General features: G+C 35.9%; 2 protein-coding genes across 2 annotated transcripts; one reads left to right on the top strand and one right to left on the bottom strand.

Annotated features, from left to right (window-relative positions):
• Positions 1-32,082: 32,082 nt before the first annotated feature.
• PolD1 (DNA polymerase delta 1, catalytic subunit) lies at positions 32,083-107,681 on the bottom strand. The gene is made up of 21 exons (XM_081751628.1): positions 107,531-107,681; positions 101,394-101,503; positions 96,407-96,518; positions 92,080-92,191; positions 88,371-88,543; positions 85,477-85,739; positions 77,232-77,458; positions 75,009-75,175; positions 65,731-65,876; positions 64,315-64,414; positions 60,846-60,982; positions 60,082-60,247; positions 55,355-55,563; positions 52,907-53,168; positions 51,718-51,813; positions 50,553-50,690; positions 48,777-48,949; positions 46,223-46,472; positions 40,917-41,046; positions 37,295-37,565; positions 32,083-32,298 (listed from the first exon to the last, which is right to left on the bottom strand). The coding sequence occupies exons 2-21, from the start codon at positions 101,456-101,458 to the stop codon at positions 32,202-32,204; spliced, it is 3,294 nt and encodes a 1,097-aa protein (XP_081607754.1). The 5' UTR covers positions 101,459-101,503; positions 107,531-107,681; the 3' UTR covers positions 32,083-32,201.
• A 30,226-nt stretch (positions 107,682-137,907) lies between these two features.
• LOC145681943 (uncharacterized) lies at positions 137,908-138,258 on the top strand. Its single transcript, XM_081753543.1, has one exon. It carries the CDS (start codon positions 137,908-137,910, stop codon positions 138,256-138,258), a length of 351 nt encoding a protein of 116 aa, XP_081609669.1.
• The last annotated feature ends 5,921 nt before the right edge of the window (positions 138,259-144,179 follow it).

Genomic DNA, 144,179 nt, shown 5'->3' with positions numbered 1-144,179 from the left:
TACGTACCCTAAAAAATAATACGGAAAATAAAAGATAGGAATTGAATTCCTCAAAGCAATATTGGGCTATAGCTAACCTGGTGATAGATTTGTCAACAATTCTTTGGAAAACTATTAAGATCAATTCCAAATTTTGTCTATCTTTTCTGTTTTGAACACTAAATAAGTGATAAGTAAGCACTTCAAAAGCACGTAATATACATTGTACATCATATAGCTAAAGCTATTGAATACCAACAAGATGAATGGTCTCAAGAACGTAAAATTAAAAAGTATACTTGAACTGAAATATTTGTTTCTAACAGGTATGAAGAACTCTTAAGACAAGTGGATTAATAAAATGAAGGAAGACATGACTGTAGGGGATCGAATCAGAAACCTTCACATCAGAGATGTGTAACCTATTACATACACATATAAAGGTATTTGAATAAGTACATGTTCTTTGAATGTACAGCATATATGTTCGAGAAAACAGATAAATAGGAGATATACTACACTTTATCCGCAAAAATAAATTCCAATTTCATGAAACAATTATTCGGACGTGGGAAGGAGGGGAGGGTGATGTTGAAAATTTTATAATTGAACAGTTTACTAAAATATTGTTAGGAATTAGATTTTTCTTTCTTCCTTTGAGCTTAAACGGGAGTAAACCGCTAAGAGTTAAATGTAAGATGCTCAAAGTAGAAAAATGACTATTAGGATAGGATGAGCGTGGTTAAAGTAGGAAACTCAGCATTAGAGAGACCTAAGCATAGTCAAAAGTAAGAAAATGATGAATAGGTGCAGCTTAGGATAATCAAAGTAGGAAAATGACAAATGCAAAGATCTAAGTATAGGAAAATCTAGTAGAAAGGCATCTCCTTTAACTTTTAAATGTTTTATTCTACACTATATGCGAGATACTATTTATTAAAACAAAAACAAATTAAAGTATAATATTATTGTTTCACCATGTAATGAGAAATCAACCTGTGAGCACATATACATTGAAAAAATAATTAGGTGAATACAGTGAACAGTTATTAAACCTGTGAAAGCGAAGATGTGAGTATTCTGTTGCAAAAATGTTTCATTAAACTTAGAAAAGTAGTTTTAATCTAAACATAAGAATACAAGTACATTTCATAATCATGAAAGAATGTAGCCTATTGATAATACAAAATAGAAACTGAAGTTTCAGAGTTATTTACCGTCTCATGCTTGTACACAAACATGTTTTAAGTAGGCGTTCCAAATAAAACAATAAAAGATCCGGTGAAAGTTCTACAATGAGGTCACTAAAAACTATAAATACCACAGTCAAGAAAGAATAAATCTATGTGTGAGTGTGTATTCCGTGCACTGTGCTCATGTCTCCTCGTACATCATCTCTCTCGTTTTACATATATACATAAAAAGACAATATTTTCAAAAGTGTTTGAGTGGAGGGATCTTCTATTTCTTCTTTTTTGTGGGTGCTGAAGATTAGAAGTCAAAATGTCTAATGAAAAGAGTAGTGAAGATGTGTGCGTCTGTTACTTCAATAACATTCACATAAGCATTCAATGTTTAATAAACACGTTTCAAATGTGGGAATCTAAAAGAAGAAGTTTGCTTCTTTGCAGTGGATGTACAAGAGGATTAAAAGACAAAATAAACCATGACTGCCCGCCAAGTGAACTTTGTGGTGGACAAACACCGTGTGTGTGGGTTTTTTCGGAGTTCTCCCACTTTCTTCACTCTGCCATTTCATTCATTTCTCATAGTCACCGCCTCCTTTAGCCTAACCGGCATAACGTGGGACGTAAAACTCAAAGATTTCATTTCATTTTTTAAACCATGACTGCATTCTGTTAGATAAAATTATATTGAAGACAAATGTGATAAGTATTATTACGGATATGTTCATACAAGATGAAATTCTGCATCAGTTTCAGAAGATGCAAAACCGTACTTTAAATAAGTTAGAAATTTTTTTCATATATATAACAAAGCAATTCATAATGATACATTTAATAACAACTGATAGAAACATTCTTGAAGAAAGATTTTAAGACGTTCTTAATTCAGAATAGAAACCACTGTGATTCAAACTATGAATTGTGTTCGTGATTGATAGAACTGTGTTTCATTAAATGATCTTGTCGATGTTCTGTAGGTAAAGTACACATACAAAACGTAAAAGGATGGCCTGATTTTTTCTCCGTGAACGTAAAACTGATAACAAATGAATCTTACTGTTGTAATTGTCTAAGAAAATTGGAATTAGTTACTGTGCAGTGCAGTGCAATGCAATAATTTTAAACATTTCTTTTAATAATGAGGCGAGGGAAGTGGTAAATGTTGCAGAAAAAACTTATTAACGCCATTACAAATTTAAAACTGTACAAACCAATTCAAAATATTAAAAGATACTCCTTTGGTACAATTATTATTGTAGCAAATAAGTGTTTATAAGTTTTGAGGAATGTTGGTGGGTCTTAAAAGATTCATAATGTAAGAATGAATGAACAATCTTACCAAATAAGTGATAGTAAGATGTTCACTAAAAATAATAATAATAAATTTCAGATTTATTGTTCTCCTACAAACAATGATCACAAAAACCATCGGTTCCCAAAAGTTTACGGACACTAGTTATCAAGTGGTAATGTATCATACAAGAGGTAAATTTGTTTGCCAGCTTTAATTCCCGGATATATTATATAATACTCCCGACTCATTTTGTTCTTCTCATAGATGACGATCTGGTATTCAGGGGTTAGTTTGTTTTGGAACTTTTTCGCATCAGCAATAGTACAACCATTTTGATGCTCAATGGTAACATCAGCATCATCACGCAAATCCTTAGCCTGCTTTAATAATTGCTCAAGATGATTATTCAACTTGTATACTTGTCTGTAATTTTGATCGGCAGGCCCGTATCCACGGGGGGCAAGAGGCCCCCCCTAAATTTTTCTTGGCCTCCCTAAAATTTTCATGGAAGGCTTGAAAAAAATCTCGATTAATTCTATGTGTAAACACTAAGAATAAACTGCAACATAAAAGAGATTATTCCAAGAATTTTTAAATTTTAACTATTTGCCGTACACTTTTAAACATATTTTAAAGGAGTTAAAGTCAAGTTTATCAGTCTTCTCGAATCTCGATATGAAATGATACAATACATATTGAAGCAAGTTTTTACGGAAAGAAGGAATATTTTCATAATACTTCATGCCACAGTTGTAATAGCGATCTGGGAGGTAGGAGACGAAGTGGGAAGTGCTTGCCGTAAGCGAAATCATAAAAAGAGGAGCAGGAACAAAGCGTTTATCTTTTGTCGATTGCAGTAACGGCGATAGGTTATTGTAATTCTATTGTGTAGTTGTAGTACATACATGCATTGCAAAATCCTCGTTAACAGCAAACATTAGATTAACTGTGGAACAATTAGTGAATTGAATTAAGAGCTCCGAGTTCCGTTAAAGGCGATTGATTCTAATAGGATCCAAATTATTGTGGTGTGATATGTAAAACAAGAACTGTAGAACAAGAACATTCACCGAAAAAGTAATGGTTGAAAAGACTTTCATATGTTTGTTCTCGTAGAAAAATAAAGTTAAGCTAAATCACCTTAATTAGATGAAAATCAAATGAAATCTTTGAGTTTTATATCCTACGGTTATGCCGGTTAGGCTAAAGGAGACGGTGATTATGAGAAATGAATGAAATGGTGGAATGAAGAAAGTGGGAGAACCCCGAGAAAAACCACGAGCACGGTGTTTGTCCAACACAAAGTCCACACGGCACAAGCTGGGATCCAACCAGGGACCCCCAGCACCGGAGGTGAACGCTCTTCCATTTAGCCACCGCTCCCCCCTTAATTAGATGAGTAACTGAGCAAGTGAACGTATTTAACGTTTAAGTTTAAGGATTAAATTCCGGGTCGTGGAGCCAGCACTAGTAAAAATTTGCAAGATTTAGAGGAGAAATTAAGTAGCAAAATGTTGGATTGGGGAATCCCGTGAAAGTAGCTAGTTTTCATATAAAAAACGTTGTAAATTGTAACTATTTCTTAGTCGCGTACGCGTAATAATGTAATTCAACATGAAAGAAGCAATGACGCTTTTACTCCATACTAGATGAGTGTAGCGTTTTACTTATAAATACATTGAGAAAAATCCGTTCTCCGGACAGTGGTATATTGTACAAATATACGGAATCCTCTTGCTTATTATAAAAATCAGAACGGAGCATACGTTATCCGTATGCTACATAGGCACCGCCCTTAGGTGTTACATCATGCCGTTGCAGGAAGTCTGATGTCTAACAGTCTTCCTTATATTTCATACATATATGTTTGTTACCTTCGTCAGCTATATGTTATATAGACGTCCATTTGCATGTGAGATCCTGACCGCCTACATTGTTTCATACGGAAAGTATGTATAGATGGAACACTTACACAGAAAGTATTATAAAACATGCGTTTTCAGTTATACGCTTGCTGTACGTTAAGTCCAAAAACTACAGGATTTACAAATGTAAAATACGATATTACATATGCCGCATACATTTCTTTCTCAGTGTAGCTTTGAGTAACATTATAGTATTTTTTTAGCTGTTTTGGTATGTGTCTTCTTGGTATAGTGCGCAGGTGATTCATTTATATAAAACGAGTTTAATTTAAGATTTTAAAGAAAAACTTAGTATAAATATTTTTTTAAAAAATACAACTGTAATTGTAAACAAGGGAATTACTTCAAAGTTACCCTTCCACCTAATTTTCAACAAAAAACATAATAAAATATATAATCATCAATTTCTATTTAAACTTTACTCATTTTATGTTCTGTTACGTTACTTCGAGGGTGTGAGTACGGAAGAGGAAACACAATTAGATATGGAAATCCATTATTAACCTAAAGGGAAGCCTGGCGGGCCGCGCGGAGCACGGTTGTGGGTATTTAATGGGGAGTGCGGAGTTGAGAGGGAAGAACGAGCGAAGCGAGAAGCCGATGTAAGGTTGGATAACGCACTACTAGGTTACTTAGGTTAGGTTATGTCTACTTCGCACTTACCTTAGTACGTACTTAGGTTTGTAGAACTCTCCTATCTCAAGCAGAAACGCGTGAACGATTGTTGGTAGTCTTTGTTCTTTCATTCATTAAGCAATGAATATTCAAAAGATTAACCTTAATAACAACATCATGTTTTACAAATGTTATTAGTGTCAATTCACATCCAGCGCAAAGACTCTGTACACTTGCAGGCATGTTTACTCGAAAATTATCCACAATCTAACCGTCCTGATCCTTGAGACAAGTAGTTCCCTCTACTTGCGAATTAATCCCGGGTTTATAACCGCTTATCAAAAGTTATAACACATAAGTTACGCTTCACTAAAATGTTATCAAGCACACAAGCAATCAAGTTAGCAATTTCTTCTAGGCAAATTTTCAAAATTTTGATAAAAATGGAAGGTCAATTTCGCAAGTTAACCCTAAACAAGAGCCTAAGTAAAGTTGAATTTCCTTATTTCACAGATCATCTCTCGTTCTTGATCTTAATGTTAGTATTACATGTGAGACTATTAAAACATTTATATTTTAATTCTAATTCGTGTAGTTAGTAATACCCATTTAATAAAATTCACGTTTTTTCATGTAGATTACAGAATGTTAATGTGTGTGTGTAGAGGGGGATAATAGAATTAAGTAGAAGCAAAATACTTAAACATTCAAGAGCAGATATGATGAATTGCTGATGTTACTACTTGATTAACTATAATATGGTTAGCTCGGGCCCCCTCTACATTTTTGGGCTGGCTACGGGCCTGTTGATCGGTCCTACCCTTACCGAGGATGATAGCCTTGGGAAGGCAATAGATTTTTTCCATTGGAATGGTATTATCTGTCAGAAAAGTAAATGTACACCTATTTTTCGAGTCTGGCATTCCTGCGCTTCATCCGTGGAGAGTATGAGAATTAAATCAATCAAATGTTTACTGAGGGACAAGAAGAAAAGTCTAATCTGAATAAGATATTGCAGAGGGGCACAAGCTGTGAATACGAATAGTGCATAGTGTAAATAAAAGACGACGCCCAAAGAGAAAGCCAGAAATAGCTGCTAAACGAAAAAAGAGAGTAAAAATTGTCGAAGTAGGAACATAAAACACAAATACAACAAATACGCCGACAATCAAACGTTTACTACGCCATGATCTTGGTGTAGTGGTAAAGGTGCTGGCTTGGAAATGCAAAGGAGGCCAGTTCAAATCCCCGGTAAGGGCATTTTAAAAAAATGTTTGTTAATAATACATACAGATCATGAGAGATGGTAAAAGAGGTCGCATTTAGTCTTTCGTAGCAATTATTATTGGTAATGTTTAGTACTGATAATACTTTTTGTCTTTGCGTATTTTGTGTTATGCGTCTAACCGGCATAACCGTAGGATGTAAAACTCACAGATTTCATTTCATTTCACAACCAATTATCAATTTAACCAAGTTGTTGTATTACTACACATCTGCTTCCGCCCTGTCAACTCTGGTCGATCTCGTGTCGTGATACGACATATTTGCTTTTTAATACCCCTTTCTTCGTTTACTGAACTAAACAGTAACTATTCTGAAATACGCTACTGCGCATTCCTCGTAGCATATTTCTGATGCCAATAATTTCCGTTTTGTTGAAGGAATGTTCTTTTTCTTATTCCCAGCATGACCCTTTTATTACATTATATGAAGAGCATGTAGGTCTAAATACCTCATGTATTACATAGAATGTAGCTTTAACTCTTCCAGCAAAGAAGGAACATGTGATCATAGTATACAACCCACAGAAGTGATAGCTGGCAATACAGTGGTCGTAATCCCTAACGACACAGGGGATGAGCGGTGCCCTCCCCGCTGGTCTAGTAGCTAGCACGTGCGCCTTTGGTGTATGGTGTCCCGGGTTCGATTCCCGGCAGGAGAGCATTTATGATTTTTAACTGTCCTCGATGTTTGTGTTCGTGTCTCTGTCGTTATAAGTTGTTAGAAAAAGCAAGTTAAACGAGTGAAGCAAGGGAAATTAACAATAAGTAAGTTACTGAAACACGTGCGGTGAGTCAGTTAAAAAAAGTGGACAAAGCACTGGCTTTTCGCGCCGTACATGCGAGTTCGAATATCAATCTTGGCTTGATTTTTTGTCCATTTGAGAGAAAGTATTGTTTCTTTTCGCTACAGGTAGTCATTCTTTTAGTATTTTTGGCCGTCTTTCACAGTTCAAGTAACTCGCTATTCTATTCTTTCTACGAATGATGAATCTTCTCTGGTTTCATGTCAAACATGCACACATAATGAAAAGACGCTGTTGATAATAATAATAATAATAATGATAATAATAATAATAAAAATTTGTGTATTTCGACAATATAATTTGATATTATTATGTTGAAATAAGTACGGCTGGCTGGCGCCCCTCCCCTAATTTTTTCGATGCGCCTTATGGGTCCACGGTGTCCAACGTTGGTCCCATCTCAATATCACCTCCTGTTCTCTCGATATAAGTTATCGACATTTTGCCTAAAGAGGGCTCTGCAGTGGCCCCATGACTCCCTATGACAATGACTCTTCGTTCATTTTGCATTGAAATCGATTATTTTTATGAGTACTATGAGTGCATACTGTCCAACGTTGCTCCAATCACTCTACAATTTCCCGTTCTCTCGATATAAATTGCTAATATTTTGTTTTAAGGGAGATATGGCGTTACAATCATTACGTTTGAAGAAGAATTGAGGAAGATATTGCCTTGCCACAAACAACACCTATTATTATTATTATTGTTTTACTTGCCACTAATGTTGCCTACCTTTATTTGCAATGCAATGTGTTACTAAAAAGCAAATGAAATAACTCTCCTCGCCATTCACACTCCCGAACTCGAAATACATGATTTGCAGTTCTCTGTTTAGGGGAAACCACATTTATTATATTATTCTTTCAAATAACACGTTTCACATGTTACTTCACTTTCAATGTGTGATTTCATATCATCACTAATAATCATCTTGTTCCGATAGGAAAATAACCCCCCTCCTGCAAAAAAAGGAAAGCCTGACCGTAGCGAAAGGGCGTGAACCTTCTTTAGGCGATTAATCAGGTCCAATATTTAAATAAAAGAGGATAAGTCCCTACACACAAATATTTCAGTAAAAGAGGAAAAGTTATTCAAACTTTCTGAATACATATTTATGGGCGAAATTTGGTTCCCTTGGAACTTTTTAAGAGTTTGAAGGGCCCTCATTTTGTACATTTTCATCTGATTATTCTGGTTAACGAACTCATCAAGATATTTCAAAAATTAATGTTTGTGCCAAATTTCGTCTCAATCCGCTGAAAATTAGGATATATATATATATAGATAGATAGATAGATAGACACACAGAGGGAGAGAGAAAAAGTGTTTTGCTCCCTTCTCACACCTGTGCTGCGTCAGAGCTAAACTGGGCCTCTTTGCAAAACGTATTGACCAGCCTAACCTAAACACAAGCCTCTTACTTCCTAACGTAGGAACGTGGTCGAGAGGTGTAAGGCATGTAGAAATTGTATTTTTAATAAACATAAGTATGGATTCGAACCCCTCCACTTCCATGTTTTTCTTTTTACTTTTGGCAGCTACGTCGGAACGTTCAATTTTTATTCTTTACTAATTGCAAATGGCGTTTACATTCAAAATAAGAGGAATTTTGGTGGCATTTGTTCGGATATTCTTCTCTTTCAAAATGAAGACAAGAATAAAAGCAATACGCAAAGCCAAAAAGTATTATCAGTACTGCACATTACTAATAATAATTGCTACGAAAGACTAAATGCGACCTCTTTTACCATCTCTCATGAGCTGTATGTATTATTAACAAAAATTTTTACAAATGTCCTTGCCGGGGATTCGAACTGGCGTCCTTCGCAATTGTAAGCCAGCACCTTAATCACTACACCAAGATCATGGCGTGGTAAACGTTTAATTGTCGGCGTATTTGTTGTATTTGTGTTTTATGTTCCTACTTCGACAATTTTTACTCTTTTTTTCGTTTAGCAGCTGTTTCTGGCTTTCTCTTTGGGTGTCGTCTTTTATTTACATTATGCACTATTCGTATTCACAGCTTGTGCCCCTCTGCAATATATTATTCAGATTAGACTTTTCTTCTTGTCTCTCAGTAAAGATTTGATTGATTTAATTCTCATACTCTCCACGGATGGAGCGCAGGAATGCCAGACTCGAAAAATAGGTGTACATTTACTTTTCTGACAGATAGACTTTTCCAAACGAGTGGTATAATCCTCATACTTGGTCCATTCTCATCTCTTCCCTTTCAGAGATGCACACTATGCACCTTGAACGTGACGACACCTCCGATGTGGTACGTCTCATTACTGTTGAGGGTGTTTTCTGCTACGGAAAAAAGGAACTCCGAGTTCAATTCCGATTTGCGTCTCCATGAGACATATAGAGGGCTGTTTAGCTATGAAGTTGAGCTTTAAATTGTTATTCCTACAACAGTGTTCTTATCAACATCACTTAGCACTTGTTTCATTACAAAATCAAATAGAACCTGGATATAGGATTCATGATTTTTTATTTCATTTTCACTCGAGCACTTAATCCTTATTTCTTTTCCCTTTAGCATACTGTACGTATAATTACAAAACGTTGTCTTTGCTATTTCAAATTATGGTACCATACAATGTATTTGATCTGTCCTAATCTTGTTAGTTCATAAGTTTTACCTAGTAATATCAATTGATTGAACTTTTACAAGTCTACTTCTTTATCTTACCAATCTTACCAATTTGATGATAACGTTCAGTGATATCAAATACTAATTTACATTCTGCTAAAACAATAATAATATCCTGTCCACCTTTAAACTGTGTCTATAGCTTGATCGACAAATGTTGATATTTTTCGTAAGGTACACGTATCCCCTTGGAATGGTAATTTTCAACTATTTTTGTCCGTGTATAGTGCGTTAGGTTTGGGAAAACAACTAAATCAATGAGCTCATCAGCTTGTTTGACCAATTCCATGCGTGACACTTGTAATAATGAAATTATATTTTTGTAATGAAACGATATCATATCACCCTACTTGAACTTCACTAGTTAGTTAGTTCTCCTAAGTAAAATCCCAATTGTAAGTTTGAACTTTGCACAAATATAATATTGTCCGTGTAATATTGCATTAAGTCCAATTGTTGTCAATACGTTATAAACCTTTAACATTACCAACATCTTTACCATTTCGTTTCAAACTGTAACGAATTATTTTCTTTTTCAATGTTTTTATGTAATAATGAGAGGGCGTTAACCAATGTGTGACACTGTTTGCACCTCATATTGTGCTGACAGTAAGTAAGTCAAAATTTTGTCTGCAGTAAGTCTGATCGTTGTGTCTATTATCCGTACATTGTAAAATGTTTTTCCAATATACCTCAGAGCAGGGTTCGTCCTAATGTTATCGTAATTCAATTGTATGCCTTCATGTGCATGATACTCTTCAATATATTTTTGACTGCCTCCTTCCGTTTTACACCATGCAGAAAATCATAAAGATTCCTGCTTCATTTGGAGGAAAGAATTCACGTAATCGCGAAACAAACTACGTGCATTAAGATCCTCCGAGCCGCATAGTTCGAATTCCAATACTTCAATAATTTGCAGAATTTTATATCCATTTTGTAGCACTCTATGAAGTTCTGGTGTACAGAATGTTCCAGTAATGGTACAATCATTTTCACTATGCAAACACTCGCTGATAGTTTCTTCCTCCATGTATGTGCGGCATAAACCAAACAGAAGTCGACCGTTACACGTATATGGCAGAATTATACCTTTGATATTTCTTTACTTGGTGTATTTCTATTGTATTATGAAACATTACTCATGGATATAGTCCTGTAACATCGAAATACTGAATTGTCACCCAATTACATTTGTATGAATAAAAATTCATGTTTTCTCACAGTATATTTTCATATGACTATGTATATAATTAATATGATTCTAAAATTATTATATTAAATCAGATTTAAAAAAATAAAAGTGAATTTATTCTGACGTATCAAATTAAATATTTTTGTTATTTAAAATACATGGAATGTAATTCAATGCGTAAACAACTATTGCAATGAAAAACTTTTAATATATTCATATTTATTTTCTGCGAATTTGTTTTCGCGCAGCCCCTACCCTTGCACTATAAATTTCGCACATGCGTGTACTTGTAATAGCACAAATAAAGTGAGTGATACGGTGTTAAGATGTACAGTCAAATGCTAGCTGTTTCAGCGGATGCAAAGCGAAAAATAAATAAATAATGCATAATGTTAAACATGTAAGAACATATTCTTCTTCTTATAATAAGAAAAGGAAAGGTGAAATTGAAACCAATCTTTCCTTACCGCAAAGTAAACAAGTAAAGTCTAAGTATATTTCACCATGTGAAAAACGTTTTGAACTTCAAAAACAAAAGAAAATTATTGTTGTACATTCAAATGATCCTGACATTCGTGAAGAAGAAGCTGAAGCATATTAGATTATTTTTCCCATACAAGGTATAATATTTGATGCTGTGTATAGACGAGATTTCAGACATCCAAATGAAAACCCTTTGAAGAGGAAGTAGTAGTACATGAAAATACAATTTCTAATGACATGATATTCAATGATGTGAAGTGTGGTTGTACTCCTAATGAAGTAAGTGAAGTTTGTGTAAAACAGTTACTAGAAAAATATAAACATTCTGAACCATTACTTTGTGAAAGTTGTGCAATTTGGCACTTCCTAACTAAGAAATCAAAACGTCAAGAAATATTAAAACAATATCTAAAAATTCATGTGAAATATATAGATGCAAACATTATTCCACATATTATAATCAAATTTAACTATACATATCAGGAGATTACATTTAATGATTATCGTATTTCAGATTTAAGAGAAGTATATCTTGAACAGCATAAGCATGAGTTTCAACAATCGTGAGTGTATCAATGTCTTTCCCTAAATGTCTACGAGCATTGCGAATATCAGTGTACTTCTTTTTCTGTGAATGAACAATGTGTGTTAGTGTGTATTGCACGATGGAAACCACAGTGTAAACTTTTCTGTTACGGTTGTTTTGAAAATCGCAGTATGTTAGATGAACAAGTGTGTATTATTTTAAATTATGATATGATATGCTATAATGCATGGCGTGCTATGGTTAATGTGCAAACTTTTGATAACTTATATGAAGAATTTGTATCAGTGCATAGTGATATTGAAATTGATAATTGGACATTTACACATGCATTATATAACATATTGTTAAAGACAATATTCAGTTAATTACGGAGTTATTCTTACAAAAAGATTTTTAATATGATATGCAATTTTAAACTTTTAAAATAGTAATAATGTAAAATAAAAATTCTTTTGTTAATCAATTACAAAATAATAAAAACAAAGCGCGTAAATTAACGAAAACAAGTGATAAAAGACTTTCAGCATTAAGTTTGCGAACATGTAATTGTAAAATCACAAATTGTAAGTAAAATATATCATATTGAAATTTGTAAATAAATTTTCTATCACTTTATATTACTTGCTTTTATTATTATTTCCTTGCATGTATGTTTTTAAATTTTTTCTTATGTGTAAATACGTTTTACACTATCGTACTTACAGATTCTGTGAAAAATTATTTCTTGCAATTAAAAACTTTAACATGTGTATATGAAAAATAACTTTGCGTTTTATAATGCGTGCATGTGAAACAGTAAGTTTCTGCATTTTATGATTCACGTTTCTAAGAAAAACTTTCTGCATTTTATAACGCACGTATGTGAAAATTCGATTTCATTTATGAAACTTGTAAGAGCAAATTTTATTTTCGAACTTGTAAATAATTCAATGTAAAATTTTCAAGAAAGTAAAAAAATACCCATCAAACTTTTAAATGCATCAAAGAATAGTAAAAAATTTCAAGAAAAATAAAAACACTCATCAAATATCATTTTTATATGAGTTCCAAAAGGCAACGATAGAATATATAAATAAGTTTCACCTTGTAAAATACCAATGATTCCTTTTATTTAGGAAGAGTTTTTTTATTAAATAAAAATCAAAATGATATTTGTATATATATTTATTTCAATATAAAAACATAATATATAAGCAAAGATACAAAAGAATTATATATATATATATATATATATATATATATATATATATATATATATATAAACAAAATAATACACACACAAATTAAAAATTAAAATTATAATTATACAAGCATAATATAAAAATTATACAAGCATAATAATACATACATAACTATAGAAAAATATATACATATATACGAAAAAGAAATCACAATCCATCGTTTCTGTCCTTTTCTAGTAAAATGTCCACTAATATTTGAATATGTTCTGTGTTTTTTAATAAGTTATATTTTTTCACAAACAATTGTTCTTTTATTTCACGATTAAGACGTGATCTTACATAAACATCATACGCTTCATCTCTCAGATTTTTACTGGCCATAATTTTCCAGGCTTCTGCCTCAAGTGTTAATTTATTTGTAAAGAGACACCTATGGCCAAATTGATTGAAATAATTTAACCTACACCCTTGGCAAAGTAAAGAACTCTTTGGTTCCCACTTTAGAACACTGTTTTATGCAGTTCTCTTTCATAGTCACACTTGCACTCGCACTCACACTCACACTTTTTTCTTCTATGCGCCGCACTGATAACTCTAGTGGATACTTTTGCGGTAAACATACAAAATCCACTGGTGAAACACTTGGTGATGGTATGTACGGTTTGCAATCGTCTAGCTCGGTAAATAAATTACAAATTTCTTCCTCCTCTTCTTCGCTAAATAGGTCTAGAGATGATGGTCTTTTTTCTTCTTCTCTTTTTCCACTAAGGTCCATCTCATTGAAGGAATGTTTAATACTAACAATACTGCTGATGGCAATGCTGGGCCAAGAGAAGTCTGTTGTAACCCATCTGAAGATGCTACTAGTAATTTTGGATCTACTGCCAATAATGATGGAGATTCCACTGGAAATGTAGGAATTAAAACTGGATCTTTTCTTAAATCAATAATTTCCTCCTCTATGACATCTGGAGAAACCTGCGAAAAATAGCAGGTTTCCTCCTCGATAAACATGTCCGGAGATTCTCTTATGGGTTTAAACTTTTCTTGGGGGATTCAACAAACTCAAACGATGAATCTCAGTCTACTTCCTTGCAGAGCTCAATTTCTCGCTGTAGCTGACTGTCAAACGACTCCAGGATGATACTATGCCAGTCTTCTTATACACCAAATATAAGGAAAACTTTACCTACGACGTCATATCACGTGGTACTTTAAAACAACTTTTCAAACACTTCCCCTATAACAATTAAAATATTTTTACATGTACTTTCACAATTCTCTATACAATTGTCATAGCTATAGGGGCATAGAAAACATGTACTTTTAATTTATGTTCTCATATATCATTCACCTGATCAAAACATTCTTTTGAATCATCATCATTAATGTTATTTACAATGTGCCACGATCATTCACATCTTACAGCGGTATTCTTCAATAATGTTATTCATATCCCGTACTAATCAATCAGTTGTCATCTAGGTACAAAGAAAAGATTTACATGGTCCGTGTGCAAATAAATAGTTTATATGTTTTTAAAATAAAATCTATGTTATTCATGTGGTTATTTATATCTTCTATTACAACATTCCATCATTATGTTATTCGTGTGAACACAACATCTACAGAGCAACCACATATCATCTACGTAAAATAAAAGGATTACAACTAATATTCTGTTATCAATGCCCTTTATACTGTCAAACTGTTTTATTATTATGTCGGTATTCTGTGATGTTTATCTACCTCGACCTCAATCTTCTTTTGTATTCTCCGCCGACAATGTCTTATTTTCATCTGCCACACCATCAAACTTGTTTTTATTACTCTCTCGGTATTCGGTGGTGTTTATCTACCGCGACCTCAATCTTCTTTTGTATTCTCCGCCGACAATGTCTTAAGTTCATCTACCGCGGCATAAAACTTTTTTTCATTACTCTGTCGACATTGTGTGATGTCTACCCGAAGCGGCGTCGGTTTTGTTTTGTATTTGTCTTCATGTTTTAACACGTACCTGTAAGACCATTATCCGACAACGCCATCTTTCAATCCCGCCCAACCGATTTCCAAAATACACGCGAAAAGTTCAGTTTGTGTCTTGAATTCACCAGCGAAAGACGTACAAAAACCATGCTCTGTATACGTACTCCGTACACGACGTCTTTCAGACGGAGAAATCACAATGTGTCCCGCATGAATAAAGTTTATTCCCTCCTCCATCTTTAATATGATTACAGAATAGCTGCTCTATGGTGTATGTATAACATACGATTTGAGAAAAGGGGAGAAGGAAAGAACGCTGAGGGAAGAACGCAGACTGAAAATATTTGGGACGAATAAAATCCTGAGACGAATATTTGGACCCAAGATGAATGGGGAATGGCAGAAACTTCATAACGAAGAACTACATAATTTATACGGTTTACCAAACATCGTTAGAGTCATCAAGTCTAGGACGCTCAGGAAGGCAGGTCATAGCCAGAATGGAAGAAGATAGGAGCGCATTCAAAGTTTTATCTGGAAATCCAGTCGGAAAACATCCATTAGGAAGACCTAGGCGCAGATGGGAGGACAATATTAAGATGGATCTTGTACAAATAGGAATACAGAGTAGAAACTGGTTCGAATTGGGCAAGTCAATGGAGAGCTTTTGTGGAAGCGGCACTGAATCTTCGGAATCCGTAGCATTGAGAGAGAGAATACATTTAAGTTAAACACAACTGCATAACAAACATGAGTGAGTGGTTAGTTTTTGCGCTTCTATCGGGAAGTCCGGGATTCATCCCCGCATTCGACAAAAGTTTTTCTTAATTCCATCTGTGAATGTAGAGATAGTGCGTATACTGTGAGTCCTGGCTGACTTCCTTTCTTATCGGTTTTATATCGTTGTTAATACTAATTACCAGAAGTCACGGATTTGTGAAGGAGTTACGGTAGGGATGTCTTTCGGATTGAAGCCTGTACCCTGAAATTCTAAAACAAAATAAATATTATTATATAAACTTCAAGCTCTCCTCAGGCAAAAAATTAGGATTATTTTAAGAAAAACTAAACATTTATAAGAAAAACTCCTTCCAAAATACTTTTCTATATCCGCCACTGATTTCACTATAAAATGGTCTTCAAGGTTGTATCCGAAAGAATATTGCTGAATATACAAACAAAACGAAATATTTGTTATGCCTGTACTCATAAACTTCAAGCTCCTCCCAATATAAAATTAGAGATTTTTTTAGAAAAATCAAACATTCAGAGAAACCCCTCCCAAATACGTTTCTAAATCCCCGCGGTGGCTCAGTGGTGGATCGTTCACCTCTGGTGTATGGGGTCCCGGGTTCAAACTCTGCTCCCGCGAAGTGAACTTTGTGGTGGACAAACACCGTGTGCGTGGGTTTTCTCGGGGTTCTCCCGTTTCCTCCCACTTTCTTCATTCCACCATTTCATTCATTTCTCATAATCACCGTCTCCTTTAGCCTAATCGGCATAACCGTGGGACGTAAAACTCAAAAATTTCATTTCATTGTTCACTTTTCTAAATCCCTTACTGATTATTCCTATCAAACGGTATTTAAGGTTGTATCCGAAAGATTGTTGCCATAGAGTGATTATTATATTTTGAGTAAGAAAATTTTGTCTGAAAATGGGCCCCCTCTTACGGCGGGGAACTTCTTTGGAGGGGGAGTTGCCCCCACAAGTTATGGCTCTGCCGATGACGTAGGCTCAACTGAAGAACATTTCGTGATACTTTCTTCATTGAGCAACGTGTCTATAACTTGCTTTTAGTTAAACAAGGAAATCTCGAATAAGTCATTAAGAGACACACACAAGTTGCTTATATTTTCTTATTTATATTTTGTTTATATATTTTTTTGTTATATTTGAGTATTTTGTTTATATTTTTCCATGAAACGATTGTAACTAGGTGTTAGTTTGGGTGGAAATTTAAATGACGCGTTGGGTGAGTGGTTAGCGTATTGAACTTTTATTTGGTGGACCCGGGTTCGAGTCCCGGCCAGGCTGACGCTTTTTAAGTTTTCTTGTATCAATTTCAATTTCAATGTATACTCAGTGTGATAAGCAAGATCTTCTCTCCTCCAGAAACAAGATGATGTTGGAATGAGGAGAATTGGAGGTCTCTCAATGGAGGCAATCATTTACAAAGTTATTTCCAGCAATTGTTCTAGATTTGATATTTTCAGCTACTTTCAAGCATTTTCTGATTCATATGTGATCAGTGTTTTTATTTCTGTGATTATACAGTATATAATGAAAAAATACATTACATACACAGCAATATTGAGATTAACATATGATGTTCATTGGACAACACGCTCAGAACCAGAGAGATTGATCTTAGAATGGAGAACTGTTTTGTAAGTCACCTACTTTACAATTTTACTCGCATAAACACCTGGATCAGGGCTACCAACTGCTGTCAGTGCCGAGAAAAGTTACGTGTAAGATGGGTTGCATCTGTCTAAGCGTTCTCACAACTGCAAATTACCTGGACCCCAAGTACTGGAATTAGAGCGCTTATGGGGAATTACTTTTTTGGGTGGGTGTACAAAGGCACGCTGGTACTAGCACCATCCTTGTTCTCTCCGTTCCCCATCTTGGTTCCATCATCACGCTTTCCCTCCCTCCTACTTCCATTTTATTCTCTGTAACAGACTTCATATCCTTTCTACTCCTCAACGCTTATATCTTCTTCGAAATTGCACTACTCCTCTCTGTAATTGTGGTCTCGATGCTGCAAACATCAATCATCTTATTTTCTCTTGTCCTCTCTACCAGCAATATCATCTATCATTTCTCTCCATCCTCTATAAATTTCTTGGTTTTGGCTGCTTTAATGTCCTTTCGTTAGTTTTCACCCTATCTCTACCTGTTCTTCATGCCTATTATCTATATTTACAACGCTCTACTTTATTTGGCATCTTAGCAACCACCCCTAAAGACACATCTCATTCACCCATCTTTTTCTTTTGAAATTACCGCTTATAATTGTCGGAAGAGCGATCTTCGCTAAGGCAAAAAGATACACAAGAAGATGATTGCTGTGTGTTGATGAGAACTTGAAAGAGCACATCTATAGGTATGTTGTATTTCTATGGTTTTGTGCAAAAAGTCTGATGCGATAAAAAAAAAAAAAATACAGTTTGATCATCTTTGCGCATTCTTTTTTTTTTCACATATATTAGACTTATAATTTCGACACCTTTAATGAGGCTCTGGTGTACTTTATAACACATATCTTCTAGAAGTCAAAATCAAATTTTCTAAATATGTATCCATTTCTTGGGTTCTCTTTAACATAGAGAAACACTTCCTTCACAGTGCAAGAACATTCAAGCACTTAATTCAGTGGCGGATTCATGGGGACAATCGCCCTCCTCAGAAAAGGAAACTTCCTTATTTTTTTACATATAAATAATACTCATTCCAGAGTTTGAAGCTGTTAAAAGTAGTTCTAAGTAACAGTATGACAACCCACCGCCCCCCCAGAAGTCGGTCCTGGATCCGCCCCTGACTAAACTAATATTGGATTGACTATTTGTGGTTAAGCTGTTCACTTCTTTAGCTGTGCTAGTAAAATACACCGGAGTTTTCATTAAAGGTATCGAAATGATACCATACTGATATATAAAAAATAGGAATACGCAAGATATACGTGATGTCCCATTAAGAGCGCAAGAAATGCCCACCGTATTTGGTCTAGTAAGTTGGCATTACTGGACGTTATATAGTTTTCATCTGTTGTCTTTGTGGTTAGTAGTCACGGGGCGCCGAACAGCGGTATGATCGTCATCTGTTTCCTGTACGAGAAATGGAGCGTTCCACGACGGAACAGCGTGTCATAATGGAAAAACTTATTACAAATGTGAATGCTGTGCAGACTGTTCGCAAACTGCGAGGAATGTTTGATCAACGTAATGCACCGAATAAGTGGCCTTTCGAGACTGGCTGTTAATTGTTCAGTTCTCCTTTTGAGTTCTACATCACGTGGAAGAGGAAGGACGTATACAGGGTGAAGCAAAAGTCCAGCACCATCCTTGTATTTTTGAAACAGCTTGAGGAAAGATAACGCTACTTTGGATGTAACTGGGCACAGATGGTGCCATTTGGCACCTTGGCGGCCATCTTGAAATCCGCCATTTTGAATTCAGGTCTCAAATTTTACATGGGAAAGAGCACGCGATGATTTTAGGCTAAAATTTCACCAGAAATACGAATCTGAAGTTATTTTTCACCTAACTTTAATCAGTAATGAAATTTGTGAAGTTGCATATTGCATCATGAAATGGGTTTTGATTTGTCTTTTAAGGTAGTGTAATATAGCTCTCATCCGCCAAGAAACGATTGAAATTGTTCTCAATCAGTGCCAGAGCCATTGCTGACTTCAATGCCCAGCATCCTGAGAGGAACAATATTGCACATACTACAGTGTCGCGTGTTTTGCAGAAATTTAAAGTTTCTGGATCTGTACACGACAAACAATGCAGTGGACGCCCGAGGACTGCAATGAATGAGGCAACAGCAACGGCAGTTGTAGTATTCTTGGTGAAAAAGCTCGAAACACAGTACCAGACTTTTAGCTGCAGTTTCATGTATAAGTTAGAGATCGATACTCCACGTGTTACACACAAACAAGTGGCATCCATACAAACTCCAACTGCTGCAATACCTAACGGAGGATGACCCAGATAGCAAAATGTAATTTGCAGAATGGACTGTGACGGTGTAACGAGAATTATACGTTTCTTCTTAGTGTGTTATTTTAGTGATGAGGCTCTGTTCCATGAGAACGGGAGGTCAATAAACAAAATCATCATTATTGGTCAGACAAACCCAGCATGGACAGATGCCTCGAGAGTGATTGGTGTGCAAAAGGTGATGGTATGGTGTGGAATATGGAACACTTATATCATAGGGTCGTTCTTCATTCATGAGAACATGAAAGGGGACAGGTATCTCGACATGCTGCGGAAACAAATTTCCATCACTGCTGAAACCAGAAGGTGACTTCCCTCTTTTTCCAACAAGATACTGCCCCTCCTCACAACACATTATGTGTCAGGGAATGGTTGGATTTACAGTTCCCGGGGCACTGGATTGGTCGTCGAGGGCCAATTGAGTGGCCACCCCGTTTGCCCAACCTGACCCTTAGACATCTTTGGGGACATCACAAAGCATGTTTATCAAGAAAAATATCACTGATCTCCGACACCTCGAACAACGAATCAGGCACGCGTATGACTGTGACGCCAGAAGTGTTGTTACGTATTCAACAGGATTGGATAAGACGTTTTGCATTATGTGTAGCTCACAACAGAGAACACATGGAGCGTATCTTGTAGGATCCCACATTCGCTGTTTATTTCACAAAAATTTCATTACTGATTAAAGTTAGGTGAAAAATAACTTCAGATTCGTATTTCTGGTGAAATTCTAGCCTAAAATCATGTATCGTATGCCCCCTTTCCCATTTGAAATATTGAACCTGAATTCAAGATGGCCGCTATGATACCAAATGGCACCATCTAGTGTGCACCCACCCCAAAGTGTCATCATCTTTCCTTAAGCCGTTTTAAATCTTATCTTTTGTCTCACCCTGTACAAAATCCTTAATACAACCCCATAAAAAATCATAAGGGGTGATATCCGGAGACTTAGGAGGCTATTTTAGCACACATTGGTCGGTTGCTCCACTACGACCAATCCATGATTGAAAAGAAATGGTGAGTTTTATGTCCCACGGTTATGCCGGCTAGGCTAAAGGAGACGGTGATGATGAGAAATAAATGAAGTGGTGGAATGAAGAAAGTGGCAGGAAATGGGTTCAGATATGTCCAAACATCAAGGTGAAAATGGTTGACTGTGGGGAGGAGGACACCGTTCTCTGATCCATTGTGCAACAACGGCATTAACCAGTTCTGCAAAATCTGAAGGAAAGGCTCTCCAGTTGCAGTTTGTTCTTCAAAGAAAGCCCATAAGTTTCTTGTGAGACATGGCACAAAAAATATTGACCTTTGTAAAATCTCGCTCATTTTCAACGATGTTATGCAGGTTTTCTGTTCCTCAAATTTCACAAATTGTGCCCGTCTACTTTCCCATTTGTATGAAATGTTGCCCCATCCGAAAAAATATCAAATTCAAAAAAGCATCACCTTTGACCTACAATCCACAGCAAACTGATCTTCGTCTTTAGGATATAACTTTTGCGCTAACTGCAGTATGTACGGTTCCTTTTTTTTTTTTTTTTTTTAAACGCAAAAGACACTACACAGTCATTATTGACACTTCCAACTCACGTGAAGCTCTGCGTATAGACTTTATCGGGCTCCTTGTGCAAGCTTTTCTCACTCGTTCAAAGTCATTTGAAGTTACATCTGGCCGACTACTTCTGTTCTTGACACACCAACACCCGTTCCATCCAATTATTACATTTTACTTTTAGATTGCCTTCCTAGTTGGTGTTGCTTTACCCTAAATTTTCGTTGGTCATCCGATGCACTCTTTGTTTTGTCAAATACTACCACGCAGAAAGCCTTCTCAGCTCCAGAAGGCGCTATATTGACACCACCACGCAACAATATATGGAACTACACGTAACACTTGCAATAAAATTAAAAAAAAAAAAATCTTACACCTTTACTTTTTGAAATGTACTTTGTTACTTAGTAGTGCTACTCGTGTGGCTACAATATATTTTTTAAAGTGTCCCGGACTTTTGTTACACGGTGTAGATTTTACTGTTTTAACTTTGTTATTACAAACATGATAATGAGAAGAAAAAAAAAGAGGAAAAAGTAACGATATTTCTAACTACTAACTTTTTTCATTCTTAAGATTGTCTAAGATGGTAGCTAGTTTTGAACGGCTCTTTATTAATTGCTGAATTTGTATGAGAATCAAGAAACGGAGAATTGAAATTACGTAGTACATGAAGTAAACATTCATTTTGTGGCAGAACAGTAACTTAATTCCACACAAAGTTCATCTCCTAATTCATACTCTATCAATTGCTATGCGTATCTAGTTAGTTTTTCAGCTTCTTGAATGTTCTAAAATTAAACGTAGAACGTACCGAACAATTCTTTCGCCATTTCAATGAAAACAAATGTGCATAGCGAGAAGACTATTTCTGTGACAATGATACAAAACAACCAGTTGTATTATTTATGAACCTGTTACTAGAGCTTGGAACAACCATGAAAATACATTTTTTTTTAAACTCACAATTCATGATTTTGTGATTGATCTAGTATCTGAAAACTAAGCGGAGGGTTTTGCATTTCGAAGGCCCACTGGAGACGCATTATTTGCAGATACTGTGAAAATGCACAGGGTCTCTTATGTTATGGTCATTCTCCGTAATCCCTAGTAGTTAATGAGAACTTTAGAAGAACTTCACCCTTTAATTGGCAAGCATTGATAGCATTACCATTAAAATATTCAGTTTGCTTTTATGGTTGAACTATGCCTTCCTGATGATAATTTCGTAATTTTTAAACTATTTTTGTACTGTGGTTACAAAATACAGGGTGTTTATTTCAAAGCAACATTGCCATAAAATGGTCTTGTGTGTAGCTATTGAGCAGCATTGGCCTATTATGATAAAATACCATAAGAATACTCTCAGCAATTACCAACAGTTTCGTTGAAATATTTTCCTACAGAGCAAGAAACCACAAATAAAAAAAGAACTTTCCTGGAACGTAGGAGATAAAGCTTCTACAATACTAAATTTGACCGTCCCCTGTTGACAAAGATTAGAACTATCAAAAGAAGCGACCTGCAAATCATGTATATGAATATTGTATGAAAGCAATAACGCCAATTCGTGCGGATAACGCAATAGAATGCGACGTTGCTTGAGAGCAACGCTGCCCACTAAAGGGTTAAAGGAAAAAAAAAAAAGCCTAAAGGGTCCGGTTTTCGAGGAAATATTTATTATTCAACTACACGTTGAATATAATGAAGGAAAGACAAAGATATACTGCTTTTTGTTACAAAAATAGTTATATTCGCATTTTGCTTTCCAATTTTTTATTTGCATCGCATTTTTATATTATGTAGCAAAATGCAAAAATAAATACAGACAGGTAACACAGTACATTCGTTTCGAGTTGCTAGAATCAGATATGTTTTAAGAAGCGTATGCAAATATACAGGGAAACTGGTAATTCAATGCACTCCTTGCAAAGGGATATTCTAAAAGTACTTTGGATTGATTTCACCTATCTCAGCCGGAGGTCGGAAATCAATAATTTCTAAGTAATTTGCACATTTGTGATTTCTTTGAAATTTCCCGGTTAATGAGAGATGCACGAAAAACTTCCACATATCGTGGAGCGATGAAATTTTACATGGGTAATCCTGCATACCAATGTAGTTCATGTGGAACGTACACCTCGTAACTCTACACCGTTGCTGTGTTATAGGTCTGAACGTGAAGTAAGGTGTAGTGGTCCAAAATCCATGACTACACCTCAGAATCAGCGTGGCAACATTGATAAAGTATTTGCTCCTAGGAAATGACTGCATGGTTGGAAAGAGGTGGAATGAAGGTGTGCGGTCAAGAGAAAACGCGAACTATGACGGATTTCATACCCAGGGCCTTGCATCTGTCTGGACAACATTCGGGAGGTGAATGGGTACGTTGTTTTCCAGGAGGCAGATACCTTTTGCTAGCATGTCATGCTCTATTTCTATTTTTCACAGGCTTTTGTTAGTGTTATAGTGCTAAATGTGTTATTTTGTATGTGTTTAAATGTATGATTTTCCAAGGTTTACATTTTTACCTTTCTAGAAATCTTATAACATTAAGTTGTCATTCTAGCAATTGGTATGGCAGTGGTCGTAATTTTGTTTTGAGTTATTAAAAAGATGTATTCTATTGCTATTTCTTTCTTTCTTTATTTATTCATGTATTTATGCAAGGCAATGACAGAAGGAAGGGTTCGGACCTCCAACTCCGGGGTCATATCGGTCTTTACGGGGTCCAGGATTTGGGCAGGAACTAGCCCTGGCTTTCTAGAAGATATCATCCCTGTCTTAGCCTAGTGGGAGTGAAGAAAACCAGGGAAAACCTAGTCAAATCAATGACAGCGTGCTGACGCATCACCACCAAAGGAAGTCCATGTTTAACTCTCAGCGACCAAAGTGATGATCACTTTATTTGCGATCAACATACTATTTGGATATTACTACTTGCTTTCCAGGCAAAGGGTACCACAACTACCAGGATATATTATGCCTCATTGCTGCGTGCGTTGCGGGATTCTGTGAAATACTATAACGTGGCATGCTGACAAAAGGTGTCCACCTCCTGGAAAACAACGCACCCGTTCACTGTTCGAATGTTGGCCAGAGAGATGCACGGCCCTGGGTATGAAATCCGTCATAGTTCGCGTTTTCTCTTGACCGCACATCTTTTCTCATTTCATCTCTTCCAAAGTACTTGTAGCATATCCCCTTGCAAGGAATGCATCGAATTACCAGTCACCCAGTATATTTGCATACGCTTATTAAAACATGTCTGTTTCTGTGTGTTTCCAGTTATACAGGGGCTAGACAAAAAAATCTAAAAACACTTCATACAGGATACGTAAGTTTGGCCCTCCACTGTACAACACGTTGCGGTTGCCGATCGTTTTTTGTTTTCAATGTGTCATGTGGACCTTCCTCTTCCGTCAGCAGTAACCAATTCACCTGTGAGTGTCGTGGTGCGGTAAAATGGGCGATCTGACAGACTTCCAAACAGGCATACTCGTTGGTGCCCGTCTGGTTGGAGCTTCAGTGGCAACAATTGCGAACATTGTTGGGGTATCGAAAGGCACTGTGTCCAATGTCACGAGGGCATACACAATTCATGGGCAAACGACGTCTGCAAAGCACAACAGTAGTCGAAAGACAATCCTGTCAGATAGTGACCGAAGGGCATTAAAACGGATTGTAGCAGCTAAAAGGAAGACCACTGCAATGAAAGTTACGTCTGAACTCAATTCTGGCTTACCCACCCGGTTTCATCGAAAACAGTGCGACGGGAACTTCATACAATGAAAATTCATGGCAGGGCCGCTGTCACCAAACCCCTGGTCACAGCAGTAAATGCGAAGAGGCGTATCCAGTGGTGCAAGGACTACAAAGCGTGGACTCATGAGCAGTGGAAACACGTAATGTGGTCCGATGAATCGATCTTCACCTTATTTCCAACAACCGGTCGTGTTTACGTATGGAGAACACCGTCGCAGGCCTATGATAGACTGTCTGCTCCCAACTGTAAAGCATGGGGGTGGTTCTGTTACAGTATGGGCAGTGATATCGTGGTTTTCTGCGGGTCCCATCATAGCCCTGCATGGAATGATGAATGATAAGGCGTATGAAGCTATTTTGGAGGACCAGGTTCTACCCATGGCCCAAATATTGTTCCCTGATGGTGATGGCATCTACCAAGATGATTTGGCATCCTGTCACGCTGCAAAAACGGTGAAATCATGGTTTGAGGAGCATGACCAGGAGCTACCACATCTTCCCTGGGTCCCACAATCACCAGATCTGAACATCATCTCAGTCATTATGGTCTGAGTTAGAAAGGCGTGTTCGGTCTCCATCAGCATCTCTTAAGGAACTGGAGCATGTTTTGGAGGAACAATGGTACAAAATTCCATACACGACGATTCAGGAGCTGTATACGTCCATTCTACGTCGGATCCAAGCTGTTTTGAACGCAAAAGGAGGCCCCACACCATACTAGGTATGATTTTCACACTTCTGCAAACATTTTATTATTATTATTATTATTATTATTTTTTTTTTTTTTTTGTCCAACCCCTGTATATTACGCAATATTTCCATAATATTTATATTCTTCAATTTCTAAGACGGCATACTTCACTGTTACGTTACACAGCAATTTATAAAGGCAAACAAGAAAGTTCTGTCGCTTTTCGTGGAGGTCTGTGTTCAATTAGCCCTCACACCGTGACTTGAATGTGAATGGAGATAAGGCGAAGGTCAGTTGTTGGTGTGGGTATATCCAAAACACACCACCTGGTTTGGCAGTTCAATTACACCGTGAATTTGCGTAAGGACTAGAGATGCAAAAAAGCCGGCTTTTTTGAATCGATGGTTTTTTTTCACATAAAAAGCCGGCTTTTTTTGGGAAAAAACGAGAATTTTGGAAATTTTGGCTTTTTTAATTTTCATGATTTTTCTATCTAAATAGCTTTCTTATAGTATATTCTGTAGTTAGATAAGAATTCCATGACCTAAATGCCATATTTCGCTCTAAAATTCACCAGCAAGATGGATGGAGCATATGTTTTACGAATTAAAGCTAACATGAAGAATGTAGTATTTGAGGGCAATTTTAGAGGCTATTTAATTTTATTTTAACTTTTGAGTTATCGACATTTTTTTCTTCTCGGGATCATTTCAGTTTGTCATCCGTGTTTCATTTCTAAGAGCTTAGTATTCTAGCTTCTAGCGCAAAAGTTAAACTTACGTTTTCCTATATATCCGTCAAAGCGTACGTTTTTCAATATATCCGTCAGACCGTACTTCCACATTTCTGTTATACTGTAGCTGTGTAACGATTTAGCAATAATTTTCTGGATACAACCTTGAATACTAATTTATACAAATAATCACTAGCGGATTTAGAAAAGTACTTTGGGAGGGATTTCTCTGATTGTTTCGTTTTCTAAAATGTCCTAATTTTATTTGGGAGGAGCTTGAAGTTTATGGGCGGTATTCAGAGAGAATACGTTAATCGGAAGTTAGTCATAGACTAGTTAGTAAGCATACTAACTCTTTACTAAGGAAAGTGCACTTTTTGGTATTCAGAGTCTACTTTGAGTACAACTAAAATAATGATTTGGGTATGATTAACTTATAGAACCCCAATGCATCGGTGCGTAAAATAAATGTGGCAACTACGGAAAAGTAGATCAGCGCATGCGTAGTCTGTAAAAATGAAAACACATGAATTACGAAATACGAAATGTTGTGTCGCACGCTAAACCGTGGGTAAAAGATTAGTCTCTGCTCTAGATTAATTAGTCACATGTGATTAACTTCGTAAAATACTACGTCCTAATCAGAGACTCTGAATACAATTTTGAAAACCATCCTATAGTCAACCCCGTAGTATGGCGTTAATCAGACTTCAAAACGACTCTGCATAAGGCCCTATGAGTACAAACATAACTAATATTTCGTTTCGTTTATATATTTAGCGATAATCTTCCGAATACAATCTCATTGAAGATCATTTTATACTGAGGATCAGTGGCGGTTTTAGAAAAGTATTTTGGGAGTTTTTTTCTTACTATTGTTTAGTTTTTCTAAACATTCGTAATTTTTATTTGACGGAAGCTTAAAGTTTAGAGTAAAGGTATGACTAATAGATATTTTGTTTGTTTTAGACATTAAGTAATTTTGGGAAACAGGCTTTAGTCCGAAAGACCGACCTCCTAACCTTCGCAAAACCGTCACTGCTGGTAATTAGTAATAATAATAAGAAAGGAAGTCGGCCAACTCACAGTACACGCACTATTTCTACTTCACAGATGGAATGAAGAAAAGCTTTGTCAGAATGGTCGAATGCTGAGTTGAATCTCGGATTTCCCGATAGAAGCGTGGGGCCGCGGTGGCTCAGTGGTAGAGCGTTCACCTCTGGTGTTTGGGGTCCCGGGTTCGATCCCAGTCCCCGCCAAGTGAACTTTGTGGTGGACAGACACTGTGTGCGTGGGTTTTCTCGGGGACCTCCCGTTTCCTCCCAATTTTCTTCATTCCACCATTTCATTCATCACAGTCTCCTTTAGTCTAACCGGCAAAACCATGGGACGTAAAACTCAAAGATTTCATTTCAGTTTTTCCCGATAAAAGCGCAAAAGCTCCACTCAGTCATGTTTGTTTTGCAGTTGTATTTATCTTAAGTTAAATATATTCCGTAGTCCTTTTCTTTTGGGTGGTGGTGGGGTGAAGAGAGTTCCATAATGATTTGAAGTGTGTGAGCCAAGAACATGATAACTAACAAATTTTCAATTGCTGAGTTATGCAGCACCAGATAGACAGCAACGCATACCGCTTCGTTTAATCCTTCATGTATAGTCTTATGTGAAAAATTAGCTTTCCGACTTTCAAAATGGATTGTGCAGCAGAAAATCTCTAATTTCTTAAAATAGTAAAATTGTGGGTTACCATGTTCTTGCCTCACACCCTTCATATGTTAAATCCCTCTTGTTAAAAATTCAGAAAACTTGAGGACTGAGTAAACCGTGATGGTGGTTATATAAAACTGTAGAATTTCAAGAATATGCAAAACCAAAAGCTCTAGATGTGCAGCCTTTAAGTGTATTATATAAATCTAAGTATTTTTTTATGTTTTATTTTAATTTTATTTTGTTCCAAAAAGAGGGTATGGAATATTTTGAAAAATACTACATAGAATTTTGCTAGTTATTTGTGTATTTTTTAAAAAAATAAGTATTTACTTTTAGGGTTGGCTGGTTTACACCAGCTGTTTTTTTTTCTTTTTTTAAAATAAACAACTGGTTTAAACCAAAAAAATAAAAAACGAAAAATGCGAATCGTGTGAACTTTATGGTGACGTTTCCCCACATCAAAGCATCTGCATTAGTTTTATTTCCTTTTTACCTTTTAATCAAGGTGTCCCATGTGAAATTCTCGGTCGAACCACAAGCCTTTTTTCACGCGTAAACAAAGTAGCGGTTCGGATGTAACTTTAAGCGAAAGTCTTCTTCTTGATAACCTCGGTATTACGTAAGGATGTTAAGCCTGAACATACGAAACGAAACCAAATTGTATATTTCTGCATGCCTGAATGCCTGTTGTTTTATAAAGAAGCCACGGTTACTTAAATATATTGACAGAAATTGGAAAAATTTATCGATTGTCTACGTAGTTTCCAACATTAGCTTAGATTGGACTTTCAATATGCACGTACTAAATTTGTAATTTAATACCTCAGTTTTAGCGTACTGATTATGATATTTTGACCTTTAAATTTTACATGCAAAGCAATAACAGAATTTTTCCGACGGGATTTTCCCGATGGCTAGGGCGGGAGCTTCCCAATTTAAGAAATTTACTGACGGACTTCTTTAAGCTTATGTGACCTCTTCTAGCATAACCCCATTGTTGCATAATAACACCAAGGGGAAACAAGCTTATTTCTGTCGATATGTAATATAAATACATAAAGCAAAATATCTAAACCCAAAAAAACGGGGTTTTGGCATTTTCAAAAACAACCACGGTTCTTGCCAACCCTGCTTACTTTTGTATGTAGGAGGTTAAAAAAATCTTATTATATACATTGGTTAATCCTTTGGAATTCATAATGTAAATATGTTGAGAAGTAGAACTGTTTGAAATATCTTTTCGAAATTCATGGTTTATTTTCGAGGTTTTATATTATATCGACATCAACCACTAATTAAGTGACTTTTTGTGTTATAGAGAAGCGAAACAAAATCTGGTTTATCAATTTAAAGCAGAATTTTCAAAAAAGCCCAAAATTTCCCAAGCAAAAAAGCGAAGCAGAAAAAACCGAGTTTTTTTCCAAAAAAGCCGGTTTTTTCCGACCCCTTGCATCTCTAGTAAGGACAGAGTGAACATGGGACCTACACAGAGCGTCATAAAGGCGTGTGTGCTCTACGAGTTCAAACTAAGATCAAACGCCGCTACAGCGGGACGGAAGATATGCCAGGCCTTTGGTAAGGCTGTTGTGACTACGTGGACAGTGCAGCGGTGTTTTAACAAATGTAAAGACAGTGAGGAAACACTTGAAGACGCACCATGTGCCGGAAGACTAACACATGTACAAAATGAAGATCTTCAGGCAGCAATTGAAGCCAGACACGTGAGGAACTTGGACTACAATTCAGTATGAGTGGAGAAACCTTCGGCAGCACCTCCATCAACTTCGGAAGCACAAGTTGGCTCGGTGAGTCCCACATGACTTCACTCCGAGCCAGAAAGCAACGCGAGCAGACACCTGTGTTTCATTGCTGTCTCGTCTGAGGAAAGAGCCATTTCTGGACAGGGTGTTGACATGTGATGAGAAGTGGGTCCTGTACGAAGCTCCGCGGCGCCGTCATGATTGGTTAGCATCAGGATTGGATGGTTTAAACCAAAAAACGAAAAATTTCGTAAAATGTTGATGAACACACATTTGTGGGTTATCGCGTGTCACTCCCGCATATTATTCGTATTATATTCAGAGCTAAATTCCCCATTCATTACTCAAAGAGATTATACTACAAAATCAACTTTTTTTTAATAAGTTTATGAATATTTCTTTTGTGATTTTTTTTTAAAAATTGTTATTATTGTTATGCAATTGCAATCAAAGAAAAAATACTATTGATAAAATACATCGAAATACCGTACTTTTTTTTTGGGGGGGGGGTCATACAAACCCCAAGAAAGGCATTTACTGAAATCAGAAGTATCTATGGTATCTATGTATAAATGGGTCAGATCCAAAGTGGACTCAAATAATTATCTTTATTCACTTTTGTTACTGATATGCAAATTAAGTCGTCGTATTCTTTTTTAACTTAGACTAATAAAAGTCGTAGTGAACTAACTTGGACTTACCTTCTGTACTCTGCAATATTTTGAAATTGTCCATATGTAATTCTGTATAATGGTTTCACTTGTGCAACTGTTTATTTTTTTTGTACTTCTCAAATGACTCTTGATAATTTGACAATTATATTAAAAGTATATAAAGAACAGTATAACGTATCAGGAATCCTTCATGAGTGAGTCGGCGGACGTATCACATTTGTGGCCAATTAGTCCCGGTTTCAAGTTCAAATGGAGGACAATTTGTTTCGGATGTAAGTCGAGAAACAGTTTGGACTCCGCTTTAAGCTTAACTGACCCCTTCCAGCATAACCCGGTTATTGCATAGTAACACCAAATTGAAACAAACTTATTTCTGTCCATATGTGATACAAATGCATAGAGCAAATTATTTAAACCAAATAAACCAGGTTTAAACCAATAAAACCAGTTTTTTTTTTTTGTTTGTTTTTTCAATAAAAACCATGGTTTTTGCCAACCTTGGTTAGCATCTCATGAACCGCTTCCACAATAATCGAAACCAGCACTGCACCAGAAGAAAGTTTTCCTGTGTGTTTGTTGGACTGCTCGCGGCATCGTGCATCGGTAACTGTTACCAGCTGGTCAGAGCATCAATGCAACTGTATACTGTCAGCAATTGAGCCGTGTTCAAGAAAAACTCAAAACTATTTAGCTAGCATTCTGAATCGCAAAGGGGTCCTCCTACTACAGGACAATGCCAAGCCCCACGTGGTTAGGTGACCCGGGACACCATTCTACGCCTTGGATGGAAAATACTATTGCATCTGCCATACTCCGCGGACATTGTACCGTCTAATTATCACCTGTTCCATTCCTTGGACAATTACCTTAGAGGACGCTAGTTCAAATCCCTAGTAGATGTGCAAAATGCACTTGATACCTTCTTCGCTTCACGGCCCATCAAGTTCTACCGCGATGGAATCCATGGTCTTCCAGAATGTTGGCAGAAGGTCGTCGATACTGATGGGGACTATTTTTGATCTTCCAGGTACATCTTAGGTGACATATTATGTTCGAAGGTGGTAGGTGAAAAAGCAACGGAACTGTCTTGGTTACGTTATAGAAGAGGAACTGACGAATGTTCCTATAGAAAACTGAACTACTCGTATTATCGAATTTTTGAATTTTTATTGTTATTTAAATATTTCTGAATATTTATTACTATTTAAATATATATTACAAACTTGCTTCTTCGACAGAAGAAACCTCAAAACTCAATACTTATGAGTGAACGCTTATAAAATTTTGATTTCACTTAAGAAATTAAACAAATGGAAACTTATTATTTTTTATGTTACTTATTACAATACTGTGACAATTTATGTCTTCATACATTACACACAATATAAACGGGACACCACAATCAGTCTGCATTAAGGCACTTTTTTTCCTTTTCTACCACGTGGGTACACCAAATCTTTGCAACACTTTATCTTGACTACTCAAGTCCATCTGTACCTTCTTTCTCATATAGAATATCGGACAATCACGGCTGGAAAGAAAAATACAAATCATTCATTGATTATTGAGCATAAAATAATTACAAAAGCTGAAGATAAGTATTAAAACAACGTTACATAGCGAAAAATAGATCTGGTGAAAACTAGTTGAATGTAGTATAAAATAAATTGTAAAAAAATAAAAATAAAACTTTTGGATACAACGGCTTCGTCTACTTAGTAGCCGGAAAATACCGCCGGCTCCAATTCCCTTTTTTGTCACAGAACACGTTCCTTCACACAAAATTTCAGTAACGATAAGAACTTACACTTGTGTCAGTATATGTACGTACATAGCCAGCAAAAATGGATACACACTACGTGCCTGTAAGTTACTGCATTTACTTTGTACAGTCAACTGTGTTTGTTTAAACGGTGTAATTGAAATTCCAGGAAATTGCTACACAAGGTAATTCAGTCCGATATTGTAAATATTAGACATAAAAGTACTGAAATCCGATAAACAAGAGAAACTGTGCACTATAGATATATATATTAATGTCAATGTTTTTAAAAAATATTCTGTAATAAATAGTTAGTCCCAAATTCAGTAGTTTGCGATTTTTACACGTTCTTCCCCTCCAAAATGGCTCAAGTGATTGCTGTAAAAAGGAGTTAGCTCGTCTCACTAGGTCTCTAAGTATCTACTAGCTAGAGTTGGCTGCATTGCTCGAGATGAAATAAAAAATAAATTTTAATTTCTTTTAAGGTGTGAATAAAAGAGTAAAAATTAAGCTGATCCCTTATTGCAGAAAGGCTCTCAATTAAGTTAGCAGTTATCTGAATGGCTTAGTATTTGATCACATGTTAACGCAAAACCCCCAAAAGTATGCACAAAATTGCTCGTAGAAAAAATTGATTATGTTCAAATTATCCTTTGTGTTTTCTTGGAAGCTATACTCATATGCAAGAAATTTCATATAGAGGTATAGTTCTGATAACGCTGACACATATCTGACGTTACTTATAAATAACTGAGATAGTTTGCAATCATGTCTTTTACACAAATATATTAGACATGCAATATATATATGTTATTTTCCGGATAATAACTTACGAGAATGGACTACTTTGAACAGAGTTTTGTAAACCTATAGAGAATTATATTTTTAGAACATACAGAATATTTAGAATGATTTTCCTCCTCCTCTGTTCTCAGTTTCAATTCCCCAAAAGACTTCAGCACCTATAGCTATTTCCTTGAGTATGTGTGACGGGCGAAAGGAAGGTTTCTTATTGCGAGAATTTTTTGGAATAGGTAATTGAATATACCTAACAATCTAAAGGGGCAATTTTACAGATCTACTTGGATTTTACTTTCATCTTATTCTTTTCCCGCTAAGTGAGCCTGTGCTGTGTATGTGTACTTTGGTTCCTATATTGTGAAAAAAGAAGATTCCATCAACTTCATGAATTTAATTTCTTGTTATTTTTAACACAAATAATATTTCTTTAAATGAGTGTGAGACAACTCATAGAAAATCATCACGAGGTTATAACTTGTGAGATGAGGGATAAAAACCAATGAAGATGAATGACAATGAAATCAGTAATGAAACGAGGAACTGAGAGAACTTTGCGAAAACTGATGCACTGTATTCTTCGTTCACAAGAAAACTATTATTATTATTATTAAGTATTCTGCCTTTCGGTAGGTCCCGGGACTAATGAGCATTTTCTTTTTTCAGTTTTAGATTTGGGCCTGGAAATGTTTCTTCCACGTTTCTCGATCTTCAGTTCCTCTTTTAACTCCCAATATTTTCTTCTATGTTTTGTTTTCATTCAAGGGTCAAACCACAGTCGAATCAGAAAAGACTGACATTCATTTTTTTTTTAAGCTTTCTATTAATAACTCTTCTGGTCTGTACACATGAAGAAGACTTTGATAAATACGAAGACCTACAATAAATTGTTCAATCCTTCAGTGATAAATAATATTCTCTTTCGTGAAAATCGCATTTGTTACATTATACTCAAGTATAATGTATCATAGTTCGTAGAATTTTGGAACTCCCTATATATATATATACACTTCAATTTATCCTTAGCTTCGAAAATACAATGGAGAATTATTTCATTAATTATTATATTTAAGGTGTAGTTTTAATTGTAATATTCGGTCAAAATAATATCGTAGTTAAGTAATGTCTATAAAAATTGCATATAACCTGATATTTTAGCAATATTCTATATTTCGTCATTATTACCATGTTATATGGGTTCCAAAGTGTATATTCTGTAATTCCTCATAGGTTTTGTATTATTTTTAAGGAAATTTTAACTTAGGGAATCTTCACAAGGAAACTCAAAATTTTAATACTGTAATTTCTTCAAAAATTATCATTGAAAAATTCAGCCATGACGTCTTTTGGCACAACCCTTTGTTTAGGTCGTAATTATTTTTAATTGGAGCAGAGAAATCTCAGCTTCGTTTGAGGCTCATTCCAGATATCATCATTGGTTCGGTTTCTTTTCATGTGTCGAGATTTAAGGTGTTATCCTTTTGTTGCGTCATCAGAGAGCCAATTAGAGCTCTTCTCCTTGTCTTTCTTTGTCTTTCTACAAAAGCTGTGTTGAAGATCGGACAGGCATTTTAGTTCCTCGTCCATAAATTGTGGAAAATTTGGAAAATTACCACCAAAATTATTTAAGTTGATGGAAACCGTGTTCTAGTGACTGATTAAATTGGATGAAGTGGAAAAATTTGGCTTTGAAATACTCAATGGACAGTGTAGCAGAGTACTGAAGCAAAATTTCCGTGGGGAAGCTGATTGGTGGCAGCCATAAAGCCGTGGGATGTTAGGATATTTACTATAAAATGACATTTTTCTTGTGAGCACCAGGTCGATTCTATATTAGAATCGGTGCAGTTTACAAAACAAGTAAGTAATGATTATGATTATTACTGCTTAGGGAGACTGACAGATTCAACGAAATTGGTTTAGACTTTTATTCAACCTAAAATTTTGTTTGGAACAATGATGGTTGGTTTGTGTGAATGGTGCGTGTGCAAGATCATCATGCAGTTTTAAACTAAGGTTAAGTTTCCCCAGAGACTGCAATCACACTTTTCTGCCATGTGAGCCCGGATATTACTCGAATTAGTCGGTAAAAGTATTTCAAACAAAATGACTTGATTATCGCAATAGATGGGTTTGCGCTCCTTGTGAGTGCAAGTCCCATCCCAACTTTATGTATTAACTTTTCAGTAATGTAATTCTAAAAGAAAGAAAATTTTACTCGGAACTACAATTGATTTTAAGAACAAAAATACTGCTCATAAGGTATAAATTTTAAATTTTTAAACCTCTTTTGACTTGGTAATTAGAAATTCGAAGAAAACATATACGATTCCCAGTTATGTATTTTTTTTTTTTTTCAATAACCTGGTACAGATATACTTTGAACGTACATCTCGATAACTTCTGACAACAGATTTTCTTTCGAAAACTCGCGGAAGTTGTACTATCCTACGAATACGACTTAAACACTTAATATTTCCTTTAACTTATCTTTATTTTATTTTGTCGGAAATCAATAATTTTATGCTGTTTAGCTTGAGTAGTAAAGTATGACATCCTTCTACGTCTTTGTGTTTCAGATGTGATATGGGCTATGAATCCAATGTGAATGTTTTAAGAGTGATATATTTTCATGTTCTAGGTTAAGGTAATTTAGGTTAGAATAGTGTAGGTTAAGGTTACTGTATGTGCCAATATTGATTCTGTGTTCCTGTATGTTTTGCAAAGAAAAAGGTTAAGGAGAAAAGACACAGAAAATGACAATGTTTCCGTGCAAAGAGGGCAGGTGACCAAACGTGTATAAATCCTGTCGCCGGAGTCACTATTTGTTTTTCAGAGGCACAAAAGCAACAAAGTAAGAAACAGTAAATATGAGAAGTTCTAGCCCATTCACTGAACTGAGTAAGTGTATTGATGTCAACTTGAAGTCGAGATACCAAGAATTATAAGACTCTCAGGTGTCAACATATGTTATTATTCTTATCCGTAGTCTATTCATGAAAAATTTATTCAGTAAGAAATTTTGATAAAATGAAACATTACGTATATGTTGTCAGTGTTTTCCTAACTGAAAATTCGAATATTGAAGAAACATTGAAAGAAATGACCATTTTTTTTTTAATCTTCATATTGCTCAAGATAGAGCTGTAGCATCTGTGTAAACAAAACCAAAGGTTTTCTTTAATAAAATGTAGAAATTGTAATCTGAACGTTTTCTTTCGAGTATAATTGGGAATTTAAAGAATGCAGTAGTATCGGATAACATTTATAGTGAAATTTAAATATGTAGTCAAGGTACTAAATGCATGAGCAATATTAAAGGTATTTTAAACTTCCAGTGGAAGATGAGATTTCACAAGTTTCGAGTGAAAAGGTTCTTGATGTGACCGACATAAGAGACGACCGAATACTGTGATTATTTTTTTTTTAATCTTCAGTCTTTTTTTTTTTTTTTCAAAATTCTCAGTTTGGATGTTTTTTTTTTTTCTTTCCGTTGCGCTACAAGAAATTCTGTTTTGAATGTTGTTTTTTTTTTTCTAATAGGGTATTCAAAAACAAACATCGGGTTTTCCGTAGTCCTCATTTGTTGCATAACTTAGAGGTTGACATCCTGTGTCGGTAGTTTGTGGTTTGCAACCTTTTTCACGAGGGGTTGCAGATGATGGGCTGCAGGCCTGAATGCCGAGCTGTGAGTTGTGATTGAAGAGGCTCGGGAATTATTCTCTTTGGGCAAATTTGAGTTCCACTTTCCGGTGACAACTGGCTTTGGTGAATGGATTGGTGATTGTTGGTGGCATGCCTGCACCGGGCCCAGTAGGTTCGCGACCACCAGTCAGTGATACATTTACACAGTCCATGGACGAAGGAAAGTGAACATCATTAATAATTATTTTTATTATTATTATTATTACTTTTTATGAAAGTTACACATTTAAGGACAAAAAAATTCTGAAAACTTAAGTCCTACCTGGTACATAGAACTTCCTCGTGCAAACTCCCTTGACACCTTTGGCACTGTGTCCATAATCTAGCGAAACGATTTTCTAATTCACACAATCGATTCAACTCTTGTTGGTAGAGTTTCGCCTCGTTAGGCAAACAGTGCTTACAGACTGCTGTGTCACCGTCTCCTGGGAGAACAGATTTACAACCAATGCAAGTTTCCTTCCGTCGTGTGAATGCTGACAAAGCTCCTACTCGGGATGTTACTACAGCTTTGGTTCTCGTATGGTCACCTCCTGGAAGAACGCAACACAAGTGCTTAAAACAATCAACCGAGAAAATTATATACTAATTTGTAACTAGTATCAAAAGCGAAGATGCTTGGAACAGAAAAATATTAATGAACAAATAAACAAACAAAAACTGCAATAAAAGTACGGACCAAGCTAAATTAAGAAGCAGATTAAATCTACAATACCTTATTCAATTGTTGAATTTGTGGTAAACCCACTCACTCACTTAGCATCAGATTACCGTAAATGCTGGACATCTGAACTCCGTAGAAATATTTTTTGGGACTTCGATCTCTACAACTATTCTTCTTTGGAACTCTACTTGGTTGTGATTCATTTACAACATATCTTATATTGACCCTCTTTCCAACAAGATAACGCACAACCACATAGCGGTCTGGATGCTCATGCTTGACCCACGCACTACTAATCTCTTGGACTTTCTCCTACGCGCTCGTTGTGCCGTCATACATAACGTAGCGTGGTAAGTTTACCCATCTATCTATAGCTTAATCTATCTGTATGCCATATTTGGGGCTTCTACCTCCTCCTCCTCCTCTTGGTGTTACACTTTTAATGTCTAGCAGTGTATTATATGAGGGCTAGTTTTTTTTTTTTTTTTTTTTTTTTTTTAAACCGTTATGCCACCAAAAACCACGTGAGATGATAAAATGGGCATAAAACAATGGTTCATTGGAAGTCATTCATTTCCCACATCGATAAACAGATTCTGTCGTTCAATCATTGTGGAGTAAAATCAATCTACGCCTTTCACCAACCATGATTCAAATGTTCATCAAGGTTGTCTGCAACCAAAGATTTCCACTCCTGACAACTCATGGTGCACGTCGGTGAAGTATTCTTTAAACTCTCAGCAGCACTCGTGCACACATTCATCACTTGTAATAGATTCCTCCGTAACCTTTATTCATGCAAAGAAGAATTGCAGCTGTATCATGTCCTACCGTCGGGAGAAATCGAATTACATCACGTACTTTACATCTGGCGAATGTTTAGATTCCACTCGGTATGTTTGAGCAATCGCTGCTCCACAACACTACCGCACACTAGTACTGAATTTTGTTGTGGATTTGCATCGTTGAAAATTGGTCGCCGTCTGCAGCGACACATCTCTACCAACGATTCACAAACCTCCAAATTCCATCCCTGAAGATCTGGTTCCGTGAGACAAGGAAGTCCTCGATGAAAATTTGAGATATCATCGTTGTTCTGGAATTCCCTGACTTCCACGAACTGGCTCAGACGATGGTTGTATGTTGGTGTTAATTTACAAAAATATGGGAATTCCAAAAGTACTTTATGCACCAGATTACTCAGCTCATGTTTCATATCATGTGTGGATTAGCGGATTAATTGATCAATTAGAATTTAGCGCCTCTTCCAGCAGCGAGGATATATGAGGCGGGACCTACAGCTTAACACAGGATCTGAAACACAAGGATTCCCACCGAGAATAGAATCCGGATCTCCCGCCCCGAAGACACATAACTAACCATATTAGCCACGAGGGAACTCACGTGTAATTTAGCATTTTCTTGCAAGATTAGAAGATATTTTCTATTTACCAAATAGGACTGGCTTTTATAAAACTGGATACATTTCGTCCATCTTTGCACAGTATGCAACAGCAGTAATGGTTTCACCAGGAGGAAAAAACTTGTAATGGGAGATACCTTGTGCTGTCCACCACACTAATAACAAAATACTGTGTGACGTCCACTTTGATTCTAGGAGTGTTCAGGAGGTTTCACTAACATTCAAATAAATTCCACTTTGTTCACGATTAGATCAAAATCCACTGCTCGTCACAACCCGATCGAGACATGAAAAGTAACTATTTTTGTTCTAAATAGTATTTAGATACAATCATGTTCCCGTCTCCTCGGCTTTTGGCCACTAGGTCGACGTATTGTAAGAAGTTTTACTGGTTCTTTTATGCGTATATTCCATTGGCAACACATTGTCATTTTGTTTTGGTAGAGATTTGTACATGAGTATATTCTAAGAGATTGGTCCGTTCCCATATGAACAACTTGTACTGATACCTGTCAAACCGGGTTTCACATAACAAACAAAACTGTAGCACGCGGTATTGAGACTCTCGGCTCTTGTGCAACAGAGTTAAAGTGTGGCAGTGGGCAAAACATCGCTGAAAAAGACATTACTTTTGAGAAGGGTACGTCACGGCTTTTTCCAATGTAAAGTTTACAGTTTCCCATATAACAAAGTGCCGTAACAATGGCTTCTCGGTAGGACGGGCCACTGTTAGTGTTATAACTGAACATTACGCACTTCAGCACCTACCAAGGAAACTGCATCATAACAGGACATCTGGGAAACTTATGATACTTTTGCTAAAGAAGACCCAGAATATACCGGCCATAGCATGTTAGCATTACCACGACTACATATGGCCCAATCAGCAGTGAATCGTGCAATCTCTCACAAATTGAGGCTGCAAACTACGTATCTTCCAGGCCAACATGCATGCATTAACACCACATCGCGGAGCGGAAGAGTAAGGGCAGAAAATTGTACAAGCGCCACTTAGCTAATCACTGCTGGCAATTTGTTTCAACAATGGATGAAGCATGGATCTACTGTAAAAGACCGATGCAACTTTGTGCTTCAGCCCAAAGAATATTTCTCGAAAGGTTTTACAGTTGTTATTGACTTTTGCTACAGGAAAAAGCTGACAATTCGTCGAATCAATGTCAAAATCGATTCTGCTTATTACCGAGAACATATCCACTCCCAGTTTGCACAGATCAAACAGCAGCATTGTATGATAAAAACATCCATCGTATGGAACTGTTCCAAGACAAAGCTTCAAATCACATTATGAAAACATCGCTAGTCTTCCACCGACGCATGGCAGCTGGAACTAGTGTCCATGCTATTCTGTTCAAGGATATTCCTATTCCAAATGCTATTCCCATGGATTACTGTGCTTCTCAAATTGGGTACTTCTCAAACGGCTTCTGTTCTCAAATTGGGTTCACACAGTAAATAACTTCTGGAAAGAATGCAAGCAAGACTGGTACAATATATCCCTGGTACAGCTGCAGTGGAAACTAGTGGTGTGCAATGGTCCATACTCTGGTGGCCATTACGAGCATGATCGATGGTGCCAGGATGAAATATCTTAAGCAACAAGTTCAATTTTTTTTCTTAAACAGAAACAGATCAGTCTCTCTATATATATTTTTTCCAAACACAATTGCCCTGAACTGAGATCTTCACAAACATTTCAACTAAGTTGGGTTTATTTTTTCCTAAGATAATATAAATATCCTTTACATACAATAGCTAGAACTGACCACTAGTACTTACTTAGTAACAGAGATTCCGCTTTATCTCCCAGAAGAGGTTCAAAAATTCGGATTAAAGGTTTGGACAATTGATTTTCCAAGTAGTAACTTGAATCAATGGGAATGTTGTTTTCCAATACATATATGGGGTCCTGTAAAATTAAAATTATCCATTAATTTAAATAAGACTTACACGTTCTTTCAAATATTGATGGAAACTAACGAGAAGGCTTACATTAATCCCACAAATATACGCAAAAAGGTTTCAGACCGGAAAGAATGTCATTAGTCATTACCATTACCCATTAAATGTTCTTGTTCTTCTAATTCTAAAAATACAGGGTTGATTCAATATGAAATTGAAGAACCGAACGAGAAATGTTTTGTAAGCCACATGACAAACTGTCTGACAACATAAAACAGAAAGACTTGGCACAAACAAAATATTATTTAGAACTTCTATGAGAAATGAATTAATATATTTATTTGTTTATTTATAAATAATGCATAATACCTCCTTTTAAAAATTTCTGCTGGGTTTGAAATAGAGAGTTTATTGTCAGTAATAATATTGATTATCTTGTTCAGTAAATCCGTAAACAGTAGAGAAGAGTAAAGCGAGGGTAATAGTATACAACAGTTCCTCATCGTGTTCCGTACTCGAGGATAGTTCTTACTCTTGCACCACGTACAGAAATTGTGGTATGTCATGTACAAGTGGTAATAGAACAAATAAGAAACACAGATCATGTTGTACTCGCACTGGAATATGCAGTATGAGTACACCGTGATCTGCGTTTCTTATGTGTGCTATTACAACTTCTACATGAAATACCATCACGTTTGTACGTAATGCAACAGTAAGAACTATCCACGAGCACAAGACATGCAATATGCGTTCAAGTCTCTCTCCCCCCCCCCCACACACACATAGTGAAATATAAAGTACAAGGGCACTACAGAGGCGCACATAAAGTGCACCGCACTCGAGGATAGTTTTAACTCTTGCACCACGTACAGAAATGGTGGTATGTCATGTACAAGTTTCAGTCGATAAGTAAATGAAAGTCGCTTTGTTACCCCATTTTCAAGTTCCTAGATCCTCAATGAATAATCCGTAAAAGACTGAACTTTTTGAGTCCTCGGGAAATGATGAGGAACTGTTGTATACTATATCCAAAGCGAGTACTTTTCGGATTTATATTATATATATATATATATATATATATATATATATATATATATATATATATATATAGAGAGAGAGAGAGAGAGAGAGAGAGAGAGAGAGAGATCAAATTCAGAATTATAATTACCTATTGAACATAAGGAACATTTACTTAAATAAGCTTTACTCACCTTCGTGTTTTTTGTTATAGCTAAATAATTAGTAGTTTCTAAATATTTCGGAAAACAACTCCAAAAGAAATTGACACAGTACAACAAATCTGAGTTATTTCCATCACATGAATGAGTAATAAAAGGCTTGGTCTGCTGGTAAAAGATAACTCTGTTGTTTTCTGAAATACTTAGAAGCTACCAGAAGGAAATTATTTAGCTACCAGAAGGAAATTGAAGATTGGTAATGTCAATACAGAACTTTAAAAATTCTACAATTGCATATTTACCAACACCTTGTTTTCTTAAACATGTGAAAAAAACTGAACCATAGTTTCACAGCACTTTATTTTATATTATATTATTACTAGAGCAACCCACATTATGCTTTATTTTTTGTTTAATTATGCTTTATTTTTTTCCAAATTATGCTTTATTATTAATTTCAATCATTGTTTTACATTAATCGTGTATAATGTGTAATATTTACTATACATTAAATATTCTAAATATCTTGATCTATTTATTAATATTTTATGCAAGCGATTTCTTTCATATTTAATTAACTTTCTATTTAATGCACTACAGAGAGATATGGTTTACTGAGTCAGTTTTTTCTATCACTTGTGTGCGCCTTAGAGGTTCATATATACAGTAAGGGAAAGTAAAAGATGCCACCAAAAAGTACAGAAAGTGCTCAAGTTCAAGAGGTACACATAACAATATAGTGTGGAGTTCTTGTGTACTATTCATTGTTGGCGGAAAGTTTTCTTCTTTTCCTTTTTTCTTTACTCCACATCAAGGGATTACACCAAAAAATTTACAGAAATAAAAATAAGCTTTTCATTATTGCGTTGTTATGTTCTCAAAGATTTTGCATTGTAAATATTGGTTTTAAAAAATATTAATACAGCATGTTAAACTTGCAGTTAAACAGAATTTTCCCATAATTGTGCTATATATTTTAAATTATGCTTTATTTTTATAAAATTATGCTTTATTATGCTTTTAAAATTAGTTTCTTTTGGATCCTTAGACAACCACAACCATGTTCAAGGTACCAACCATATGTCTAAATTCCCATTATGCTTTTTATGCTTTTGGGTTGTCCTAATTATTACTATAGCCACGAGAGGTCTAACCGGATCGGAGCTGCAAACTCTCACCGGGACCACAGACACACAGAACATGCGTATTAGCCATTTGAATACGAATGCACACTTAATCCTAGAAACTACCCCGTGGTTTCTAGATAGATGGATTATAGGAATAAGGGTATAAACGTAACATGGTACGGTGTAGGATGTACTGGCTGCTAAGAGATCGTGGCATCGAGCATCAGTCACGTATCCACCTACAACCACCAGGAAACAAAGTTGTCATGTAAATAGGCCTCACTAGTCTGCACTGTTAACACGATGCATCTCAGCATGCACACCTCTATCACGGGAGGAGAATAAACCTCATGATTTTCAGACCAGCAGATGTTCTCCCATCGTGTAATTTGTATGTTCATTACAGACCTGAGTTAGAACCGGGTAGATAATTGGCTGCTTCTATCGAATATTCCACTACTGCAGCCATTTGGATGTTCGAAGCACTACCTCTTTGGCCCCACGATCTTACCTTTTTCAAGGACACATAATCTTGGTGTTTAACCATCTCTCGTAAATCCTCACTACTAATTGCCTACCTACCTAAGCCTATAGCTATGCAGTATCGAAATGTGCACAGGTATAATTTGCGCACGATTTTATTTCTTATTCAGTTGTTTGTAGATGCTGAGATGTTCTAGTGCTTATAGCAGAACGCTCCTACAATGAATGATCTGAGTTCAAGACTACTTTACCCTTCTGGCTTTATTTTAGAATTCATTGTTTATTATTATTATTATTTCATCAGAAAATTACAACAGTGCAAAACCTATCAGAGTCTACAAAAAGGAACTACTACAAAGGCTACGAATAGAGAAGATAACACAATGAGAGGGCATGAACGAGTGAAACGAAAAAAAAAAGAATGACCAAATATGCCAGTCCAAGCAAAGTCAAAATTATACGGAATTTGTACTAGGATTTGGAAACTAAGGAAGAACAGAAAAAATATATATATACAGTATCGTGAGACGTCAAAAAAGGCAACAAGAGATATATGAAGCAATCTAAGGAAAGAGATGGAAAAACATCACGCTCAACAGAACGAACATAAATAAGAGAAAATAACATTAGTCAACAAATTTTAACTTTTTTGCAGTAACATGGCAGAAAACACCTAATCTTATGGGAACTTACATTAGCAGGAAAGAAGCTAAGATGAGAGTGTAAAAAAATTGACTTTTAGAGACATCCTAAACCTAATTCTTTGTATTTCTGTAGCATGTCCAATGCTTTTTATATGTTTGTGGGATAGCCGAGCTAATGACAAGCATCATGAAGTGAAGGACTGAGAACCTAGAGTGAATTGCGTTTCTGGAGAATGCAACATTAAATATGCTCCTTTGGTAGATAATAATAAGACACTACTGCCACCACTTCATATAAAGTTAGGCCTTATGAAGAACTTTGTCAAAGCGATAGACACAACTGGTGACGGTTTCAAGCATTTGCTACGTAAGTTTCCTAACCTGAATGACACTAAGATTTCAGCGGGAGTGCTTGTTGGTCATCACCTGATTAGGAAACTCATGCTTGATGATAATTTTGACAGAAACTTAAACAGTGCTGAGCTAGCGGCCTGGAGAGCTTTTAAGTGTGTTGTGCGCAACTTTCTGGACAATAACAAAGCAGAGAATTACAGTGAAATTGTACAGGACATGCTACAGAAAGAAAAAGAATTATGTTGTAGGATGTCTTTAAAAATTCACTTTTTTTAACTATGCCAAGGATAATTTCAACTATGCCAATACTGGAAAATTTGTCATACTGTTTCGTCGTTACAAGTTTAGAATAGGAATTTCGAGGCTGCCGAAAAAGATAAGACGACTTGCTGAAATTGGACGAAGATTAATAAAAGTTAGACGCACTCTCAGAGGTACGTTTTTCTAAATATTAAATATGCGTCAATTTCTTTCTTTGAGTGATTATTACAAGTAGTATATGCGTCTTTGTTAGGAGTATATGTCACTGTCTGGTAAAAACATAAAAGATTTCAGTTTTACGTCCCATGGTTATGCCGGGTAGGCTACAGGAGATGGTGATTATGAGAAATGTATGCAATGGTGGAATGAAGAAAGTGGGAAGAAACGGGAGAATCCCAAGAAAACCCACGAACACGGTGTTTGTCCACCACAAAGCCCATTTGGCGCGAGATCAGATCGAACCAGGGACCCCACGCACCAGAGGTGAACGCTCTACCACTCAGCCACAGTGCCCCCCAAAATACATGATCTATTCAAGCAAAATGAAAACTATCAGTTTCATCAATTGGCAATAAACGACATACCAGTTTACGCCACAAAAATTTTCTCAAAAACTTAGCATGAGGATTTATTCTCAAACATGTCATTTTGTTCACCCAATGTTATTAGCAATTGAAAGATCTCATCTTTGAACAATATTACAGTATATACAAAAATTAAAGCTGAACAGTTAATAATAATTTTAGGCTATATCTAATTAACTATACTTTGTACTGTCATTTTGCTAGTGGCATAATGAGAAGCTTGATTAGTACGTACTCCAGTAGTAGTTTCATCTTAATAGGTGATACGGTTAAGGCACAGCATTAATTTTTAAGTTTACAAAAATAATAGTTCAGTTCGATGAGATCTGCCGATTGACGTGGTATGCCTTATCTTTGAAAAACAATCGTTAAATGCTAATACCATTGTAGATTTAATATCCTTGATTCACACACATAAAGACATGAAATTAGGAATATTAGAATTTTTGATACAGAGAAAACATACTGACTCACTTGTATACTTTTGAATGTACGAAATTCAATCTGCACGAACCTCTCTCAAGGTCTCTCTTAAATACTAATACTCACCTCAGCTTTCTGGTAAGCTGGAGTTCCTTTAGCTGCTGCAATGAGGACGTATGGAACTCGATCTCCTAGCTTAGGTGCTGTTCCTGGATCCCGTTTCTTCATTTTGTTCGCCAACTCCACATGAGCTTGCTTAGCTGCATAGTCCGACTTCGTCAGTTCCTTTGTGACTACCAATTGTGATATATCAATCCTATTGCATAACAGATCGGCTATCACCTGTTTCGCGTATGCTAAAGCTCCATCTGGATCTCTGGAAAATCATTACATACAAATTACAAGAGACGCTGCGATAAAAGTAATAGTGAAGGATCCTACTAATAGTACGTTTATTTCAGGACTAGTGAAGATTATTAGAACACGCAGAAAACATATTTCAAATATAAAATGCGGGAATAAAGCACGGAATATAGAAAAAGAAAAAAATATTACTTTTAAATATGCCATATAGGGTAAATTTTGTAAACTTAAGCTTACACTGACATTTAATCTCAGTTCATAATAATGCACGTGTCCAATTCACAGACTCAAAAGACCTTAACATTAAAGTATGCTATACCATTCAACACTGAAAACAGATGAAAGATGACCCACTGCTAACTAATGAATTGTTTTTGGTGAATTACCAGTGGCTGATCTGTAGGGGTTAGAGGATAAATACGCCGAAACACAGTCGATGTAACTTGCCATGTCGATATAACTCAACTGTTTGCCGAAATCCACAGGTAAGCATGAGATTCCTGGGCCTGAGCTCCTGACAAATTCTATACGTTAATGTTAGTTGCACGACATGCTCTCCTAATAGCCTATCGCGCTCAACTATCCAATCCTAAATATTCCTATATAGTGGGATGGATTTTCCTCAAATGTATCATCTGGAACAAATTCGCAAAAGTATGACAGTTCACGTTCCTAGCCTCAGTATCCCATCTTTCTGGATACAATTCTTATTACAGTCCATGACAGCCCAACAATCTATTAATACACTTCACTGCAACATACAGTACATTTCTTCTAGTTGGATCATCATGATTATATAGTTCACTTCCAACTTATCTCTCTGAGTAGTTTTCAAATACATTTACTTATTATTTCACATATAATACTTAGTGAATTAATGGTTCATGTCCACGGTTTTGCAAGCTCTCTGAACCTCCCTAGAGCAGAAGATAACCCCTACATTTTCCCCATTAATTTTTGTTATCATCATGTTACAAAGGATGAGTTAAAAATCACAGGACACCTGTCTTTCTCCAAAACCAAGATATCAGTCATTCCGAGTTTATCACTACACATTGAAATACGTCCTACTATGTTTGAGCCTTCTTCTGGTTCATGACGGCCATCCTGAAATTCGCCATAGAGAGCACGGTGGCTCAATGGTAGAGCACTTACCTCTGATGTGTGGGGTTCCGGTTCGACCCCTGAAAGACCTCATTTCATTGAAATCCGCCATATTGGAGCAAGAGCGAATTTTTGAAATGAAAAGGAGAGCGATGTGGAGTATCAAACAACACTAGAATGCTCCACAGAACCAATTTATGGGTTATTATTTGAAAATGAAATCTTTCAGTTTAACGTCCCACTTTATGCCGGTTAGGCTAAGGGAAACGGATGATTAAGGCAAGTGAATGATGACGAAAGAATTGATGAAGTAAGAACATGGAAGAAAACAGGAATACACTGAGAAAATGCACGGACACGATGCTGTCCACCACAAACTTACTAGGCCGGGAATCGAACCAGGACTCCACGCACCAAAGTTAAGCGCTCTACTACTGACCCACCGTTCCACCTGATGTTACTTGCGTTTTGAAAATGAACACACAACAAAATTTTGCCTTTTCCAGTAAATAACGATCACACTGATGAGAAACGAAAGGGCAGAAGTGATCTTAATGTCCGGAGAACGGAGCTACTGACTTTAACCACCACCATTCAGGCAGGCACCGTACAGACACAGCACGGTTTCATCCTTAATAGCCATATTTCGTGAATCGGTAATTGTCGTGGACGAAGTTTGTAGTGATAGGTTTAAAATTGATACTGATGAGGGCTCATTAACTATGGACTCTGTAGCATTCATAAGCATATGTCGTTTGTCAGCACAATCAGATGTCAGCTACATATTAATTATCCACATTCTTCATAATGACACCCATTTAAAATTGAACTGCAACAGACTGTACGGACGCCTTAAAAGAAGTTGTTTCAAATAAAGTTATAATGTGGTGTGTAGTATGGGACATCCATCTCATTGGAGCGGTATTCATCAATACCACTAAATGCTGAGCAGTATTTGAAAAATAAAGATGGGAGCATCGCCTGTCACTTCCTATGTAATGAGATCCCATCACACTATGGATGAGGGTTCGTGAATGACTTAATATACAAATTTCTGGTCATTGGGTCAGGCGTCGGAATCCAGTAGAATAGCCATCCAAATCTGATCTCAAATCCCCTTCACTTTTATCTTGTATGAAGGGTAGATCATATAACTGAACTCTCACTTAAAAGATGTAATATTATTATCGATAGTAATTAGTGGAAAACATACCTGTTAATTAACATTTTCTGTAGGCAGGTATTCATCATGTTCGCTACTAATGGACAATTATCTCGCCTCACAGTTTCCAGCCCTTTGCAATCCATTTTGTCATATGTGTCAGTTTTGGTGAAGTATAATCCTGCATACCTCTTCTTACTGATGAGTAGGTATGGGAAATACACCTACAAATGTAAATCTTATTTTAACTCTAGCATCTAATAAATTATAAAGAACCTTCAAAAAGATTAAGAAGAAGAAAAACAAGCTAAACTTCCAAGGATTCTTAAAAAGAAAAAAGCCTTTCATTCATTCCTACTGAAACATTTGAATTTCCATCTGAAATAGCCTGAGGTACTTAGTGACAAAGCACTTACATGTGAAGTAAGGGACGTGACTGGGTCTGCTGATGTCTAACAGTTCGTTTTACGGATATTTTTAGTAGTTTCCTTCCTATAAATGTTCAATTATATTCATTGATTTTCTCCATTATCTCAGAGCCCATGTGAGAATATAAAACTAATCACTCGATCCCTCATTCAAAGCTATCTTAATCAAGCCCAAGTTCATGAGCGCCCGAAAGATGGGGGGCAAGGCCATCCTGTCTCACGAAAATGTATACGTAATATGACAAACCACGTATATTAAAAACCAGAAATACCAGACTAATATAGCAACTATGGAGATGGTCGTCGCCCAGAAAATTTTCTTCGGGCGCCCCTGCCCAAGTCTAACAGTAAATATACACAAAGGGTCTCGAAATATTCCAGTTTCCTCTTACTTCGTCATTCACTTTCTATAATATCCTTCTGTAAGACATTAAATTTATTTTTCATTTTTAACGCAAATTAGCCTGGCACTCCATAATATCTTTAATCTGAATTTTCTGTTCTTATGTCGCGTTTTTAACTTTTTAACCTGCCCAGAATGGAGAAGAAAAAGTTATTGGAAACATTTTCTATGGAAAAATCGCATTATCTGTCTCATGGAATAAGATAGGGAAGATTTTAGCCAAAATTAAATAAGCTTTAGATCAAACTCTGGACTTATGTTTACGAGGTAAGCACTACACTCATTGTACCTTCCTTTCTCAAATATTTACTTAGTATCTACTCCAAAAACATACACATTTACTTTACTTGTAAACTTCACTTTCATCCGAGTTTAATGCCTGAGGATATGTAAAACAGGACCTACACTTCAACATAATATTCGAAGTCAGATGTATTCCTTACGGAGACTGAACCAGAACTACACGCATATAAAGCACATGCTTCCTTCAGTATCAAAGTTATCCAAAGAATTATTAAGATAAAAGTTAGAACACTGAATGTAATGTGTGTTTCTTTCTCTTTCTTTTTTTTCTTTTCTTTATTTTTTTTTTTTTAATTTTGCATTAGTATTTCAATAGTAATTTTGTTGCAAGGTTTCGCACTATTACAGAATAAATGTAAACAGTTACATGTTTAAGAGGAGACATAAACAGCATGCATACTTCGTAAGAAAGACTGGAAAAAACAGACCTAGAATCTAAAGTATCATTTCGATTCGTATTTGGTTTGGCTTACGTCTAAATTCCAGTGAAAACTTCGAACAGAACTTTTCAATTTACCCGATATTTTCACTTTGAAATCAAAATTAAAAGACGTTAGTCACTTAATATGTATATTTAGCGATTTATAAAATATTAACGATAAGTGTCAATATTAAAAAATGCTAAGAGAAATAACACAATTAAGTAAAGTATCTACTTATGCTAAGAAGCACAATAAAGAAAATACTATTAACCTTTTCAAATTCTAATTTTATAGGTTTGATGAACTTTGAGCTGACATATTCTGCTGCTTCCTTTCCTAACTCCATAGCTTCTTCCAGTGTCTTAATTCCAAATTTTATCATAACGGAGTCTGTGTCACCGTAGATAACCTGCACAAAGAAAGAGGTTTTCTGTACTTATACTCACTACACACACTGCAATAATGCTATATAAATGTCGATAATTTCTAACCGAATACCTTTTGAGTTAAAACATGTTAAAATACTGAATATATATATATATATATATATATATATATATATATTATATACTTTTTTTATGTTTTTAAAGTAAATTAGTAATCTGTATGTGCAACTAACTATAAAATTCCATGAGTAAACTAAGTGACTCGGCCTAGCTTCGAACGTGGGTTGAAAATGTTATAGAATGTAGAGAAATACGAGAAACAACTGACTTAATACGTTTAACCGCGAGTTATCCAATAGTAATCGATTTTCACTCTGAGTGTCTCGGTGTAATGGAAAGACTGAAGAAAAAAAATATAGCTGTCAGTCATATTTCAAGTTGTGCTTGAACAGTGACAGTTTCAGTATTATAAAGAGAGAGAGAAAATCTTACACTTCTAGAATACTTAATTCTTCCTCAGTAATATATTTTCTAATCTAATAGAGAGAGAGAGAGAGAGAGAGAAATGAAATTTTGAGTTTTAAGTCCCACGGTTATGCCGGTTAGGCTAAAGAAGAAGGTGATTATGAGAAATGAATGAAATGGTGGAATGAAGAAAGTGGGAGGAAACGAGAGAACCCCGAGGAAACCCACGCACACGGTGTTTGTCCACTACAAAGTTTACTTGGCGGGAGCAGGGTTTGAACCCGGGACCCCATACACCAGAGGTGAACGCTCTACCACTGAGCCAGAGAGAGAGAGAGAGAGAGAGAGAGAGAGAGAAAGTAAATGACAGCAAAGTTTAAAAACGACAAGAAACGTTTCTTGTAAGTTATTATGAAGATATTAAATCTATGGTCCAGCCTTAGGTCTAACTTTGCTACTTTACTGTAAACGGGACAATGTGCGTATGTAAATTGAAGATCTAGCTAATGTCAACTAAAATTTATACCGTTATTTGATTGTATTAAGTCACAATATTAAGAAAAATTCAAGTTATAAGTTACTTACGACTGCATCATGTGGATAACCATTTGCGACACAATATCTTTGTTCTACTTCTTGTTTCGTTTGTTCAATCATAGTTCTTCCATAGGCTGTAACGCTCTGAAAGGAAGATAAATGAATTTGGTCACTGTTAAAAGAAGGATTGAGTCATTTACACATAATGAAAAATATCGCCTTTTAACAATAACCAATTCAAATGTATGCTGATGGATTAACTTATATGATAAAAATATACTGAATTTAGAATCTGTCCCAAGTATCTAGAATGTAGAGGAAGGAAAACAGTATGTCTTGCTCCTTCGTACTTGCACAAACAGGATTTCGTGCAGTTTCATTTCACTACTGTACTAGCTAAATTATGATAAATACTTATGAAAATCAATTTTGAATATGTGTTCTCTGAAAAACATTATCAATAATTGTGGCATAAGTGATCAGATACGTAATTATTATGAATTTTTCGCTAATTAACAGTATTCCAATCATGTTTCATGTATGTTCTTTTGTTTAGATCTGTAAATCGTGCTGAACGTTTTATCACTGAACCGTTTTGTATAATTCTGAATTTAAGTATTATGATGTTATACTTCTTCTCTGCCCTTTACGCTTCTAGTAACTAGCACGTGTGTCTTTGGTGCACGTGGTCCCAGAGTTCGATTCTCGACAGAAGAGCATTTAAAAACATTTGAACACATTACGGTGGTTCGGATTCCACCTTAAACTGTAGATCCACGTCTCATATAGGTCCTCGGTGCTGAAAAAGGACAATAAACATAAGCAAACATTTTTTTCTTTCATATTGCAATGGATCGACTTATTTAATAACGAGAAGAAAGAGATAAAATTTTCTTTCCATATGAAATAAATTATAATTTCGTTTTTATAGTCTGTTATAGGATAAATTATATACAAAACGCATTCAAGTAACGTGGTTACACAGTAGCTTTAGCAGAAAAATCTGCAAAATAAAGTAAAAACAGCTTGTCTTCTTTATCTTTACCAAAAATCTATAACCTTTATTCAATTACTCTGATTAATTCTTTGAAAATGGAGAAAACGTATACACAATTTTTTCTGTAAATTAAATACAACATGATTTTCTTTGAAGTCACATCAACCTGATAATTAAATCTGTCCTCCATTCCGAAAGAACAAAAATTAAATAAATGTGAAAATACTTTGTTTTCCTTACCCCTGATATTTCAAGACAAGGTAGTTTTCCTACTTGGGCTCCCGTAAATCCATACACGGAGTTGGCACTTATCTTTAAAGCTAATTGTCGACCATCCAACACTTTCCGTCGTAATGGATCGGTTTCATTCTTGAGATCAGCTTTGGCTTTCTTTCGAGCTGCAAGTAGATTCTCCAAAATTTCAGGCAAGAGTCCCTTCCTAACTGATGGTTTTATAAAGAAGTTTCCAGCCGGAGTTCTAGTATATTGATCCGGAGTCAACCTATAACGAATTAATTACAAAATAAAACATGTTGAATACGTCTCACATCTTAAGTTTTAGACTCACGGTATTATATTTCAGGTTAAATGAAATAGATGCTAAACACAAATGAATGATGAAAGAACTGATGAAATGATTAAGTAGATGGAAATTGGTGTACCTGCACAAAAACCCATACATGGCGTTTATTCACCACTATATATTTATAAAGAGAATTCAACAATTTAACAATATAATTTAACATATTTTACGAAATATGTTATATACCTCCGATCATATTTTCGTAATTAGTATCGATCTTGACGAAAGACAAAATAATAATAAAGCAAATCAGGTGATAGTAAGTTATTTAATGAACTTTACCTAAAGTACCTGACATACTGTAATGAATGAAAACTATAAATTGCTTACCTAGATGCGCTTAGTTTATGACTATATTTCGGTTACTTTGCTGAAACATCTACACATGAACTGACTAACGGATAGTGGCAACAAGGTAACTGAAATATAGCTCCAAAAATTAAAAGGAGTGCATCTCGGGAAGCAATTTATAATTTTCATATCAGTATTTGACACTTCATTTTGTCTTTATTGATTTCGATGTCATTTGTCAATGATAAATGTGTTTTCCACACGTCAATTTCTAAATATGAAGTTCTGGAAGAAGAAATAGTTTCATGGTTCAGGGTATCAAATTTTGCAAAACATTAACATTATATTTATGATGAAATACTTATTTTGGGGCAGTGTAATAATTTGTGGACTATACTATACCTACACTATTATTTCGTTTTGCGTAGTTTTCCAGTTATGAACATTAAACAATTAACAACTTATAAAGAAGAAAATTAATGAAAGGAACTGCACTATAAAATGAAAAGTATATTGAATACAGAAGTTCTTTAGTGACGAAGTATTGACTATAGTATTGCTGTACAGGATTTAGTGTGTCAAAGTCGAAGGAAACAGAAACAAAGTGTGATCAAATTTCTATATTACTTTTGATTGTATTTGTTTCTCTCTCTCTCTTTAAGAAGCAGCTGCAAGAAGTTGTGAGAGTTGGGAAGGAGAAACCTTGCGATGAGTGAAAATGCAACGCTACACCATTGAAGAATGTGTCTTCCTAGTGAAATAGTATTACAAATGTGGGGGAAACCGTGCAGAAGTTGGTCGTAAATTCCATACCAAATATAGAAGACAAAGGTGTCCATTAACATGTAAATCAAAAGCCAAGTCTGAAGAAAGTGTTTCAGCGAGGGATGAAATTAGTCCAGTACACCGTCGTCGTGACCGGTCTCGGTAAAATATTATAGTCATGCGTGAAAGTGTATTGCATTTACATGAGTACAAAATACAGTTAACTCAAGAGTTGACACCAAACGATCACACATTACTATGAATTCGTGGTTTGAACCCTACGGAAAGAAAAGAAAAAGAAAGAAAGAAAATAAAAGACAATGGCGAATTTTTCGTCAAGATCACCTTCAATGCCGAAGCCCATTTCTACTTGGGTGTATATGTGAACAAACAAAACTGCCAGATATGGAGTGCAGAAAATCCACTAACTGTATTCGAAAGCAGAGCATGTGATTCGTTCATATTTTTTTGAAGATGGTATTGCTGTCAATCAACCTTGATATCGAGAAATGATTATACACTTTTCGTAAAACGCATTGGAAAAAGCAATGCATGTCGCCACCATGTGGTTCCAAGACGGCACCACTTGTCAAAATTTGACCACAACAATTGATCTTTTGTGTGAAAAGTTTAGGGGCCACATAATTTCATGCAGAGTAGGAGATCAATTAGCCGCCTAGATCACGTGATCCGACATCCTTAGATTTATCTGAGGGGTTATTTGAAATAACAAGTGTATGCCAACAGTCCACTGTTGCAACTGACATGAGTTTAAGCGTAAATGTCATTAAAAATTTTAACAAAGGACTGATTGCTTAACACAACTCCAGAGGAGGGGGGGGGGGGATATCTGACATTATCTTCTAGAACATGAGATCTTTTTGTTCCAATATTAAAGTTTTCACTTGTTCATCCTTTTGCACGTTTATTTAGCAAATTAAAAGTAATATAAACATGAAAACCCTTTATAAAACCAATTTGTGGTCAAGTTTCTAATGAAGTATCCTTCATAATACTGTGTGAAAAATAATTACGTCAATCCAACTTACCCTAGCTTTTCTTTCATTCCAGGTTGAAGCAATGACGTGTAACAGAGATTATGAGCCATCATTATGCTGGGATACAGTGAACTGAAATCTAGAGTTGCAATGGGAATATCGTAGTAACCTTTCTTAGGCTCGATCACAGTTGCACCTTCATATTGCTCCTCTTGGGTAGTTCCTGAATACGTTGGAATCACGAAGTCTTTCTCTCTGGCCTTAAATATGTAATGAGAAAATAAATCGTACGAAAAATGGTAAATTTATCACATTATTATACTGCTAATACGTAATCAAAGTTAAGTACGGTGGGTTATTTAATGAGGCAAACTGCTGTTATTTGTTAATGAATATGTTACATCTATGTTATAAGAATCATGTATACAAATAAAACAAGAAACAGTTATTAGAGATCGGATGTTAAGCAAAATACCTATTTCATAATTTAAGAAATGTAATAAAAATGAACGTTTCGAAGTATATTTGAGGGGAAGGGGCATGTCTGCTTAAATTTAAGCAAGATCTATTTTACTATTTTACCTCTTTCACTCTATGTTGCCTATATTATTGATTAAATGTCAAGTATTTTTTCTTTTAATCTTCGAAACATGAACTTCATTGGGATAACTATATAGATCTTTCAATAAAAGTTTCTGTCTGTTCAAAGAAATTTTAAAATAACAGGAACTAATTTATATCCAGATCACATCAGCACAAGCCCTATACACGGAGAAAGGTCACACAGAGAAATTTGAGCAAGTTATTGCAGCTAATAAGAGCGTAGACAAATAAAAAGACAACTGGGCAAGCTCTGTAAGACAAATGTACCAAGTAGACTTGAACCACATGTTCTTCTACATTTGAAATACATCCCGATTACATGCATGAAAGTAGAAGGATCTTTTTTTTTTTTTTTTTTTTTTTTTTTTAAGTTCTACGATTGACGACAATTTATCAATTGGACAACTAAAAAATATCTTTAACGTGTTTAAATTCCAAGTAATGTTTCTCTGTGATAGAGATTAAAATATATTAAATATATTTAACAATATATCTACTCATTTGAAAGAGGTTAATAACTTCTTCCTTTGGGCTGTTGTGTGTAAAGTGTTGAAACATATCGCACTGCTGTGATAAAACACTGTAAATAATTTATTTATTAGATATATCAGGTAGTCTAAAAGGAATTGAGCTTTCTGCGCACGAGATGGCGTTAGTGTCCTAAATCTCAGAGTATTTGAATCGTAGCAGGTCAGGTATAACATCATTTGACAGCAGACGGTTGAAGCTAGTAGAGGTACAAGTATTGGGATTCTTATAATCAAACGTAATGTATTACGTTGTAAAGATGAGTGACCTTTCCCCTAAACGTCGCTGTATTTTACAATTTTATTTTGATAAAGATACAAATGCTACGCAGACCCGTGAAGAAATTTGTGCTCTTTGTGGGCAAGATACGTTTGCAAATGCAACAGCCAAAAGACGGTTCAGTCGCTTTTGTTCTGAAAATTTCCATGTCCAAAACGCACATCGCAGTGAGCGACCAACTCACAGAAAAAGGGGAAGATATTCTGGCAAAAGTCGACCAAGACTGAAATGTAACTAGTCACTGCATCGCTAATGACCTAAATATCCATCAGTAGAGACAAAACATTTTCGCAACAATTTGATATTTTGTAGCATTAATTTTCACAATTTTTGCATTAATGTCGCATTTATTTTCTTAAATGTAGCACACTCTAATGTATTTACTGAAATATAGAAATTAATGCAAAATTTTAACACTTCCTCTAACCTCATCGTTAGTTATAGGATAACATGCAGTAAGACATTACCAATTCTTTTAAATTTGTTCTCCTGTCAGTAACAATCATATTATACTTGGAAAGGAATCTCTCGGCATCAACACTCGACACTGGCACCATACTGAACGTAACGAGCTGTGGTTAACTTTTAAATTGTTTAACTATTATACAATGTCAATTTCCTTATCCTCTGTTGAGAACTTCAATAATCTTAAACTCACGGTAAGCAACCAATAGATCATGAACATTTTCACCACAAAAGTCAAGGATTTGAACATTTCAGTTTTCTTGAAGTCTACATCTTTATGAAGTGAAACAGTTTCTGGATAAAATAACTCGCAGAGCTTTTCCATAAATGCAGTTTTTTATGTTAAATAATATTGGAAATGCGCTTTTTAGTTATTATTAGCAATAATTAATAAGAATTCCACTTTTTCGTTTTTGTTCGCATTTATCGTAAGTAATGCCAAATTTCGCAAAAATTCGCGATAACATAAAGATGATTTCTGCTCTAAAACGGTAAGTTTGAAGTTTCCTGAAACATAAATGCATTTTTAACGTTTCGCACATATCATATTAACGAATAAGTTTTGTATTTATCCATCAGTAACAGTGTTAATTTATTTTGGGAAAGCTGGCTACTAAAAAAGAAGCTCGGCGTTTGGATACCGCATGATCTGACTCAGAAACATTTACTCGATAAAATTTCTATCTGCAAATCTCAACCGAAACGTGACGAACTCGACGCATTTCTGAAGCGGTTGATCATGAGTGATGGAAAGAGGATAACATACAACAACAATGTGCGAAAAAGATCGTAGTCGAATCAACGAGAAGCTACAGAGTTTGTGGCAAAGCCCACACTGACGGTCAAGAAGGATACACAGTGCGTTTGGTGGGATTGTAAGAGCACTGTGAACCAGAATGATCGCCACGCAGAATGACAGACTCGGTTCTGTAATGTGACAATTAGCGTGAATATATTTCGAAATTCGAAAGAAACGGTGTGAGGTTTACTCCCTAGGATGGTAATCCAAGTAGAGCAAACATTACAGTAGATAGTCATTAATCGAACTTTTCACCCGAGTGTTAACGACGAAACAAGTTATTACAAAAGAATAGCTTCCTTCATCGCTAACTACACATAGGCAAAAATTCAAATAACAACCTTAAACTTACGAACAGGACAAAATTTCAGCGTAATTTAATCTGAAAAACAATTTACAACAATAATTTACTAGCATTAATATATATTCTGTACCATGCACAACAAAGCGAACGAATATGAGGCAGCAATTCTCGGGTCAGAATAACGCTAATGATACGCACAAATTGGAGATTATATTTAATATTAACGCTATACTTACATGTCTTTACAAGTAAAAGGTAATATTATGACAACAAAAAATGTTGATGTTTTTAGGTTATGAAAATACAAACGGATATGCTCAATATTACATTTTATGTGAGTTATTTCAGCAGCGATGAGAAGGTGAGTCTCTTTCTTGTAACTCTCTTGGCACCTAATGATGGCTACCTCTCGCGTTTTCTCCTTGTTCTCGCTGCTCACGTGAGTCCTACCTACCAGTGACGTAAGCACAAGTACGATTGTGACTGGCTGCCATTGATTGCTAAGGCCGCTGACTGCTTCGTCTGCTCGTTGATGATATACATCCGTTGCGAGAACGTACAACGATTATTTACACTATTTGCTTAAAGGTAGCAGCCTTTTAAAATAAAAAGAATTAAATTGTCTGAGCCGAGTACACCAAAAATAATGCACAAATAAGTTTATGACAACGGTACGAACTAATTAACAGAAAAGGTGTCGTATACCAGATCGCTGACAATGCAAGATCGCAACCATACACGTATATTTAACGCCCGTCAGAAATTAAGAGAACTTGGCTAGGAATTTTAATACATCCACCATATAGCCCGAACCTGGCACCGTCAGATTTGTTTGTTTCAGTCCTTGCAGTATTCCATTAATGGTATTACGTTGGTTTCAAATGAGGCCTATGACAACCACGTATAACTTTTTTTTTATATATACCAGAAACACAAAATTTCTATAGTGACGCGATTATAGTGTCGGAAAAACGGAAGAATATCGAAGAAACTGGTATAAATTTGGGTTCATAATATTATTTTGAAATCACGATAAATGTATTCTCAATTTTGCCCTTTACAGGTTCAGTAACTTTTAGACAACCTAATACACGGACAGAAATTAAAGTTTCTTTCATTAAAACACGCTGTGTGTTAGAAATAACCATAATGTATGATTCTAGATTATTTGAACATACTTTATGACTTAATTTCAGTTTCTGTGTGTGTGTGTGTCAATGAATATTTATCATCATTATTTGACATTTATGTTATTCTTTTCCTTATTTTCCTTATATTCCTTATAAGTTCTATTCCTTATTTTACTGTCTAAACATCCGATCTCAGTTATCTTAATTTACATTAAAGTTTTGTTTCTTGTTTTTTAAATACAAAATACACAAAGACAAAAATGTTAAATTATAAATTCTTTATTTGTGTACTTACAGTATTTATCATATAATGCAGAAATACTCGTAGTACGAAAATAAAAAATACAATAAATAAAAAGCTAACGAAGTAAATAAGCGAATCTCCATAAAAAAAAAATTATTATTGTAATTTCCATCGTATTTAAAGAAAAAAGAAATTAAATTATTTCACTAAAACGTTCACATGAAGGCATAGTTTTACCTTTAGAAGAAAAAAAATAATGTTTTGTACTTCTTAATAATTACAAATGTCTGGGATGAAACTCAATGACACCAGCAATCAGAGTAATTTTATACACATGTAAATAGCTTCTAAACAAAGGCTATATAGTTAGTTATTTTTCTGTGAAAATTAAATATTACATGCAGTTACATACTGAAATGTACTTACTTTTCTCAACAACTGAGATACTACTTTTATTTGTTGACCTCTTGTCAAAAGACTGGAAAGTGGCACTCCTGTCACTCTGGCCATTTCCATATAATTGATCAAGCACATTAATTTATCCATAAGACGCAAAGGTAGATAGGCATCCTTCAGGCAATATACAGCTAACCTATAATAAAACAGTACTGTAACTTCCTGCAATGTTTCATCAGAAATATCAGCAATGTATTTCACTTAATGAAAAATGTACATTCAGCTAACGAAACACCAAAGAAACTAATACAATTACTTGAAACCACCCTTTATTTGCATCATGAGAATGCAGCGAGGGCCGCGGTGGCTCAGTGGTACAACACTCACTCTGTCGTGTGAAGTCCCTACTTCAATACCAGCTTCCGCAAGTGAGCTTTGCAGTAGACAAACATGTGTGTGTGTGAGAGTTTTCTCGCGGTTCCCTTATTTCCTCCGACTTTCATCATTCCACAATTATCACCGTCTTCCTTAGCCTTGGTGCATAATCATGAAGCATTAAACTAAGCTTAAAAATAAATAAATAAATTAAAGCGGTAGGTGTAACGCACTTTAGTATACGCATAAAAAAAAAAGAAACGTCTTAACCAATTCGGCATTCAACAGTCTTCGGTTTGAAGTATTATTCACATCCTATAGAATAATTATTAACATTTTTTTAAATAGCTTTGCAATCTATTACGAACACTACTCTTTAAGAAGCAGTTACAAGAAAAAATCAGGCAATATGAACTCACCTTCTCCTTGTTTGAGAGTTACCATGTTGAAGATCACTAATAACAGAATGATGAACATCTTCCTTTTGTTCCTGCAGGAAATGGAAACTCACTGCGTTAAGAGTATAAGAACGCAACTTGTAGTCACGAACCAGCACCTAAAATTAATAATAAAACAGAATTTAGTTGAAAATCATTGGCTGCTCCAATCGTACAATTTCTTTCATACCAGATGGTGATCGAATAGTTGACACATGTAATTTTTGGAGTTTCGTGTCAGATTTAAAACAATACACAATTACGTTTTAATCCCTGGAAATACGGATAGCTAAGATGACGGAAAGTTATCGATAGGCGTGACATGGCAAGTAAGCTTATCACAATCCTGCATTGTGAGGAAAGGAATGGCTGAACACGTTTGTGCGTATTGCAACGAACAAAAGTAGTTGTTATTTATGTAGTAACAAGAAGCGTTACAGCAATACAACGCAGATTTAGAGCCCATTTCAGATGTCGATGGGCGCCGGCAAGGAATACTATTCTTCGTTTGGATCAAACGTTTGAGAAAGAACCTCGAAATGCTCCTGTATGATCGCCAGAAAACATCGCTCTGCGAGTTGCAATGCAACGTAGTCCAGGAAAATCAACTCGGCGTGCTGCATTGCAAATGAGAATATCTCGTTGTACAGCTCAAATAATTCTGCACAATTATCTGAAAATGTTTCCCGATAAAATAACTGTACTGCGTAAGTTATCAGCCAATGACGAAACGAGACGACTACAGTTTGTGCAATGGTGTAAAGGCAAAGATGAGATTCTGAACAGCAATTGCTTTTCTGAGAAGCCAATTTCCAGATGGACGCAGTATTAATACACAGGTCAAGTTTTGGACAACAGAAGCACCGCATGTTGTGCACGAAAGGGATCAGCATTGAGCAAAGTTACAGTATAGGTAGCTTTGTCAAATCATGGGCTGATAAGGACTATGTTTTTCGACAATGCTGTAAATTGTGAACGATATTTGGAAATGTTTCGAAATGACTTTATATCGTACCTACTTGCAACTGATCTTCCTATTGGAACTCAGTGGTTTATGAAGGATAAAGCTACCCCACACCATCGAGGCTCAGCTGAACTTTCTAAATACGATGTTCGGTGAACGAGTAATTTTCGCTATCCTGACCGGCCCGATGGAAGTTATTTTAACCATCTGTGAGCCCCGACCTAAATTCCTATAACCTTTTTTCTGTAGGGGTATTTAAAGGACAGACTATCGGTTAAACTCCCATAATGTTTTGGAAATTCGAGCTTGCATATTGCAGTTGTGTATTGAGATACATGGAAACATGTGATGCAAAGTGGTAAGAAACATGTGCAGCCGCGTTGAAGAGGTAATTCGATGTGAAGGTGCCCACATTGTACATATGCTGCATTGAGACATTTTTCCAGGAATGCAGTAACCAGTAAGTACTAACGTAATCATTTTTATTTCATTAATAAAAATACCATCTAAAATTTAAATGTTTCAACTATTCGTGCACCACCCTGTATTTACTTAAATCTAAGTACAAACATTAAAATCGTATAAAAATGGAAGGCTCAAATTTGCGTCTGTGAAAGCATGAATATCCTCATTATGAAGGACTTTTTATTATAGTGGTTGAACTCATAAGTTTGACAGTTACAATAATACGAGTTAAATCACTAATGAAATAAATATCCTTGTTTTAGATTATTATGTGTGTTTCAATTTTATTTTATTTTATTTTATTTTATTCAAGAAACATTATTTTCAATTTTTTCTATTTGCATGTTAAATTGCTGTACCTAAAAATATAGCTGTATGGCAAACTGTGGTAATTGTCATTCATTCAGCCATCCTATGTATTGGTTACGAATAAATGTAAATTATTTAGCGCTGTGTCCGAGAAGAACGTTGTTCTATACTTATATATGTTCCTATTATGAAACATACGCGCAAGGTGCATACAGTGTTGGTTGTAAAGCTGCTTTCCAAAAAAGGTGGCTCTGTAGATTGAGTTCAAGAAGGAAAAATAATATTAAGAAGAATCTGATTGGATTGAGTTTCTATTGGCATTCTGCTCTGCAGCGTTAAACCCATGTACTCCTAAAAGCCATACAGAGTATAATTCCTGTTAGGAATTTATTTTTTAACTTTTAGAAACACTGAAAAATCTTTTGAGACTAATTCGTACTTTTACATACCGTATACTTCTGAATCCAAATCTACAGCATATAATGTGTATAGTTCCAGAACTTACTGTAAAACTACACTAAAAATCAAATCAGATACATATCTCTCTTAATTTTCCTTACTGGCAGTGCTCACTGAATCTGCGATGCTAGTGATTCTGTTTAGTAAAGAAAAACTCTATATTGTACATCGCGAAAGCAGAACGACTCCATATTTTGAGCACGGAATTGCGGGAAAAAAAAAGTCTTGGATTCATAAATATACAGTACCTTCCATATTTTAACGAATATTAAAAGACCTGATTGAACTTTTTTTTTTAAATCCATATCGTATTCATACTGACGAAGTCAGAGGGTAAGGTTACTGAAAATGAATAATGGCATCGTAAGTGACTGAAGTTAAGTGAAATGTCTCAATCACTGAGAATATATACGCTGGAGTTGAGAAAGCAGAGCATGTGAATAAATTTTCGATGCCTACATAGCAATATAGCGAATATATGAAATAGGATGTCTACTAAAGTAACACCACGAAATCGCCTGATTAAATTAGGATTTTCACTGACTATTAAATATTATTAGTTAGCAATATTATATTTTAATAAATTAAATGTCTGCAAGTTCGCTATCACTATTTCTTTATTTGCAATTTTAATGGATTCACTTCATACATCAACGTTATTCTATTCTACTATGTACTGAGTTTAAATTTAAGAAAATAATAACTTCCTTTAAAAATTAATGATAAATAATAACATCACAATCGACCCTGCGCTGTACTCAGTATGAAAATTTACTTAAATAATTTGAACACAATATTTTGCAGTACAGTAAGACTCCCGAGTATCCGGCCTAATGTGGCGGAAGGGCAGGCCGTATAACAAAAATGCCTGATAGGACCAAGTTCTATGAACTTATTTCTTTATGAACATTAAGACCCCAAGAACAATTTACGAATATAGTACTATATGTACTGTACAGCAATAATCAGGAATAGCGGCAAGCGTACTGTATTGAGGTCCGTTCACACTGATGAAACAATGAACAAGGAGCAGAACGCTGCTTTTTTTTTTCTGTCACAACTTGTATTTTGCACACGACACGTAGGAAGATCGTAGCAGATGTCCGCTTCCAATGCCTTGGCAATGTTGCCAATGCAACGCCTTACCTTCCTGATTTAATTACGATAAAAGAAAACTAGGCCGAATACTCGGGAGTCTACTGTATATAGTTTAAATTTTAGGCTAATCAAGTCATATAATAAATGAAGAAGTACCAGAAGAAGATCAAATGGCACTCTTCCCTCTGTGTTGATGCTCTTGTTTTCTCGTCTTCCAAGCTGTTTACTTTGAAGCACTTGTTCTTTAACAACTGACCTGCAATTAAACGTAACTATGTTCACTTAATCCTTTGAAGTAAAAAAGCATACATGTAACAAGTAACACTAAAACCGGAAGCAAAATGATGATACGAATAATAAAAAGTCTGCTACATTTCATCATATCCACAGGATGAAGCTGCCTTACTTGTCTAATGTTAATTGGTGATATCACTGCAGCGATATTATCATCGCCATTGGCTAAGGTAAAATCAATCATCCGTGGATTTTGAGTCATTTATATATATATATATATATATATATATAAAACTTTGTGTTTATTTACCTTGCTCTATTTCTTCTTTCTATCCACCTGTCAACTCATTGACACAAGGCGGAAAATCAAAGTACAAATGTAAATTATGTTGTTTTCCTAATTGTAATAATATTTTATTTTATATCGTGAGTATTTAAATCGATTGATGTATCATTTCGTAAACAACAATCGTAACCTTTACATAATGTTTACGGACATAATTTTCTCTCTACAATTTCTGCGAACCACCAACTTTCCAGATTTTGACACTGCAGAGAGTAATTTTCCACATTTATGTCGTTCTTAGTGGAACTATTCCACCGCAGTATATAAAGGGAGGGATTTCTGAATTTAGGAATATTCTAGTAAACATTAGAAACTTAAACCTACCAGAGATCAGTTCTGAGCACACAAAGAACTATCTCTTCCTTACCTATCCTATGAGAGGTCCCGAGTACGCAACGGACAGTCTTAACTTCCATTTGCCTTTGGAGTGAATTTAAAGCAACTTCAAAATAACCAAAAGATTGTCTGGACAAGTAATGCGTTCATTTCACGTTTATTTTCACCCAAGATAAAGAAGGAATCGCTAAGAGGTACTCAAGGCATCAGAAACATCAATTCTACATCAAAGATGTTAGTGGAAAGAGAAAGTTATGTCCTTGTATACAAATTGCAGTTACACCTTAATAAAAATACATTATCACTGTTGAACAAATCAATTATTAAATTAATTGCTAAAATTAGACATACGACTTATGTTTCATTTACGCCAGAAAGATATAAATTACCGGTATTAGATTGATAAAATTCATGTGTCACTAGACTTTAATATAAACAATGAAATCAAAACAATGAACGGATGAAAGATCGGATATAAATAGAATCAAAATTGAACGAATGCAACGAAAAATTTTACATGTTTAAGAAAATGCGAAAGCTAATTTCACAAATAATATACAAATATTAAATATACTAATTTTCATGTTATTTGAAAGATCCGATCATTATTGTTATAATTTTTTGCTCATTATTCTAAAACAACATACTTTACATACCTTATATCCTTAATTCTTCCTAAATAGTGGAAATTTTTCACTGATAAATGTTTTGCTCTATTTAAAAGATACGGCAAATCAAAATTGTTTATATTATATCCTGTAAATATGTCAGGATCCAGTTCACGAACAAAATCCGCCCATTTCTAAAAGAAGGAAAACAAATCTTCGGTAAGTCATGACAAATAATTTTTACGATTCGAAAGTAAGTTAAGGACAGGCTAATTAGCAAAATAAACCTTATACTTACCTTAGTTATTTCGAAGTTTGCAAGTTTAATATTCTACAATGTCTTTGTGAAAAATTCCATACCACGAAGGAATGATGAGTATGCTTTCAAACTAAAAGAATCTGTACGACACTGCATGGTACACGATCGATTATAATTTCAGCGGGAAATGTTCGAAATAGTATCATGAGAAGGGTATAATACGTTACCGTCCTTTACATACTTATATATTAATTATTTTACCTTCTTTAGTGAAATCGATCAACACTGAATTAAACATTTGGTATTTGGATGATGGAACTATCGCTGATGAACCTGAAGTAGTTCTTTCAACTCTAGCACAAATAAATGAGAAGGCATCTGCACTTGGTCTATATTTAAATTTTTCAAAGTGTGAAGTTGGTTTTCTTGGGTCAGACGAAGCCAAGTTCAACCTATTATTTAAAAAATTTGACGAAACTGCCCCAGGAATACGTCTCCTAACTAACCAGGATGCTTGTCTTCTAGGCGCCGCTCTCTCAAAGGAAGCTTTTACCAATGTCCTGTTAAGCAAAATATCGAAGTTAGAATATTTTTTGTCTCGACTCGCCTCGATTTCTGTCCATGCAGCTTTCTTTCTTCTACGTGCCTCTTTGTCGATCCCTCGTTTAAACTACTTCTTACGATGTTTTCCTTCTTGGAATGAGACTCCATTACTGGAGAAATACGATCATATCCTTAAAATGGGTCAGGAGTCAATTTTAAACTGCTCCTTAAGCGACGAATCTTGGATTCAAGCATCCTTACCTGTGAGATTAGGGGGTCTTGGTATTCGACGATCCGTGGATATGGCGATTCCTTCCTTTTTAGCGTCCTACCACGGATCTCTTCGTTTAGTCGAGGCTCTTCTTCCGCAAGGTTACCACCTAGACCCAGATGGCACAGTTCAAGAAGGCTCTACCAAATGGAAAAATTTAACAGATACAGATCTTCCAGAGATTAACAAAATAGGTTCTCAGGCATCTTGGTACACACCAATTGCAGCGCATTTTCATGAACTTCTCTTACAGTCAGTTATTGCTCCAGAGGATAAAGCCAGGATTCGTGCTGCCTCATCCCTACATGCTGGGGCATGGTTGAATGCATTACCCTCCCCACCATTAGGTCTTCATATGACTAATGAGGCATTTCGAATCTCTGTCGCCTTAAAATTAGGTGCAGATATTTGTGAGCCACATCGCTGTCCAGCTTGCGGGGATCAAGTTAACCAACGTGGCCTGCATGGCCTGTCATGCATGAAGAGCATGGGTAGACACGCTACACACTCCTCTGTGAATCATATCATTTTACGAGCCCTTACCACAGCTGGAATTCCTTCAATACGTGAACCTTCAGGATGTTGTCGTTCAGATGGTAAACGACCTGATGGCATGACATTAGTTCCTTGGTTGAAAGGCAAATCACTAGTTTGGGACTTTACGTGTTCAGATACATTTGCCCATTCAAGTCTCCCTTAGCTGTTATGAATTCTGGGGCTGTTGCTAGTCGTAGAGAAGTAGAAAAGCAAAGGAAATATAACAGCCTCCTTGATAAATTTATTTTTGCTCCAATTGCCATCGAGACTAGTGGTGCTTGGGGATCTGCAAGCCTTGATTTTATTAGAGAAGTAGGCAGACGCATTTCTATCGTTACTGGAGATATTCGTTCAACATCTTTCTTAATACAACGCATATCTATTGCTATCCAACGTGGCAACGTGTCGTCGGTTCTTGGCACCTTACCACATGGAAAAGAACTAGATGAGATATTTCTTCTCTAACACAGAGGACAATACTGAACATTTGTACAACTGGACGATGTGCTATGCAAGTAGGGTGTGGTGTCATTGGATGGCGTGGAAAGGCAGGCAGTGGCACTGGATGTGATGCCGTTGATAGGTGGTTTTCTACCCCTTCCTTTGGTTCGACTATCGAAATATGTTTCCTGTTGACTTAGTTATTTTTTCTTAATTGTTTCATAAATTCATTTAATAAATGTGCCATTTTTATTGTTTGTCGTTTGCGCAACATGTAGGCTACATTTCCTGATAATTTTGTTTTTATATACAGTTTGTTATAATTTCATTTGTATTTCTTTATGTTATATAGGTCCATAAGCTTCTCATGTATTCTGGTTTGAAACAAGAACGTTATTATTTTTAACATGACAATTGAGATTCATTATTTATTTGATGTCATGCATACATATGATAAATCATTGTAAATTAACTTGCAATATTTTATAACGAAGTAGTTCATGACAATTAAATTATGTACAATAAAGCTAATATCTTTATTATAAAATAAAATATTTTTACCAGAGTATGTCTTCTTTAATTTGATAACCAAATTTTCAGTAACTCTTAGCTGTCACTTTTCACGAGGGAAGAAAGACAAGATCCCACCTCATATTTCTGTATTTTATCTTGATGATGTATTCCCTAACAACAATTGAAGATAAATTGGTGGTGAATTAAAAGAAAAAAAAATTACCAACAATGGGACAGTGAATTAGGAAGTTTTGGGAATACAAAAAAAAAAAAGGAACGAAACTAAGTGGAATCTTACTTTTCGTCGAATTTTTGTTCCTCGTGAAAGGTAACTGCCAAAAGTTTCGGAAAATTTGGGTTATCGAATAAAAGAGGACATACTCAGGTAGAAATATTTTATTTTATTTATTGTTATATATTTTGAGAGGGGTTTACGCAGCACTCAGATAGTGGAGCGTCAGCAAACGAACAAGAAACTTGTGGGCAAGCGCTCGAATGAAGTCATATGGGCGGCCTATGGAAACACGCCTTCTCGTATCGAGAAATTGAAGCGCGTGCAGGCCACTCCACCAGTGATACGTGTGTGGAAGTAATGAATAGAAAAGAACCGTATGCAGCGTACGCTCGGACAGTGGACCACACTATGGGATAATAGATATCTTGCCGCAAGCCGTAACAGACCGTATCTCGCCGTCCACAGTGTTAGCTTGCCCCTGGAGCACGATAACATGTAACGACTTGTTTGCATGGGTGGTTCAATGAAACCTGCTGAATACTGGACTGGTTACACACATACCTTAGACTCAGCTTCCAGGGACCCAAACCCACAAACCTGTAACTACAATGGGCGAGTGAACAATGTCGCGAGAGATGGTGATGTTTTACGACGAATACTGCTTCAATCTGTGCTACGATGACGACTACATATGCGTTAGACGCTACCGTGGTAAATGTAATCTCCGCTGTTATGCATCGAAGAAAACCTTAACAGTAACCGTTACATCAATGAAGTTCTAGAGGCAGAAGTCACACCCTTCCTTCAAACAACTCCGGACATCATATTTCAGCAGAACAATGCCCGGGTACATACCTATATCGAAATTTACAAGTTTTCTTTGGGAAACGACGGATATCGCTGATTTACTTCCCTGCACAGTTACCTGATATTTCGCCCATCGAACATGTATGAAGTATGATTGATTAGCGCCTTATTCGTAACTGTCCTCCGACACACAGTGTTGACGTTTTGTAAACTTGCATACACATAGTGTAGCATTTCTCAGGAACACATTCATCGCTATTTGGATCAATCATGTGGTTTTATACGAAAAAAACAGGCACCTGTACAGTTAATGTCAAACATGTGGCTGAAAATGGAACACGACTTTTCACCTGTACAGTGCCTGGACTTATCCAGTTAATGTGCCTGTATAGACGCAGAGAACATGCATTTACAAGCGTCAAGCACATACAAGAAACCTGTACATGCAATGTACAGTATATGTTCAGAGAAAGAAATAGTTTATTTACAGGTGAGGAACATATGCCGTTTTCAGGATCACAAACACAAACACAAATTCGTATATATGCACATGTCCAGAGAAAGAAACAGTACATGTACATTGCTTGTATAAGGCGAAATACATGTGCTTTTCAGGTATGCAGCACCCATTTAGAGCACCCAACACAATAACTGTGAAGTGTTTGTACTTTGCCTGTACAGATACATGTACATTGCATGACTATTATTTTTTTAATATTTTACATGACTGAACAGGCAATGTGTATAATGCTTGTACAGGTTACTTGTGTATTGCATGTTGATTAACTTTTTACATGCACTGAACAGGCAACGTGTACAGTACTTGTACAGGATACGTGTGCATTGCATGTTCATTTACTTCTATAATTTTACGTTTTATCATTTTATTTTACATGCCGTTAGAATCAAAGAAAATTACGTAATTCCGTTCACATTTTTGCTGACATCTTGTGAGGATATTTTCAATCATTAAACCTGTGCATGTATTGGGACTGTACTTCACAGTTAACATAGCCTTCACAGTTAGCAACCCCAGTTTGCAGGCAAATATTACCAACATGAAAGACATACAAGCTACTATAAAGATCCATGTTTCCTTTACACGAACATGCTCTGTATATCAGTGGTGTAGCCAGGAACTCATCGAATGGGAGGCTTAAGCCATTAACATTACTAGAATATTTAGTTGAGGGGGGCATGGCCCTTACTTCTGAGAATTGAAAGAATTTTTCAGTGATCATATAGTATTGTAATGGTATTCTGGGGGACAACATTGCCCCCTCTAGTTACGCCTATGACTTAAACACATACACATATCTCAATATACAAAAGACAAAGTTTAGAGTGACTGACTAACTGATCGATTGACGCATGGGTCAAACCACTTAAGCTAGAAACTTGGAATTTGGACAGTACATAAGATATGTGATGTAGGGTACCAGTAAGAAAGAATTTTTGGAAATTCAACGGGGAAGAGAGAGAATGGGATGGGAAGAATTTTTAAAAGATTATAAATCCCCTGTTTTTATTCTCATTTGAAATAATTTGACACATGTTTAGAGTTTTTAAAAAATACTTTAGTAGAAAGGGAAGAAAAGAGGTAGGAAAAAAAGGTGTGGGGATTGCAATTATTGTAATAAGACGTCGATATTTCGGAAGCTCTGAAGGTTATAAACATGAAATTTTGTACTTGAACCTCTTATTTGAAATAGATCTGTATTTCTGTTTTTATATCTTTATGTAACCTAGAAGGAAAGAAAAGGGCGAGCAGAAAAATGTGAGGAGGAATACAATTATTAAAATAAGATGTTTATACCTTGGGATCTGGGAACAGAGTCATGAAACTTGGTATTTCAACTTAAATTCGGTACGGTTGCAGGTTCATGAGGTGCGAGGCCGTAGGCCGAGTTACAAGCAAAATCGATGGGTTTGCCCCGTTACTTGAAGTGAAATTCGGTATATCTCGGAATTCTGGAAGGTAAGAGACATGACACTTGGTATTTGAACTGAAATTCGGTATATTTACAGGTTTATGAGATGCGAGGTCGTAGGCCGAACCATTACGGGCGTCTGGGGGAAGTGGCGTAGCTAGGGAGGATCCAGGGATCTGAACACCCCGAAATTTTTAAAAGTTGTTAAAGCCTAAAATCGCGTTTTCAGTGAAAATTTTTCCGGGAGACCTTCGGCTCTCCTCGAAATGAAATCCTGTCTACACCATTGTCTGTGTGCGAAGCCTCCAGCTAGCCGAAAGCTAGTAAAATTAAAAGTTACGATATTTGTCATCTCATCACGCCAAACGATATGGCCGAATGAAATAATTTTTGGTATACAGTTAGGCCCAATCTGGGTTAAACAGGGGATTTATAATCTTCACTTCGATTATAATACGTACCCTAAGGGGGAGCAATGGTGATTTTTTTTTCTTAACGAAGGATTAGTATCTCACGAACTATTCAACTTATTAAGCTGAAATTGGGTTTATTAGCTCGTAATTAAAAATAAACAAATATGTCCCCTACTGATTTCGAAAATTCACTCTTTTAGGGAGGGGAGGGGGTATTTTCTATATTCTATATGGGGAATTGATAATGCGTTATATGTAAAATAACCCAAAACGGTCAATATTTGTGTTGAATCTATAGTTTTCAGGGTCGCTGAGATGAACAATGACAACTACAAAGTCGTTCAATTCAAGTTTAGTCCCCATCGACATTAAAGGAGGGGTAATAAAATATTGAAATTGACCAAGATAAGTATCGAATACATAATTGTTGGGATCCCTTAGATTATTAGTACTAATCCAGAAGCTATTCAAATCCAAGTTTAGCCCCATCGGCAAGGGGAAGGGAAGAGGCGCGGTATTTCATCAATTGTTGGTCTGACGAAGCGAAGCGGGTACGTTCAATGTTAACATTAAAATCTGCTTCTCTGCAAGGAATCTTTCGGTAGTCTGGAAATCGCTTGTACAACACATGTTTAACTATTTCTTGTTGGGTGTTAACCGTGTAGCTGTGCATCACCTGTACATTGTTGTTAGCAGTAGCTTTGTACAGCCAATGTATAGTCAATGCAAAACATACATCAATCCAGGTGTACTTTTCTGTCGAGTTCCATGTATTCTTCACAGGAACATTTGCTGTACATGCAACATGTAATACGCCTGTGTACAGGCTACTAAAAGGGAATGTTTCTGGAGCCTGGAAGTCATTCCTACAACATCTGTTCAACTATTCCTTGTCAGGTGTTAAACATACAACTGTTCATCGCCTGTACATTGCTGTTAGGAAGAGCTATGTACAGGCAGTGTATGGCCAATGCTCAACAGACGTCAATACAGGTGTACTTTTCTGTCGAATTGCATGTTTTCTTCACAGAATCATTCATTGATATCCAACATGTACCATGTCTGGGTACAGGCTATCAAACATATACTGTACAACGCATGTTTTGAACCCATGTGCAATGCCTGTTCATTCCTAACATGTTAATATTAAAACAGCCTATGTAAAGGGAATGTTTCTGGAGTCTAGAAGTAGTTTGTACAACACCTGTTCAATTATTCATTGTCAGGTGTTAGACATGCAGCTGTATATTGTTGTTAGGAAGGGTTATGTACAGACAATGTATGGTCAGTGCAGAACAGACGTCAATACAGGTGTACTTTTCTGTCGAATTGCATGTATTTTTCACAGGAACATTCACTGTACATGCAACATGTAAAATGCTTGTATTTAAACTATTAAACATTCACTGTTCAACGCATTTTTGAGCGCTTGTACAGTGCTTGTTACTTTTTTAACATGTTGAAGGCAAAACCAGTGTCCGTACATGCACTGTACATTGATGTTACCGAGCTCATTGTACAGCGTATGTCCGTTTACCTCAAAATATCTCTCAATACATGCACTTACAGATCAAGAAACGCCTGTTTTCTTTCATGAAACAGGTACGTAATATGCAACATGCATAAAACAGGACCTGGAAAAATGTAACACATACACTATACATGCGTTTCCAGTGCCTGTACAGTACCTGTACAGATTTTTCATTTTCGTATGGGGTGTATAAGCTTTGATGGTAGCATGCGGAAGCTTCATGTTACACAGATTTATTGTAGTTACAGGTGTTATGAAATTTTGAAATTGTAATAATTTCTGGAAAGGCATGTAGTGAATCTGAAGTATAAATTTCATTCTACTCTCATATGACTTTTTTGGTGTTGTAATTTTTAAAAACAGTAATGTAGTTATATAGAACAAGGCGCAGAAAAAAGTTTGGTTATTCGATCCCTATTTAAAAAAGAAAGAATATCACCTTTGGATATCTCACGTTTGATTTGATTTTGAGTTTAGCATCCTTTTCAGCAGAGAGGCTATACGCAACGTGCATCTACAGCTTAACTTGGGATCCGAAGCACATAAACTCCTGCTGGGAATCGAACCCAGGTCTCCCACGCTAAAGACGCGTACGCTGTTTAGCCATGAGAGAGCTCATAATCTCATGTTAAGAACTAGCTTAATCTACTACACGTAGATCATTATCTACAAGAATCTACTGAATATTGCAATCTAATTTTGTTAACGACAGGAATTTGTATGAAAGCATATTTTATTACAGACTATTCCGAATAGTTATCCAAGTAAAAGGAGTACACGTCAGAAACATTACCAAGTACATTGACCATACCTTCTGCGGGAATATCCTAAAAATCCTCCCCTTCCTCCCAGACTGTGTGTCCCTTGTGTCCCTCACAAAGAGATTGCGAGACACTTAAATTACTATTGGCCACGAAAGAGTTCATAATCTCATGTTAAAAACTAGCCTAATCTACTACACACTACCAAGATCTTCTAATTTTACATCGAATACGTAACACAAAGTATTACATATTTTTAAGTTCCAATCTACTTTTGTTCCCGATGTGATTACTCGAGACTTAAAGAACAATTATTTATATCAAGCAAACAATCCTAAAGTCATCTGAACAAGGGTTTCTTAAATAATAAATGTACGAATATTATTATTAAATGCATAAAAAATTTTAGTATGAAAACACTTCAATAAATTTTATCCAAAATTGCTAATTCTAGATACAGGTAGATTTTGCCTACCTATGTTTAGAGAAATATAGAGTTTTTCGGTCACATTTATAGAAGATGGATGACATCGGCATTTTGTAAACTGTCTTTTCGTTATTTCCTTAAGATAATTACCATTAGTATGGTTGGAAGGTAATCATTATCTACAAGAATTTACAAAAATGAGTAACAAAAAACATTCGAATCTAATTTCGTTAACGATACAATTTCGTACAAAAGCATATTTTATTACAGATTATTCCGGAGAGTTACCCAAGTAAAGGGAGTACATGTCAGAAACATTACCGAGTACATCTGACCATACCTTCTGCGGGAATATCCTAAAAATCCTCTCCCCAGACTCCGGGTCCTTCACCAAGAGATGAGAGACACATTACCATCTTATTCATTAACCACCTGCCTGGTATTAATTGGCTACAATACCCACCTTACTATCCAAAGTTCACTTCCAATACATACAATTTTGGCGATGTCAATTTCTTGTTTTATTCTACTATTATTTTTCTGTAAATGTGTATAATCTCTCATTGTTTGTTTGTATTAAAATGGTTAGAACTTAAACACACATGACAAGAGAAAATGAAAAGTCAGTTATAAATTAAATTGTTTGGACGTGCTTACTTCAAGCATTTCGTTTTCCTTGCTGAAACTTAGAACCTGACATCCAACGATTGGTGAACAAGTGTCAAGCGTGAATACATTCCTCACAAAGGGCTCTGGGGATCCTTGCTTCACAACCATGTTAGCAATTTGGATAACTGGATCATGATTAGGCTCAGGGAAAATACCTAAAAACAAAAGTTAGTTTTATTATTCTTTTAATATAAAATTTATTAAGTGTTTATAGGCATTGCAGATAAGCCATTTTATAGATAATTGAATTTTTACTCCTTAATTTACTCCTTACTTTTAACTTTTACTCCTTACAAATAAATTTTTCATTAAGTGCTTTTTCACTCTTGCTTCCCGGCAAACATTATAAACATATAAATAACGAATCAATTAGTGGAATGATATGAAAGCAAGAAAGGGAAAAATATGAAGTTCATCAGTAAGACAAAACTGTGACTTAGGACTGACTCATAGACCTCTGAAGTAAAAAAGTTGCTCTGGATATTCATCACAACCAGAAATAAAATACAGTATCAAAGAAATTACTTGCACACACTATAAACTATATTACCAAGATCAAACAGAGAGAATGGAGGGACTACAGTAGCTCAGTGATAGAGCGCTGACCTTTGCGTGCGGGGTTCCCTATTCGATTAACGATACATTTTTCCCCTTCTGTTCTTAGAAAAATACTACTATTATACTTCGTTAATGGCAAAAAGAAACAACTATGAATTTATTGCTCCAACAAAGCACTTGAAGGGCTGATCCACTTCCGTGTCACACAATACGTCTTTGGGAAAATAATTCGATTCCCTACGTGGAAGAACAGGAAAATAACCACGAAGGAAACCACGGAACGGATGGCTGGATGAAGTACAAAAGGATGTCGAAAGAAGAGGAATAGGGAGCTGAAAGGTCAACAAAATAAAGAACAATAAATTGAAAAAGTAGCTGAAACGGACTCGTACACACTCACATCTGGCAGAACGGTGGAATCTGGAATTAATGATGATGAATAAGCTACATTCACTAAAGTACTTTAAACCTTATTCAATGTATTAATCTTAAAACTACTACAGCAATACCTATAACCAAAAAGAACAGCAGCTAACCCACAGCAAGACTTTGAAGGAAAAGGAGAAGGAACAAAGCATATAGGATAGAAAATTACAGTTTCGCAGAACTTGTGACCAGTGAGATGCGGCGCACTCTGTGCACAACTTCGAGAAAGAGAGAAGAAACAAAATATGTTCGAGGTTATTTCACATGAAATCAGTCCGACTACTAAAGAGCTCCGCAAGTTTTATATGAACGAATTTCTTCTTAAAAGAGTAAAACGTTTATTAAGGGAAAGCCATAACTTGTCTAATGATGATGACTCGTCCGTTTGACACGAATATTAATTAACATTAAAAATTATCAGACATCAGTCTTAACGAATAATCGGATCGAAAGTTAGACAAGTTATTAAACACCAGGGTTGGCAGAAACCATGGTTTTTATTGAGAAAAAAAAAAACAGGTTTTTTAGTTTAAACCAGGCTTTTCTTGGTTTAAATAATTTACTCTATGCATTTATATTAGATATGAACAGAAATTAGTTTGTTTTGCCTTGGTGTTATTATGCAACAACAAGGTTATGCTGGAAGGTCACACAAGCTTAAAGCATCACTACGCTAAAACTGAGGTATTAAATTACAAATTTGGTATGTAGATATTATTCAATAAAATTAAAGTCAAATCCAAGTTGATGTTGGAAGCTACGTAGGCAATTGATAAATTTTGCCAATTTCTATCAATATATTTAAGCAACCTTGGCTTCTTTATAAAACAACAGGCATTCATTCAAGTAGAAATATATAATTTGGTTTTATTTCGTATGTTTAGGCTTAACATCCTTACGAAATACCAAGGTTATCACGGAGAAGACTTTCGCTTAAAGGGACACCTCGAATCGCTACTTGGTTTACACTTGAAAGATGGGTTGTGGTTCGACCGAGAATTGAACACGGGACCCCTTGATTAAAAGGTGAAAACTAGATAAATGTAATGCGGATGGTTTGATATGTGGAAACGTCACCACGAAGTTCACACGATTTAAAGCATTTTTCGTTCTTTTTTCTTTTTTGTTTAAACCAGTTGTTTTTTTTTTAAACCAGCTGGTTTAAACCAGCCAACCCTGTTAAACACAAAACAAAAGAATGCATTTTTACTATGAATGAATACGTACCTTTACGTCCAGCGCATTCTATATCAAAACTAAGAATTCGAAAGGGAGCAACTTTTGCCCACTCTCCTTCTGGTGGGTGAGAAATAAAATCTTCCCAGGATACATCAACCTCTATCTGACACCTAGAAGTTAAAGGAACTGAAGAATTGTTTTTCGATCTCATACGCCATTTACCAGGTGGAAGTTCCACCCAACTGCAGCCAACTACATTTGTATCCACCATAAATCTAGAAGAAAATAATATTTATAAATAGTACAAAAGTTATTTCTGTAAATAATAATAAAAAACACTGAAGTTTATACTACATCTAAAAGGACATGAATTAAAAACAGAAACAAGATTCTCAGCTACAAACAAAACCAGTGGTCGAAGTGAGACGACATGCGGTGGTATGCCATACCGCCTCTGATTTTTCAGTGATGAAGGCATACCGCCTCTAGTTTTTTAGTGATCAAGACATACCGTCACGCAAGAGTAGATGCTAAATACCTTTAATAAATTCATTTTTATACACTGTACTTGACAAATAGCTTTCCATGTAACAAGATTTTATTTCTTATGTAGAAATAATTTTAAAGTTACATTGACATATTTGTCATCTACTTCCTCCCTTTGTTTTTAAAATGAGCTGTCTTCAAAGAAGTTCATCTAGTTTATATTTTGATGTGCCATATTGAATTGTTTCTTTAGTATGTACGCGTGTGTCTTCTTGTCTTAATTCATGTAAGTGTCGTGTTTTGAGCATAAGCGGATTTACGGGTTCTCTGCTGTGGAGGCGATTCTTCCAGGAATCTCTCTCAGTCGAGCGGGGGATCCGGGAGCTTTCCCCCAGGAAGTTGTTAATATAAAAACTCAGTTTTTGAACATTTTCGTGTATACAACATTTATTTTTTTTTCAGAAAGTTGTTGCGAGGAATCACAAAGTCTTTCCATGCTTCACCCCATAACTAAAGAGAAGCTCTCTCGTGGTTTCCAGTGATTATGTAAATAGAAATGCAATCTTTTAGGCAACATACCCTCACTGTATTTCAACATGTAGATAGCCGGTATGTCGAGTCAAAATCGTAATAAAACATACCGCCTCTGCTTTTTTTCCACTTCGAACACTGAACAAAAGTAGAACATTTCAGTTCTGGAATGATGTGAAATAACTGCCTCATATTCTTCACCTTGTAATCGATAGACCTGAAGTCGAATTTTCCCACAACTATCATGATATTAAGTTTTTTCTGTTCCACCAGGCGAATATCGTAAGTATCTCAAGTGCTTTCTTTTAACTGTTTATTTATTTATTTTTCACCCATAATAGAGCTACTACTCCAATTGCATTAAGTGTTCAATAAAAATATTATATATAATGTTACACAACATTGTTTAAAGACTTTTATAGTCCATAGTAGAGATGCAAGGGCTCGAAAAAAAACAGCTTTTTTTTTGGGAAAAAACTCGGTTTTTTCTGCTTCGCTTTTTTGCTTGGGAAATTTTGGACTTTTTTCAAAATTTTGCTTTAAATTGATAAAGCATACTTTGTTTCGCTTCTCTACAGCACAAGAACTCATTTGATTAGTGGTTGATGTAGATAATAATATAGAACCTCTAAAATAAACCATGAATTTCGAAAAGATTTTTTTAAAATTCTGAACATATTTATATTATGAATTCCAAAGGAGTAATCAATATATATATAATAATTTTTTAACTTCTTATACACAAAAATAAGTACTTAAAAAAAATACACAAATAACTAGCAAAATTGTATGTAGTATTTTTACTTCAAAATATCACACACCCTCTTTTTGAAACAAAAAATAAAACATGAGAGAAATACATTTATATGATAATCTTAAAAGCTGCACATCAAGAGCTTGGTTTCCGGTGGTTCTGTACATTCTTGAATTTTTTAAGTTTTAACTTTTATATACATTGTATGTATATTTCGAACAAATTTTTCATTCATTGATCACATACGTAATAATGTTACCACCTATCAGGTGCTTGGAATCTGCAAAATCGGTAAAATTCCGAATTCTATAATGCACTGACTGTTTCTTAAGCTTGTTCAGAATCGGGAAAGCAATAAATTTTCTGTTAATGGATCATATGTGTAATAGACTGTTCATCTGATCGTGCGGTTTCCTAGACTTATAACCACCATCACGGTTTACCCAGTCCTGAAGGATTCTGAATTTTTAACGACAGGAATTCAACATATCATTACGAAATTAAAAGAGAGAGAGAGAGAGAGAGAAAGAGAGATAAACTATGGAATACATTTAAGAAGAGAGGAAAGAATCAGTCACTGTTCCAGTTCCAGTTCACAAGAAAGGCGACAAAACTGAATGTAATAATTATCGAGGCATTTCTCTTAACATTCTATTAACAAGATTAATTCCATACGCAGATGAAATTATTGGAGGTTATCAGTGTAGATTTAGGGAAATCGATCAACTATCAACCAGATATTTACTATTCGATAAATACTCGAAAAGAAATGGGAATATATTACCCAGTACATCAGCTGTTTATTGGTTTTAAAAAGGCTTACGACTCGGTTAGGATGGAAACATTGTACACATTCTTACAGAATTCGGAATACCGGAAAAGCTAGTTAGATTAATTAAAATGTGTTTAAATGAATCCCAAAGTAAATGAAGTCCGAGCAGAAAAATTCTTGTCCATGAGCTTCCACGTCGAGAATGGTCTCAAACAAGGAAATGCGTTATCGCCATTATTGTTCAGCTTTGTTCCGGAATACGCTATAAGGAAAATTAAAGATAGCAGCCAGGCCCTAGAGCTGAATTGTATTCACCAGGTTACGGCGTATGCTGATGATGTAAATTTAATAGGAGATGATAGGAGAACAATAGAAAGAAACGCAGAGTCCTTATTAAACGCTTGCAGTGACATTGGTTTAGAAATAAATGCAGAGAAAACTAAATACATGGAAGTTCACCGGGATCGTAATATGGCAAATTATGGATGCGTTAAAATATCATATAATACTTTCGACAAAGTGGATACTTTCAAATATCTGGGATCAGTATCACCAGACCAAAATCCTATCCACAAAGAAATTAAATGTCGACTGAAATCAGGAAATTCGTGTTATTATTCAGTTCAAAGTATTTTGTAGTCGCGAATTTTGTCGAGGAATTTAAAGCTTAAAATATATAAAACGATAATCATGCCTGTTGTGTTTTATGGTTGTGAAACATTGTCGCTTGAGGGAAGAACGCAGACTGAAAGTATTTGAAAATAAAATCCTGAGACGAATATTCGGACCCAAGAGAAACGGGAATGAGGGAAACTTCATAACGAAGAACAGCATAATTTATACGATTTACCAAACATCGTTACGGTCATCAAGTCTAGGAGGCTCAGGTGGGTAGGTCATGCAGCCAGAATGGAAGAAGATAGGAACGCTTTCAAAATTTTAACTGGAAATCCAATCGGAAAACGTCCATTAAGAAGACTTAGGCGCAGATTGGAGGACAATATTAAAATGGATCTCGCAGAAATAGGAATACGAAGTAAAAACTGGATACCGTTGGCTAAGGATTGAAGTCAGTGGAGAGCTTTTCTGACCGCGGCATTGAACCTTTGGATTCCATAAGCCATAGAGAAAGAGAATATATTGAAGTTAAGCACAACTGCACAACAAACATGAGTGAGTGGTTAGCTTATGCGCTTCTATCGGGAAGTCCGGGATTCAACCCTGCATTCGACCATTTTGACAAAAAATTTTCTTAATTGTATCTGTGAATGTAGAGATAATGCGTGTACTATGAGTTCTGGCTGACTTCCTTTCTTATCGTTTTTAAATTGTTGTTATTACTAATTACAAGCAGTGACGGATTTGCGAAGGGGGTTAGGGTGGGGATGTTTTACGTGTGAAACTTGTACCCCGAAATTACAGAATTTCTAAAACAAACGAAATATTTGTTATTCCTTTACTCATAAACTTCAAGCTCTTCTCAAATAAAAATTAGGTATTTTTAGAAAAACTAAACATTAATAAGAAAAACCCCTCCCAAAATACTTTTCTAAATCCGCCACTGATTATCAGTATAAAATGGTCTTTAAGGTTGTATCCGGAAGGTTATTGCTGAATATACAAACAAAACGAAATATTAGTTGTGCTTGTACTCATAAACTCCCAAATAAAAATTAGGAAATTTTAGAAAAACCAAGCATTAAGCAGAAAAACACTCCCAAAATACTTTTCTGAATCCATTACTGATTATTTGTATAAAATGGTATTCAAGTTTGTATCCGGAAGATTATTGATAAATCATTGTACAGCTACAGTATAACAAGAATGTGGAAGTACGCTTTGACAGATATACTGACAAACGTAAGCTCTGATGGATATATTGAAAAACAAAAGTTTAACTTATGTGCTAGAAGCTAGAGTAGGCTTACTAATCTCTAGGAAATGAAACACGCATGACTAAAAAGAAATGATGTAGAAAAGAAAAAAATGTCGATAACTCAGAAGTTAAAATAAATATCTTCTACAGTTGCCCTCAAATACTACTTACTTTATGTTTACTTTAGTTCATAAAACATGTGTTCCATCCATCATGATGGTGAATTCCAGAGCGAAATATAGCATTTAGGTCATGAAATCTTATTTAACTTTAGAGTATACTATAAGGAAGCTATTTAAATAGAAAAATCATGAAAATGAGAGAAGCCAAAATTTCCAAAATTCTCGTTTTTTTCCCAAACAAGCCGGCTTTTTATGTGCAAAAAACCATCGATTCAAAAAAGCCGGCTTTTTTGCACCTCTAGTCCATAGCTTCAAGATACGTATCACACATGTTTCTTACAGGTCACATGTAGAACAAAAAGTAGAAGAATGCTGAAATATTACGAATTATATAGATCGCTCCAGACCATTGTATCATTTATCAGTAAATTTCCCCCCTTTGTAATTTTTGAAAATAAATATCTTTTGCACATTCAATAACTAAGACTTGAATTCCACCCGTGTTTATTTTATTTGACTAACGTTTCAAATGTATTGACTGTGTTCCGCTAATGCTGACTTCTCTGGTTGATTTAATCGTATGTAACTTACATGCTCCTCACATCAAGTCTTATTTGTACGTCACGTCTGTCTAATGTATGTTAGGTACCTCGAATAAAATAGGTCGTTTATTGAATAAATGTGTAATAAAAACAATTCGAAGTACCTACAAATGAAGTAAGTCGTTTATCGAACAAATATGGAATATAAACTATTCACATGCCATCTTTAAAAATCAGCAAATGTTACACTTGTGATAGATCAAGAAAAATTAGACACTCAATTAATGTACTTGTGGCCTAACAAAAAGCGTGGTAACGAGTCAATTCACTTCTAACTTAGCTGAAATATCCGTTGTTTGAACAGGAAGAATAGGTTTCTGGAAAGTATTTGAGCCCTCCCCACCCCCTCAGGATACGCATTTCAATGAAACTGTAATGATAAAAATCCATAATATCATCCCTTCTTTCAGCTCCATTTCGACGCGGGCTGAACCTGAACTTAAACGATATCGGGATTAACACCATCCCCTTACTCCCATGCCGATGGGGGATGAATTTGGACTTAAATGGTATTGGAAGTGTCTATTCATTTCAGCGACTCCGAAAACTGGATCCGACACTAATATTGGTTGTATTTTTTTTCTTACATATCACCTCTTTCCTTAACCCCAGGGTGCTTGAGTTGTTTTATTCCCATAGTATTTGCTTCTAGATTTTAAGCCAAATGTGTACCTGGTTTGGGAAATTGCTCCAGGTGTTCCGGTTATGCTGAAACATATACATATATTTTTATAAAGAACATAGATATAAAATATTCTTTTGCCCACCCCTTCCCCCCTTAAAACAAAGATGTTCAGAAAAGCTGGGACAAGTATCAGTTTAGTTTTAATGAGGATTTAAATTTCGAGTTTCATGTTCCTAGCTTGAGAGGTTTGTAAGTACTCTTATTTTTCGCACAAATTATGACCACATCCCTTAGGATATGCGTTTTAATCAAAGTAACAAGATAAAAACCCAGTTCGAGGCAGGTGGTAACTATATGCATAAAATGATTTCAATTAGCTTTACCGTTCTCCCATGATTTGGCCTAACTTGATAGGTTCGTGAGTTACTCTATTTTGAGAAAAAAAAAAAAAAAAAATAATCATATTCCGCTTTAGGATATACATTTAAATGAAAGTGACATGAAAAAAGCAGTCTCGAGCAAAGCATTAACTATGTTCGACAATTCGTTTTAAATTGGTTCCACTGTTATTTCTTGATGATGAAATAGACTACAACGTCGATTTAAATCTGGAGGAAAAAATTGTTCCCTTTTCTCCCCTGAAACATATTCAAATATCTTAAACCAGAGTTTATATAGCGAGTTTTAACACCTGATTATCACCAAGAACGTCTTAGGTGGTGCCGGGGAGAGATTCAATACTCCCTCAATGCTCCACAAAGATGTTTCATCACTTCCAGATAGTATTCCTTCTGGAAGGAATCCATTATATATTACCTTCAGACTAGAAAAGAACACTGAGCGACACCATATCCGACTGAACGCCAAATCTTGATTGAAACGCATCTTGATCTTGTATACATGATTTTATAAAAATATACAGGGTGCGGCACGTAAAACCGGCCCGTCGTAATATTCTGGTATATTGTGTTTTTGGCAACACTTAAATAATCTACCTTCCTACCAAGAGATGGCGTGTCGAGGTCGGGTCGACTTACGTGACCTGCAGCAGTCACGTGCAGCCGCAGCCAGTGAAACTTGTCGAAACCAGTTGAGAAAAAGGCCTCGTTGTGTTAAGCCGGGTGAGTGTCAGTGTGTGATAATGCCGTATTCGATACCCGAGCGTGTTGCCATTGTTGAAGGGTTCATTCTCACTGGATCTTTTGTGAAAACAAAGAATTTGTTTCGGGAGAAATTTCCAGGACGTTCTGTGCCAGCGAAAAGCACCATTCAGGAATTGATTGAAAAATGGCGGCGTACAGGATCGGTTCAAAATGCTCCCAGGAACAGACGACCATCTGTCTGCACACCTGAATTAAAGATGCAGGTGGAGGAGATAATGACAAGAAGTCCTCGAAAGTCAACCAGGAGATTGAGTCAACAGGTTCATGCGAGTGAGAGAAGTTGCAGACGTGTTTTAAGGGGACTGAAGTTAAAACCGTACCGGATAAGTGTTGTGCAAGAACTGAAGGAGCCTGACCTACAGAAGAGGGTGCATTTCTGTTCATGGCTGTTGAGCAATGTTGCCAGTGGTTTCTTGGATCCACTAATGCTCATCATGAGTGACGAGGCGTGGTTCTACCTGTCTGGGTACGTAAATTCCCAAAACAACCGGTATTGGTCGACAGAAAATCCACACGCAATCCACCAGGTACCCTTGCATGATGAGAAGATTGGTGCTTGGTGTGCCATTTCCGCCACACGCGTTATTGGGCCCATATTCTTTGAGACGACAGTGAACAGTGACGTGTATATGGGAATCCTGGAGGAGTTTTATACACACTTGACCGAAGAGGAGCGTCAGTTATGTTACTTTCAGCAGGACGGTGCAACATGCCACACATCAGCTGCATCATTGTCCCTTGTGCATGAGATGTTTACACCAGAGAGGACAATCAGCAAAGGCTTGTGGCCTCCTCGGTCACCAGACTTGTCCACGTGTGACTTTTACTTATGGGGATATTAAAGGAAAGAGTATACGAAACAAATCCACACACAATTGAAGAACTCAAGACCAGGATCCAGGATGTCACCAATAGCATTACAACACAAGAACTGACAAGGGTATATATGAATCTCCTCAATCGTGCTCACATGTGTGTTGAAGTGGGCGGAGGACACTTTCAGCACCTGCTGTGAAGGTGAGTAGTCATATTCAATACATTACATTTCACTTATGTGTTGTAGTTAATCATATTCAATACATTACATTTCATTTTATGTGTTCACTTTACAGGCCGGTTTTACGTGCCGCACCCTGTAGATATAAAATGCATTGGCAAGGCAATACACAACTTATAAAAACTAGTTATGTGAGAGCTTCGATACTGTTTCAGTATCAAACACAAAGCGCTTTGTGTCTGAGAAGGTAATGATACATATCAAAAACATTCCACCATTAGTTTTTCCAAGAGTTCTATATTACCTTCTCAGTGTATTTCTCATTTATATTACTTTTGAAATTCATAATTCTACACAAAACGTACCTGATATCGAAATCCACATTTGATTCGAAAGCCTGATAATTGTACGTTCCAAGTGCTGCATACACAACTTCCTTTTCGAGAAGACGCTTAGCAGGTGCTATGAGTCTTGGCAGAGCAACTGTCACTTTCAGAAACGGAACCTTCTGTCCACCACGATATCCATAAATATTCTCTTTCTTTTGAAGCTCCACAGCAAGCACTGCTTCAGTTACACCATCCTTGTTTGATCTCATATCGTCAAGGATTGCCTTATTTAAAGCAGTCTGAAACGATATATTAAATGGAAGTTGGAAACAGCGGGAAAAAAATGGTGTGTCACATGCACTTTTCTGTTACAATTATGCAGATGTAATTAAAGTAACGCATGTTTCCATACTGCAAGAAGAAAACACGATCTATTTATGTGACTTACCAATGATTTAAAGGGTTAAGATTTTCTTTAAATTTTGAAACAACATTCATATAAAACTCTTTTCTGCGAAAGTATGTAAACTAATTTGTATAGAACAGAATTTTATAAATGAATAGAATAAATTAATTACTTAAGACTTTAAAAAACAATTTAAGCCTTCGAGCTGTATCTAATAATTCTTTTTCATAGAAGACTATCAACTATACATACTCATTAATTTAAATTTCAAAATTACTTGTACAACGGTGAACAAATTTGCCAAAGACGTTAATTCATTGTGTTATAATAAATACCATTGATAGACTCTTCAATACAAACTTCCTGAGGTCAACACAGTGGAACTGCTTCCGTCAACTATTCACACCAGGTTTACACAGAAAATCGGTCCATAAGAAAATAAGTAATCGGCTAAAGGAGACGGTGATAATGAGAAATGAATGAAATGGTGGAATGAAGAAAGTGGGAGGAAACGGGAAAACCCCGAGAAAACCCACGAGCACGGTGTTTGTACACCACAAAGTCCACACGGCGCGAGCTTCAAAAGGAATGTTTCATGAAATAAATTAATATGAGAAATACTCAATCTCGCAAATACGAAAATTAACATAATTATTTGAAGTCAAATCCTTTTAACAGTAATAGGGAATTACCTGATTTAGTTGGTGGTTTGGATTGGATTTAGTGTTTCTGTCAGTGACAAGGCTATATGAGACGTGGACCTACAGCTTAACGTGGTATCCGAAATACATGAGCTTCTACCGGGAATCGAACCCGAGTCTTTCGCACCAAAGGCGCACACACTAACCATACCCATAAGGGAACTCAAAATTATCTGATTTGTTTCCCTTTAAGTGATGACCTGAATACTGTACATGCAAGTTTCAAATTGATTTTTTTTTTTTTTTTTTTTTTGAAAAATACTGAAGCCATGATCCCTATATATATATATATGGTGTTTCAGATAAAACGTCCAGTGCTTATAAATCCGAAACGGCTGAGAATAAAAAGATAAAACAAAAACTGAGATAGGAAAATGTCATAGGGCGCATCACATGGTGTTGTTGTGGTGACCCCCAGGGCCCTCCTTCAAGGGGGCCCAGGGGCCAACTTCTAATTTTCAAATAGGAACACGTATTGAATCATACCTCATTCAATAGTACTTGAAAAACGAAACAACTTTTGTAGGAAACAATTTTCGATTTGGACCACCGTTTTTAAATGGCCGCAAAAAGTGGGTCCTATATCAGATAAAACGTCCAGTGCTTATAAATCCGAAATGGCAGAGAATAAAAAGATGAAACAAAAACTGAGATAGGAAAATGTCATAGGGCACATCACATGGTGTTGTTGTGGAGACCCCCAGGGCCCTCCTTCAAGGGGGCCCAGGGGCCAACTTCAAATTTTCAAATGGGAACATGTATTGAAACATACCTCATTCAATAGTCCTTGAAATACGAAACAACTTTTGTAGGAAACAATTTTCGATTTGGGCCACCGTTTTCAAAATGGCCGCAAAAAGTCCTGTATCAGTTTGAAGTTGGCACCTAGGCCCCCTTCACTGAGCTTCCTGAGGATCACCACAACAACACCACTTGATATGCTTTATCATCGTTTCTATCTCAGTTTTTTTTTCATCTTTCTATTATCAGCCGTTTCTGATTTAGGCCTATAAGCACTGGACGTTTTATCTGATACAGAACCCACTTTTTGCGGCCATTTTGAAAACGGTGGCCCAAATCGAAAATTGTTTCCTACAAAAGTTGTTTCGTTTTTCAAGTACTACTGAATGAAGTATGATTCAATACGTGTTCCCATTTGAAAATTTGTAGTTGGCCCCTGGGCCCCCTTGAAGGAGGGCCCTGGGGGTCTCCACAACAACACCATGTGATGTGCCCTATGACATTTTCCTATCCCAGTTTTTGTTTTATCTTTTTATTCTCAGCCATTTCGGATTTATAAGCACTGGACGTTTTATCTGAAACACCCTGTATATATATATATATATATATATATATATATATATATATATATATATATATATATATATATATATATATTGACTTGGAGTTTGAAGTACCTTCTTCGCAAGGCGTAGACTTGCAGTTTAGCGGGAAATTCAAACCATGTATCAATGTGCTTCTATGGCGAAAGGCGAAAACGCTAACCATTTTATTGCAATAAGGGAGTTAACTACATACTTTATATGTTTTCTTAGTAAATGGTATGTACTTCTTAAAGACCATCAACACATGCAAATAAAACAAAAGTAAATTAATCGTGTAGTATTGCAAATTAAAAACTTCAAACAATTGAATTAGCAACTAAAATATTAACTATTACAGCACAACACATAAAATTACACTTTTTGTATTTTCACTTAATTTTTGGTTATTGGACAGAATACTTCTACTATTTTATTATTATTATTATTCAATACATCAATTTATTATATTATTAAACTAATAATTAATAGTGAATTTACCTTAAAAGGCAAACAATGGTTGTCAGTAAAATTCTCGGGAACTTGAACAAAAAAATATGGCGAAAATCCGTGAACATGGCAGCAAACAGAATTACCTTCCATTGTCACTCCATACATACGCATTATTGGAACTGGACCAATTTGATGTCCTGGCATTCCTTTCAATGGTTTTCCTAAAATAAGACACATTATATTTTTCGGTTTCCTGACTTTTACTTATATAGTAATATGCAATATATTTACAGGATCAAGAGAATAGCCAGAATAAACAAACATATACGAAGAAAGTGATTACAATTTAAAATATAAAATATGTGTTTCTAGTATTTCTATTTCTTTCTAGGACAGTTTGAAAAACAGATTTTTAACCATTAAATATCTTGGTGGTCTAACCCTCAGCAACTACTGTTTTAAATATTGTTGCACTGTAGCTACTTTTCACGAGTTGTCACTTTTATTGCAAAATTGTTTGCAGTTCACCAATGTGCAATGTCTCTGCAAATGTTTCAAAAATGTCATATGCGAATGGTTATCTGATCCAAACCAAACCTCTTAGCAAAACTAACTGTCTGTGTACAACCACTACATATACGAAACTACTCTTTCAGGTTGTTTCAACGACTATTAACAATACTATACCGTGATCATTAATAAATTAATTAAGGAAAGCGGTAGGGCATAAAATTTAGGTAATAAAATTTACCCTGATCAATGAATTACTCATTCTAGGTTATTTTCCTACAAATTAATAATGGCACATTGTAATGTCGTTAATGATATAAAATATGAAAAAATAAAATAAAATTGTTTGGTCTATTTTGAGAGAAAGGTGTGAACAAATTACAAGAGAAACGAACAATGCTGTACTATAGGTCATCATTAATGACACTGATTGCAGAACAATGACAAACTGATTTACAATGTATGAAGGAAATCAATCATTAAAACTGTTTTCTCGAGAATGTTTTTTGTTTCAGATTTTAGCTCTCGGATGAAGTACCCTTTATTTAGGAGTGTAGGAGGGGGAAAGAAAAATAATAATTGTGCAACCGTCTAAAAATCTTATGCTTAAATAATGTCCAATTATTGAACGATATTGTTGTTTGTCTTCTGCACATCCACACAGAATTTAAAAATATTCTTTTTCGACATGTAGTGATCATGAGAATAAATCAGTTAAATTCTGATTTTTTAATTTTAATTTTAATTTTTTTTTTAATGATTTAAGAATTCTTCCACGCCTACACAAGCTCAAAAGAATAACTGCTTTGCATGGCCTATAGCTCCACTAATACTTCGCTGTTTTTTTTTTTTTTTTTTAACGAGTATAACTATGGGTTAAGGCTCTGATATAAAAAGCTTATTGATTACTAAGCAGTAAACTATTCCACAGGTTAACAGGTCCTTCATGTCGTCTGAGATTTCATAGTGATTTGTCATTAACGTCCTTTTATTTTCGTATTTCTTTTCTCTTTCTTCTATTATAAAATCAGAAAGTGATGTACACAGAATCAAAGAATTTAATTAATTTTTGAATGACCGAACTGGAATTACTTTGTTCCAAACATAAATCGAGCGTTGTTAAAGTTGACCCGCACCTATGATTTGTCAGAAAACTATCCATTTTATTCGCTTTGCTTTGTTTTCGTATGTCTAGGCAGGTATACCATCCTTTGTTGACTTTTTTTTTTCTTATGAACATATATAGGCATATTGCTATTGCAATAATTGTACAACTAACGCTTCTTTCACATTGAGGCGGCGATTTGCCGTCGCCGTTCTTGCCGCGAATGAAAAACATGCGAACAGGGTTGATGTGCAACTGAAGAAACAAAACCTTATGACTCTTAACGTGTTGTGGTGGTTGAAATGGACAGACGCAAAAAGTGTCTTCTACTTGCCTTGTTAATACAGACAGGAAGCAAACAAACAAACAACAAAAAGACACATATGGGTTCACCCCTTTTTAGAGAAGTGGTATTTTGAAGGAGATTTTTCTATACTGTTTCCACAATTGATAGACTTGAGCAAAATAGCGGCCAGGTTCTGGATATTTAAAATACCATCCCGATATTCATCTGTTGTGACTGAGAAAATAGGATAAAGTCCTTTCAGGATAGTCAGTAGTTGAGATCTATCCCAGAATCCCAAGTCAACACTCAACCACTAGCCCAAGGCTGGTCTGTAAGTATTATTATTATTATTATTATTATTATTATTATTATTATTATTATTATTATTATTATTATTATTATTATTATTATTATTATTATTATTATTATTATTTCGGGTTTAATCGTTTGTTTTAACTGTTCCGACTATGGACTCAAGTCTTTAAAAAAGTGCTCTAGTCCCTGAATTCAAGGAATTACACCCATAGAAGTGTTACGATAGTTATAAAATATATAAAATACGGTATACTTATCACAGATCACATTATGAATTCTCTCTTGCTTTGCGAAAGTACATGGTATTATTACTAAACACCGGATTACGAAATTTTATGTAACAAATATAGAGCAAAGGATTGTAAAATATATAATATTGTTGAAATATTTGATAGTATATATATATTTCAATTTTGGGGCACCAGAAATTTATAGATTACAAGCTCATTTGCCCAGCGCTACCCGCATTATTTATCTCAATCTGCTATTACATAGAAAAAATAATTTGTGTTGATTTGGACTCTCTTTAATCAACGACCTATGGATTCGACACTTCGGTAGTATCGGTCGTTTTCGATTACTTTTACATGTCATCTTTTCCCATATATTGTATGTAACAAGTTTGGTTAAAAGCACTCCAGGTGTCCTAGGCTAGAAACGCAAAACATACACACATCCATACTATCGCAACCACTCTCTACTTTTTCCTGGCAACACTTGCTACCTCTCCCAACACCCAAGCGGCAAATCGCCGCCTATATGTAAAGAGCTCCATTGCTTGCAATGTCTCACTTGGCTATACGCGGCAATCTGCCGCGCCGCTTTCTAGCAGGGAGAGCCGGCTGTTTTTCCTCGCCGCGTAAATTTGCGGCGACCGCCGCGCATATATGAAAAGCTCCATTGCTTTCAATGTCTTTCTACCCTGCGCGGCAGTTCGCCGCCAAATGAGAAAGGGTTGTAAGGACTCTAAGTCGCTACAGTAAGCCAGCGAAGCACTTTTAAGTACATGCCTAAGCTTCGCAGCCTAGTCATGTTTTAGTCATTCCCGATACATATGGAAAGAGGCAGCAATAAGTATCTTAAAAGTTCGTGACTGATTTAAGTTTCAGATAAGCCTTCTCCTTACACAGCAATAGCTTTGAATGTAACCACAAAGCTAACGATGAAGAAAATAATATTCTTTATCAAGTAACTTCAGGATAAGAAGTTCTTATGAAAAATCACGGATCCTATAGGTCACACCAATCTACTATAATTAATAAAGGAAGATCAACAAGCAGTCATTTGAAAATTCAAATTTAACAAACAAACAAAAAATAAATAAATAAATAAATAAAAAATAAATAAATAAAAAGACGCAGTATAGTCCAGACTATACATTATAATGTTGGAGATGAAAGCGTTTGTTTTATTGTAATAGCTATACTTTTCTAAATTAACAATTGTTACTATCTTCCACTCTAATTGCAATCGAAGTTAAGATATGAAATGCTCAACTCGAGTAATAATAGCAACACATACACTATGTTGTCTCCATTTACCTGTATAGTGATCAATATCCAACTGTTGAAAGATCAGACTGTCTTTCTCAGTATTCAAGAGTGGAGGTGGAGGACGACTCCATTTAATACTGGTTTGCTGAGTTTCTGGACCCTGTAGATAGAAAATATACAAGAAACGCATTTGTATCTATTATTATTTAATATTCAGTATGAAATCGTTGTATAAAAGAATTTAAAGGATTAGAGGATGAAGACGGTATGTAACAAATTGTACATTTCAAGAAAACTGAGGTCAAAAGTTTTCATCTATAACATACCCCTTTCGACGTTTCTGAATCTTTTCATCCAGACGATGAATCACTTAAATGAGGTGTTGTGTAGCAACAATTACACATAGCATTTACATTCACCGCCAGAACTCCTAGTTTCAAAATATGTAACATGATACCTTCATCCTCCAACCCCTTCAATTATACAAGACGTACCTGATGCGATGTCACACCTCCATGAAAAAAAAAATCATTCTGTCATTACTTGCTTAGAAGTCTCCATGTACCACAGAAGTTTCTCCATTTTAATCTTGTCCATCAACCGGGGTCTTCCCCTCCTTCTCTTACCTTCCGTCACACCCCTTCTTTCTCAAATAATGTCCTAACTAATAAATGTCAAACATCCTAAAGCATCTGTGTAAACAAATCATATTTGTGTATAGTTTCAACGGCATTCTGTTGCCATCATCAGTTCGATTTAAAGCAACCTACGTTGCTTGCCGAACGTTTTGAAAAACTTCATTGGCAGAAAAGATACACTTGACGACTTGAGTATTCTCAGTTTTTGGATTCTGTATTAAAATACACGAACGTATCATTTGAAAAAAGGCAACATTCCAATATTTGCCAAAATTAGGTTTTGTAGCCAATTATTTACATATTAAAAGGCGTATCCATTGCATTGACGAAAGTAAACATTCCACCAGTTTAACCTGATATAATGACCTTGAAACATTCTGTTGAAGAAAAAATATTCCTGGAATGTTTCCCTTCTTCAACGGATGGTAGCACTAATGACTAATTCTGAAGTTATGAGTTGAGTTGTTATTGTGCAGGTTTTGTTTCTTCAGTCTTCATTTATCGGAACTTGTTTAACTTTCTTTCAAATCAGTTTCTTTATTGGGAAGTGGCTTGTATTTTGTGATTGAACTTTCGTATTGTTTGATTGTCACGTGAACTAGAATGACGGATTCAGAAAGTGAAACTCCGAGGAGAGAGAGAGAGGAAAAAAAAAGTAATAAAGATTTAAATTGGTCCAGTTCATTTCTAAGTTAGCCGTTTTTGAGAAATTAGCACAAAACAGAATAAAGACCGTAATCCTTAATGTTTCTAACGGATAAGATGGTGACAGCATAAGTCCCACCGCTGAATGTTTTTAGTATGTTAATGTGGAAGACAGTTACATCAATCCTAGGAAGAAAAAGAAATCATTACTAATTATGTCCATGAGCAATATATAAGCGAAATTCCACTGGCTTTAAAACATAATCTTCAGATTGAGAGAATTTGATCCTAAATCATAAGCTAGCTTGAAGAGCCGAAAGAAATATACGTATGTTCCATGAAAATCGGGAATTTTGAACAAAAATCATTATTAGCATGCTTTCATATAAACAGAATGAATTCACTCTCTTTTCTCTGACGAACTTCAACCCCAAAAAATACGTCTGTCATTCCACCCACCCACCCACACACACACACACACACACATATATATATATATATATATATATATATATATATATATATATATATATATATATATATATATATATATATTATGAAGGGATATAATTCAGTCCCTTATTATTGTCCAATCATGTCTGAAAGCAGTGGAAAGGATTGTGAACCCTCAAAGAATGAGTGCCATATTGTACCAAAAAAAAAAAAAAAAAAAAAAAAAAAAACTATGATAAAATGTACCTTCCAGATTGAGGAAGGAATAATTTATTCCCGTATTACCAACTGATTCTAAACTCAGGTGCTGGGGAGCCACGTAAAACAATATACGCTATATTGCACAACAATCAAATGTTTTTGATGAAGCTCATTGTGACACACATATTTTTTTAACCGAGTGGTAGAAAGTCACTGATTTTCACCGCAAGAAATGGGTATTGTGAAAAAGACTCAAAGATACAGCATATTGTATAAAAATCGAATAATGCTTACGGAAGTTACTACGAAACATCTTTTTAAAACTGGTGTGAGAGGAGGTAATTCAGTCCCTAATTCTTGACTGATTTTAACTTCATGTAGTGGAGATGGAAGTCTCAAAGATAAAGGCCATGATGACTCAAAATTGAGTCACTTTGGTAAAAGTTATCGAGGAAAATTATTGTTATATTATTTAAATACGAAAATTTTGAAGTTCAAGAAGCTTGCCTCCTTTTATCTACATATCCTTGATCAATTTTCTACCGCAACCGAGGATGATGTTCGACATAGCCTAATGAAAATATAAGCCATGTTTTATCAAATCGAATTGTTTTCACGTATAGGCAACAAATACAAATTTGAAATATCCAAAGATACTAAAACTATAAGCATGTGAAAATTTCAATATAAAACATGTGCCAAGACTTATTAATTCTCGTTGAAGATTACACGTGTATATTACCAAAATATTGGAAACTCTATTCTGTATTAAGGAACACAAATAGGTAAGTACTTTAGCTTTATTGAAGCATGTATTCCATACGTTCTATTAATCGATATTTTCACGCAGTTAGTACTAAAAAAATGTATGTATATACAAAGTTGAAACATGGGGTAGATTTAAAATATTTGAAGTTACCATTGTGCTTAAACCCCCTCAATAAGAAGGAAAGATTTCTTTTAGAGAAAAAAAATAACACTTACGAGACGAAATCTATAAAGAAACTACCCTTTGGCTAGCTAGGGCTCCGGCCCCATGCCCCCGAGTTTGCTCGGCCTACGGCCTCGCATTTCTTATCTATCGCCCTTTGCATCAATAGTGAATTTCGTGAACTTGCTCTTCATATTTCCTGAATCTGCCCATCCGGGGACTTCGCCCCCACACAGTCTTTGCTCGGCCTACGGCCTCGCACTTCTTAAACCCACAATCCTATCGTTTCTTTTCCTATTTCAACTATCTAAAAGATAAAATTTTGTATCCCAAGAAAACGCCCATTTAAATAGCATGGGGATTTCTTCATCCCCCTTTAGACTCCTAAAAAATTAAAAATATTCACTTTTGGCAATTTTTCTGTCAGTTAGTTCTGGAAGGCTACAATCATGCCAAATTTCATTATTCTAATTCTGCCGGAAGTGCCTAAACATTTTGGGGTGTAGAAGACGTCCCATATAAATAACATGGGAAAGATTTTTCAGTTTCCCATAAAATCACTCTACGGTTGGAAATTTTTATTTCTGATGATTCACTTAGGTAACGCTAACGAAAACGTACAGGCATACCGAATTCCAAGTTTTTATTCCAATTCTAAGTATCTAAAACATGAGATTATAGGTCCAAAAAAAGGCCCATTTAAATAACATGGGAAAATTCTTCATCCCCTCTTTAGACCCCCTAAAAATTAAAAATATTCACTTTTGGCAATTTTCCTGTGGGTTTGTCCCGAAAAGCTACAATCATGCCAAATTTCATCATTGAAGCCCTACAGGAAGTGCTCAATAATTTATGTCAGCTCATGTAGTTTTATATATAGTTAGGATAGGATTAGGGTATTTTTTCTTTGCCTATAAATAGAAGTATTGTATAAAATAGTAATTTTAAAAAAATCACTAACACATTCAAAGTTGATTACACGGGTCAGTTTCCGGTGGATGCATAAGCGGTTCAATAATCACACAAGAGATTATAGGTATGTGTCATACATTTCTCAGTGCTGAAAACTATCTTCACTTAAAAAAAAAATAAAAAAAAAAAAACTTTCAACGAGTGCTAAGTACAGTATGCTACCTTATTTTCCGTCACAGAACAGTTTTCAGGGATTTTCATAAACTCTGGAACGAACATCATATATATCATGCTGAAAAATGTTTATTGAAGTTCAACGTTCTTTTTCAAGACTGTGGTTACATGAGACGCAGATGTACAGTTTAAGATTAAATCAGAACCACCACAATGCTTTCCCACCGGAAATCGAACCCGGAACCACATGCACTAAAGCGCACGCGTCAGCCACTAGACCTGCGGGAAGGACATTATGCTGCTTATGCTGAAAAGTCAAACATGAATTTAATTATCTTCTTTAATGGCTTGGATTTAACTTTAAAAACTCATTACTACTGCCATGTGACAGGAAAAATTGAAGACTGATCAATATAATTACCTGCCCTAATAACTCTTGCGAATCTATTTCACTGGCTTCGGCTTCAACTTGGTCCATTAGGGCTAACTGTTCTTCAAACGTCCCCGCATAATCCTCATCTTCTTCATCCATCCTGAATTATAAAATAAAAACATTATTATTATTATTATTATTATTATTACAGTAAAAAAAAATTAGAACATAATGCTTTTTCCAAGATTTTTCCGTTTTGCTATGTTTTATGTAATTTACGTGAAGTGTTCATTACATAGATGGCCATTTTCCACTGGGCTCGCTCGCGCTTGCGCTCACCTGTCTCTACTGGGCTCGCGCTCATCTGTTTTGACTGGGCTCGCACTCACTCGCGCTCGCACTCAACTGGGCTCGCGCTCACTAGTACTCGCGATCACTTCTCTCAACTGAGCTCGCACTCACTTCTCTCGATTGGGTTCGCGCTCACTAATCTCAAGTGGGCTCGCGCTCACTCGGACTCGCGCTCACTTCTCTCAACTGGGCTCGCACTCACTTGGGCTCGCGCTCACTTATTTCTTTGGGGCTCGGGCTCACTCGGGCTCGCGCTCAATTATTGAGCCCGAGCCCGGTTGAGCGCGAGTGCCGAGCTCATGAGCGCCGGGCTCGCGAGTTTGGACACCTATGGTTCATTAAAGATACCCCTGACCTACTTACGTTGACTGAGAGACACGAAATTTGGTATAGACATTAGTCCTTCTCTCCATAGGAATATCCATTGGCCACACACTTTTCCCATCGCTTTATGCAGTTGTTGAGACTTTGTTTATAGAAGTTCGCAGATTGTTCCAGAAGTTATGACTTGACCTCAGAAATCAAGTTAGGAAGATGAAAGTCAGATGGTGCAAGGTCAGGAGAGTTGAGTTTAACGTTCCGTTCAGCAGCAAGGCTATATGAGACGTGGACCTACTGATTAACGTGGAATCCGAACCACATGAGCTCCCGGGTCTCCCACGCCAAAGGCGCATATTGCTAAACGCTTAGCCACGAAGGAGCTCAAGGTCAGGAAAGTATAGGAGATGGGAAAGGATTTTATACTCGTAAGATCGTGCTTCTCTTTGGGCAACATGCGAGTTGTGAACTGGAGCTTTGTCTTGAAGGATACGGACATCTTTAATCAGCATTCAATTTTTCTTAATTTTGATGGTATCTCGTAATTTCTGCACCAGTGAAGCATAGTACGTCCCTATAATTGTGGAACCCTTCGGCAGCAAATCTATCATCTCCATGATGGGTTGATCTCCATGAGTATTTCATAAAACTGTATGTCCTTGCCCGCTAAGGGTTGGACATGGGACTTTTTTGGAGTTAGTGAATAAGCATGCTTCCATTACTTTGACTGGGCCTTAGTCTCTGGATTATAGTCATGGATTATTTTTTCCACACACCCTACACTTATCTTGACATCTTCAGCTAGTTGGCAAATGATTATGTGGCGATCCTCCAAGATAGTGGCTTCCACTTACCCAATGGTGTCCTCATCAATGGTAGACTGAGGTCGGCTTGGAATGGTGACTGTTTCTACGGAAATCCAATCACACTTGATCTGACGATACCAGTGCTTTTCAGCATATGATAAGCTTCCTCTCCGTAGCTGAGCTTCCAAGTTCTTTCACGTCCTAAAATGTTCTTTTTGGTGTACCTTTCACGTACAAAAATTTGATCATCGCTCGGGATTCAATTGAATCCATCGTTACACCTTCTTTCAGTTTAGTGCCTGTATCACAGAAAATATTTGGAAACTTTTTTCATAACCTATAGAGATATGTATGAACAGACATGTAAAATTTCAGTATTCTACATTAACTACAACCAGTCAAGGGAAATCTTTAATGAACGTCCCATATACAAAAATGCAAATATGAATTACACTATGTGTAAATACGAAGCAAGAACTCTCATAGTACAGGTATTCAGTGACTAATATGAATATATACCATATCAAATAACTAGTGATTGCCTTACCATCCTATTATTATTTTAAGGAAAAATATCACAAAAATTTTAAGAAGTATACATAACAGATTTAGTAAGTTAACACTACAATAACGATATTTTCGATCAATACATGCGAATCTTTAAAATCATAAACTATGTTAAAAGGATCCTAATTAAAAGTCAATTTATCATGATATATTCATGTCCCTTAACCACATACTTTTGAAAGTTCCTTGGATATATATTCTTGATCATATTTCTAGTTAGAAGAAAATCAGGATTTAGTACTCAAGCCGTTCGGATGAAATAACTGGTACGTAACTGTCTGGATGTGACGATACTTTTTGTTTTTTTGTCTGGAAAATTTATCGAAAGAAAGAAAAAAAAACTCAAAATCTTAAAAATTCTTTGACACATTGGACTACATGGTTAATTAGCAACAGATGTTAGAATTTTTTTGCCATGAGATACTGATGTTGCAATTTTATGAAAATTTTTCTTAAAATTTGTATTTACTTTTTATTTTCAGAAAAAAGATCAAACTTTTAAAAATACCAATTAAACATCCATATTTCGAACTCAAATATCCTAATTTTTATTATAAAGAAGAAAATATCTAAAGAAAATTCACTTTGTGGCAAATATTTATTTTGGGAATTTCTCGAATTATTATTTTTTCTACCTTAAAATCAAATACTGGGAAAATTTTCCTTTTATTTATTTATAAATGTTTCAGATACAGATCTACGGTCATTTTCATTGAAACAGTGTCCATTTTACAATAAAATATGTAGCACATTTAGGATTGAATGTGTTTTTAAAAAAGTACGGGAGCGAAACTTCCACAGTCATTTAATACATAAGCCCTGCAAAACTTGCTACGAACCATTGGGTAAAATCTGTTTTCCAAAGAAAATCGCTTTAAAAATGGGACTGCCAAGGTGTGCAACCATATGTATGTTTCCAATCTCGGTAATTTTTATCGGAAGTACGAATTACATAGTAGTAATTACTACTACTATGTCATTCCAGTTCTCTATTAGCACTGATTTATCGATTATTTCGATAGCATAATTTCAATCTTGAGCAATTCTGACATGTAACGCATTTAAGATTTTCTAGAACTTTCTTTAGGAACGGAAACTTCCGGTTTAAAATACTTTTTTTAAGTTGTAAAGCAAAGTCGTCTGTTCTCTGCTGCAGAATGAAATAGACAGAAACATTATTGAAAATTTTCCTTAGAATCCACATTAACTTTTTAACACCGCAGTCTCTTTCACATATAAGCCTCTACTTACTGACTATTGCTGCTCTAAGTTATCCCAATTACGTGACCATTAATTCAAGCTCATGCATCGTCATCTGTACGGTTGGTGCTCTGCTAAACGGTGGCTTCTCAAGAACAGTAAAATTTCACGTTGTATCTAGTATTTCTAAATTTATTCATTTTAATCACTCCACTTTTTTTTTTTTTTAAAAAAAGTCCTATTATTGCCATTTGCATGTGTAAATATTGGGCTGTCACCTCCTCTTCTCTTCAGTGATTGTCATAAATATCCATCTGATATTTCTAAATTTTTCTTCCTCTTACTTGCATTGAACTTCCTTTTCTGTTTTCCTATCTGATCCAGTGAAAACCTCTATTTCATTATTTCTATATTTTTCTTTGAAATTTTCTGTATTTTAGCATATGACAGCGCATGGATTGTCAACGATTTCATTTTATTCTATTTTTAACCCAAGCTTTGTTTCTATGTACTTTCTCATTAGCTCAAGAGATATATATTGGTTTATTCTTTTCCCTTTTATATTGGTTTATTCTTTTCCCTTACTTTTCGTAAAACTAGTTGTAACTGTACTGTAGTTCTAGATTCTGCTTTCGGTCTTCATGGGTTGAAGGTTAGTGTTCCTTTTCAGTACTGAGGCCATACGAGACATTGACCTACACTTTAAGGTGGAATCCTAACTACCACAATGCATCCAGTGTTGTCCTTCCACCTAATAAATAAAGACAACCCGGGACCTTGTGCATCAGAGACGTGCGCTCTAGCCACTAACATTGCTAGAGAGAGCATTGCTTGTGCTCTGTCGTAAGGATGGAAGTCAACGTAATACACCGCGCTGCAACGTAATACAGCGTAAGGATAGAAGTCACAGCGTGTGTGTCAATAGGCAGTTAAGTCATTATCTTTTATAGAAAGTGAACCGTAACCAATATGTGTAATTGATAATGAAAATATCTTCAAATTTTGTAAACATGCAAAATCGAGAAAATTCATAGATACTATGATCCAAGCCTAGACTACGCTTAACATTTCGGAAAGCAGTATACGAATCCCTCATGCTGTATTAACTTTGGAAGATTCGACTGAACAGATTTTTGGAAATGGTTTTGAATAATATTACGATCTACTAGTCAGAATGCTATCTAAAAATTGCCTTCGGTGGTATTCTAAACTTTAATTGGAATGAGACCTATTCGGAGCTCACTTTAATTGATTTTCTGTCATTTCAACTGGATAAATTCTTGAACAGATACCACTGCTATTACAACATTGGTGATAATACAAGAACTGATTAATATCGCTTCATCTACTAATTTTATGCCAATCTTCCGATTTTAGGCTGTAATCATGTGACCATGATTTATGGAGGAAACAACGCTTTACTTAGCTCGTATTAAGATAAATATTTTAACGTTCTACGATAATCTAAAACTTCACATCAAAGTGAAAGAATCTGCACAAAATAGTATATGCAAAATTACAAGGTATGCATTACGGTAACAAAATTACATTGGATAAAATTTATAATGTATTGGTCAGAGTTTTAAAAATTTTGAACTGATCGTAATTTTATGAATAATATTATATAAATTAGTACTGAGAACTGATTTCAACATACAGAATGAAGATTCACCGTAATCTTTTCAAAATTAAATAATTACGAAAAGAGGACATTGTACAAATCGACCTGACTATATGTCTGTAAAGGTGATAAATAATACTGATCAAAGGTAAGAAATCTTCTATTAACTTACCTCACTTTCTTACTTATGTTTTGCGGGTTTCCTTTTGAAGGAAACTGTTTCCTCTTCGAATTCATCCTTGTTTAGGCAAAATTTACTGGATCTGGCAGCAATTAAATTTACTGAAAAACAAATATTCATAGGTGACAATTTCAAATCATGATAATAAACACAAAATTAGAGAACATATTACAGAATAACAACTGTAACTAGATCCGGCTGAGAAAAACAAAATTATATGTATTCTATTCAATAAAGTCCTGCTCTCATTCGCCACAGAAATTTACGATGGGTTTCTTATGCTACATCTGTCTGAGTCGACAAAGAATGACGATAAACATATGAAGCCTTCTGTAAAGACCTAATAATCAAAGTACCTATCACTTCTGTCAAGATTCGATCTGACACAGTTGACCTTAAAACTTCCAAAGTTATAAAAAGTCCTTGCTTTAAAATAATACTATCCTGAATATAAACTATCGGATTAATATGAGACAAATAAATGTAAGAGACTGCTAAATAAGTCATCCTGTATGTTTCCACGCTAGGCATCACTAATTCATGGCTGCTCCGACTAAGTAAATTCGCGTATTATATCATGGTATAAAATTATGAGCTGACTATACAAATACGTAATATCTATTTATTTGCTTCACACATGACTTAGCTCCGTTACTACTTCTATCATTTTTTTTTTTCTTTTTGGTACTTTCTGAATATACTTAATACGTAAATTACACGATAAAGACATGTTTTGCAAATTTGCAATTGCTAATCTAGTATAATTTAATTTTAATTTCCAAAAGATGAAACAGATAAAGTTAAATCACCTAAGAAATCGTATCTGCATAACGAGCGGAAAAGAAAGTATAAATTTTGAACCTCGAGCTCTTGAAACTTGTCAACCCTCTGGCGCATCCATATCTAAAGATCTATATACAGGATGTCTACTAAAATTCCAAAATGAAATTTCGTGATCTTTCCTTCACCAATCTACAAAATTTTTAAGCCCACCAAGCTTAATAATGCTAGATGAAGGATAATCTAAAGAGCGAATTAAGCCGAATTTTCATGCACGCGATAGAAGCGTGCTTTGCTTGCGATTTGGAAGTGTCTGAAGCTGACTATAGACACTTTTTGTGGTGAATTTTGTCGTTTTATACAACAAAATTTTCCAGTTTCTACTCATATTTGTACAGATAAAAAATCGTGACTTTTTTCTTCTTTCATGACCGTTTTCTGATAGACATCCTCTAATATGATAAACTAGCTTTCAATTCTGAGTGGGTGTTCAAGGACAGTTTTACTTGCTGCTTGGAGTGCTTCTTCCTCGTTTTGCACTTGAGTCTAAATAAAGAAATTCCAATCAGAAGTTTATTTGAAAGTACCTTCATCACAAGCAGTTAGCGTCCTTTGTTCCACCATAATATTAACAACCAATATTACATTAATATGAACAGACTGCACCTTATTCCAGCAACTAAAGCCTAATTAATGAGGGCAAAAGTAATAGTATTTTAGAAACTGTAAACGTAATAGGTTTGCGGGAGTAAAAGTATGGAAAACACTGAAAAAAGAAAGTCGACTTCAATTTCCCTCGGTTCCATTTGGGCACAAAGTTCTGCAAAATACATTTCGCGTAATACTATCAAACTTCATAAAATATATCTTTGGTTCGGTGTAACGAAGTCTTGAATTAAGTCAAAAGTTCAGTATATTACTTTTTATGACACTTAACCTCGCCGCACATTTTAAATATTTTGCCGGTAATAACAACTACAAACAAAACAAAACAAAAACTAGGGAGCTCGCTCCCTTGTGACTATACTAATAGTATGCGTGACTTCGGCAAGGAATACATGGGTTCCATTTCTGCTGGGAGCTCACATAGTTCGGATTCTACGTTAAGATGTAAATGCACATTTGAAAGCTTTGCTGCTGAAAGAGACGTTAAATTCCAAACCAACTAACCAAACTGGTGAAGAACAACTGCCTACCATGTCTCCTGGTTCGCACACCAATGCCTTTCTAAATATTCATTTTCTACCATTATTATATTTGTGGAACTAGTCCATAAATACAATAAATACTGCCTATCCCAAGCTCTATTCATAAACACTCTTGTTGCATTTCCCTCCTTCATTTGTAATTTCTATTTAGAAAGATGTCTTATTTTTATGCTTTCTTTGTTCTTCGTTAATTCTCATGCCTTTATATTGAACTACTGCGCAAAATAGTGCCTTTACAGTTAAGTATTGCTAAACCCATACTACTAAAGAATAAGGAAAACAATCAATCCTTACTGCGAGGGATGATATAGGTTCTTTCTCACCCGTTTTCAATCTTCCTCTTCTTTTTTCAAATTTTCCAACCAGCATTATAAGCAACTCCCGAATAAAGTATTATGGAAATAAACTTCAAGAGAGGGAGATTGGAGGCGGAGCCCACAATTACATTTCGCCGTACTAACCCATTTTATGAGGCCATACTTATATTCATGAAGTATGAATTTTTCTTAACAGGAAATGCACTCTTACTGCTTCAGAGAGCATTTCTTAAGGGAAGAGTTGGATTAATGGGTGCAGACCGTCTTTAAGAGAGCTGAGTATAAATACAATGTTTGGATATATGGCATAAAACATGAAATGAAAAAAAAAAAGAAAAAAAAAAACTTGTGCTATACTCAAAAGCAAAAGCAAAACCGAGGATCACAGCAAGGGCACGCGCAACAACGCAGGGGGTGCGTCCGTAGGGAGTATGCTCGTCACAGATGTTGGTTATACGCATAAATGAGGATAGTGGAAACAACACTTCATAGGACATAAAATTACTTGCCTTGCGTGTGGTACACCACTGCAACACCTCTGTGATCACTTGTACACTGCCTTCATAAAGTGCATGACTTTCTTATAGAATACTACGTGGTAAAGAGCACACTTTGCATTTCGTATCTCGACCTTATTAAGCATGTGAGAGGTAAGATCTTAAACATTACACTGCATTCATAAAGTAAACCTAAACCATATTTGGTTAAAATGAAGCTTCTGTGTTATGTGCTTCCGCTCTACATTTATGTATTTCCCCGCATTATTGCAACATTCACTTCCTAGCTTAGTTGAAAAGAGTGGGTTTGAAATATTATACTATTAAGTCAGTTTATGTAATACGGCTTCAATATCTGTCTTCATGTACTCCAGAATTTAAGTTTGTTTTTCTCCCTTATCATTCGCCCTACAGTGAAGATCTTACCTCAGTGGTGCTTAAATTATGTCTAATTCTGCTAATTTTTCAGTGCAGATTGCTTATACGGATCCACAGATTTGTAATAATTCTTTAATAGAGTAGTATGTAAATAATAAAAATATAGTGTGTTCTTACCTCTGCAATGTGTACGTATGTGAAAATACACTAATGAAAATTGAACCTGGATGCATGTATTCGTCCATAAAGTAAGTAGTGACGGGTGGACAATTTCTAAAATTTACAGAATAAATTAGTTATAATATTGTAATAGACTAGTAAGTGAATAATCAAAGTACGTTCTGTTGTTACGTCCGACAAGGATTTGTCAGAAATCGAAATCTAACATGTTGCACACATTCTCCTTTATGTAGTTATTGGGTACAGCTGAGTGATGGAAACTGACTCGGTATATAAAGTGAAGGAAACTGACTCGGTATATACAGTGAAGGAAACTGACTCAGGGTATAAGAAGATGAATAGTGAAAAAGCTGAACCATTCAAGTGCCCATGAAGTCCTCACAAATTTCTGAAGTTGTTATAAATCATCAGCAGGAAAGAGTGGTAAAATGTGGAGAATGGCAAAAGTGTTTTTTCTTCTTTCGATTTGATTTGTAAGTGAAAGTGTCAATGAAGGGACGAATCATATTTCTTTGTATTGTGAAAGCAGTCCATAATCCTCGTTTGTTTATATATATATATATATATTCACCATCGCTGACGCGCCTGATCCACACGGACGCACGTTGTCGCTTCCGCTCAGGTCCCTCTGCTGTACTCCTGCCCTCACTAGCAGTCATGCTTTTTAGTGGCCACAAACCACAGTTCGGCTGGTGATTTTGCATGAGCCTCTTAAAAAGAATCTGTATCGGAGAATGCAAGTGCTCACCCCAAAAGTGATTACTGAAGCTATAAAAAATGAATGCAGACAGAAAGAAGTACATATTTCATGAATTTATGTATGAATCCGTATAATCAATCCGCATTAACTTTTCCTAAATTTTTGTTTCGATGCACCATTTGCAGTAATTATCCACTATTTTACTCTACCCTGAATGTTGTGTGTTATTTACATGAAAAATCGTTTTCATATGAGTTAGCAAGCATATTACATACATTGTAGGAATACGAGAGGAAATTAACAGTTCTAACATAATTAGCAGAGGACCATTGAAATTAACACAACTAACACTCCTCTAATATATTAGACCTCTTATTTATATTTTCTACTCTTTTAAAAGCTGAGTATGTTATTTTCATAAGGTACTGTTTTATGCGCATACCCACTTTCAGTTACGCACTTCCTCAGCTTTGCCCTACTCTAGACCGAAGTAGATGCAATACTAGTTTGTAGTGATAAACTAGCACAGGTAAGTAGTTTTTCCGACGAGTAACCATATTAATGGCGTAAGTACATAAGCATATTGCTTTCAGCATGTAAATTTGCAGTCATATTAAAAACCTGTACTCAATGAACAGGCAGGGGCAAAGAAAATATATATCTAAACGGGACTAGAAAACATGAGCCGTACAAGTTTACTTAGGACGCACCACTCGAAATATAGTAGAAAAAATATAACTCTCACTAATTTCCTTCTTATTGTCCCCCCCAAAAAAATGCAGGGGCGACACGAATATATCTCACTTGGCATAGATAAAATTTAATGGGGCCACCAGAAATATGTGTTCAAAAAATTACAATCTTTATACGATTTGCCTATAGATACAGTTCCGAATATGTGACATAAAAACTACAGTGAAAAAAAAAAAAAAAAAGGTGGCCACTGAGAAGCACGAATGTTATCTAACCGAGTCTGACAGGGCGAAGCTTGTGGGCACGCATGATAGCGAGGGGTGCGACCGAATGGCACAGGCGCGTCAGCGATAGCGGCCACGAGCGTAAGAAAGGGTAGTGAAAAGAAGTTGTTTTTGCAATGATACGAGTTTCAGTAGCACTTGTCATGGTATCATACTAGTAACGCTTCACTTGTAAACATGAAAGAATGGCATTTAGAATCTCCCCCACCTCGTTTCATGACTCCTAACTTATAATCAAGGCAGAAAACAACGAGCCTTGCGGGGCTTCAAATTCCCTTCGCTCGTTCAGCTATATAGTTTGTGAAGTAACACAGATCTTACGAGCAAGATTCGGGGAGAAACTATAAAATACAGCTTCGGTGCAGTTTTACTATACGGATCCACGGATTGTACAAGGCCCAAAAAAATTTAGGGAAGTCTTTAATTTGCCCATTTTATGTCGAGAACAGAACCCAACGAACCCCTGAGGGGCTTCTAACCCGTTTCAACTCCTACTGCTACCCCTACTTCAACTACTACTTATACTTTGGATCCGTGTAGTAAAACTGCATGACAGCTTCTGTACACAGTGCAGAAATACGCTGCCGCTGAAAAATTGCATCTAAGAGTCATCTTTCAAATGCACTCACTAATTTCATCCATCGTAAAGAACTTGTAATGATTTTGCAGCAGTAACCCTGCACTTGTAAACCTAAAATACAGCTGTATTACTTCGTATTTAATTCTTTTGCCTGCAGAAAATAGCTTCATTATGAAAATTGTCTTTTCATACAAATAATTCAATTTTACCTATAGAACTTCCAAAATATGGTGCGTCGAAATTAAACCTGCAACGTATGAGTGATTTGTAATATTTACCCGAACTTTTATTCTGCTGACGTCCCTCAAAATGAGTATCAGCATGCGCCAGCAAAAGCAGCACATAGAAAAGATAAGGATACTATTCTCACGAAGGAATGCAAGCTTAACTTAAATCTAAGTAGGTGCCCATATCCTTAATCTATTCGTGTTCGGATGCTTCCCGAATGTACAATATGAGGACAAAAATACTAGTATAAATATGTATACGAATTAAGATGAAGTACACATACCTATAGCCAATAATACGTCTCTTTTTTTATCTCGAAGTACCAAAAATAACAATATCTTGAAATTTCTAAAGATTGTATATCAGAACACTAACAATTCCAGATGTAACATACTAAATTTCGCGCGGGAAACATCCCACCTCTGGCCAGCGTTGCCAACTATTTCACGGAATATTATGCTAGTTGTTGCTCAGAATTATGCTATTTACTAGAAAATTATGCTAGGCTTAATATTTTTAATAATAATAATAATAATAATAATAATAATAATAATAATAATAATAATAATAATAATAATAATAATAATAATAATAATAATAATAATAATGTGAAATTTATTATTATTATTATTATTATTATTATTATTATTATTATTATTATTATTATTATTATTATTATTATTATTATTATTATTATTATTATTATTGTGCAAAATTTATTTTGTAAAGTAAATTGATTTAACGTACTTAAACAAAATAGTTTACTTACCTAAAAATAAGAACCTTGATTGGAGTCCTCGATATATGATGAAAACCAAATATGAAAACTTGTTTAGTCTATAGTCTATACAACACATAACATAGGCATACATATATATACAGTATATATACACACACGTTCACATATCTACACAAATATTTACACAACTGTTCAGATTTTCAAAACTCGACTTCAAATTCAATATCTTCCACTTCCTCCTCCGGAATTGCAGATGAAGTCGAAGGGGCATACAATGAAGCTTTTGTCATTGAGGCCAGCATTCGTTCTGTTGGTTGGAATTTATTACAACCAGTTTGTTTTACGCACTCCGATGTCAAAAGAAGACCGTTTATTGTCGACGTGATTAGTTTGTTTCTTGTTTTTGTCTTCATCAAATTTATTTTCGAAAAAATCCGTTCACATGAAGCACTGGAATGAGGAAATATAAGTACGTCAAGAGCAAATTTTCCTAATTCTTCAAATTCACGCTCTCTAAGCAAATCCTCACTATTTCGAATGGTTAGCCAAAAATTATCCACATCAGAAGAAATCATGTCTTCGGGAAGATTAGAATACGGCAGCTTTCGCCATTGATCGTCTAGTTTTTGCTGCAGATCAAGATCATTAGCATCAACTATACGAGGAAGTTTAGATAGAAGAGGCGTAATAGATAATGGTCGTGACTGATCTATCTTCAGCGCGATACCGGGAGTTAGCCATGATAATTTTGAAAGAATTTCGTCCCCAAAATCGAATCTCTTTTTAATTTCTAAGCAGGCTGCAATGTAGAAATCCCTGCACCTTCGCTTGAAATCATTAATATTTTCATGGCTTTTGAGCACTGTCCCTAGTTGATTGTGTACTTCCACCCCAACATAAACGTTCATTAAGGGTTGAAAAAGTCTTTCATCCATAGGATCAATTTGCTGAAGATCAAGTCGCTTCAATTTAATGGGATCCATATACATCGAAAGTATCGATAAATATAAATCGGACATTTTAGTGTGAAGAGCACTCACAACAACTTTTTCGCTTTGAAAGAGCTTGTTAGCATTTGTAAACTTGGGCAATGTAAATTTCAAAAACAACAGAAAGAGTTTTGTTTCTGGAGAGTTCATTTGATGTAGAATAAAGTCCGCCTTTTCATCTCCTTCGAATGAGCGTTCAATAAAAAATGACCGAAGTGCTTCCCACTGCTCCAAAAGTCTTTCTATCACTTGAATCAGAGATAGCCATCTTGTTTGAGATGGCCTTAACATTTTGTGCGGGTCTAAGTTTAAAAATTCTTGAAATTCTTGAAGTTGGGCTTGCCGTTTACTACTATGCTTAAAATAATTGTAAACGTCACGACCTAACTGTTCACAAGAAAATGGCAGTTTTTTAGTAGCTTCGTTCGCGCACAAATGCAAAGAATGGCAAATACACTTCATTGTGATCAGTCCTGGAAGACGTTCTTTGAGTTTGCTTGCAACGGAATTTCCCCTACCAAACATTACGTTGCAGCCATCGCTCGCAAATCCAACTATGTTCTCTTCCGGGATCTGAGCATCAATAAAGGTTTGCATGAGCTCTTCAAATAGACGGTCAGCCGTTGCTCCTACGAGTGCAGAAGCGGGATCACTTCCAGTGAAAACCTGGACAAGTTTCCAGAACTTTGTGTCCACCCGTTTTAGCTCCTCGTCAAAGAACCTTACGCACACCGCTAAAGTTTTAATGCTACCAATGTCCGTAGATTCATCAATTATTACACTAAACTTCGATTTCCGTAGTTGTTGTGCTATGTCATCGAAGTGGCATTTCCCAATGACGTTTTTAATTATATTAGTGGCTTTTGTTCTTCCAAACTTTACGGATTCGGCTGTCTTACATTTACATGCAGCCGCTGCCACTTTTACGAGATGCTCTCCAACCCGCATAGGAATATTGTGTTCTGCCATGAAAGCTGCCCACAATATTTCTGCTCTCTTTACTTTTGCGTCGGGATTTGATTCCGCACTTGCAAAACATTGGGTTATAGATTTCTGTTTATGCCCTACTGTTTTAACACGATTTGTGTGTTTTGCAGATTCAGAATGTTTTTCAAGCACACTACGTTTTGCTGCTAACTCCGCATTACAGGCAACACAGAATGCTTTCCCCGGGTTTTCCTTTACAGGACGTAACCACCCCTTAAATTTTAAGTCACTTTCCCACTCCGATCTATATTTTTGATCGAATGTTTCCCACTTTCGGTTTGAATCTCCTCGCGCTTTTTTTCGCTTCTCTGGAGTACCATCACACGCTTTCCTTTTCCGTTCATCACTCATTGTGTCGTAACGTTAACTCACAAACTGTGAACGTGAGAATATGATAATTAACACACGAAAAACTAACACACGATGAAATAACAACCGCAAAGAGCACACGAACAACTTCTTTCAGCCAGCACTAACCTAACACAAACTAACTTTGAAATTGAAGACATTGAATATAAGACCTCAATAGTAATAAAAGAGAAAGAGTGGGAGGGAGGGGGAAGATGGAAAGAAACAACAACTTTGTTCATTTCAGTTAAGAGGAATTTTAAAAAGAGTACCGCATCCCAAAACTAAAAGTGGGATTGGGGTAGGAGATATTTCAACCATCAACAGGATGTGGCCTCAATAAGACTGTAACCATGTCTTTCATTTAACTGTAAAGGCCCAATTGAAAAGTAAGGAGCTAACAAGAGTAGTAGGCCCCCGCGTTTGCGCGAATGACTCATCCTCACTTTCTTTTATGACCGGGGTGAAAGGTCAATGACCTGGCCAGGGGTCAATGACCTAGGGGTACCTAGGACCACCCCCTCTAAATTTTGGCAGGGGTACCTTGGCCCACCCCCTAAATTTTGGCAGGGGTACATAGGACCACCACCCTTAAATTTCGGAAATTGCCAAATCTAAAAATTGGGTGTGGTAGCCTAGGACCATAGTATGTACTTCTATCAGTATTGGGTGTCTATGTCGTTCCCTTTCATGGGTAAAAAATTGCCAAAAATTCAAATTTCGGGGGTTTTTGACCTAATTTATCCCTTTGATGAGGTGTTATTACCCTATATAGTTATATGGGCGTATACAGGGGTCCATTACCTTTCATAAGACATGGGTATATTAATGCACCCCTTGAAAAATTTGGGAGGGGTACCTTGGCCCACCCCTTCAATTTTGGAAATTGCCCAATTTCTACATTGGGTATTATAGTATAGGACCCTAATATGTATTATGATAAATTTGGGTGGTCCACCTCATTCCCTTCTAGGGGTACAAAATTGCCAAAACTATAAACGTAAGCAATATATTGTACCACGTGTTTGGTTTTTGACCTAATTTATCTCCTTGGATGAGGTCCTATTACCTTATATGATTATATGGTCATGTATAGGGGTCCATTACCTATCATAAGACATAGGTACATTTGTGCACCCCTTTAAATTTTTGGGAGGGGTACCTTAGCCCACCCCCTTTAATTTTGGAAATTGCCCAATTTCAACATTGGGTATTATAGTATAGGACACTAATATAGATCACTATAAATTTGGGTGGTCCACCTCGTTCCCTTTTAGGGGTACAAAATTGCCAAAATTTTAGTACAACCACGTGTTTGGTATTTGGTACATTTTATCCCCCTTTGATGAGGTTCTATTACCTTATATGGTTACATGGTCATGTATAGGGGTTCATTATCTATCATAAGACATAGGTACATTGGTGCACCCCGGTAGGGGTACAAAATTGCCAAAACTATAAACGTAAGCAATACGTTGTACCACGTGTTTGGTTTTTGACCTAATTTATCTCCTTGGATGAGGTCCTATTACCTTATATGATTATATGGTCATGTATAGGGGTCCATTACCTATCATAAGACATAGGTACATTTGTGCACCCCTTGAAAAAATTTGGGAGGGGTACCTTGGCCCACCCCCTTTAATTTTGGAAATTGCCCAATTTAAACATTTGGTATTATAGTATAGGACACTAATATAGATCACTATAAATTTGGGTGGTCCACCTAGTTCCCTTTTAGGGGTACAAAATTGCCAAAATTTTAGTACAACCACGTGTTTGGTATTTGGTACATTTTATCCCCCTTTGATGAGGTTCTATTACCTTATATGGTTATATGGTCATGTATAGGGGTTCATTACCTATCATAAGACATAGGTACATTTGTGCACCCCTTGAAAAAATTTGGGAGGGGTACCTTGGCCCACCCCTTTAATTTTGGAAATTGCCCAATTTAAACATTTGGTATTATAGTATAGGACACTAATATAGATCACTATAAATTTGGGTGGTCCACCTAGTTCCCTTTTAGGGGTACAAAATTGCCAAAATTTTAGTACAACCACGTGTTTGGTATTTGGTACATTTTATCCCCCTTTGATGAGGTTCTATTACCTTATATGGTTATATGGTCATGTATAGGGGTTCATTATCTATCATAAGACATAGGTACATTGGTGCACTCCTTTAAAAATTTGGGAGGGGTACTTTGGCCCACCCCTTAAATTTTGGAAATTGACCAATTTAAACATTTGGTATTATAGTACCGGACCCTAACATGTATTATGATAAATTTGGGTGGTCCACCTCGTTCTCTTCTAGGGGTACAAATTTGCCAAAAGATAAACGTAAGCAATACGTTGTACCACGTGTTTGGTATTTTGGCCCAATTTATTTCCTTGGATGAAGTCCTATTACCTTATATGGTTATGTATAGGGGTCTATTCCCTATCATAAGACATAGGTACATTTGTGCACCCCCAGGAGGGGTACCTTGGCCCACCCCTTAAATTTTGGAAATTGCCCAATTTAAACATTTGGTATTATAGTACCGGATCCTAACATGTATTATGATAAATTTGGATGGTCCACCTCGTTTCCTTCTAGGGGTACAAAATTGTCAAAATATAAACGGAAGCAATACGTTGTACCACGTGTTTGGTCTTTTGGCCCAATTTATCCTCTTGGATGAGGTTCTATTACCTTATATGGTTATATGGTTATGTATAGGGGTCTATTCCCTATCATAAGACATAGGTACATTTGTGCACTCCTTTAAAAATTTGGGAGGGGTACTTTGGCCCACCCCTTAAATTTTAGAAATTGCTCATTTTATATATTTGGTATTATAGTACTGGACCCTAACATGTATTATGATAAATTTGGGTGGTCCACCTCGTTCCCTTTTAGGGGTACAAATTGCCAAAATATAAACGTAAGCAATACGTTGTACCACGTGTTTGGTTTGACCTAAGTTATCCCCTTGGATGAGGTTCTATTACCTTATATGGTTATATGGTTATGTATAGGGGTCTATTCCCTATCATAAGACATAGGTACATTTGTGCACTCCTTTAAAAATTTGGGAGGGGTACTTTGGCCCACCCCTTTAATTTTGGAAATTGCCCCTTTTACATGTTTGGTATTATAGTATAGAACCCTAATATATATTACTATAAATTTGGGTGGTTCACCACGTTTCCTTTGATGGGTACGAAATTGCCAAATTTTAGTACAACCACGTGTTTGGTTTTGGCTCAATTTATCCCCTTTGATGAGGTTCTATTACCTTATATGGTTATATGATCATGTATAGGGGTCCATTCCATATCCCCTTAAATTTTGGAAATTTTCCAATTTAAGCATTCGGTATCATAGTACATGACCTCAACATGTATCATGATAAATTTGGGTGGTCCATCTTGTTCCCTTTCATGGGTAAAAATTACTAAAATATAAACATAAGCAATATGTTGTACCATGCGTTTGGTTTTTGGCCCAATTTCTTCCCTTTGATGGGGTTCTATTACCTTATATGGTTATATGGTCATGTATATGGGTTCATTTCCTATCATAAGACATGGGTACATTGACGCACCCCTTGAAAAATTTGGGAGGGGTATCTTGGCTTATCCACTCGGTTTTAGAAATTGTTTTAATATAAGCATTTGGTATCATAGTACAGGACTTCTATATGTACCACTATAAATTTGGATGGTCCACATCGTTCCCTTTCATGGGTAAAGAACTACCAAAAATCGAATTTCGGAGGTTATTGACACCTATTTAGCACGTTATATGGTTTATTACCTTTATATGTTTATGTTCCCTTTTAAATTTGGGAATTATCAAATAACAAAATTCGGTAAACGTTTTCTAGGACCCATTGGTGTTCCTCTTATGGCCAAATATTCAAAATTTAAATGTTATTGACCGGCTTTATTATTGAATAAGTACAGGATTTATTACTTTTTTCATAAGACACAGGTGTATTTGTGTACCAATCTTAAATTTTGGGAGGGGGTACATTTCTTATTGTCATATCAATAATTGGTAATTGTTCTTTGGGTAAATCATTGTGATCACGTGATCAGTTATTGACCTATGATGGAATTAGGAGTCCAGGACATTAGTACATTGAAACTTTGTAGGATAATTTGAGAATGCGTCATTGGTATTGATTATTACAGCCAAATATAAACGTAAGCAAGACGTTGTACCACGTGATTGACATTGATGAGGTAGTGTACAGGGATACATAGCTAACCTTATTGAAACTTATGACTCATAGTCTTAAGGGAATACATGCTACAACACTGGCAAAGTTATTGTTGATGCAATTTGATTGGCTGATCACTATCTTTCGTGCAATCTGATTGGTTGATCACTATCTTTCGTGCAATCTGATTGGTTGATGAGTTTTAAATCTTTGCTGTATTCAGTTTTTAAGTTTTGTTTTACATTTAAAAATCTTGTTTTTGTTCAACATTTTGCACTCAATGATAAATATGATCAAAACCGTTTATTTGTTAATCGAATAGTTAAAAACCGGATAAAGTTTGACGGTTAACCGTGAAACGTAAAAATTTTTTAGTTTGAAATTTTTTTTTGCTTGAAACATTTTGTTTGAAAATTCTTGCTTTCAAATTTTTTGTTTGAATTTTTTGTTTGAGAATTTTGTTTGAAATTTTTTTTGACAACTTTTGTTTCAAAATTTTTTGTTTAAAATTTTTTTGTTTGAAATTTTTTTCGTTTCAAAATTTTGTTTAAAATTTTTGTTTGAAATTTTTTCGTTTCCAAATTTTTTGTTTGAAAAAATTTTTGTTTGAAATTTTTTTTTGTTTTGAAATTTTTCGTTTCCAAATTTTTTTTTGTTTAAATTTTTTTAAGTTTGTGCACTCATTAGTGAAGAACCGAAACTGCTTAAAAGAAAATTTTGTTTGAATGTTTTTTCGTTTAAAAAATTTTGTTTCAAAGATTTTTGTTTGAAATTTTTTGTTCCAAAGTTTGGTTTGACATTTTTAAAGTTTGTGCACTCATTAGTAAAGAACCGGAACCGGACTATGAGTCATAAGTTTCAATAAGGTTAGCTATGTATCCCTGTACACTACCTCATCAATGTCAATCACGTGGTACAACGTCTTGCTTACGTTTATATTTGGCTGTAATAATCAATACCAATGACGCATTCTCAAATTATCCTACAAAGTTTCAATGTACTAATGTCCTGGACTCCTAATTCCATCATAGGTCAATAACTGATCACGTGATCACAATGATTTACCCAAAGAACAATTACCAATTATTGATATGACAATAAGAAATGTACCCCCTCCCAAAATTTAAGATTGGTACACAAATACACCTGTGTCTTATGAAAAAAGTAATAAATCCTGTACTTATTCAATAATAAAGCCGGTCAATAACATTTAAATTTTGAATATTTGGCCATAAGAGGAACACCAATGGGTCCTAGAAAACGTTTACCGAATTTTGTTATTTGATAATTCCCAAATTTAAAAGGGAACATAAACATATAAAGGTAATAAACCATATAACGTGCTAAATAGGTGTCAATAACCTCCGAAATTCGATTTTTGGTAGTTCTTTACCCATGAAAGGGAACGATGTGGACCATCCAAATTTATAGTGGTACATATAGAAGTCCTGTACTATGATACCAAATGCTTATATTAAAACAATTTCTAAAACCGAGTGGATAAGCCAAGATACCCCTCCCAAATTTTTCAAGGGGTGCGTCAATGTACCCATGTCTTATGATAGGAAATGAACCCATATACATGACCATATAACCATATAAGGTAATAGAACCCCATCAAAGGGAAGAAATTGGGCCAAAAACCAAACGCATGGTACAACATATTGCTTATGTTTATATTTTAGTAATTTTTACCCATGAAAGGGAACAAGATGGACCACCCAAATTTATCATGATACATGTTGAGGTCATGTACTATGATACCGAATGCTTAAATTGGAAAATTTCCAAAATTTAAGGGGATATGGAATGGACCCCTATACATGATCATATAACCATATAAGGTAATAGAACCTCATCAAAGGGGATAAATTGAGCCAAAACCAAACACGTGGTTGTACTAAAATTTGGCAATTTCGTACCCATCAAAGGAAACGTGGTGAACCACCCAAATTTATAGTAATATATATTAGGGTTCTATACTATAATACCAAACATGTAAAAGGGGCAATTTCCAAAATTAAAGGGGTGGGCCAAAGTACCCCTCCCAAATTTTTAAAGGAGTGCACAAATGTACCTATGTCTTATGATAGGGAATAGACCCCTATACATAACCATATAACCATATAAGGTAATAGAACCTCATCCAAGGGGATAACTTAGGTCAAACCAAACACGTGGTACAACGTATTGCTTACGTTTATATTTTGGCAATTTGTACCCCTAAAAGGGAACGAGGTGGACCACCCAAATTTATCATAATACATGTTAGGGTCCAGTACTATAATACCAAATATATAAAATGAGCAATTTCTAAAATTTAAGGGGTGGGCCAAAGTACCCCTCCCAAATTTTTAAAGGAGTGCACAAATGTACCTATGTCTTATGATAGGGAATAGACCCCTATACATAACCATATAACCATATAAGGTAATAGAACCTCATCCAAGAGGATAAATTGGGCCAAAAGACCAAACACGTGGTACAACGTATTGCTTCCGTTTATATTTTGACAATTTTGTACCCCTAGAAGGAAACGAGGTGGACCATCCAAATTTATCATAATACATGTTAGGATCCGGTACTATAATACCAAATGTTTAAATTGGGCAATTTCCAAAATTTAAGGGGTGGGCCAAGGTACCCCTCCTGGGGGTGCACAAATGTACCTATGTCTTATGATAGGGAATAGACCCCTATACATAACCATATAAGGTAATAGGACTTCATCCAAGGAAATAAATTGGGCCAAAATACCAAACACGTGGTACAACGTATTGCTTACGTTTATCTTTTGGCAAATTTGTACCCCTAGAAGAGAACGAGGTGGACCACCCAAATTTATCATAATACATGTTAGGGTCCGGTACTATAATACCAAATGTTTAAATTGGTCAATTTCCAAAATTTAAGGGGTGGGCCAAAGTACCCCTCCCAAATTTTTAAAGGAGTGCACCAATGTACCTATGTCTTATGATAGATAATGAACCCCTATACATGACCATATAACCATATAAGGTAATAGAACCTCATCAAAGGGGGATAAAATGTACCAAATACCAAACACGTGGTTGTACTAAAATTTTGGCAATTTTGTACCCCTAAAAGGGAACTAGGTGGACCACCCAAATTTATAGTGATCTATATTAGTGTCCTATACTATATTACCAAATGTTTAAATTGGGCAATTTCCAAAATTAAAGGGGTGGGCCAAGGTACCCCTCCCAAATTTTTTCAAGGGGTGCACAAATGTACCTATGTCTTATGATAGGTAATGGACCCCTATACATGACCATATAATCATATAAGGTAATAGGACCTCATCCAAGGAGATAAATTAGGTCAAAAACCAAACACGTGGTACAACGTATTGCTTACGTTTATAGTTTTGGCAATTTTGTACCCCTACCGGGGTGCACCAATGTACCTATGTCTTATGATAGATAATGAACCCCTATACATGACCATGTAACCATATAAGGTAATAGAACCTCATCAAAGGGGGATAAAATGTACCAAATACCAAACACGTGGTTGTACTAAAATTTTGGCAATTTTGTACCCCTAAAAGGGAACGAGGTGGACCACCCAAATTTATAGTGATCTATATTAGTGTCCTATACTATAATACCCAATGTTGAAATTGGGCAATTTCCAAAATTAAAGGGGGTGGGCTAAGGTACCCCTCCCAAAAATTTAAAGGGGTGCACAAATGTACCTATGTCTTATGATAGGTAATGGACCCCTATACATGACCATATAATCATATAAGGTAATAGGACCTCATCCAAGGAGATAAATTAGGTCAAAAACCAAACACGTGGTACAATATATTGCTTACGTTTATAGTTTTGGCAATTTTGTACCCCTAGAAGGGAATGAGGTGGACCACCCAAATTTATCATAATACATATTAGGGTCCCATACTATAATACCCAATGTTGAAATTGGGCAATTTCCAAAATTGAAGGGGTGGGCCAAGGTACCCCTCCCAAATTTTTCAAGGGGTGCATTAATATACCCATGTCTTATGAAAGGTAATGGACCCCTGTATACGCCCATATAACTATATAGGGTAATAACACCTCATCAAAGGGATAAATTAGGTCAAAAACCCCCGAAATTTGAATTTTTGGCAATTTTTTACCCATGAAAGGGAACGACATAGACACCCAATACTGATAGAAGTACATACTATGGTCCTAGGCTACCACACCCAATTTTTAGATTTGGCAATTTCCGAAATTTAAGGGTGGTGGTCCTATGTACCCCTGCCAAAATTTAGGGGGTGGGCCAAGGTACCCCTGCCAAAATTTAGAGGGGGTGGTCCTAGGTACCCCTAGGTCATTGACCCCTGGCCAGGTCATTGACCTTTCACCCCGGTCATAAAAGAGAGTGAGGATGAGTCATTCGCGCAAACGCGGGGGCCTACTACTACAAGATTCCTCTCAAACAACACGACTTGGGAGGCGTCAGGGAGTCTCATAGAAAGTGACCGTCACATAGAATGAGGAAGATTTTTTTTTTTCGCAAGCAGCCCTTAGAAGCTCGTAGAGTAGGGACCCTTCTGGTTGCAATAAGAAAGATGCGTTTGTTCTCTTTTATCGTTTTATTGCTTCCTTTCCGCAAAATAATTTTTAAAGTTTCTTCTACTGTAGGAAGCTTTGACACTAGAGTAATTCGCCTTCGGTCATTCAACTATCAACGCTCCAACGCAAGGAAATAACAATGGTAGCTGAAATATGCTAGATTTTAAAATTATGCTAATAGCAAGATGCTAGGTGCTAGAGCGTTCGAAAAGATGCTAGGTTTGGCATAATTATGCTAGGAATGGCAACGCTGCCTCTGGCACTACAATCCAAAACAGAGATCTAACCTACAGATTATATAACTATAATTTTAAGCTTACTTCGTGGCCAAGGAAAATATATACACGGCCACGCAACATGTTTAGAATTGAAAAACTTGCTTGTGATAAGGTGCAGTATTGCCAGTCATAATTTTACAGGGCCGTCGGTAAGAATTGTGAGACCCAAAAGGGAAGTTTGGACGGTCCCAGGAACATATCATACAGTAAAAAGTATTTGAATTTTATTTACTTTTTATTTTATTTTATTTTTTTTGCGAGTAAATTTCCCAGTTAACATGTGAAATCGTTTCCAATACTTAGTAGGGTGTGAAGTTTCGGTTAACTTGTTACACGTCTTCACCCAGTTCCGAAGCTTACGTGCCTGACGTAGTTACGCATACGCACAGTGCGCTGGAGTTGGCGATGATGACGAAGAGCTTCTAGGTTACCAGTGGGCTGATATTCGCGAAAAAAATCGCGAGAACGATGTACGAGAAGTAGATAGTTTTGCGGTAAACGTGGTTGGTACCTGGAGATTTCAGTTGTGGGCATATGAAGGTCAGAAGCGTGATGGATGGAGTGAGTGGTTTCAGAGACCCGTGTGTGGAGATCATCTTCGGTAGTAGGAGGCTCGATGGTAACCAGGTCTTGAGTAATAGTCGTCCCACTTTGCTTGATCAAATCGTGGAACACGGCGAGGTTGAGGAAGCAAACTAAGAGTAGGATCCTGTGGTTGATCGATATGAAGTTTAATAGGAAGGTGATCACTACGTATAGAATCTAGCACTTCAAGAGTACATCGATGGAAGAGATGGCCAGAAGAAATCACTACGTCAGGTGTGGTATTCGTGATGGGTCTAGTTGCTTTATGTATGTCAAAAATATGGCCGGTGGTATGAGTAGTAATAAAGTCAAAGAAGCTTTGTTTCTGATTATCCGGACGGCTGTGAATATTGATGTCGGCCATGATGAAATAGTATTTAAAGTTATTGGAAATTTAAAGAAAGAATGAGCGTGGGATGAGGTGTCCAGGGCGTACATATATGGTAGCTATGGTAACTTAAAGGGAGTGGAAGTACAATGTAGTAATGAGATATTCTGGAACATTAGTCAATGCAGGATGATATTGGCGGTGATTAATCGAAGGATTGAAGCCAATGACCACTCCCCCATTTGGTATGAGCGCTTTTTTTGTTAAGGAGGAAGAGATGGTAAGGTTTCTCTTATATGATTGTGGTCTTCAGTAAATAGATTCTATCCTCCTGCCTCTCAGAGGGTTACGCCCTCTCTTTGGCATGCGATTCGTTTATACAAAATAGTTGCAAGAAATTGTAAGGGTTGGTTTAAGAGATATTCTTTATTAGTAGCTGGAGTGGAAGAGACTACGAAGAGGGTTGTGGAATCACCATCATTTAATTTTATGTCATCATTATTTATTTTTATTTTGTTGATAAATATATAATATATAGTGCTAAAATAACTAAGATTGTATAATTATATTTTGCAAAGAGAGAAAAGGTGGAAGAAGTGCGAAAAAATCAGACATATAACTAATCATCAGTGCAAGATAATCAAAGGTGTGGAATAGGTGCAGAATGTGGTCAGTGATATTGTGAAGAAGTGAACATGATAAATGAGATGAAGTGCCAGCACGTCAGAAACATAACTGTGTTAATCAGACAGATGCAGGGTTATATCTTCTGTCCCGGGGCAATTCCGGACTAATGAACATAGGGGGAAGCCCTTGTTAATGGTGAGGATCTCTGTGCAATAATGGAAAAAGATGGGGAATGTGATCGGCAATGAAATAAATGTCGTAGGTTTCTCGTTCGTCCGGTGTGTGTTGTTGATATATGGAAATATAAATATATTTAATGGTGAAAGTTTGTACCGAAAGGTGGAGTCGGTGAGAGCGTCGGAGTGAAGAATGTCTAAAAAGAGCGGATGACCTGTGTGTATGCGAGAGTTGACATATTTAATACGGAGTTCTGCAAGATGTTCAATAATTTTCGGAAAGGAGATGTATTCATAGGTGAGGTAAGCCATGTGGGATATTTCACTTTTTTCACACCTCTATTTTTTTATTATTATCTTTTTATACACGCTAGCCAGAAGGGCTAGCCACCTTTAAGAGGGTTATGCCCTCTATTAGGAATGAGGTGCAATGACAGTGTTTCATTAAATATTTATTAACTTCAAATTGTCAAAAACAAGGCAGAGAAACGTGGTGACTTAAGGAACTTTGATCCTTAAATATACAAGAAACCATAATGATTACAAATACATGAAATCGTGCATTGAAAAATGTGCGTGAAATATAAGAATAGAAATAATAATATAAACATTGCAAAATATTTCAATAAGCATGAAAGATGAGGTGAAGCGCGATACACAATACAACACTTTAGGTGGTGTTAGTGAGACGAATGAGCTTATTCTTCAGCCTAGGGGCTGCTCTAGTCACTGATGAGAACATAGGGAGCCCAAGTTAATAAACAAAGGTTATCACTGTGCGGGAGATGATGGATGGATGAGACGAAGATGATCGTGTACTACATATTCTGATATGAATTGTAAAGTTGGGTCTGGTGGTTGAAGCGTGTAGTGATATAATGTAAACAGTAGAAAGAGTGGTGGATAATAGTAGGTGTAAGGTGTGGGATGAACTGCTAAATAATGCATTGTTTCTTGAAGTAAGGGGTGGCGAGTTTGAAAGCGTTTAGAGATATATGTTAGTCGTAGTTTTTCAAGGCGAAATTTCAGAGTGGGAAAAGTAATATGGCGGTAAAGTTCCTGCGTAGGGCTAGGGAGCTTAATGCGATAAGCTGTACGGAAAGCGTGGCGTTCTAAGATAAAAAGTTTATAATAGTACTGAGGTCGGGCAGCTATCCAGGCAGTGAAACCATATGCCAGAACAGGTCGGAGGAAAACTTTGTAGGTGTTGAGGATTGTGTTTGGCTTGAGACCCCATGTAGTACCCGTAAGACATTTCAAAAGATTGATGCGATTATAAGCTTTAGTAGTGACTGTTTTCAGATGTGGCGACCAAGTAAGATGGCGATCGAAGATAATTCCCAGATACTTTACTGTATTTTTGGCCTGAAGGGGCACTTGATCCACGGGGAGAAATAAGCGACGTGGGTTTCTGCGAACTCTGGAAGTGCGTTGTGGAGGTAAGAAGACCATGGCCTGTGTTTTTTGTTGCGTTAATAGTAAGTCTCCAGTGATTACACCAGGTACTGAATCGAGCGATAGCAAGCTGGAGAATGGTATTGGTCTGTTGGATAGAATTTCCGAGTCCAAGGAAAGCCGTGTCATCGGCATATTGATAAACATGAACGTTATCATGTAGTCTGGGCATGTCAGTGACGTATAAGAGATAGAGTTGAGGAGATAATGCAGACCCTTGTGGCACTCCAGTAAGTAGAAAGATCGGATTTGATAAAAAATCATGAATGGAGATGTAAGCGAGACGGTTGGTAATGAAATTGTAAATTAGGCTGATGTAGCACATGGGGAGTTGAAACTGAAGAAGTTTGTATATTAGTCCGTTGTGCCAGACTTTATCAAACGCCTTTTCTAAGGCAAATAGGACCAGATAGAATGATTTTGCAGAATTGTAGTGTTGAGTAATAAGTGATGTGAGTCTTAAAAGTTGATCGTTAATAGAATATGAGGGTCTGAAGCCGGCTTGTGTGATAGGAATTAACCTGCGATCGTTTAGGTAGATATGTAGTCGTTTTACCAGGATGCGCTCCAGGATCTTACTGAAAGTCGAAGTTAGCTGAATAGGTCGATATGATGAAACGTTCTGAGGTCACACCTCTAACCTCTAAAAACCTCTAACTTGATTTCACACCTTGATTTACGGTTATTTGTGATTTCACGTTTATAACAAACATAAATATTTTAAAGTATGTGTACTTTAAATAAATTATTTAAAGAGATCTTTTTCATAAAGTTTATCCTTTTAAATTATTGTTCAAAGCTTTTCCATTTAATAAACCTTCTCCAAAATAAATGCAGATTAATTGTGCTGCCTTCTTTGGAGTTTTTTAAAACTATACGTTTGTGGACGTTTATAATATGTTTGTGGCCAATCCTTCCGACAGTGAGGTCTTGGATACTACAGGCTGTAGAAAGATGACGTTTTCACTGATCGATTGCAAATTTTGTGTAGATTGTCCAGCTCTAATTGAATATTTAAAAAAAAAAAAAACATGGCTATTATTTCTTTATTACATTTTTACGGGTACACTGGAAATGTTGAAATTTAAAAAAACTAAAGCATCATATTCTACACATTATACATTCCAACACCACATAATTGTATACAGTGGTTACATACCTCTCAGGCGTTTGTTTCATGGCCAAATGATAATGAAAAACAGAGGATAGCCATTTCTCTACTCTAACAGTAAGTTGAATCTTTATTGTTTGCAGTGTTTTACCCAACGAACACCATACATCACTGACATTATAATTAATTGTGTGAGTAATGTATTTGCTTATTACTTACCGGTACTGCATGCAAGAAAAAAGAAAACACTGATCATACATGAATTAAAAACTCCAACCGGAAATAGGCTCAAACCTTGCAAACGATGCGAGATGTTGAAAAAGTAATGGACAAAATCTCCCCTTTATGGTATATCTTACCAATTTTTATCAAGATGGTTTTCATTTGTGTCTGTAAAGGGACATGTACATATGTGAGGAATAACAAGGAGATTCATGCTCATATGTGAATGATGTGCTGTGTAGAGAGCGTAGGTTCAGCTAGTCTATATATTAAAATGCTAGGTTTATATGTTCGTCGCCAATCCTTTCGACAATGAAATCTCGAAAACCGCAAGTGCTAGAAACGTGTCGTTTTCGCTGGTCGGTTCCAAATTTTGTGTAGATTTTCCAGTTCTAATTGAATATTTAAAAATATGGCCGTTATTTCTTTATTACAATTTTAGGGGTGCACTGAAACTGTTGAAATTTTAAAAAAGTAAAGCATCATATCCTATGAGTTATACATTCCAACACAATATTGTTGTATATAGGGGTTGTATATCTGCCAGGCATTTGTTTCATGGCGAAATGATAATGAAATACGAAGGATAACCATTTCTCCAAGCTAAGATGAATCTTTATTGTTTGGAGTGTTTTGCCCAATGAACACCATATATCACTGACATTATAATTAATCGTGTATGTAATGTATTTGCTTAATACATACTCCATGCAAGAAGAAAGAAAACACTCATCATACATGAATCAGAAAATGGTACCAAATCTAAAACAATTGAAAGAAAGAAACTTGTAAATCTTTTTCTCCATTCACTGACATACCGCAGCCTCTTCCTCTTGGTCATTCGAGTATAGTATTTTTCTTCTTCACAGAAGATTTTTCTTGCCCCACTGACCTGCGGATTGAAACTGAAATTCAAGCATATTAAAACTTTTAGTGGCGGTGAATTCGAATACGAGTTTTTCCAACAGAAGTCCATTGCAGTAACCACTCATTTATCTAAATCAAACAACTGATGCTTTACAAAATCTTTGTCACTAAAGACGCTTCACATACTATTCGGCGAGAATGCAAAAAGAAATTATAATTCTATGCTAATTAGCGCAAACTGAAACGCAAATTTTGCATTGCGTGAACGAAATTCGCTAGTATATGACGTTCAACATCTCAACTTCTAAACACAAGCTCTGAATCCTTGAATCCGGAAGCAGGCTAATTTCTTGAAAACGGGCCAAGATATTCAAAAATCTAAAAAAATCTTCTCTTTACAATACCAGTTGCCGATTATCATATATATACTGAATTTAATATATCTATGAAAATTCTAAGTCCAACCGAAAGTACCTCATATTTCGCGAACTGTGCGAGATTTTGGAAAAATAATCGAAAATTTTTTTCTTTATGACGCCCCTTGCCGATTTTCATTACAATACATAACATATACCAAATTGCACCTCCCTTAACAATTCAAACTCCAACCGGAAGTAGGATCATATCTCGCAAATGGTGCGAGATATTGAAAAAATAATCGAAAAAATCTCCCTCGACAATTCTAACTTCAAAACCGGAAGTAGGATTTTATCTCTCAAACGTGCTAGATATTGAAAAATAATCGAAAAATCTCCCCTTTATGATACCCCTTTTCGATTCTCATTACGATAAATACATATACCGAACTGCATCTCACTCGACAATTGGGGCTGCAGTGACTCAGGGGTAGAGCGTTCACCTCTGGTGTGTGGGGTCCCTGGTTCGATCTCAGCTCGCGCTATTGGACTTTGTAGTGGACAAACACCGTGTGTATGAGTTTTCCCTGGTTCGATCTCAGCTCGCGCTATTGGACTTTGTAGTGGACAAACACCGTGTGTGTGAGTTTTCCCTCGTTCTCCGGTTTCCTCCATCTTTCTTCATTTCACCATTTCATTCATTTCTCATAATCACCGCCTTCTTTAGCTTACCCAGCATAATCGGTGGGACGTAAAACTCAAAAATTTCATTTTCCCCTCGACAATTGCAACTGCAACCGGAATTAGGATCATATCTTGTAAACGGTGAGAGATATTGAAAAAAATAATAGAAAAAATCTCCCCTCTATAATACCCCTTGCCAGTTGTTATCAAGCTACGTACTGTACATATACCACATTTCATCTCCAACAACAATTCTAACTCTAAAACCGGAAGTAGGATGATGTCTCGCAAACATTGCGACATATCGAAAAATAATTGAAAAATCTTCCCTTTATGATTTCCATTTTCCTTTTTCTTCTTTTTATCAAATTACATACATGTATCATGTTTCACCTACCTACAACAATTCTAACTCAAAACTGTAAACCTTCCCCGCTGGTTTACATGCTAGCGTGCACGACTTTGGTGTAAAGGGTCCTGTTTTCGATTCCCAGAGGGAGCATACAGAAAGAAAAGTTCAGATTACACTTTAAAATGTAGGTCGACATCTCATATAGCATCTCTGCTGAAAACGGGTGGTAAACGATAATCAATTAATCAATAAAAACCGGGAGTAGGATCGAATCGTGCCAGATATTTAAAAAAGTAATTGAAAATATCTCTCCTCTATTACACCCCTTGCCGATTCTTATCAAGATACATACATAGGCCAAATTTCACACCCCTATGACAATAATTGTGACTCCAAAACCGGAAGTAGAATCATATCTCGCAAACGCTGCGAGATATGCAAAAAATAATCGATAAAGTCTCCCCTTTACGATACCACTTTGTCGATTTTCATTACGATACATACATATATCAAATTTAACATGCCTACGACAATTCTAACTCCAACCGGAAGTAGGCTTAAATATTGCAAACGATGCGAGATATTGAAAAAATTATCGAAAAATATCTCCTCTTTTTGATACCCATTGCCAATTTTTATCAAGACGTCTTTCACTTATGTCTGTAAAGGGACATGTACAGATGTTTTGAGGAATGATAAGGAGATTCACGCTCGTATGAGAATGATGTGCTGTGTAGAGAGCACAGGTTCAGCTAGTCTATATATTAAAATGCTAGGTTTATACGGTGTATGTTTGTCGCCAATACATTCGACAATGAGATCTCGAAAACCACACGTGCTAGAAACGTGCCGTTTTCGCTGGTCGATTCCAAATTTTGTTTAGACTGTCCAGTTCTCATAAATTTTCAAAAATCGTGTCGTTATTGTTCTTCTCAACACTTTAGGGGTCGTTTTGGGCCCATAAGACTAACATTGTTGCAGCCGAAACTACGGTGTTAGGCAACCAGTAGAGAAGTTACGTTTGGCGGGTTGACGGACATTGCAGGCACTTTACTAAAATCTGAATGGCAAAACCTATTGCATGCTGGCAACTTTAAAGGCCTCAAGAAACGCAATGAGGCGTACTCGGACGTATATGGATTTATATATATAAAATTCCACTTGATATCGTGTTACTTCAACAAATTTGCTAGAAATTCACTCCAACATCTATACATAGCAATGCACTTCCTTTGTGAGTCTCCTATCCTTTACTTGTGTAAGGAGACATGCACAGTGGGAAGAAGATTCATGGTAATCACAGAACAATGCGCTGAGTAGACAGCGCAGGTTCACCTAGTATATATATTAAAATGATAGAAAAGTTTTTATGTTTGTGATCAATCTCTCCGACAATGAGATCTCAGAAACTACAACTGCTAGAAACGTGTTGTTTTCGCAGGTCGATTCCAAATTTTGTGTAGATTTGCCAATTCTCATTCATTTTTTAATGTCTTTATTTTTCTTTTCTACATTATAGGCGTCGTTTTGGCCCTATTAGTTTAATACTGAAAGTAGATTGATACCCTTGTGGAAGGCAACCAGTAGAGGAACTATGTATAGCGGGTTGATGGACATTTCAGGTGCTTTGCATTAATCTGAATTACAAAACCTACTGTAAGCTGGCAACTGCGAAAGCTTGTGAACCCACAATCAGGCGTACTCGGATATGGAATTATAAGAAAAAATATTTGCATTTGCTATCATCTATTACTTACCCAAGTTTGCCACCCACCCCCCAACCTTCTATATATTAAAATACTACATTTATATGTTTGTCTATTTTGTCTATAGCAATTCACTTCCTTTGAGAGTTCTCCTGCTCTTGTGTTCGTAATGGGACTTACACAGATATAATGAGAAGAGGGACGGAGATTCACGCTCATATTAGGACCGTGCGCTGCGTAAATAGCGCAGGTTCAGCTAGTGTATATATTAAAATGCTAGATTTATATCCCAGACAGCACAATGCACGTACAGTATCCGTATAGTACATGTACAATTGCACGGATGCAACATGTGCATCATCTGTATAAATGCACTCCTGTACATGTGATGCACATATACATGCCAGGTCCTATTCAACATCTTCACGTGCACAGAACATGTGCAATGCACACGTACACGTCCTGCACAAGTGATTTACACCTACCGCGCAGGTGATTTACAACTAACACGTATTCGATTTACATGTAGTTCACAGGTGATTTACATGTAGGACAGCGGTGATTTACAAAAGCTGCAGGAAGCTGCTGGTGGCTAGAAGCAGGGTTTCGTCGAGTCGAAACAGATATCTGGATCAGAGTGTTGAAGTTACCACCGCGTAGCAGCGAGGACCATTTTGGTCCGCGCTCCTTCGATTCGCCGCGGAGAACCGCGAAGGGACCAACACGAACTATTGCCAGTCATGTGCATGCGGTTATTATTATATATTATTTGTTCTGGCGACTCGGTCCTAAAGTGAGTTCCGGAGGTCAAGAGTATCCTCTACCTCTATATCACGAAGTGAAAAATCTTGAGATGTGTGCATTGTAATTGTATGAATTTAGATGGCAACTGTCGCGGATCATTACAGAGTGAATATGGGAAAACTATGAAATAAAGTAAATAGATGCGTGTCATTTTGTTATAGAATTACACGGCTAATGCATTTTATCTTATTCCAAACGGTTATCGTCGAATATACTCGATTAAAGGAGCACTCTGGTTAGCGAAATTAAAATGACTTCAACGATTTATCCCTATACAAGCAATATTTTCTTCATCGCCTCCGTGGCCAAGTCGGAAATACACGCGGCTAGTAATCATAAGGTTGGTGGTTTGCGCCCACCCCAAGATACTATTTTTAAACTTTTTTTTACAGTGTTTTTAGACTCATCTCAATATAAACAAATCACGCACATAGGCGATTTAACGTATTTTGAGGAAGTAATTTTGTGGTTCATTGGTATTTCCTCGCGTCTCTGCCGCTGGGAAGCTGCTGATAAAAGTTTCGAAACGGAAGTGGGGCCACCGCGGATCGTCGCTGCGGGGTCGCCAATTTTTGGCGAGATGTCACTAGGTACCCATTGGTGGTCCACCGACACTCACGGCATGGGAGAATACTAAAGATAACAATAGGATTGAGCAGTAAAAACCTTTTGTTCCAGGGCTAATGAAACGAATGCTTCGTTCCATGTCAAAGTAGTTAAATCGTGAACTTAATTAAATCCATGTTTTATGTATTCAAGTTTTTTTTCAGCTTTTGAATTGCCATACTCAGAAGTTGAAGAGAATAATTATATACCTAATCCTGTGAAGAAAGCAAACTATAATATGAGTCATCTATTTCCAAAACGGCTCTTGTACATTTACAGAAAATCCCCGAAAACCAAGAAAAACTATAGGACACAGTGTAGAACACATATATTTTAGTCTGTGCTGTAGGATCGATGCATTTTGCAGAACTGAAAATATTTGTGGGTGTTCAAGTTTTCACATGAACATACTGAAGCATTCCCAGTTCTACAAAACATGCAAATCCTACATTTTTAAAAGGTTTTCTGGGATTTTCTGTAAATGGACAAGAGTCGTTTTGGAAATGGATGACTCATATTTCCTTTCTTTCTTCTTCGCTGAAATCCGAGACATTTAAGCGCAGGGATTCCGCCAGCCCCTCCCAATGGGAGGTGTCACCTCCTAAACTTCCAGTAATACCCCCTACCGTGAATAAGGAATTTTTGACAATTATTTCATATTTTGTGCGAAGAAGTCCTATTTGAATATAGAACCCTCAAACGATTGAAAGAAGAACTTTCTTCAAGGGATTTCTAATTGAAACTTTCCTGTGAAGAATATACCGTAAATGCATTAGATATCCTAATTTGTCAGCTCTTCCAATTCAACGTGTGCTTCTTCCAATCGGTACCGCTTCAGTGGAGAGATCATCTCCAACAATGAATAGAATTTTAACTTCAGAAAGGCACCGGCTCACTCCAGATCACGTTAATAATTTGATGAAGGTATCCTTGGAAGAACCTTGTTTACTGATGTTTGAAGTGAAAATAAAAGTGTTGGGGCTGATTTTGAAAATTTTATAGGTTGTGCATACGAGGAATGGTTGAGAAGTCCTACACAAGTGGCATCAGTTCAGTTGCGCCATGAGTGACTCAAAATAAATGAATTGCGTTTCAAAGAAGTGATTTTCAATCTTTGTAAGACTGCGCCGCTGTTTACAAGTATGCTTGTAAATATATTTCCAATACTTTTTTTTTTTCATTAGAAACGCAAGAAGCATTTAACTTGACTATAAAACGAATCCACACAAGAAATGTAGAGGAAGTTCGGGTATTATGGAATAGTCGGGTAATATGGAATACCTCATTATCTCACCTGTGATGTGTTTCTTCCAAGCGGAGAGAAAAGAAACTACTACCTCACGTTCCCATGATGCTCTACAGTCAGTCTCCTTGTGGTTGTGACATTCGTTGTGTTGGTAGACGTGAAAATCTTTCTTATTCCTGAAAACTTTTACAGATAAGTGTTTTACAACCTGCATTTTCCTATTGAAATGTAATAGAACAACAATTCTTTGTTTACCGTGGTAGTTTGATAAGCGTCATTATCCTATAAGCCTTCGAATCCGTTTAATAGCTCTTTCGTTTCCAAGTTGGCGTGGAGGGCAATATGGAATACCCGCAAGAAAAACATGGTATTCCGTATTTCGATTACAAAAATATCTATCGGTATTGGGCAATTAAACTACATTTGTGATGACAACAATGCTAAGCGTACTTTTTATTACAGCAAATTTTCTGATGATACAAAGGGTGAGCTTGGGTCCAGCGTTCATCATGTTTAATGTGAGCACACAATGACTGTGCCGATCCTGAAGCAGAGTATTATATTTGTGACTTTTGCAAGTAATCACATTCAATTATGGCTTGGCATTCAGAATTTTTATATATTGTCACTGTATTCATTGTATGTTCAACAGAAAACTCATTTCTTTTCTATATAGCATTTGTATTCCATATTAACCGACTATTTCATATTACCCTCCAAAGTGGTTTCTTTACAAATTATGTTTTGCCCATCCCTGTATAGCGAAACTTCTTTATCAAGATACGCACAAATAAAGCCAAATATGTAAGGAGTATATTTGTTTTCCTTTTTGTCTCAATGTGCAATTCTTAACTGAGTTACAAGCGAAACAAAAATGGTATTCCATAATACCCGAACTTCCTCTATAGGTTATAAAGTTGTGTTACAATTGTGAAAATGTGAAGAAGCCTAATGACGGTTCAGAGAAGAGTTTGTCAAAATATGGATAACGTAGTCATCCAGATTATTAATACATTCGTGAATATATGAGTCACATTGGTAAAAAATTATGAAATTACAAAGTACAAAATTACATTGGCTATAACTTTAAACGAATTAAGTTACCTACAATATTGCGATAAAGGTATCCTCATCCGCAAAAAAAAGTTCGCATATACTGTAACTTCCACATTTTCATTAATAACTCGCTTTTCTGACTATATTATCGCTTCTTTGTGCTTTCCTTAACAAAGCAGTGTAATAATGCATAATTATTTATTATTTTAGAGAAAAATAAAGCAAAATAAGAAAATTATAAGCAAAAAACCTTTAATCTTATGAAACCTTAGTGTGTCAAATAATTACACGAAGAATATCCCGTGGGAAAAAAGAGGGAAAATGACACAGGTATTAGGAAACACTCACTAACATGTGAAGCTATTGAACAGAAACATGAACTGAAGAGTCAACTACGTATTTCTGCGTTTAATATGCAATTCACACTTCATGCACAGTTCCAATATGCAAAATCAGTCAATATCTTCAGTTGAAATTACTGATATAGGGAGAAAATGACTATTTAAAACTTCAGGTGTGAACGTGCGCTTGGAGCGCTATATGAGCATTATTACAACATATTCTTTTATGAATTGTCTCGGTGGTCAAGCGTGTTTAGTAGTGTTCTTGAAAGTCTAGCATCGGAGGGCGGCAGTTCGAATCTGCCTCCTGGCAGTTTTGATTTTTTTCAACATATGGAAACATTTCTTTAAATATAAAGTTCTGCTTTGAAGTGCTTGAAAAAAAATCAGATGAACTACCACGTTTCAAAGCCTGTTACATTTGTTCACCCTGTCATCATTTTATACGAAGACGCTAAAATGAGGAACGTTAACATTGTTATAATGGGAACAACTTTCTGATTTGAACACCAACCTTAAATCACATGTCCAAAATGAAAATTATTCATGTTATGATACCTATTGTAATATACAGGTGTGTATATATAGAGAAAGAAAGAGAGAGAGAGAGAGAAAGTATGTGAGAGAGATAGAAAACAATATATGCTGTAATTTTAATTACAACGTAAAAAGTTATTGCAATTCATAATCTGGATTTTTACAAAGCGATTTGAACGCTTGAAGCGACTTAATATTCATAAAGCATCTTTTTCTTGAAGTGTCGCAAATAGTCCGATGCTTTGTAATATGTGCCAAAGAAATAAATGCATGTTTTTAACAGGATAGTATCGTCTACCTTTTGCTTCAATTGATGGTATAAAATAATGTTGAGTTGATTTTAACATCCCTTTCAGCATCGAGGCTATATGAGACGTTTACCTACTGATTAGCGTGAAATCCGAACCACATGAGCTCACACCGGGAATCGAACCGGGTCTCTTACGTCAAAGGTGCATATGCTAACCTCTTAGCTACGAAGGAACTCGGTATGAAACTAGAATAGCACACATTACCCCATATTATTTCACCGAAAGATTTCTGTTTTATGATCAGTTAAAATAGTATTTCTGGACACCGTAGCGAAAAATGTATTTGCTTTTTCAAGTAGTGTACGAAAAATACAAAGAATAAACATAGTAGGAACGAAACCAAGAAATGAATTCAAAGTAAAGTGCTTTGCCTCTCTCGAATAAATCACTCAATGTATTACAAGTGCATATCTCGTGCATTTCCAGTAGAATTATTAAAACGCGCTGGCTTTATAACTTGGCTGTGTGGTCTAGTGGCTAGCATGTGTGTCTGTGGTGTAAAGGGTACCGGGTTTGATTCTCGGTGGGAGAACTTTGGGAATTTTAAATGTTCTCGACGTGTGTGTGTTTGTGTCCCTATCATTCAAGGTTACTGTAAAACGTGTATAACCGAGTAGGAAATATACAGAAAGTACTGATAAGGGGAAAGTAGACTTTGGTAAGTGAACTTCGGGGCCGCCTTTCGCGACGTAAATTAAGAAGAAAATAAGTGGGTTTAGCGAGGCGCTTGAAATTACAGTAATGATTGACGGTTCGGTTCCCAGTCCGGTTTTCTTTCAATATAAGGATATTTTATTTTTTCTAAATACAACGTTACATTTTTAACATTTGAATTGGTTATAAAAACAAAATCAGATAAACTGTCAGCTTTCAAACCTCTGTCACTTTTATTCATCATCTGTTTGTATACGAAGATGGCGCTATGGAAATGCTAGCACTACCAAAGTTCAAATAGATTTCTAAGTTAATATCAAATTGAAAACACACGCCCAAAAATGAGAATATATGTTTCTGCTTTATATGTATAGTTCAATTATACCAAACAAAATCCGCTATCCCCATTCCCTTTGGCGGTAGGGGTAACTTTAAAATTTTAAAGTGGGACCCCCATTTCTTATTGGACATTTCGATTCTCCAGAAAAAAGTGACTGATTTCACCCAGAATTGAAAACAATTCCTTCACGGATGGCACTTTAATCGATACGGGAAAAGGAGGGGTAGCAAAACGTTATGAAAATGTTTTTTGTCAGATCCGTGCTCTGTGGTCATACAGTTAGCATACTGGACTGCACAGCCAGAGATCCTGATTTCAATTCCTAGGGGAACACCAAATGAGTACATAACAAGTAGTGACTATTTTCATGAATATATGCATCATATAAAAATCGCTTAAAGTTTGATACTAAGATATTATTATTATTATTATTATTATTATTATTATTATTATTATTATTATTATTATTATTATTATTATTATTATTATTATGTTACATATTACTTCAGCTTATAATTAGGAAGACCTAGGCGCAGATGGGAGGACAATATTAAGATGGATCTCGCTGAAATAGGAATACAAAGTAGAAACTGGATCCAGTTAGCTAAGGATAGAAGTCAGTGGAGAGCTTTTGTGAATGCGGCATTGAACCTCCGGGTTCCATAGGCCATAGAATTAATTAGTTAGTTAGGAGGGTAAGTGTGCCTAAAGTCAGCCGTCTCCAGTAGTCAGCCATTTTTCAGTAAAAAGCATATTAAATAAACATACAGTAGCTTGTTTTCAAACAAATAATCAACTACAACTTAAATCAGAGCTCCAGTATTCAACCTCATTTGTTCTGGCCTGGTGTGACTCCTCGTGGCAGAAAAGAAAGATTATCATTTGAGGTCTGCTGATGCAAGTGAGCAAAGTGCGCATTTTGTTAATAAAAAAATAAGGAAGAAGCTTTACTTCAAAGTTAAGTTAAAATTATATTATTGTAAAATAGTACGAGTTATTGCTTTCTTCTATGCATGAATGTATCGTAGCTTATCAAAAATTCGTGGTTTATGATACAAAACAAGATATTGCGTAGAAATAAGGGGGGCTGACTACTGGAAATGACTCTTCACTTCAATTTCCAATGGTCAGCCCCCCATTACTTTCAACGGACGACTACTGGATACATATACTCCAGTAGTCATCCACTTATCATTCATTCAATTTAAATGACACATGACATACAACTAAGACACTTAACTAATACGTAGAAGACTTTTCTAACGATTTAATGAAAAAGTAACTGTTATGATGTCACTAATTGCATCATACAAGTATAATACAGTTATAAAGTACGGGACAAAATTAAACGATCGAAAATGCCATTAAAACTTATGACGATGTTGGTCGTTTATTTTTGTCCCGTACTTTAATATCAGTCTGGTATTGTAACCATTTCAATTCTTGTATTTTTCTAGAACTGAGGGAAAAAAGGTTAAGGATTTATGGCTGGTCTGAATTATTTCTCTAAAATTTAAAAAGGACAGGTAATGAGTATTTATTTTACCCTAAGCATACGCCCTACATAAGCTTTGGGGGCCCGGGCCCCCCGGCCCTAGCAGGATCGACGCCCTTGACCCTGATCATAGCTTAGTCTTTTAATCTAAGGTAGCTATGAGGAAGTAAGGGTTATCCATATCTAATTGATTTATTTTTTTAAATTACTCCGCACAATGTCGCGTTTCTGCACGTTTTTAATTCCAAGGCTGCAATTGCTCTTCAACTATTATTATTATTATTATTATTATTATTATTATTATTATTATTATTATTATTATCTGTTCTTATCTGCTCTGTTCCTAGAGTTGCTTGATTGCAGAAACAATACAGAATAATCATAAATATTTACATTCTAACTCACTATGAGCGTGAGGAAAATATGTCTAACAGTTTAAGAACGCATGATTTAGCGTTTCTTTCAACCAGTCCAAAGACATCTACTGGAATAGACTCAGTGTCAGATGTTTTTGCAATCAGGTGCGTTGAGCATACTCTATCCAAAGAGTCTTCTTATTCTACACTAATAAACACATATAAGGCTATTGTTCTGTCCGAAGAGGATCGATCTGCTATCAGTAGATACTTGCTAGTGAAATGCTCGATATCTTAGTCCTGGAACATACCAAATTTTAGCAATTGGCCGTCTAGAGCCTACAAATATATCTTCGATATCAGAAATAGACGTTACGTCTGACTCAAACCAGGAAAACAACATATCCGTTATGGCATCTTGTACTGAAGCGACGCAAGGTGAAAGGTCTGCTTCTGTTTCTACAGTCAGTAGAGCCAGAAATAACTCCATATGATCTCAGAAGAAATTCAAAGAAAACCTTCGTAAAATACTTCCATATCATCTGGCTTTGATTAGCATCTTTTCTGGCTAGCTCCAATCAAAAACAAAACTACCAAACATGTGCCCAGAGAAAAAGTTCAAAGTGCAGTATCCTCCCAAGCATGGAGAAATTATCAGATGGTAAAGAATGAAAAGAAAAGAAAACTAGAAGAGGAACGTCTAAAATGAAAAAGGGAGAGAATACAAAAGAAAGGAAAAATTTTAAGTCAAACAAAAATAAAAGGACTGTCAAGCCAAGTAGCACTAGTAGTTAAAAAGACGAGACGCAAGAAGTTGTTGAAATGTCGTCTAAGGCCTGAAGAAGAATTCATAAGTGATATTGAGAACGATACACTTAAATATATTGGGTGTCACTTTTGTGATCACTGGTACCACTTAAACTGCACGTGCCTCAGTGTATTATCGTACGAGGAACCTGCTAAACAAGTGCTTATGTGTCCTGAATGTGCTTAATGAACTTCATATTAAAGGGTTAATGTCATAGCTAAATATAAATATCAATGTAAATATAAATGTAAATATAAATAGGCCTATATATTAGTTTTAAATAGGCTAGTCTAGGCCGAAGCACATTTTTCTTAGTTTATGGTAAATATCATACAAGAAGTCTTTTTTCCTGTATCGCAATATATTTTCCACCAGGCCTGCTTCTAGCCACAGAGGTTTAGGGGGGGCATAGATATGGTAGGGGGGCAAGTCATTAAAAATCTCTTACACATATCTAAATTGTGTTTTTTGTGTTGAGGTTTGGAGGGGCCACGAAAAGTTTAGGAGGGCCAGGCCCCCTAGCTCCCTCTAGTTGCGGGCCTGTTTTCCACGTAGTTTTTCTTTGTAGGAACTCTGAGTGCAATATATTTGTCCCTTAATTTGCTACTGAGGAATTGATCTCTAAAATTCCATTAAAAAAGTCAATTCTATAGTGTGGCTGAGTACTGGTTAAAGTAATGGCTGACCTTTGGTTTTCATAGGCCGACTACTGTTTTTTTCAGGGTTTCTGTTGTTTTCTTTTTCCTGTGTAATTATGTATAAAAGATTTCCTATGCGAGCTACACAAACGTAAAATTTAAACACTGTTCTTTCTAATGACATATGCAGTAAAAGTTATTAGTAAAAATGATTATTTTATACTTTTAGTTGAAAATCTCCTTAAATGGTCGACTACTGGCACATTTACCCTATTACTTGAGATGCAAACTATAGGTGCAATTTTTTGAAGGAATGTTGCCTAACTGGAAAGTAGAACTTTACATATTGTTTTGTCTGTGAAACATATGCTTGTTTAGCTTTATTTGAAAGTGTTAATTTTGCCAAAAATATTGAACGTTGGAAAACCGCAATAGCATTTCCTTATAGGGGCCAAAAAAAAAGAGCTGATATTTCTAAAGGAGGCAATCGTAACAAAAACGGATAGGAGATAAACATAAATCGAAAATGTTATGTTGAAAACATTTTCATTGATTTTGTCTTCTGCCTCAGGCACTGACAAGGTCAGACAAATATTTTCTATTACGTTTAAAATTGCCTAAAGGAAAGTTGAACAGAATACCACAGATCTTATCACTCAGTAATCAGTTGTGAAGTGCTCCCTTGTAGTCAAACAACATATATCGAAATAACGTGTTTTCTGCCTCTTAGCAAATAAAAACTACGATCTTACTAGCTCTTGGAGTAAGCAACTGCGCATGTCGTTTAATAGCTTCAACTAAAAGGGGTGCTCATTCAACGTGCAACTCGTGAAAAGGGTAGAAGTCAGAAATGGCTGAGAATAGAAAAGAGCGTGTTCTTGCTTTAGTGCAAGAAGGTTATTGTGCTGCACAAGCCGCTGAAAGGTGTGGAGTTTTACCAAGAACAGCACAGATGTGGATAAAGCGTTTTCGAGAGACTGGAGAAACTATGCGGCGCCGAGGTAGTGGTAGGCGTCGTGTGACAACACCTGAGCAGGATGCCCAGCTTGTTGCTGCTGCGCGACTTAATCCCAACATGACCGCCAGACAACTTCGGCACGCATCAGTTTTTCCAGGCTCTCGAGATACTGTTGTACGGCGTCTTAGGGAAGCTAATCTTCACGCCCGTCGTGCTGCGGTGAAAGAATTCCTCTCGGAATAGCATATAAGACGACGGCTTCAGTTTGCGGAAGAAAATGTGAACCGTGATTGGAGACATGTTGTCTTCACAGACGAATGCACATTTTCTTCCTCAAATAATGGCCCAGTAGTCGTGTATCGTCCGAGAGGCTCCAGGCATGATCCCAGATACGTTTTCCACAAACGTCACTGTGGACGCGTATCTGTATCTGCTTGGGGTTTCATGACATCACAGTGTCTTGGAGTACTCCATAGGGTAGAGGGGCGTCTTACAGGTGAGCAATATTTACATATCCTTCGGGATGTTATGTTGCCATCTGTGCGTTTTATCTACCCCGATGGAGTAATCCAGTTTCAGCACGACAGGTCTCCGGTTCATATGTGTCAATTAGTTCAGAATTGGCTCTCGCAGCAGGCTGATTTAGAGGTCCTAGATTGGCCACCGCGTGGAGCCGATATGAATATAATTGAGACAGTATGGGCAGAGGTCAAAAGGGTGATGAAGGAGAACTGGCCTAACCCGCCTCCATCCACAAAAAATCAACTATGGGAAATCGTTGAAAACAGCTGGGAGGAAGTCTCCCGTAGTGAGCGCTTTCTCCGCAGACTTACCGAAAGCATGCCCAGAAGGCTCCAGGCAGTCATCGATGTAGAAGGTCATTGGACCTCCTATTAGACACTTATATATAAACAGCCCTTTTCAGGGCTACGTATTCCCTTCCATTCTTTTTTTTTTTTTTTTTGAATGCCAATGAAAATGTATCTACGTCACTTTCACCGTTAAACAATGAAAATGAAAAAAAACATAATAGCAGTGGACAAGACTCGATCGTGCGAACTTGTGTATTGTAATTTCTCACTTATCCCATGAGCTACGAAGTAACACGTAGATTTTTTGAAAAAGATATTAGTAGTTCATAACAACACACTCCCTTTTTATGTAATTCATGTGCCCCTTGCTGCTATCGATGGCGTGAAAACAAAATGCTACACATTACCCCATATCATTTCACCAGTAGATTGCTGTTTTCTGATTAGTTAAAACAGGATTCCTGGATATCTAAGCGAAAAATGTATTTCTTTTTCATGTATTCTACGAAAAACCTAAAGAGTAAACAAAATCGAGACAAGCAACTTTCTCGAACAAACCACTCAATGTATCAGTGTCATTGCAAACAACGTCTCGCTGATGTAATGAATAACAACATGTAGTAAAGATCATGGGGTCTTCAGATCAAATATAGCTTGTCATATGGTTTTGATTTCTTCAGCACAATATAATTTTTTAAAAAATTATCCAGTCATGTGAGAAAAACAAATTTTGCAGAAATATAACATTTCGTTTTGAGAGGCGTATTAGCACGAAGAAATAGTTTTATTTCTTGCAATCCAAACCGTGAAGAATGAGCTAATGAATAGCGTTTATGGGTCTTTCAATAAGCACCATCCAGTGTGTTGTCGTCGGCAACGTTACGTTTTTCCTTTTCTTTTTTTCTCGTTTTCGCGCATCACATTCTGTTTTTCAATGACTTATAATGCTAAATTTTAATCCGCTGTTAATTCGTTCGTCGTTTTCACTTCCACCTACAATATTAGATTTAGGCATAGCTGACTATCCTCTAATTTGTGTCGAAGTTTTGTCAAGTTTCTAGTGAACGTCAGCTAACCATTTTCTTCCAAGTACTAAATGTATTGAAATATTTATTTCAAACGGCTGATTTGATTTCCCATGATGATCGGACAGACAAACACGACGTCACTTTTACATATTGACCGCCTTATTTGGAACTTGCCCCATTTCCCCCTCAAAAGTGGATTTTTAAGGACAACGGAAGATGGGCTCACATATTTTAAAATAAGGTGTTTATATCCATCTGTTCCTCTTACGACATATGTGTTAATGAACCCGACTGGACCAAATGCTAAATACCGTATATTTAAAAGATAATTTCAAGTGCTTCATCCGTTTTGCTGTGAAGACAAGACACAATCTCGATGTCATCATTCTTAAATATTGAGCAAAAACGATACAAATTGCCCCTCTTCTCCATTTAGTAACGAAATTTCTAAACACGGTCGGACACGTGCACACTCGTTTTAAATAAGGAATTTATGTATCATATTTCATCTCACAAACGTGAGAGATTCTATTTTTGGCATACATTTTAACCCCCTCTTTTCTGTTTGGATACGCATTTCAATAAAAATGGCGTGACAACAACCCAGTCCGAGGTAGGTGTTAACTATGTTAATAAAATTCATTTCAAAAGGTTCAGCCATTTTTCGTTATGATAAACAACGTGTTTTTAATTTATATACTATGCAAATATAGGTTAATAGTATTGTTCTGTCTTGTTATTTATTTATTTAAGTTATTTATTGATATAAAATTGAGGTGTTACGTTTAATGTTTAACAATACCTAGCATTAACATGTTATCAACCGTGAAGTAGCGAATTTTGTGTCTAATATTTATATTATATTCAATTTAATGTGTCACGCTAGTAGCAAATTAAGCATAAATGCGAAAACATTGTTCACTTTCAGTTCTCAAGAGAATTTCTTTCCTGTCTTTCTATTATTTTGTCAATAGCTTACAAAACACTGGCATCAGACTTTTGCAATTATATTTTTTAACGTTTTTCCCATAAACTCCCCTGAAAATTTAACCTGAATCGACCCTTACCGGGAATCGAACCCGAGACTACAAGAACTAAAAACACTCGCGCTAGCTACTAGACTTTTTTTATTTTTTTCCACGTTAATTAGTAAGCCCACGTTTCATATAGCCTCGCTGTTGAAAGTGTTACGTGAATATAGACTAGACCAAAATTAATTGTTGGTGTCCATTTCAGGATCACTCAGTATTATGTTTTTAAGTGTTAGTGTGTTACAAAATCCAACACTTTTCAGTGCCTTATTAAACAACTTATTTTTTTTAAAAAAAAAGTCTTGAATGTGTATTCACGGGTACAATAAGAATAAAAATCACTATTAGAAACAAACATTTGCAGTAAAAGGAAAAGCAGAAACTATTTGTGTAATAAAAATGTATATCTTTGTCAAAATATTTGTGACTTGGTGTAATCTATATTCACGTAACATTCCTCCACTAAAAACATGCTACCGAGTGATCCTGAAATGAACACCAGTAAAAAATTTTGGTCTAGTCTATATTCACATAACAAAAGGAACAAGAAACTAAAAGTCAACTCAACACTACTTTTATACCACCAATAGCAGCAAGGGGCAGACGATACAATCCCGACAAAATGCATTTATTCCTTTGACCCGCATTGCAAAGCATCGGACAATTTGCAACATCAATTACAAAAGCTTGAAGAGAAAGAATCTTTATGGACAATAAGTTTCTTACATACAATATTCAATTATAAAATGCCTACTACTTATCTTTCTTATTTAATTTATGGGGCGCGATGGTTCACTGGTAGAGCGCTTACCTTTGGTGCATGCGGTCTCTGGTTTTATTCCGTTCAAGTAAGCTTGTGGTGGACAACATTATGTCCGTGACTTTTCTCAAAGCATTTCATTTTCCTTCCACTTTCTCATTCCACCAATTCTTATATCATTTTTCTTACTTTAATTATCTTCTCCCTTAGCCTAAAATAGCAGGATTCTAGAACACTGGTCCGTATACCAATTGAGTGGTGATGAAGAAAGCAATCAACCTGGTTAACCTGCCTTCACTCGCTATCGCTTGCTCGACATTACTATATGAATTGTGTATTGAGATTTGATAAAGAAAAGAACCAAACTGGTTACTAATCGAAATTCTCCTCTATGTGAGGACCAGCAATCTAGAACATTCCCGCCTAAAGGGCGTAATAGTGGGATGTTAAATATTTCATTTCATTTTCTAATTTAATTTAGCTCTTCCACATAATATTTTATCTGAAATAATAATAAGATATTATCAAGTGCTCGCAAAGCTGGGAGCGATCTCGGAATCTACCGTAATGTGCGGTAATCTTATTAGATATGTTTCACTACTAGATCAGTTGTTGAATGTTTCATAATGCTATACTAAATTCCTAAACATTCAAGCGAAATAAGTAAAATTGATGAGATTGACAATTTAAACCGCACAGTATTGCAAAGCTGGCGGTGTAAATATTTACTCCATTACGCAAACTCTGTTTCAAATACAACCATTATTATACAGTTCATTTTCATAAACTTGTTCTTATAGCAACTATATCATTTCCTATTTAAATTAAATTTATAGATAATTTTGTGTTACATATCAGCTGATACTCATGCAATAAACTATACAATAAGTTAACATTCGATGTAAATAAATAAGAAATGTATAATGTTACAGATTCTGGAATTGCAATTTAATTCAATTTTAAACTGTATACGTTTTCTATATGATTGTTTCATTTACTTTATAAAAATCCAGATTATGATTTACACTAACTGTTTTAATTAAAAATACAAGCCTATACAGGGTGCGGGGAAAGTCCCGGAACGGTCCAATATCTAGCGAAATATACAGATCAGCAAAACAAAAATAACACATGTTAAACAGTTTTAAAAAATCTATCCAATGATACCAAACGCAACCCTCCATTCCCACACGGGGGTTAACTTTAAAATTTTAAATGGAAATCCCCATATTTTGTTGCACATTTGGATTCTTCAGAATAAGTAAGTGATTTGACCCAAAATTGAAAACAGTGCCTTCACGGATAGCACTTGAATCGACACATAAAAAATGGAGGCGGCAAATCTTTATGAAAATGTGGCCTCTCAGTGTCGAGCTCTGGGCCATGCGGTTAGCGTACGGGACTGCGGCATGAAAGGTCATGAGTTCGATTTCCACGCAGAGTAAAATTTTCATGTGATTTTTTTACCCACATAACGAATTCATACATTTTAATTTCCATAAAATAATGCATTTATCCATATTTATTAATTTGCAAGAAAATACAAATAGTGACAAAAATGGCTTATTTTTGTTGTAAATAACCCTACTACTAAGAACTACTTCATAAAGCTACTTTGCAAAACAATTATCGATATTGTATTCCATGTAACTTCATCTTCGCACACACTGTTTTCAATTTTTGATCAAATCACTATCACTTTTTCTGGAGAATCCACATATGAAATAAGAAATAGGGGTTCCCATTTAAAATTTTAAAGTTATCCCCCGTAGTCCCCAAGGAGGTAGGGATAGGTGATTGTGTTTTCTATCATTGGATAGCTTCTTTAAAACTATTTAACATGTGTTATTTTTGTTTTGGTGATATTTATACTTCGCGAGATATTCGACCGTTCCGGGAATTTTTCCGCACCCTGTATACAGTATTTTATCTCTCTTTCGCACTCTCACTCTCTATATTACACACTCTATATTGCAATACTGAGTGTTGCAATAGGTATCAAGAACATGAATAATTTTCATTTTGGACGTATGGTTTAAGGTTGGTATTCAGATCACAAATCTGTTCTCATTATAACGGATGTGGTATTAACGCTAATAAGGATCGTTAACGTTCCACATTTTAGTGTCTTCGTATATAGCCTAATTGATGAACATAGTGAATAAATGTGACTGAGCTTTGAAAAGTGATTGTTCATCTGGTCTTGTGTTTTTAAGCACTTCAAACTAGACATTTTAAAAAATATTTCACTATATTGAAAAAAAAAGCGTTCCGCACTCAGGCTCGAACTGCCACCCTTCGGTTCTAGAATTTCAACAGCATTGCTAAACCCGCTTGGCCACGAAGGCATATTACGAAATAACGCGTTCTGATATTAGAAATAGACTCGCTCCAAGCGCAGGTTTACACTTGGAGTTTTAAATAGCCATTTTCTGTTTTTTTTTCAGTAATTTCAACTGAAGATAATGATTGATTTCCCATATTGGAATTTCACGTGAAGTGTGAATTGTATGTTCATCTCAAAAATACATTA

This window comes from Thermobia domestica, chromosome 3 (genome assembly GCF_964235325.1).
Source record: "Thermobia domestica chromosome 3, izTheDome1.hap1.1, whole genome shotgun sequence".
NCBI lineage: Eukaryota > Metazoa > Arthropoda > Insecta > Zygentoma > Lepismatidae > Thermobia > Thermobia domestica.
This window is presented reverse-complemented; position numbering and strand designations above follow the sequence as displayed.

Bases quoted from the DNA above. Each gene is read 5' to 3' on its own strand.
- PolD1 (XM_081751628.1), bottom strand. From the start codon at position 101,458: ATGAATTCGAAGAGGAAACAGTTTCCTTCAAAAGGAAACCCGCAAAAC. The intron at 75,176-77,231 runs GTACGTATTCAT...TTTTGTTTTTAG, and splicing joins AGAATGCGCTGGACGTAAAG to GTATTTTCCCTGAGCCTAAT. The intron at 55,564-60,081 runs GTAAGTACATTT...TACATATTTAAG, and splicing joins TATCTCAGTTGTTGAGAAAA to GCCAGAGAGAAAGACTTCGT.
- LOC145681943 (XM_081753543.1), top strand. From the start codon at position 137,908: ATGGCTGAGAATAGAAAAGAGCGTGTTCTTGCTTTAGTGCAAGAAGGT.